We start from the raw sequence: 108102 nt of genomic DNA on the forward strand, positions 1-108102 counted from the left end.
TTATTCATAGAGGTACGTGTCCCATGTGATGAGACAGCAGGTACGACATACTGTATAAATGTGCTGTACTTACAGTAGATGTTATGCTTCAGAGAAAAACACATGTTTGGAAAATGAAGGTGGCACTCTTATTTCTAAGAAAATCGAAACTCATGCTCCTGGCAGAGGACACTTGGTACTTTTTTCCATGTTTTTTTGCAAATTCTGGGTTAACCCTTGTTCCATTGTCACATTGAACACGTTTTTAACCCAACTCCAACATACAATATTTTAGATGATATTGAGGGCTGTAACCTATCATGTAAAGACAAGTAACATTAAAAGATTCAAACGCACTCAAATTTACCTGTTTGTTTATGAGAGGTTAGAACATCTTAAAGAAATAAAGATGGAAAGTAATTGTTTAAGAGCACAGTTAGAACCATCCTAACAGAGTGTTTTTTATTGCAATGCGTACAAAGACCCCACTCCAGATACAAATATTGATTTTAAGATGGAACTGGATATAAGTCATAAATAGCTAAACAGATTTAAGTATGTTCTAAATTTCTTTTTCTGTAATATTTCAACAAGAATTCCATTCAGTATGCTACAGGTACCATAATAAGGAGTTTTAAACTGGCCTGAGGTCCTGATTCTAACTGGTATAACGTTTAGCTTATTATTGTCAGCAAAATAACAGGGAACTGTTAATGTAGTCATCTTTTATATTAAAGATCTGTGATACATCTGATGTACGGTATATCAGTTTCAAATAAGCCTTTAAAAATGATGTCTTCAAGTGTGTTGTGCTTGGTCTGGAAAAAAAATATATAAGTTCAAATTGATTAAATTGTCATTTTATGACACTGGTAATACTAAAATACTGTTAACATTGACATTAGTACCATATGTCACATGGCATATTTTAAAATTAAGTTACAAATTGTCACCAGTCATGCATGTAAACATTTTTCCACACACAGGAAGGCTGGTTAAATGCATTACTAATATTTAAATCCACAGACTGACCATCATTAAGTCTGTCTTACATATCTGAATAATTTTGTTTTCCATATTTCTACAAAGACACAAAAGTTTTGCGAAGTAATTTTACTATTTTCTTTCATTTCATATACTGTACAATATGTCCCATTACTACAGTACCATTATGATCAACAACAACCTACACCTTAATAAATGCATAATAATATTTTACAAATTACATTTCTCTCCAGGGATTGTTCTGTCATTCTTCCTTTCATATCTTTGGGTGATTTGTTGATTCATCATGTCTGAATGAGTGGCTGTAATTGTGATTTTCACAGATTCTGGGCACATTTCAAAACTCTAGATCATAATTTATTCTTGAGTTTGTAAGGATTCAAGAAAATAGGAAGATGACAATGAAACTGAAACAGTACAGGCATGGAAAACATGAAAACATGGACTTTTTTTACTTTAGGATTTCAAAACAGGCTCTGTCTGGAGGGAGCAAAAAGCTTGTGCTACAGCTACAGCTAAATGCTTTACAAGTCCTCTGCTCTTAATCATCTGGATTAAGATATACAGTAATGTTCCCTTAATGATCTTCAGAGTTTATCTGCATTTAACAGAGCTGCATGGAAGCAGAGGCATATATAGGCATTTCCTATATAAGATGCTAATTCAGTTTACTTTGTATTAGGATCCAAGATGGTTTGTAAACTTTGTTCTGCTGATTTTTGAAAGTAATCAAAATTTGCTTGAGTTTAAATGTAGACCTTCAAAAAGCACCAAGTAAAGAAGCTAACAAACAAGAGGTCATTTGACCCATCTAGTTTGTTTGGATCCAAGGTAAAGTAGCTACAGTAATCGAAGAAAGGAAAGAAGCTCTTTCTTGAAAGATGCCAAGATATCGGCTTCAGCAATGGCTGACTGACTTGTTCCATACTCCCACTACCCTTTGTGTAATGAAGTGTCTCCTGTTCTCGGTTTTAAACGCACTTCCACATAGATTCCAGTTACGTCCTCTGGTTTGTCTTTCACTGTTCATTCTGAAGAGATGTGCCGGATGGACTTTGTCAATGCCTTTGACAATTTTCAATAACTGTATCAGGACCCTTTCTCATTTTCTTTTTACAAGACTAAATAGGTTATCTTTTGAACAAAGAGAGTTAGGCTTAAAGCTAAAGGCTTTCAAATCACCCCGGACAAATGCAGAAAAATGTAATTAAATTGTAAGAATGTTAAGAGTTGGTTCCGATATGGTCATTGAATGAACACTTTCAGATCATTTGTTATATTACTACAGCTATTACACGTCCTTCATAGGTCAGCCAGAACAAGGGGTGTCTGAACGGTAAACACCCCCCACACTGAAGAGCTTCAGCTGGAAAGACATTCTTATTCTAGTTTGCCATGATTCTCTGATGGATCTCTCTCATCCTAGCGTCAATCCCGCATCAGCAGGGTCCGCTTGTAAGCACGCCTGTCTCCATTTGGTGGTTTGAACCAAATCTTTGAGCTGACGTTGCCATTAAATGCGACCGAGAATACTCCAACTGGCGCGTCGCTCCGCCTGCCATCGGAGTGGTGGGGGGGGGGGAGATTCTCTGATGGATGTTCTCTCATATATTCTTCTCATTCAACAGAAATTTTGTGTCACAATTTTTTTCTGATTTATAATTGATTTGGACTTTTACATGTAGCTTAAATGATCATGACTATGATTAAACCTTCTGTAGAGACCTGTATTTCTACATAAAGAAAAACGCTTTTTTCAGAGCAACAAGTCTTTTCCACAGGAGTGTACAGTATAACCCAACATTGTTGTGCAGCATAGTTACTTTAAAACTGATTATGTTGTTCTTGTGCGTTTATATAGCATATTGGAAATGTTTTTTGTTTCTTCACTTTGAGCAGGACTACGCACAAATTGTCTGGATCTAAACCTTTACTTTCTTTCAGGTTAAGAAAACTAAAATTGTACAACACACTAATAAAAAAAAACTTGCCATCGAAATGATTTAGGTAATGAATTCTGTTTATTACCATATGATTGCATAGAAGTGGTCCAGTAAAGTTTTCAGAAAAAAAAACACAACTGTTGCAAGTGCCCAATATCCAAAATATCAAATGGGAATGGACAGAAAAAGTCCCGCTTTGCCTCCCTTGAGCCCAGAGCTGTTTGATGAACTTCAAGCTGTGACCTTGGCCTTCTTTTGCTTTTCAAACAGCTCCTTCAGCTGCCCCTCAGTGGTCGCCTCTCTCTGCTGCATCAGGTCAGCATGTCCCTTGGTCACTCCCCATCCATCTGGTGTAGACATGGAAGGACACAGGGGGCGCCCTGATGCCGGCAGCAACTTCTCCCAGTAATCACGACGAGCCCTTCACAAAAACAGGGCAAGCAGTCTTAAGGTTGATGTACATTTCAATGGGTGGGATGAATCTGAAGGCTGAGTGTGTGTTCTGCTTTGTTACTCTTTGTTAAAGTAAAAGCTATTTTTATGACAGTGGACTGCTTCAGCTTTGATGCTGCAAAATAACTGATTACAGATAATGCTGGTAAATGCTTCAGTAAGTAATATTTATAATGTTTTTGCAAATCCCACACATGCTATACAGAAAGTGGAAGAAAAAAATGTACAGTACCGCCCACAAAGAATTATCAATGTACATATAGCAGATATTGCATATCTCAAAACACCTCCAATGGCCTAATAAATTCTTGTGGAGAAACTGTTTGCCAGTAAATGTGCGAGACAAGCTTCCGAGGCTTTTTACCTGGCCCTGACCCAGGGCTTGGTGTGCATGTCCAGACCATTACCCCAGCTGCCATGCTTCTGAGAGGCATCAGGGAGGAAACCTCTCTCGGGTGCCAGCTCTTCTGCCAGGGCACGGGTGTGGTACGGCTCGAAGCCGCAGCAGCCACCAATGTAGCGGATGCCCATGTTGTAGGCCTCTCTGGCGTATTTGTGCATGTCCCACCTGGTTAGGATTCTTGGCTCCAAGGCTGTAATGTGTAAAAACGAATTGATGTATAGGGTTGTGTCTACTCAACGTGTAGTCAGAAACTATACTGATTAGGTTTGTGTCTACTTTACATATAGTCAGAAATTCTTCCAACTCATGCTTAACATGCTTAAAATATCTCATTTGATCTACAAACGGTTGCAACAGGTCTGTGTTTAACACCAAAATTCAGAATGTGTCATTTCCTTATTTTGTATGAGGAAAAAACACAAAGTCAATTATGATTACATTTTAAAACAAATTCAGCCCACGGTGTGCAGTGTGTGTTTCATTGGGTAAGCCTTTGGTCCAGAATGATTACATTCTGTTCACTCAGCAATGTACCTATGAACTGAAGTGGAAGACCTAAACACCTCATAAAAATATATTTTCCTTTTTTAAGACCAATCAAAAATATGAATATATCATCACATGTTTCATAAACACCTTTTTAATATTAGAACTTTCTGCCCAATATAATATTTCAAGTATTATAATTCTGTTTCAAGCGATAGGTGTACTTGACACTATTAAGATGAAGTGAACAACAGAATTTCTCTTAACCTCCTTAAGATATCAAGCTGATATTCTGAACACACAGCATGGCCTTACCGAAGGGGAATTCTGGGAGGTCAATGAATCCCTGGTGGTTACAGTCAGGGGTGTGGTAAGCAAGGGGCTGGATCATGAGATGAGCTTTCAGCTTTGCTGCCTCCAGGCCTTCCTTCATGAGCTTCACAGTCTTCAGGCACGTCATGGGATCAAAGTGACAATTCACACCGACAATCTTGGCACCTGAACACAGAACACAGCCACACTGTCAGAACAAAAATATTTCATCACCATTCTCATCCTGGTTTGTTTATTTAAACTCCAACACAACATGAAAAGATAAATAACAAGATGTTTCATTCAGACCACAACATTTTATAATATAGTTTATTGTCTTTACCAACACGAGCTGCCTTTCAAGGTCAGTTCATCTCCATTTGTCAAGCACATACAGTAAATGCAGCAGCTTTATTTCAGAGGGAGCTTTGTAAATGTTGGGATGGTTTTAAATCCACTTTTAAAAGTGGATTTCTTTAAAGTGACAAGTTGAACTACTTTGTAAACGCAGTGAATATACATTAAGCAAATGTATTTTAATTAATATAAATTGTTGAAAATTTGCAAATAAACCTGGCCTGGTCTCTGTGTCAATCCTTATAATCCTTATATAACCCTGTATAACAGAACAGAATAAGCATACTGTATAATCTTCAGAATACCTAAGACACCATTTTGTCTTCTTCATAAATCTTTATCAAATTAAGCATTACATTCCCTGCTGTGGTTCATACCTATAGCTGTTTTCTTCATCTTAAAATAATCTGATTGTCAACATACTGTACAGTGTTGCAAAGGAACAAGAAATGCATGTTGAGGCAGCTACATACTTCGACATACAATGTTGTTGTTTTTCTAGCACGAATGTCATATAATGTACATGGAAGGAAACTAAAGCAAGTTTTAAATGTTTTAAAAGCATCACTGAACAACCAGAAAATCCAAGATTGAACCTACCAGCCTTGACCAATCTGACAGCACATTCACCACAGCTGACTCCATTCAGGTCTCCTTCCGGCCCAATACACAGAGTGGCTGCAACTGGCTTTCCACTGGTGTTCAGAACCTGAACTGCCCACTCAGCTTCCTCCACGTGCTCAAAGTACTATGGGATACACACAAAGCAGGGGCAAATGGGCTTTACAGGAACACAAAGTGTGATTAGAAAGAGTAGATGGGATGACTCACAGGAACATGAAATGTGAACAAGCAGACTGTTGCTCACATGTCTGAAAATAGGTTGTGAACGTCTCAGCAAAATTTTCATTTTTTTATAAATGGATGCAAAGCAGTTCATTCTGTCAATGATGTTGCTGTGCAGCTTTAGAAATTGGGAGGTACTGCAGCAAAACATGATTGTGATTGTGAGTACAAAACATTTGGGATACATAAACTCTTGCTGTATTCTTGCTGTATTGAACACAGTCATTGTGACAGGATTGAATATAGTAGATGTCCTTCAGAAAAATAAAATGAACCTAAATTGGTCCAACTTCACAAAATTACTTTGGCACATCGCTCAGTTATTGAAATGGTGTCTGTCTGTGTGCAATAAGAGTGGTTCACCTGATTTCAGAAGAAGTGCATCTCTGTAAGGGCACTCATTCAGGTAATGAATTACAAGCAAATATTCAGACATGAAGCTAAAGAGATTGCAGAAAAGTTCAAGGATAAAGTTGTAGAAAGGCACAATGGCATGACAAGATTTCAAAGGCAATTAATATCCATTTGACCATGGTGAAGCAGATCATTAAAAAAATGGATGGTGTGCAGCATTATACCATACAAACATTGCTTAGTTCAAACAGTCCTTCCACAGTGGTTTGGAATTCAACCATGAGGCCAATGGTGACTTAGAAAGAGATACAGAGCTCAACAGCTGTGATGGGAGAAAATGTCCAAGAGTAAACAATATGTCAGTCACTTTAAAATGATGACCGTGTATGGAACATAAAGAAACTCATCTCAAATTTCACATGGAGCTTGCAATAAAGCGTTTAAGTGATACTGCAAGTGTGGCAAAAGGTTCTGTGGTCAAAAGATACAAAGTTTGTTCTTTATACTCTTAATAATTGATATGTCTCTTGCACATCTAATAAACTGCATCGTCCAATTAACACCAACCCCACTGTCAAGAAGAGTGGAGTCAACATTATATCTTGGAACTGCTTCTTATCACCAGGGATGGAGAAGCGTGTTAAGGTAATAATGGATGGAGCAAACCAAATGCAGGCTAATGTAAGAAGAAAATGTGCTTCAGTATGTTAAAGCTGGGTTGAAAATTCACTTTTCACAGGACAATGACCCAAAGCACAAGGCCAACATTGGAGTGGTTTATCAAAAAGTAAGTGAATGTCCTGGAGTGGCCTGATCAAAGTCCTGATAAAAATCCAATATCTGTTGCAAAGCATGATGATTGATATCCATCAGTTGATCCCAAACAACCTGACAGAGCATAAGAAAGTTTGCAAAGATGAAAGGGTGACATCTGCACCACATCCTCTTTATTCACAATTGGCAGAGACTTACTCAAAAAGATGTAATTGCTGACAAAAATGTTTCTACCAAGTTTTGGCTCGGGAGCCAGAATATTTATGAAATCAACATGTTTTTCTTTGCAGATTTTGCCAACATCTTACTTCTTTCATCCATAAAAGTACATGTGATTTGTAATAAATCAAAAAGGGACATCACTAAAAGAAGTTGAATGCTTTTGCAAGGCACTGTACTTAAAAAGACAACAGAAAACTTTCTGGTAAGTTTGAATTAAATTGGTGGACATCATTCATTTGTCAAACGCCGTCAAAGTAATATCTTACAGGACTATCTATACCCCACTGGATTTCTGACTGTAAAATATCAATGATACTACTATTCCTGTTATTTGAGAGATGTGATGAATTTATGGCATTACGAAATAACTGAAATTTATTGTTCAAGTACAGCTGAATTCTTACTTTCACATCTTCTCCACAAATCTTTTAGAACAGCTCTTCAAATGCAGTCCTTGGTGAAAAGACTAATGATAGAAGCAAAGATTATGACACACGCATGGGTCAGTTACACACTGTACTATTTTAGTACAACATCTATAACTCCTTGTGTGTAAGGACTATATTGTGAACTGATGTGCAGAAAAAACGTCATTCTTGAATATTAAATGTTTATGTACTGTAACACACACAAATAGTTTAGTGCTTTCTGGAACTCTCCTGTATTCATTTACCTCAGCAATCAGAAAGTCCACATTCTTTTTAATGAAGACCTCCAGTTGTTTCTTGAAGATTGCCTTCACTTCATTCTCACTCTTACAGCTCAGGTAGGAAGGGGTCTGGGACACTCCTCCGGCAACCAAGGCATCTCCTTCATTGGCGACTTCCCTGGCTAAGTCACAGGCTGCTTCATTGATTTTTTCTCCCTTGCACAAAATGAAGCTGTCATCATTTGTGTTGTAACCAAAGAGGTCAATGGAACAGGGCAAAACATTTTTAAAAAGTAAAGGTTGATACCACGGAAAACACTGAGTTACGCGGATTCATTTTAGTAGAACATAGGGTAATGATACAACCTATGACAGAAGTAAATGCTTGGTATACAAAATGGTGGATCCATTCAGAAACACACACATACAGACTTACTGTACTGCTAAATACCTACAGTATATAGGGGACATAGAGAAATGTTTGATGTACAAGTTAAACATACAGGACAATAGTAATTATTTAATTCTGATCAATATTCCAGATATTTCATCCAATGTTATATATCATAGCAACTGATATGTTAGAACAGAAATAAGTTATACAGATATAGAAAAGTAGTTCAAGTGGGTAGCTGCGTCATCATGTGTAGGCTGCAAAGGAACAAGTAATAGTTTTATTCCATGCTGAAAAGAGAAGAAATAAAACACAACGTTTCGGCCGTGGAGCTTTCTTCAGGTGTGAGGAGTTGCAGATATAGAAAAGTCATGCAGTAAATTACTGTCCCACACTTTTCCCTAAGAAATGGAGAATACTCACAGATATTCTCAAGTCGTTGCCCCGGTTCTCCAGTTTATCGTCACTGGCATAGAATGTGAACGTCTGCATGACATTTGCCCCCGCTCTCAGAAATTCCCTGTGCAGCTGTCGAACTGCAAGAGCAGAGGAGATCATCTTAATTGTAAAGTTAAAAACCACATTACTCACACGGGAGCGCTATTATTCAATCAGTGCAAGGGCGCGCAACGTACAAAACTGAATACAGTCTAAACTCAATAACCCGTCTTTTGCGTTAATAAACTCAAGTTATCTTACCTGCCTCAGGGTGCTCCACCGCAGCTTCTGGAGTCCATGGCCCTGCCTTCACATAGCCTCTTTTCTCCAGGGCAAACACAAACCCCCCGTCACCAATAACAATCTCCCCAGCATCCAAGCGCTCTAGAATACCCTGCAAAACACGTTTTAACATTTACCCAGGATCACCAAATGACATTTTACCTTATTGTGAATTAATTTAAATTGATTTAGATGTTTTCATACGATTAGGCGGATTAAACCATTTGTATTAGCTAGCTGCTTCACTTTAGGGAAGGTCTTATTCTACACCGTATCAAACTATAGCTCTAAATACTGTAACTATACTTAGTTAGGCACAGCTCTACAACAGCTCAAGCTAAGGACAACACAAACATCCACAACCCATCCATTGGTCTGTAGCCAAAACCCCACAACTGGCTTAGACCAGTTCGCAGATGGGACAGGAATAAATCGATATTCTAAATCCCAGGTTTTAAATTTCAGCTATATTACTTCAACCAGTATCCTGTTTTAAACCCTTTTTAAAAAGCACAGAACGTCGCACCAATTACGCAGTGACATTTTTGTTAAATATTGTACTTATTCGGTTAATACACACTGCATTTTTAAATATTATTTTGTCACTACTGTACGTCTCTTTTTTAAGTATAAGCAGTCATTGCACGCTTTTGTTCACGCTTCTGTTGTTAGTGTAGCAGAACTAAAGGAAAATGATTAATAACTTTCTGGTTTAATCTAAGTGTGTATACTCACTTTCTTGGACCCAGCTGGTGCCATTTTACCAAGTTCAGATATAACACTAAACAACACCTCAACAAAGTTCATGTGTGCTGCCAAATATTCTCTGTTATATATTACTCCCCGAGGGGTGGGTGCTTCTGATGTCATCCCAGGCCGTCTTCCTGATTGGAAACCAGCATTTAAACCCGTGCGAACTGTATTTACTAAGTCCTACAACTACAACTATACTAACAAATACTGTTCATGCATCTTTTTATCCTGATAATCCAAACTTCACATTATACGTCACCGTCATTGTTGCCATTGTCGCTTAAATAACTATCAATAGTGCAGTCGTATGTAGTTATGTTTTGACAACGTCACTTACATTTGATATGGACCTGTCTGCCTGCTATAACAGTTCTAAGATCTGCTGTAATTGTTCGCTGTAAATAAATTTAAGTTTACTGCACAAAACTAATAAACAGTAGTTTTTATCTTTTGTTACACAAAAAAAATAACGGGCTGCTATAGTAACTGTTATGTTATGTTTGTGCATCTGTATTTGTGCCAGTTGGACCCTGCAATTGACTTCCAGGTTGTACCCAGCCTTGCTCCTGTTGCTTTCTGAGCTTTCACTTGCCATAGATTGCACTTTTCTATATTCCAGATTGTTTGCCCTGAAAGAAGCCTCTTAGCAAACAGTGCTGCCTGCTTTCAAGGTTTAGCAATCTTTGTGACTGACAGTGCTTTACAGCATGATGTATAAGTAATTAAAGCAGGGATGACATCCTTTATTTTTGTCATTATTATCTTAAGTAACATCTCCTTCCATCATGGAGTTGATAGGGACTTTTGATCTGCTATGTCAATGCTATTAATAACGAAAAACAAATTGCTTTGCGATGATCATTTTCAATCAAAAGTCAGGTGGAGCCTTAAAGTATTTGAAAACCTACGTTAAAAAGTTTTGCTTTGTGGAAACCCTGTAATGGTGTTTATATGTGAAATGCAAACAACTTTCTTATCTCTCCTGCTTGTACGTGATCCTTCTTTCACAGACCAAACAAAACCTAGAAAAGCACCTAGAGAACCGTGGTTCATATGTGTCACATACTGTATATACAGTGCCTTGCGAAAGTATTCGGCCCCCTTGAACTTTTCAACCTTTTGCCACATTTCAGGCTTCAAACATAAAGATATAAATTTTTTATTTTATGTGAAGAATCACCAACAAGTGGGACACAATTGTGAAGTGGAACGAAATCTATTGGATTTTTGAAACTTTTTTAACTAATAAAAAAATGAAAAGTGGGGCGTGCAAAATTATTCGGCCCCTTTACTTTCAGTGCAGCAAACTCACTCCAGAAGTTCAGCGAGGATCTCTGATGATCCAATGTTGTCCTAAATGACTGAGGTTGATAAATAGAATCCACCAGTGTGTAATCAAGTCTCTGTACAAATGCACCTGCTCTGTGATAGTCTCAAGGTTCTGTTGAAAGCGCAGAGAGCATCATGAAGACCAAGGAACACACCAGGCAGGTCCGTAATACTGTTGTGGAGAAGTTTAAAGCCGGATTTGGATACAAAAAGATTTCCCAAGCTTCAAACATCCCAAGGAGCACTGTGCAAGCGATCATCTTGAAATGGAAGGAGTATCAGACCACTGCAAATCTACCAAGACCTGGCCGTCCCTCTAAACTTTCAGCTCAGACAAGGAGAAGACTGATCAGAGATGCAGCCAAGAGGCCCATGATCACTCTGGATGAACTGCAGAGAACTACAGCTGAGGTGGGAGAGTCTGTCCATAGGACAACAATCAGTCTTACACTGCACAAATCTGGCCTTTATGGAAGAGTGGCAAGAAGAAAGCCATTTCTCAAAGATATCCATAAAAAGTCTCGTCTAAAGTTTGCCACAAGCCACCTGGGAGACACCCCAAACATGTGGAAGAAGGTGCTCTGGTCAGATGAAACCAAAATCGAACTTTTTGGCCACAATGCAAAACGATATGTTTGGCGTAAAAGCAACACAGCTCATCACCCTCAACACACCATCCCCACTGTCAAACATGGTGGTGGCAGCATCATGGTTTGGGCCTGCTTTTCTTCAGCAGGGACAGGGAAGATGGTTAAAATTGAGGGGAAGATGGATGCAGCCAAATACAGGACCATTCTGGATGAAAACCTGTTGGAGTCTGCAAAAGACCTGAAACTGGGACGGAGATTTATCTTCCAACAAGACAATGATCCCAAACATACAGCAAAATCTACAAAGGAATGGTTCACAAATAAACGTATCCAGGTGTTTGAATGGCCAAGTCAAAGTCCAGACCTGAATCCAATCGAGAATCTGTGGAAAGAGCTGAAAACTGCTGTTCACAAACGCTCTCCATCCAACCTCACTGAGCTCGAGCTGTTTTGCAAGGAAGAATGGGCAAGAATTTCAGTCTCTCGATGTGCAAAACTGATAGAGACATACCCCAAGCGACTTGCAGCTGTAATCGCAGCAAAAGGTGGCTCTACAAAGTATTAACGCAAGGGGGCCGAATAATTTTGCACGCCCCACTTTTCATTTTTTTATTAGTTAAAAAAGTTTCAAAAATCCAATAGATTTCGTTCCACTTCACAATTGTGTCCCACTTGTTGGTGATTCTTCACATAAAATAAAAAATTTATATCTTTATGTTTGAAGCCTGAAATGTGGCAAAAGGTTGAAAAGTTCAAGGGGGCCAAATACTTTCGCAAGGCACTGTATTGTGTCCAGCAGCCATATCACCCTGCAACTCACTGAAGCTAAGCAGGTGTGAGCCTGGTCAGTACCTGGATGAGAGACTTCCTGGGAAAAACTAAGGTTGCTGCTGGAAGAGGTGTTAGTGGGGCCAACAGGGGGTCCATGTGGGTCCTAATGCCCCAGTAGAGTGATGGGGACACTATACTGTAAACAGGTGCCATCCTTCGGATGAGATATAAAACTGAGGTCCTGACTCTCTGTGGTCATTAAAAATCCCAGGGTGTTTCTCGAAAAGAGTAGGGGTGTAACCTCGGCGTCCTGGCCGACTTTCCCATTGGCCCTTATCAATCATAGCATCCTAATAATCCCCATCTACAGTATGAATTGGTTTCATTAGTCTGCTCTCCTCCCCACTAATAGCTGATGTGGTGTGAGTGCTCTGGTGCACTATGCCTGCTGTCGCATCATCCAGGTAGATGCTGCACATTGGTGGTGGTGGAGGGGAGTCCCCATTACCTGTAAAGTGCTTTGAGTGTCCAGAAAAGCGCTATATAAGTGTAAGCAATTATTATTAATTATTATATATCATGACCACTCCAACATGCTATATGGTGTTTCCCAAACTAACAATTTCCATAGCACCATACCAAACACAGTGATTTTAAATTAGGAACCTCCAGGAAGAGGCTTTGTTTTCCTTTATCATTAGCTGGTTATGACTGATATCCTCTACCTGAGTTGGGAGAACATTACTCTCACATACCAGTACCAGTGACTCTATGAACCTGCCAGGCATCCATTTGCTCTTTTTGTACTTGTACTTTGGAATACAAAATTTAAAAATTAGAAAATGAAAACAGGATTGAATATCAACCTTTTTTAGAAATCCAAACTACACTCAAACATAATTTGTACAGTAACATGATATACTCTGCAATATTAATTTAGAGAAACAGCCTGATCAAGACAGTGTCTGAATAGTTTAATACAACATGGCTTAAGGGATATTCAGTGTCTTTCAAATTCTGTATGAATTGCTGCTGATTTGTCCCTTTCTACAAGTTAATCCCTGAGTTGCTCTGAAAGCTCCTTGGTCTTCATTATTCAATGCACCCATCCATACACTTTCTAACTGCTTTTCCAATTCAGGGTCGAGGGGGAGCAGGAGCCTATACCAGCAAGCAATGGGCACAAGGCAGGATACACCACGGATGGCATGCCAGTCTATTACATGGCAAATACTGTAGACACACACTCATCCAAGGGCAAATGATACCAGAAGCTAATTAATCCAGTTTGTTTTTGACCTGTAGGAGGAAGCCCAGGCAAACACAAGGAGAACATACTGTACAAACTTCACACAGAAGAACTTCAAGTCTGGAATTGAATCCAGGGGGCCTCAGCACTGAGAGGCAGCGATGCCAATCACTGCACCACCGTACCCTCATGGTTAAATCTTTGCTTGAATTTCCCTGCCTGGCTGTATAGGAACTAATGGACTTTACAGGTACAAAAGAGTTTATTCTGAAATCATCTGAACCACATTTTTGCTATTTAAGTATTCGTGTGACTGGTCATAGTAAGTGCCCCTGAAATAACTTAGCTTTTCTATAGCGAAGAATGCTGAATACCTGCAATCAACATAATTTAGGCATTTATGTATTTGCCTTTGCTGATATTCACACTTTTCACACATAAAAGTATTCAGTTTTGATTGTGGAAAACAGTTTAAAAATGTCTATACCTTTGTAATCTAACAAATTAGGGCATCAGGGAAGGGGGTCGACACTTTTACTAGGCACTAGCAAGGAACAGAGCAACGCTTGAGTCTTGCGTTTAAACGGAGTGAAGAGGGACTTAGTCTCAAGCATGTGCTTAAAATGAGATTTTCATGAAAAGCCAACTTGGAAGAGTGAGAAGTGTAATGTTTCTAGACAAGTACAGTATGTGCTTCGTGCTTTTTCTAGACGTGAGTTTTACAACTTAAGAACGTCATGTCTGTATTACAAATCAAATAATTCCAGTCTTCTGAAAAATATTCACATCACATTTAATCAAATATTCGTTTACCAGTAGCTTGCACTGTAAGCACATGAAGGAAAATACAGCTGAAAGAAGCTGTTTTTATGGATAAATTGTGTTCTGCTAAAAAAACAATTTAAACATCTACTATTAGCCTTGCTAGACATAAGGATATTCCTCGAGAATCTGAAAGGACGTCTTTGCAGTGATTGGTTACAGTGGCGCTGCTCTAAATTTGTAGAAGCCAAGTAGGAGGGTCCTGTCGACTATTTACGAATAACTGTAGTGTAGTGTTAGGTAAGGACTGGGTACGTACGGTAAACTAGGTAAGAGTGAGAGTTGACTTCTCTGTATTGTAACATATCCTGAGATGTTACGAGTTTTCAATTTAGTTAATACCCAGATCCGAAGCAGTGCATGTTTGTGCCCAAGTGCGTGTCGATTTCTTCTGAGGTCCCTAGGCAGCTCTTCGCACAGCAATGCAACCGGGGAGGGGTGAGTGTTTTTGGTTTAAAGTATAAATAGTGCGTTGGCTTTTCCCCCCTCGATGAACTCTGTACCTTTAATGTGTTACACAACGTACAGTTGAACATGAAGGCTTACAACAGGTGATGAATAGTTATAATACAAATAAACTGCGGGACAAACCACTATAATTTTATGTTTCACTAGGCTGTACAGTTACACAGAGTTATTGTGTATGGACGTACGAGGAAACAACTTCAAGGTGGTGTGTTTATATAAACTGATTAATTTATATGAATATAGTTAAATGTATAACCCATGAATATAAAAAAGAAACTGCCTGGAGCCACGTCATAATGAAGGCCTATATACAATTGTATTATATAGTATTATTTTGTAAAACAACAGATAGTCATACTGTATACGGTATGTACCAGTGTTTTTAAATTGCAATTCCTTACTTATTTCTTTAACACAAACACAGGCACCCTGTTTCAGCATCTGTGATTGCACAAAGGTGTTTAAACCACCTTGGGCAATTTCTAATTAGTGCATTTAATTAAGCAATTAAAGGAGGAAGTAAACATCAGTGATGTTTCTTCACATGAATCTATTTGTATCTTCGCTCTGGTGCACATAGATAACGACATTGCTGATTCTAATGGTTTTGGTCAGAGTATCAGCTTTCCCAGAATGCAACAAATTTGATGCATTATTTCCAGTTAACTTATATGCTCTTTTTAATAGAAGAGATTCATCTTCTGATAAGAAATCAGTAATTTATGTTTCCACTTTTAAATTTTTTGACAATATAACACAGAATTATAGCATTTTGTTTGCAACTTTACATAAGTTACATCCTGAAAAATACTTAAAAGTATATTTAAAATTAATATAGAAGCAGTTAAAAATGCTGCCAATGCCAATACATAATTTAACGTTCAATTCAAGATTTAAAAGGGTAATTAAATGTTGAGTGAGAAATATCTTTATGTAATGCACTAATTCAATAACATGTATGGCACAAAAAGTATTTTAGTAGAAACACAAATAAATAATGTGCCAGTACGCTCACACCAGCTATCACCAGCTATCAGTGGGGAGGAGAATGGTGGAGAACAACAAACAATTAATACATAGAAAGCAAATTGTCAGTAATTAAAGGGAGACAGTGAAGTGTAGTTTTGGTGCTAAAACAGCTTATTTTTGCATGTGTAGAGAAATTACTCAAATAAACTCAGCAAACAGGTACTGTAACCTGGCCTGATCTGGACATATTTACCCATACAAGTGGATAGTTGAGATTGGTGTAATGTCACCAAGGTTATTCTAACAAATAAGTGAGCAATCCTGGGCATTGTAAGACTTTAACTCTCTAACCTAAAAGAGGATTTTCCCAAAAAAGTGCTTCAACCACCACTCGTTGTCTGTTGCCAGGGGTGATGGGTTTCCTAGCGCCCTGAGGAAGAGGTGGAAGGACAGTGCCGAAACAGTGGTCATCGGAGGGGGATGTGTGGGCACAAGCCTGGCCTACCACTTGGCCAAGGCGGGCATGAAGGATGTGGTGCTCCTGGAGAAGTCTGAACTCACTGCTGGCTCTACCTGGCACGCTGTAGGTTACTACCACTGAAAATGGGATTCAAGAAAGGACATACTGTAAGGAGAATTGAGAAGATAAGAAACTTGGAAATTCCCCTCTGGGGTCAGACATCTTCATATCGAGTGCTGTCATCATTGTGTGAACATTTTCAACCCCAGAGATAGCAAATTGAAGAACAGAGAGAGAAAGGAATAATAAAAGTCATTATCTGATAGCATCAGCATTTTGTTCTTCTGAAAAGAGGCCTTTCTATGCTGTGAGCTTGTATTTTTTCTGATACAATTCTCATAGTTTTTTTTAAAGTATTTTTTGTAACCATAGCAGTTGTTCCATGAGAGGATAAAGCTAGCTTACTAAAGGAAAAAAAAAATATTTTCTGTTGTTTTTCCTTAATATAAATGCACTGTTTTTTCATATGATTATTTGTAGATTAACATTTTGCCTTCCTCTTTTATCTAGGCTGGTTTAACCACTTATTATCACCCTGGAATCAACCTGAAAAAAATCCACTATTACAGCATTAAACTGTACGAAAAACTGGAGGAAGAAACAGGGCAGGTAGGCTCACTTCTGGGAATGATCCATTTGGCAACTAAAAATAGAAGATCACAAGCTAAAGTTTTCTTGTTTTAATCAATGGCACTCTGGATACAAACTTTAAAATGAAATCTACTAGTCAACTCAAGTCTATAGCCCAAAATGGGTGTGTAATTAAATGTAACTGTAAATTGTGGGTTCTCACAAGTATAAAAGAAACCCAACTTGTGTTTAGGATCTAGAATCTTGTTTTAAACTGTTTGTGAATATAAAGTCATATAGAGGGCAGCACAGTGATTAGCATTGCTGCCTTGCTTTCCTGGGAAAATGGACCCAGGTGCGAGTGTGTGTTTGTGTCTGCCCTGCAATACACTGGCATCCCCTTCAGGGTGTATCCTGCCTTGTGCCCATTGCTACCCCACAACCCTGAATTGGAAGAAGCAGCGAGAAAATGCATGGATGTTATATATTTGTATTCTACACTGTTCACTATTATTCTACACCATGCATTAGAGTAACCACCCCTTGCTGTTAAAATACTGTTAAAAGGCAGCCACCTTCCACACCAACTGCCTGTTATACCGGCTATGCTGTTAGCAAGCAAGACCCTACGCGGAGTGTTTTAGAATGATCCAAAAAGGCAAACTATCTGATAGACGCAAAGCAAGAGGCAAAATCCAATGATCAAGGTGAAGGTGGAGAATCCAGAGAGTCTAAAGAAAAGGAATTGCACAGTGCAGGTAAACTGAGCAATCAGCAAGCTCACGGGCTAGTGACTCTTAATACCAAGCATAAAAATGAGGTAACAAGGTGTAATTAGTGTGGACAGGTGCAGTATGTGGACGTAACACTGCGATGAGCTCAAGGCAAAATATCTGCATGATGAATCTGCTTTCTGTGCTGTAACAGAAGACTGTGGACCACAGGGTCACTGTTGTGTTGTTAACTGAGATCAAGCAAGAATATATTTCCAAGGAAGGTCATTATACTTCTAAACCCTTACTGCAAATATGTATAAAAACAACAGGTGAGCTGCATCTAGAGCTTTATTACCAAAAGGTGTGAAAAGGAGGATTTGCAATACATCTTTTAAAAAATAATTTCAAATAGATAATACTTGCAGGACTAGTGATGTGTGCTTCTAGAACTTCATTGCAAATGGATTAAAAAGTAGGGCAGGCAAAAATGCTTCTAGAATATTATTTCAAATAGATTAAAAAGGGGACTGATTACAGCTAGACTAGCCAAAATTAAAGAAATAACGACACAGCAGTAGATTTACAGAAGAATTACTATTTCTTCATCAGAAGTCAGTATCAGTATCTCATTGCAAGTGATAAACGGATGACTGTCATTATATTACATTTGTCGAGGTTTTAAATGACTTTTTAAAATATTTCTCTCATATTCATAAGTATATTGTCAGCAATATTTAATTTTACTTCTGCTCTAGTGTTAAAATGCAGGTGTTGTAGGCAGCACTTTTTCTAACTGTGAATTAAATCTCTGGAATTTCATCTGCATTATTAGCTGAACATCTGTAGGGCTCTATCTGCAGAAGGAGTGGAGGAGTGAAGGATGGAATAATGCTCTGTATAGAATATGGAAAACTCTGGAAAAAGATGGATAAAGACCATTAACATGAAGGTCTGTTTGCCCTCTCAATCGCTGTAGGCTGTTGGGTTTCATCAGCCTGGCAGTATACGTATTGCTTCCACTCCTGCAAGAGTTGATGAGATAAAGTACCAGATGTCTCGCACCCACTGGCACCCCACTCCGCAGTTCCTCATAGGCCCTGAGAAGGTGCAGGAGCTCTTTCCTCTGCTGAACATGGACAAGGTATGTGTGGTAAAGCAAGTATTCAGACATTCTCGAGCACTTTTCCCTGAAAGAGATTTTGTCCAGATCACATCAGTGCCAAGCACCGTTACAAAACACATGTCACATGACACACAGTGCCAAAGTGCAGGGCAAAGGAACAATACAGAGGCAACCTGATTGGACTGAATACAAGACAGTTCATTATTTTGATCCACCCAAGACAGAGTCAGCAAAATTAGTATGGACCCTCTTGTTTGCAAGAATATAAGTAAGGTTTGCAAATGAGAGGGGGGTTATAAAGCCCATCTTGCTTATTTGGTAGTTTAGTATCTAAGTGAGTCTAATACTTAAATGAAATGCCCTCTACTTCAGGCTAAGAGATTTAGTTCTCTCAACCTGTCCATATACAAGAGTCGCCTGAGACCAGGAATTGTTTATATTGCTCTTTTTGCCACATTTGCTGAACACAGTGTTCTAGATGAGGTTTTCCTAGTGCGTTGTTGATATTAAGTAAACCTTCCTGGATTTAAATGCTACACTTTCTGATATACAGTATACCCCAGCATCTTATTTGCTTTTCTGTTGCTTCCCTGCATTGTCTTGACAAGGACATAGAAGAATCTACAGTACATAAACAACAGGGTTGCTCTCTTGTGTAACTTCCTGCAGCTCACACAGGTTTGAAGCTGTAAGGATGAAGAATGCATACATGTATACGCACTGTCTCTGTTTACATTCTCTCAGGTGTTGGTGGGGCTGTATAATCCTGGAGATGGTCACATTGATCCCTACTCTCTCACTATGGCCCTGGCTGCAGGAGCCAGGCAGTATGGGGCTCAGATTTACTACCCCGCGCCGGTCACAGGCCTCACTCCCACAGCTGATGGGAAATGGATTGTAGAAACACCACAGGGGATCATTAAATCCAACCGCATTATTAATGCCACAGGTGCGTGTTTCAACTCTTCTTCCCCTCCTGCTCTTACTTCCCAAGTCTATATATTAAGCTCCACTGAATATGCCATGTTGAATTATTCTGCTATTAGTAGTTATTCTGCTACTGTTTGAAGATGAAGAGGCATGTTTTCATGTGATGTCTTGTTATAAATGTTATAGAACACTCAACAAATATTTTAAGGAATGAAAGTATACTTTCGAGTTTCTAGATTTGATCAGTACTATTTGATAGTGGTCAAAAGGTAGTGGTGACAGATGTTTCCCTTGTTAGTTCTGTCATTGCATTAATATCAGTGCAATAACATTTGCAGACCTCAGTTAAATTTTCACATTTGCTGCAATTATTTTAAAGGTATTTTAAAGAAATTAGCTGAGGGAATAAAACTGTATCTTTTAGGTATGTTCAGAAAACTAGAAAACTTCATTTCAATGGCAGGAGACTGGGGTTGGACATTACTTTCTGTCATGCATTTCTGGATGGTTATAATTTCTGATCTAATTCTATTATTTCAGTTCAGATTCTGTGCAAAATTAATGTGGAGAGGTCATATGTTAACAGTAGCTATTTAAGGTTAATGCATAAAACCACATAAAAAGTAAAAATATACAGTACAGTAAGTACTGTGTTCACTCAACAACATTTAATTGATCATTCACCTTTCAGTTTTGAGGTATTTTTGTTAATTTGCTTTTCAATTATAACCAACATTTTTGTGAAGATTTTGGTTGTTTTCAACAGCAATGACTGGGCTAAAGCAGTTTATTTCTGTAATAAGTATAGAAAAGGCCTTGGATTTTAAACAAACTCTCTCCTCCAATGTAATTGATAGGCACTGAGCCATGTCTCCTGCCTTCTCCTGCATTCATTTGCACATATGTGAACTTTGTCCTTTGAAAAGAGTTGTGAACTTATTTTTACTTATTTCTCTGCGTTTTGAGCATTACAATCTGTATCAGTGTGAGAAGGATTTTGCCAGCAAATTAAAGGATTTCTGCTTTCATGGTCATGGGCAGCAGAAACAATTTTCAGGTTATCTGCATACCCTGTAGCCCACATTTAAAAGCCCATTTCATTACAAGTTCAAAGTCTGTTTTTCACAAAAATACCTGAGCCAGACAGTAGCTACACTTGTTTTTAGTAAAAATGTAATGCTTTGGTGATGTTTTCAATCCTTTGGAGTTTTTGCTTATAGGTTTTATCAATCCCATTATACATGATTATGAATTAATAGGGTAATTTTGAAACTATTAATTAGTATTAACCTAAGAGTGTATTCATGACCACTGTAATCAATGTTGCCTCATTTATACATTTACAGTATACTGTATATTTGCCTGATTTTAGTTCTCACTGTTATTTTTTGGCAAGGTAATTATTCAGTGCAGGCTGGTTACTGAGGTCTTAGTTTGCGAAAGTATGAAGTATACCGTAATCAATCATCTTTTTCATATTAAGGATGGAAGAGTATTTTTATACAAACTATACAGATCTTGGGCTTTTCTTTAAGTCACTCTTAATGTATTTTATAGCTTGAATTTTTAGACAAAAGGCAAACTTCTTGGTTTTGCAACATTTCAGCAAGTGACTTGGCAACATTGTTTGGGACAGAATGTTAGTCAGAAACTAAAACAGCAGTAACAAGATCAGCTTTAAAGAATCACATTGCTGAAAAAGGCAAAATTTATAGTCTATATCAGTTATATTAATAAAATAACTTTAGTTTATATACGTAGCTTCTTTAAAAATGGCTTCTCAAAGTGCTGTACAGACCAAAAAAAAAGCATAGTGAGAGGAGATAGTAGATGGGGGTTTGGAATAAATTAGGAAAGCAATGGGGGCAGACAAATACAACCCCTTCTAAAAAAGAAAGTTTTTAATCTAGATTTGAAAGAGCTCAGGGAATGTGACTCCATTATATTCTTAGGGATGGAATTCCAGAGCTTTGGGGCATAACAGGAGAAGGCGCTGTCACCCATAGAGTGTTCATGGGCTATGGGGACAGACAGGAGGCCAGAATTAGATGAAAAAAGGTTGCATGGTGGGGAAAAGGATGATAGTAACACAGGTGGGTACTGAGGTGCTAAAGCCATGCAGAGCTTTATAGGTGAGCACGGGGATTTTGAAGTCAACATGAAACCTGATAGGAAGCCAGTGCAAGGATAGAAGTGGTGTGGTATGACTTACACTAGACCTTGTCAGGATTCTGGCTGCCGAATTCTGGATATACAGTACAGTAGTTTGTTCAATATGGATTGTGATACCCCAGTGAGTAGGGAGTTACAGTAATCAATATGAGAGAAAACAAAATTGTTGACCAACTTTTCAGCAACACTTAGCAACAACATAGGACAAAGTTTGGCAATATTTCTGAGGTGGGAGACTGATATTTTGATAATAAGTTGCCCATAAGGGTCAGATGTCAAGCCTGGATCAAATATCATCACCAAGTTCTTCAATTTAGATTGAAACCCAAGTACAGTACCATCCACAGATAGGGTTACTGCATTAGCTTTACATACTGTAGGTTGATGCGGCATGCCGAGAAGCATGATTCCAGTCTTGTTGCAGTTTAAATGAAGGAAGTTTGAGTCATCCTTGTTTTGATGTCAGAGATGCAATTAGAGCCAGCAGACTCTACTCTGACAGTGGCTGTCTTCTGACAGTAAATGTCAAAAATCATATCCACCCATTATTAGAAAGCTGTCTGAGCTGGTGAGGTTCACAGCAACCAGGGGACCCTCTTGGAGTGAAAGTGAAATTAGTAGGAGAAAAAACATGCAAATTCCACACAGAAGGCTCACAAGGACATGAAGAAAGCCAGGACCCAAGACTAAATTTAATTCTGTCTGACTTCTCTTTTGCTTTTAACATTTCTGTCATTATTACTTCCAGATTTTTGCTTTAACATGTTGGAAGCTGTTAAGTATTGCTTTAAGCATTAAGAAATTTAGATTGTCATAGTAGTATACAGTATATGACAGTAGTAGTGTCAATAGTATTTTTCCAGTGTTAAAAATGCATGGCTTTGCTTTTATTGGCCCAATATATAATATAGATATATATCGTTCATAGAATTCCAGCTGTGGTAAAGCAGAGAGCCAAGTCATACATAGATTTCCAGACTTAACAGCAATTCTTTCTAATAATGCACGCCTATTTTTTGTATCTGGGAGGACAATGTAGTTAATTGTTTATTACGTATTCTACAATTAATCTTGCAGCAGATATTAGAGGGAATAATCATTAATTATTTGGGTTATCTCCCTTTTTATACCATGGTACAACATTACTGGGAAACAAATAAGAGTTCAAGATATGTTTAACTAAACAGTTACAGACATACTTGTTTTCAGTTAACTAGCAGTCAGACAATTGATATACTGTACATTTTGGGTTTAGATTAGCAACTGCATGTGAAGCAAATTAAGAAATTAAAGATAAGCATATACAGTAGTTTAAATGCTATCCTGTTCATGTGCAGATACTGTTGACTTGTTATGTGTGTGGATATACCCCTGGGATATTGATTTGAGAACCCATACACAAAATACTTGCCTTTACGTGAACAATTCAAATCTCTTGTTTTAAATGTTTAGAATTTTCAGTGAACTGGAAGGTCCTTTGTACACTAAAAGATGTTGTTTTTTTTTTGAGCTGCTTGCTTTAGGATAATTGTTTTGTGATATATTCATCATTGTGCAATTAGTAATAAAAAGACACACAGACAAATGTAGTTATTTTTCTTTAGAGAAACATGCATATTGTACATACACTGTCAATGCATCTCCATGTGAATCCTATGCATCTTCTGTTTAATCCTGTATTTAGTGTTGTGTAATTTGTGTCAATAAAACACACAATACTCTTAGGGAGGTAAATAGGCTACAATGCAACACAATGATATTGCTTTTGAGCGTGATGTCATCCCATGAAAAGTCACAATGTACTGTAACTCATGCAATGTGCATTATTAACTTTTTCTGGAATACTAATGAAAAAGAGCCAAGGTTTTGTGATCATAATCACCCAATACAGATTTCTGTATCCTATGCACTTTTAAGGAGTTTATTTAGCACTGTTTGTTTTATTAATCTGATTTTTATGGTCAACTAATCCTAACATGCCCCAGCATCAGTTTGTCCTCGTTGCTTAAGTCACATGAATCTGCTAGTTGTAGCCTTTCTGCTGCCAGATCCCTCTGTGTAATGCATTTATGGCCCTAGCCAGTTTGTGCCAAAGCATTTCTCTCCCTTTTCATCCAGTTCCCATTCAAGGCCAGTTCTTGTTTTAGTTGATAAAAATTGTTACACAGTAAACAGAAGTGTATCTAAAATGTGACCTTCCCTGGACTGATTCAGTTAGTGCGATAAATGGTATTAGTTTTAAAAATTCTAAATGTGACCTTTTCATTTCAATCAACCATTTCTTCCCTGTGTTACAGAACAGACGTTTTTATTTTGTTTGTAAAAAATGAAAGTTTTTTTGGGGGAATAGTTTCATTTCACTGTGATGAGCCCCTCACTGAATGTAAGGGGCTTCCCTTGCATTCCACACCAAAAGATTCCACACTAAAAGCCAGGTGGTTGATTTGTGTTTAAAAATTAACACATATAATCTGATCAAATCAAGCTGTGAATAAAGAAATTCTTGAGCAGTGTAAGGGGACAGCCAGCACGTTAAAGATCGTGACTTAAAGAAAGGAAACAGTGAAAAGGGAAGATAAACTCCAGACAAAGAAACTTTTATTTTCATTAGTATTTCATACCTAGGATATAAATAAATTCAGTCTCATCATTGATTCTAATCAGCAAGGGATAGGTATAAAGCTAGAGTTCAAGGGTATTTAGACTTTCAAGCTTTTGGGCATCCCATAAAGAAGGATGTACTGTACTGTTGCTCTTTTTTTTTACATTTGTTCACCATATGAAATTAACACTGGCTAAAGAACAGGATTCAACTACACTGAACTGAAGCTGACCCAGAAAACATCATAGACAGTTAAATTTCAAGACTTCACTTTCTAGACTTTTAACTAGATGCCTCCCAACTACTTTTAAGTACTGTACTTACTTTGTAAAAATTACCGGTTTAAAATCCTTATTTCTATTGTCAGGAATGGATGGGGCTGAACTTGAATTCACAATACAGTTCTCATGTTCAAAATGCAACTGTAGGTTACTCATTCTCAGAAATTGATCTGTTCAAACTAAACAATAAAAAGTATAGAATCTAAAATAGGGTTAGTCTGAGTAAATGTTGCTGCTAACAACCATGACAAGGATACTGTATGTTTCTCTTAATTGTCCGGTAATATTTTATGCTAATATACAGTATATTGTTATCCTAGATGATTACAGTACTGTATGTCTTCTAGACTTACAACATTTGTAAATATTGTAGAGAAGGTGTTCTGCTGATGAAATGCCTGTACATGTTCAATATACTATACATAGACTAAATAGACAAAATACAGTGTTTTTCAACTATTTATAATTGGATTATCTATCTTTGCATATCAATTTAATTAAGCTGGACCAAAGTATGTGTTCTTTTTCACATACATAAAGTTTTTTTTTATCATGTGACATAGAAAAATGTATAATATTTAATTCAGGTCTCTGTCTTTTCCATTTCCCTTATAGTAATCTAATTCAAAGCACAAAATAAAACAAATGGAACTTATTATGACAACAAGGGATAATGACAACAAGTTAGACTCACGCAGTTGTTCTTAATCGTAATAATTCCAGAAAATTAGCTACTGTATATATCTCACACAAAAACATCTCTAAATCAGAACTGATAATAATAGGAGTTACCAAACACTATTGTTCTGTAATTTATGGTTTCCAACTTAACAACATTCAGTACAGAAAATTTGTTTTTTACTAAAATCATGGACTTTCTTATTCAAACACTTGATATGCTATTTTACATAATACAGACAGAATGAGCAAAATAACAACTTCCACAACACTTATGCTTGATTAAAAGAGACATTCTTTATTTAAGAAGCCTAAAAGACAAAAAGCATTGAATGATTTTTTAAATACTAGTTAATGAAGGTGTTTCAACGCAGTAAACACAGGAATTGGTCTCACTCACTTATCACTACTGCCTGTTTCTTACTGATTCAGTGGCAACTTCAAAATACCTGGTCTGTCTCTTTATGGAGTCAAATTGAATAGGATGCACGCAGTTCTGACTGTGTTGTTATCACCCTCTAAATAAGCCACTGGCACCACACAAGTAGTTATAAGGCAAAAACCACATCACGTCAATGTCAATGTGGGGTTCTTTTCCCTATCACACACTCAAGTGCAGGCAATGGTTATGCCCTCCTTGTCTACAGAAGTGGCAGATACTGTATATGTAAGATGAGACTGTAGACCCTTGCTTGGCATTTCTCTGAGCTTGCAAAATTCTCTTCGTTGGCTAGAACTGTGGTTAACAGATCACATACCTGCAGCTGTTGTCCTTACAGAGTGGGAGTGGACAGTAATAAGAACATGCTATAAAATATACTGTTTTGCTTCCCAGTAGTGGTCAGGATCAGCATTCTTTGTTTTGTATTTGTCATTGAAGACTTTTGATCCCAGTTTTTGGTTATGAATCTCATTAGTGTACTCTTAGATTATTTTGGTGCTGTTCGCTATGCAAAACACCAGGTTAATCAAAATTGCCCATGTTGTTCCAAACAAACACATTTCTTACCTTATTAGAAAACAACCCAAAAGAATTTGGAAGTGCTATAAATCTTCCAGGGTTGTAATCTGAGATTAACTAAAACAGGTGGTACAATTAACACAACATAAAAGTTTCTAAAAAAGTTAGATTTTAGGGAGGCATAGTGGTTAGCATGGCTGCCTTGCAGCCAAGAAGCCCTGGGTTCAATTGCTGGGGTGCTATCTGCATGGGGTTTGTGTGATCTCCCTGTGTTTCTGTGGGTTTCCTCTGGTAAAATTGGAGAAACTGGGTGCTTCAGTCTCCTCCCACAGTCCATAGACAAACTGGTAGATTAAGACAGGTACCAAGGTTTAGCTCGTTAAGAACTGAGTTGGAAAGAAAACCTGCAGATACACTGGCGCTAGTAGACCAGGATAGGAAATCCCTGGCCCAGATGCCTGTATACTGTTTTTAAGCAATTGTGATAATGAACCTGTGGCAGGTCATGTCACATGAAGAGCTAGAAGCAGAAAGTGGTGTATTTAGTGAGCAGCTAACACCCATGTACAGTATGCTGTACAATGAACTTTTTAATGTTTTCCTGCCATTTATACTGCAGGCAATATGAAGAGAAAATCTGTGCCATTTTTTCTTATTCGTCCCATTTTTGCTTTTCTAATATGATCTGCTTGTTCATTTTGATTAATCTATGAGACCATAAAATTAGAAAATCCATGCAGAGATATGCATTTATATTTAATGTATACACTATATAAACACCACTGCCATTAGACTGTGCAGTTATTTCTATTTCAGGAACCTTGTTAGGTCCAGGGCCTTAAGAGTCTAGTAATTTATTATATACAGTAGTTTAATAAATGAAGCTTTATTGGTTGTAGCCACAATGGACTAGGGAAAATGCTTAATGGTTATTATTATTATTACTTTAATGGAAAATTCAATGCTGGTTCATTTGCTGTCCAATGATGAAACCTAAGTCAGGCTTAGGTTTATGTTTCTCTTTAAGCGTGATTACTACTGGTGATTGCTTTGTGTTAGAACCTGCTTAGCTCTGTTTCTCTCAGCACAACCAGCGATGCATCTCCAGTCTTCATTCAAGTCCATTCAAGTTCAAGGTCACTGTCATGGTTTTTGAGCTGTGACAATTTCACAGTGGATGTCAAGTGGAACAGTTCACCCAGGAGTAGAGGGCAAAGTTCAATATCCCCTTACAAGCCTCCGGCAATATGTTGTCGACCCAGCTGTTTTGTTCAGTGAACCGATATAGAATGATTGTCGAGGTTTGCTAACAGCTTGGCAGAAATAGCCCAAGTCAACAGCTGTGCCAAACATCTTGTGTCTCACCATCCAGAACTGGTTTATGCAAGTTACTACTAGTGTTGAAAAACAAGCAGCAGGATTCACATGGTCACTCCAGAAATACCCTGATCTCCGTCTGAAGAGATTTCACAACTGGATGAATGTTCTGTCTGGCCATGTACCAAGAATATTGAAGTGTGTTACTCTGTCACTTTGTACTTGCAGAGGATCAGATTACTTTCATGTGATCATCAAATGGATTATCTTTATATAATATAAAGATAGAGTAGTTTACTTTAGTTCTACAAAATGGGGATCTTTAAAATATGGCCAATGATTATCCATGCCATATCAGCATATTCTTGTTTTCAGTGACAAGTAAAATAATAATTTAAGATCTTAAAAAAATAAATAATAATATCATTTTGTGCCTGAAGTATTTATTTTCTTAAAATATTTCTCAGTCCCCTGTTCAGAGGTCTCCCTGAACCTCCTTTTTTATAAATGAAAAACTGGTTAATTTTTAACAAAATGCAGTAAATATTAAGATATTGTCACTATTCTAAAACAATTGACTATTTTGCATACATTTTGAGAATACATATAGTTGGTGATAGAATGTCAGTGTGTTTTGCAAATAGGGAAAAATAATTATAGCAGAATTTTTCAAACTTTTTTTAACAAAGGACTGCACACAAAATAATGCAATACAGATCTTAATGGCGAAAATAAAAGTTCAGTAAACATCAGTGATGGCGTCTTAAAATGGAACCAGCAGTTATTATTAATGGAGATTAATAATAATCTGCTGTATGTCGATATATATATTTTTAACAGATTTTTATAGTATGTCTTTCTGGCTTTTTCTTTCGTGCATATAGTATTTGTCCTCTTCCAATGGTTGTCCCATCTCCCTATCTGTGCCTTTGTACAACTTTGTCCCTGTGTTTTTTTTTTTAAATCTTCTTGGTGTTTCTGGTCTGCTTGAAATTCACTATCTGACAGAGGAATGACAGGTGTATCTATTCTAAACTTGTGCAAACCATTATTATTGCACATGGACCATCCAATTAATTGTGTGACTTGTCAAAATATAACAACTATATACTATATATACAGTACTTACATAATGTATATAATGATGGTATGTCTGAATCCATGGTGGAAGCAAACAATAAACCACAGCTGTTTATCAGGGGTGGCATGTTGGCACAGTGGTTAGCATTGCTGCTTTAACAGTGCTGCGATCCTGAGATTAATTTGTGCTGTGATGTCTGTGTGGAGTTTGTACGTTTCCCTGTGTTCACATGGGTTTCCTCCAGGTGCTCTGGTTCCCTCCCAGAGTCATACTGGTAAGTTAGTTGGCTTCTGGGAAACGTGGCCCTGGTTTGAGTGTGGGTCTGTTGATGTCCTGCAATGAACTAGCATCCTGTCCAGGGTGTATCCTGCCTCCCACCCATTGCTTGCTGGCATAGGCTCTGGCTCCCCTGCAATACTGTACTGGATAGAAAATGGATGGATGAATGTACTGTACACAGTATGTTTTGGAACAATAAAATAACAAGGAGCAATATTTCAAGTAATTGGATTTTAAGTTTATTGTGTTAGAGGGTGATTGCGTTGTACTCTTCTTGTTCTGTTCTTTAAAATTAAAATGCAAACTGATTTACAAAACAAAAAAGACTATTGTGTTTTAGACTGGAAGCAGAACACCTGTTTTCTTTTTGTTTATCTCTGAATGGTAGGCTTCTGGGCCCGAGAAGTGGGGAAAATGATTGGCTTTGAGCACCCCATCATGCCTGTCCACCATCAGTACGTTGTCACTTCCACTATCCCGGAGGTAAAGGCCTTGAAGAAAGAGCTTGCTGTGATCCGAGATCTGGAATCTTCGTACTACCTGCGTCAGGAGCGGGACGGGCTGCTCTTCGGGCCGTACGAGAAACAGGAGAAGATGAAGCTGCAGGACTCCTGGATAACAGATGGTGTTCCCCCAGGTAGATCGGAAAAAAACTTTTTTTGTTAATTTTATCGTAGAAATTTGGGAAGAAGATAAGATCCTAACTTTGCACACTTCTGCTTGCCTACATATTTAAGTCTTGCATCCGGGACTTTCCAGGCATATCTCTGTCGTACACCTCCCTCCACCCCGTCTTCACCCTCTGCAGTAACTCCCTGGCTCAGTTCTCACAATACTGAGACGGGGGGCTGGGTAGCCTCACCTTTCTGGCAAGACTGCCAATTCCCTCAGCCTGGTGAGCTCTCTGGGTGCCAATACACTCTGCAAAGCTCATCTCTTTTTCACACATATTACAATCTAACCAAACTAATGAATAGAAAGCATCAAACTTTAAAAGTTCCCTAAAATGCTCTTGAGATCTTGTTTCAATAGGTCTGTAGGAGTTACATGTAGAGGAGAATGACCTCTTCTTGAATTACTTTTTTTTTAAAAGAACTGTCAGGATTTTTGTTCTTTAGGAAAGCTATTGTTGGGTAGAACTTCATCCAGCTGGCTAATTTTTACATTGTATTTAATCTTTGCACATCACAGTAAATAGAAATGAATGTGATGGGATATATTGGTTACACACATTGTAACTGTTTGATATCTGTTCCACACGATGCAGAAATACAAATCGTCCATGATTACCAAGGAACCTTAAAAAATGTGAAGGGAGTATCATTTATATGCATCAGTATTCTTAAAAACCTTAGTTCAATAAAAACTTCATTTATCAAATGATAATTTAACAGTAACTAAAAACAGAGGAGAAATATACAGTATGTCAAGAAAATTACAGCAGCCATATAATGGATAGTGGCAAAGTTTACCTGTGAATGTAATTCCAAATGAAAACGTCGGTTTTAAAACTAGATGCTGATAAATGGGATTAATCTCTTCATACATCTCTTAGACAAAAGATGCTGAGGATGTTTTCATATTTTGTTTTCTCTTTATGGGTAAAACTGTATATCATTACTACTACTAGACAAGTTTGTGCACTGGCTGATCTTCTGCAAAAAATACGAACATGTCTCTTCACCTGCTTGAGCTGCACAAGCACTCTGAATGTTGGTTGCTGTTCCAGGCTTTGGGAAAGAGCTGTTTGAATCAGATTTGGACAGGATCATGGAGCATGTTGAATGTGCAATGGAGATGGTTCCGGTGCTGAAGAAAGCTGACATCATCAACATAGTATCAGGTCCAATCACCTACACCCCAGACCTTCTCCCCATGGTTGGGCCGCACGTAGGAGCTCAGAATTATTGGGTGGCCATTGGCTTTGGGTAGGTACAGTCTTGATTAGAAGCATATTTTATTGTAGTCATACATGATGCTAACATGAATAGAAAGTTCAAGAGTGCTGTGCTAAATAAAGTCATAGCTGTTAGCTTCAAATTAAACGACACTTCAATACCCCTGTGTACATCAAGCACTCAGGTTTCTTCTACATTTTGCATTCCAGAGTGAGGATTTGTTTTGGTTTCTTTACACTCTGGTGAAATCACTCTATATTAGTTCAAAGGTGAACGGCTATTTTTACATTTTGGGGTTATAATAAATGGGTAATAATGAGGGCATTTCAAACCATAATGAAACTACCAAGGACACAGTAATGTTTACAACCTCCGATTTACATCACAAAAGAGATGAGGTTTCGATGTATGCGTAGCGCTTTGTTGCCGTAATTGTCCGGGATTCAGAACAAGGGAACAAAATGTCCGGTGACATGAAAGTGGCCCTATTACATTGGAAACATGCCTTAGACCAAGTGAATTTTGATACTATATTAATTTTTTCATATTTTCATGAAACTGGCACATACAAGGTGATGGTTTTTAGATACTTTTAAGTATTGCAAAAAAAAAAGAGCAGCCTGCAAACCAACTAAAATACATTTCTTTTCAAGTTTAACAAAAGTGCTCTGTCATTACATTGGTGGTTATTTTGTGGGTAATCTAAAAGAAATTCTAGGAGGACTTATATTTTCAGAGGGCTTGCTGTGTCATAGCCCGAGCCATCACCTGAACGGCTGATTTGAATGAGTCAATTGAATTGAATTCAACCTATCGACTTCGAGGCGGTTTTGCCAATAAATAGTACTTATTTGGTAACTTTGCAAGGAGATCACAGTGGGGTGAAATGTCTGCTGCACAACCTGTACTTAAGCAAACACACATCAAAATGAATCTTGTTGAGACACATGCAAACGTCCATGCCCATGTTTATTACCCATACCTTGGCTAGTTAAATACCCCTTTAAAAAAAGAAAACAGTTTGACTTTCTGCCGATCCGATTTTGTGTTTTGTATGCAATCGATATGATCTGAATAGCCAAATGCTTGACAATGAGGCATCATTTTAAATATATGTGTGAGTTCAAAAAGACAATAAAGGATTAACATTGCTGGGAGACCATGTTTCTCATTTACTTACAGTGACTAGTGAGCAGGAAGGGCCACTTTCACATCACAATTTGTGCAAACTCTTGCTCTTGTTCATGGCAGCTGTTTGTGACAGTATGGCTACCATACAGTAATCACAAAGTTTATGATTTTGCACCAAATTCAAAATTTGTCAAATTTGCGATTTGTAAATTTTTCCAATCATTTATTTTGTTACCGAGATTTAATAAGTGGTCTGAGAAATTGTGACTGCAGTTACCCTTTAATACAGTGTAGAATATCAAGCTAGATCAGTCATTCCAGTTTAATCAAAAAAGATGTGGGAAATGGCTTTTGAAATATAGCTTGATACAACTTTGAACATTTCTATTGCAGAATCCTGTTTTGAGGGACAATTTACAACCGACCAGTGTGACTACAAGATTTCTGATTTTACATGTGAATTATGTGTTAAACTAGGAAATAGGATAGTACTGTCCTCAGAAAATAATAAAGTATGCCAACACATCAATTAAATTTCCACTGTCGTATACTTTCCCAGACTCACTTAACACTCTGGCCTTTTTCTGAATGTTTTTACTAATGAATGGCAGTGGCAGTAATGTCAGTGGACTGTATCCCTCCAGGTACGGAGTCATTCACGCAGGTGGCATTGGGAAGTTCCTGAGTGACTGGATCATGAAGGGAGAACCTCCCTTTGACCTCATTGAAGTGGACCCCAATCGCTATGGCAAATGGACTACAGTACCATACACTGCAGTAAAAGCCCGTGAATCTTATGGATATAACAACATTGGTAAGGTAATGGTAATTTTCAACCTGAGAAGATGAAATGCACAATATGTTAATCTAGGTTATAAATGATATGAATGAAATATTTCTACAACTATTAGGGCAACAATGCTTTATCTAAATCCTAAAAGAGGGGCAAGTTCTGCAGACTGGTCTGCAAAAAGATGGACCCATTCAAAATGTATTCAAAATTTCTGCTCTTCTCTCCAGCATCTTCTCTGTACGGTCCTTTCTCCCAATACTGTATCTTCAATCCTAAACCATGATACTGTAAATTAAATACATTTTGTTGTGGTACCATCACCAGAAAGGTTGGCTTAATGACCTAATCAAGAAAGGTGCAGTCTTAGCCAATATTAGTAAACTTGCAGGCCAGCTGGGTTCCTGCCCTTGTGGCTTCCTCAGTCAATAAGATTGTGGTGTGCAGCTCCTATCCAAACTCCCCTAAAGTATGTCCATTGTCACTTAAAGATAAGTGCAGTGAGGTGAGGTTAAACACTTTATATCCCCCAAACCTACTGTATAACAATATTGTATAAAACTAGTTTTCAACTGCATGGAAGGGAAAAGGGATTAAAGAATGTTCTGTACCCCTTATTTCATAGTCGGGTACCCCAAAGAAGAGCGATTTGCAGGCAGACCTACAGAGAGAGTGAGTGGAATTTATGAAATCCTGAAATCAAAAGCATCCATGGGTTTCCACTCCGGCTGGGAACAGCCTCACTGGTTTTATAAGCCTGGTGATGAAACAGGATACAGGTAAGACAGTAGGGGTATGTCTGTGACACAGGTTCGCAGTGCTGTTGGTGAGGGGCATGGTGGCACTGATGCTAAGGATCTGCGCCTGTGGTTGGAAGGTTGCAGGTTCAAATCCCACAGCCAGCAGAAGAACCCTACTCTGTTGGGCCCCTGAGCAAGGTCCTTAACCCCAACTGGTCCAGGAACACCGTATAAATGGCTGACCCTGTGCTCTGACTCCAAGCTTCTCTCTCCCCATCTGTGTGCCTGTGTGTCTCATAGAGAGCAAGTTGGGGTATGTGAAAAGACAAATTCCTAATGCAAGAAATTGTATATGGCTTATAATTAAGTAATCTTAATCTTTCTTCTTAATGGCAATGAATCTCAGGTATGGGGCTGTGTTGCCTGTGAGGAGTTATAAAAGACGATTGGCTTGACGTTTGTTGGGTGGAGGACCCTTGCCAGGGTTAGAGAGTTCATATCCAGGAGCCAAGACAAGAACAATTCTGGCCAAAAATAAATTGCTTGATCTTTAATTTTGTTTCAATAATAAATTAAAATAATGAAACGTCTAGTTTTATGTCAATGCCAAAAGAGAACACAAAAATCGTTCCTGTCAATAACATGCTCAAAAGGGAAGGGATGAGTTGAAGTACAAAAAAACGAATTTGGGAATTTCAATTGAGTTGTACTAACTCACATTTATGGAGAGACTTTTGCTGGAAAAACATTGTTAGATTTTTTATTACTCCAAGGCAGAAGGCACACCATACTGGGGAAACTTCTATGTATTGGAGACGGTGTGGAAATCAAGAAAGTGATTATCGTCATACATTCGGGAGTGTCCTAAATTTAGTCTTTCTGGACGAATCTACAGTACGTGGGGGCCTAGAGAACATATTTGAAGGAATTTACCCTTTACATTTGAGGTTCTGGCTAGTTGGATTTTAAATTAAGTAGTACTGACAAATATCTGTTTGGAATTCTCTTATCTGCAGGTGGAAAGACAATAACAGGAAAGTGGCTTCTCTCAGATTTACCAACAATAAATGGTTGCATTAACATTTTCACTTAAAATACAGATAAACCAATTTGTCAAATATTGATCTAGGTGGGTTAAGTACAGTAAGCCTTTAAAGTCTGAATTTCTTGAGACAGAATAACTGAAACTGGAATTAAAAATAAATATCTTTATACTTATTTCCCTCTTCATAAATTATAAAAAACATATTTATCTTCACTATTGTGAATGTATATAAGTCGGTTAGAAGTAAAATAATTGTAAAATATTAAGGGAACAGACAAGGATAGATTCAATTTTCATGTGTGATGTACAGTATATTGGTAAATATGTGGATTGTACAAAAGGATTGTTGGGCAATGTCATCTGTAAGTTAACAATTCGGAACAGAATCTGATCATTTGAAATCTTTAATACTGGAAAGATGAACTTATTTTTTTTAAATATGTTTGATTTACTCTTTCTTTTCTCGACTTTGCCTTTGCCCTTGTATATTCTATAAACAAGATTTTTTTTCTGCGCATCACTGATTAATCTGCTGCTGGTTTGAAAGTCCAGGACATCTCCCGTGATGAAGGTGTGATTATTTTGGAGTGCACAGGAAGTTATGCAATAACTTGAAGAATTTGTCTAGTGTCCTAGTCATTGGCTATGGCTGTGTTGGGATAGTTGCCAACTCAGGGTGTTTGGACCATGTGTTTTTTGGGGTGAGGAATGGTGAGAAGGTCCTATTCATTTTTGAAAAGAAACCCCTCCTGTAGGTTGAACTGCTTATTCCCACAGTCAACAGCTTGGTAACACCCTTCAGACTTTACAATACTGAAAACAGAAAATTGGCATATTTAGGCCTGACAATTTGTAGTGTCTTTCTGGCTTTTTCTGCATTATCTTTTAAATATGCAATCTTGTGTTTTGTTTCTGAGACCATTGAAGCTGCCATACTTCATCATTTAGTGTCAGTTAAAAAATGCTTTTTGAAGTAAAGTAAAAATTCAGTGTGAATGATTTTTTTTGTCAGACCCAGTTTCCGACGTACAAACTGGTTCAAGCCCATTGGGCGGGAGTGCAGGCTGGTGATGGAGAAGGTGGGAGTGATTGACCTCACCCCCTTCGGGAAGTTTACTGTCAAGGGGAAAGACTCCATTCAGCTTCTGGACCGGCTCTTTGCCAATGTTGTGCCGAAGGTATGTTTTAATTCTCCTACTTACCTAGGTAATGAATTTGTAAGGTGCTATGTTATTATAAGTTGGTTTTCCACTTATAATTTAGTAATTTAATATTTGAAAATCATGTAGGAGTGTGTTGGTACAGTACATTCTCTTTATTGTGTGTTTAGGTTTGTGTTATTTGCGCCTCATTTTGTCATTCAGACCCAAAGTCTACTGTCATGGTTATTTAACATGATGCACCCTCTTCTGTTAGCATCAGTGCTTGTAATGCAGGAGTCCACAATACAGTTTTTCTAGGTCTCTTTAAAGCAGCAGCTTTAGAGCTGGGAGAAGTTGAAGTTGTTGAACTGGTCTAATTAAGCCAATAAAATAAACTTGATATGTCAAGTTGATATGAGCCCAGCTGGACTGAAAACCTGTAGATACACCAGCCCTGCAGGGCCAGGATTGGGGATTCCTATTGTAATGAGTACTGACGAATGCAGCGAACATTGAATTGGCTGCATTATATATAAATATATATTTTTTGCATCAAGTGGCTACAGTACCTGAACAGCAGCAGCTCACAACTCAATTCCTGGGGAGCAGAATTCATGCAGCTCTTTTTTTAAGTCTAAGCACCCAAATGCATAAATTGGCACCACATGAAGAGCTTTGAAAATCTGTTGAACAGCTCTCAATAATTAGTTCAATTAGATCGTTAAGAGTTGTCCTAGAATGAAAACCTGCAGTACTGCAGCCATGGAGGATGAGGTTTGGAAATCCATCCTGTAGAACAGGGGTCTCCAGCTATGATCTGGGAGACCCAAAACTGGTTGTTCTTGTAGGTATAAAAATTGGCAACATCTGTAGACTTTTGATGGATCAAGAAAGTAATCTAATCAATTAAAAGAATATGGGTTCTCTTAATTCAGTCTTTGAGGGCTGATAGGTATTTAGAATTTAGTCTCTAGATTTCTAAATTTAACAAACCACCTGTTTAGTTGATAAATGATTAATGTATGTGTTTGAATTTATTTTAATGTAATTGTTCCCCATCTGGGTGGCAGGGTGGTGCAGTGGTTAGCATTTCTGCCTTGCAGCACTAGGGTTCTGGCTTAAATACCAGTTAGAAGTGGAAATCAATCACCACTCTGCATTTGTGAGATCTTAAAGGTAGAACAGAAAGCTGTGTGGAGTTTGTATTTCCTTGTTGTGTTTGTATGGGCTTTGTCTCACATTGCAAAAATGTGCTGTTAGGTTCATAGCTTCTGTGAAAACTGTCCCTTGTGTGAGTAAATGATTGTGTGCCCTGCAATACACCCTGTCTAGGCAGTACTCTGCCTTGTACCCGTTGCTTGCCGGATTAGACTCCGGCTCCTCTGTGACCCTGAAATGGATGAAACACTTAGAAAATGGATGGATGGGGCAATGTTAACACCGCTAGTCTTACAGCCAGTGGAATGGGATCATTAATGGCAGTGGTCAAGGCTTCTCTTCAGTGTCCTATTCAAATGGTGGTACCTTCTTCACCACTGAAGCACCAGTCACCATACTGGTACATGTTTTTTTTTGTGGAAATTCTAATTCTGAGAGAAGGGCGCCACCTACAGTTCTACGAACACCACTTACTGCAGAAACCTGGATTTCACTAATATATTTCTCTAAAACAATTTGTCAACATCCAAAATAATAATCCATGAAAACAAATTGTGTCTGTAATAAAACTTCAGTCAAGTTCATGTAATAGATTACTTATCAAGAGATAAGCTAAAAAACTGCTGAAGGTATCAACTACTGTTTTAACTCTGGAACATATGAAGTAGCCTTTGCGGGGGTAGACATGTGTTGTATTAATGTACATGGAATATTTTTTTCTGACAATTATGTTTCTCGCTGCTCTGACTTGTTTCAGGTTGGTGTAACAAACATTAGCCACATGTTGACTCCTCAGGGCCGGGTGTATGCTGAAGTTACAGTTACCCATCTCTCCCCAGGAGAGTTCCTCTTGGTCACTGGCTCTGGTTCTGAACTTCATGACCTCAGGTCGGGTCATGTTCATTTCTGTCGCTCTCCAGTATGTCTCAGATCCAGCTGGTTACCAGGGCAATAGAAACTCACACTCAACAGTGGGATTTTTGTTTTGAGTAGTACGTTTGTGTGGAACGTGAATTTCCAGCCAGTTAAGGTTTAAATAACATTGGGGTTCAATTTGTTTTCTATTCATTGCATAAACAACAGTGACAGTTTTGCACAGTTTTCCCTTAATCTATAGCCTGGATGACAGTGCACTACAGTGCTTCTGGCACTGTTACCATAACATTATACATGGTTTCCAATAAAGCTAGATTTATACAAGAATTAAATGTCTCTTACTTACTAACAGAAATATGTGAAGTTAGGGGCCTCCTCAGCAGTGTATTTAAGCTCTCTGTAATGTTAGAACCTTGCCTTTGTGTGCAAGCACCCTATTCATTAGCTCCTATTTGAATGCTGTGTATAAGCAGAAATCATTCACCACTCATTTTTGAGATCTTAAAGTTTTAACAAAAATGCAGTTATTTCAAGGAAATTTATCAAACAAATTGTCACTCTTTAGATTCGGTCATTGCTTTAATAATCTCTTAATTATCTATCACTAACATGTTATGAATAAACAGTTATAAAAGCTTATTACATAACCCCGATTTTATGGATAGGGTTAGACTAGTAGTCATCAGACTACGGTCAGGGTAAGGGTATTATTGCTAATAAACACAGTTAATCTACGGTAAAGGCTGGTTATTATCACATTCAATAAATTTAATAAATTTATTATTATCAAATGTTTAGAAATGCCATTTGCAACCCATAACCTAAACTGCCATCAAAAAATGGGAAATGGGATTTAGTAGCTGTTTACGAGGTTCACTATATTCAGACTGTATGAGTGTGCCTTTCTGAGAACTGTATGTACCTGAAGCTGATTAAAATTCTTATTACAGTTAGATACCTGCTGGTCTGAGCTGCTGTACATTTACCTCTGTCGTTGGTGTTGTTTGAATTGTTTTGTTACTAGTACTATAATAATTGCAATGCCTTTCAAATATTCCATAAATTTACCCATATCTTAATAGGGAAAACCAAACTAGCTATGTTACATACACCAGCCAGAACCTTCTTATTGTAGTTCAGATTTTGTTTCTTAATTTCTTAATTATCTATGCAGGGTGACCTACAAAACCGTGATAAATTAAATGTACTGTAATGAAGTACAATTGGTTAACTGTAAAAAATCCCATTTATACAAGAAATTGTTCATTAGTAGTTTAGTAGTTTAAAAAGAAGAGTAAAGTAACTTACAGCTTGCAAGCAACAGTGTGTCAACAAAGCAGTAAGAGAAAGTATAGTAAAAGCTTTTTCAGCTTTGGACAGATAAGTTTGAATTTTGACCATTTTTTTTTTTGCCAGGTGGATTGAACAGGAGGCAACTAATGGAGGCTACGACGTAGAGATTAACAATGTCACTGATGACATAGGGGTCCTGGGCATAACCGGGCCCAACTCCAGAAAAGTTCTTCAGAAACTGACAGCAGAAGACATGAGCGATAAGGCCTTCAGATTCCTTCAGTGCAAAGTCATCAAGGTCGCAAACATTCCTCTGAGAGCCATCAGAATATCTTACACAGGTGAGAGTCTGATTAAAATACTGTATTTGCGTGTCATCCTTTCCTTTTTCTGTGGGAACCACAGTGATGAACAGACTCAACAATATAAATACAATAAGTACTACCAACGTTGTACTACCAATCTTTTGAAACTGAAACATCAAGTATGGTGAAATTCTTGTTTATAAAAAAGGCTTCAGTTAGAAAAATGTCAGAAGGGGAAGAACAATTACATGCGGTGTTAAACTGGAGGAGAATAAAAGCAGCTGAATGGATTCTGCTTCTTGCCACTGTGCTGTGTCTAGGCTGCTTTAATAGCTGTTGGACAAATCTTACCATCCAAGGCTCAGAGTAACCGCAACTAATGTAATCTCATCTTTGCTTTTTCAGTCTGTTAGCAAAAATATCACATTTATGCAAGTGTCAAAAGCCCGTCGAAATCCCAGGAGAGCGAAAGTTAAAGTCCTTTTGAGAAGCGGAAGTTTGTATGAGCCCTCAGCTCTCTGCCGACTGTGTTGCAGGTGAGCTGGGCTGGGAGCTGTACCATGACCGACAGGAAACTGCTGCTCTATATGAGGCCATCATGCAGGCAGGGCAGGAAGAGGCCATTGACAACTTTGGCACCTACGCCATGGGCTCGCTGCGCATGGAAAAGGCCTTTCGGGCCTGGGGAGCCGAGGTCAGCAAAGAGCAGACGTTTTCCTTGGTCTTTTAGAGCTGAAGAAAGGAATTTAAGGGGCTGATTATATTATTTGCAGTTCTCTGCTACGACTTGTTGTCATACACTAAGTGACAGTATATTCAGTGTGAGAGGATATGGTGGAAACGTTTTCTAGTGTGACGGAGGTTTCAGCCCTGCACCACACCATGGGATGTCCTTCCTAGGAAGTCTTTTCAAATGCCAGTTTATGCTGATGTAGTGTGCTCTCTGAAGGCACCAGTTCTGTTGGGTTTGGGCATTTACTGGGACAATTATTAATTGTAGCAGTAAATCACAAAATTGATTCTTTTGATGGCTTTAGAATCCAACCATGCGATATAACTCAAACAACGCACACACACAGGTACTAATACACGAGGATACATTTATTAATACATAGAATATGCATATAAACCTAACAGATCTTATCGAGAGGGTTATCAGAATACAAAAGGTATATATTCAGTCAGTTACGAAGTGTTACACATATCAAGAGGACATACGTTCAGTATATCATTCATTTAGACCGTTTCGTAATTGAACTTGGTTACAACTTCTACATTAGATACTCAAAACAAGTACAGAACTCTTAGGAATTAAATTGATATCAGCTGGTTGGGATAACAATTGAATTCTCGAGCTGTAATGCATTGAAGTTGAATACTCATCCAATCTCTGGGGATTCAGATCTCCTGCGGTCACAAAGAAACAGTTTCAGGCTGTTGCTGTCCAATCCGCGCTCTCTGGCTCGGTGCCAGGCTGTGCTGTGCGGCTTGCGATGGTGCGCTGCTGATGCTCACTGACCGGCTAGTTAGTGTTGGCTTTAACTAGCAAAGTTTATGCACAGGAGAAAAGATGACTGTGGGTCCCAGCAAGTCAGGAAGAGGACCGGTTCGTTCCTGATGAAGCGATAGTTCTGAATAGTGATTCAGCTGTCCACAGTTCTGACCTGTTCACGATGCTTGCTGCTGATGCTAACCTCGGGTGGATCCTCTGGTTACTCTCTGGCAACCTCCGCTCTAGACTCTTAGAACAGAGGAAAGTTCTGGCACTCGGACACACTGGCCGTTCCGTGGTTGTCCGGGCTGAGTCTCAGGATGGTCAGGAGGCGCGCTGCGAGAATGTCCTGCCCTTGGGAGCCTTCTGCTCCTGGGCCGTCCTGCCCTGGAATTCTCCTTTGAATTCCCTTTAGAAAAGTCCACAGAATTCTCCCAGGCCCTCTGTGTTGCCTGTATTTACCTGGAGGAACTTCAGCTCGTTCATTGGCTGAAAGTTCCATGGGCATCACAGTCCCACGTGGGATACTCGGCCCTACCAGTCCCTGATTGGTTGATCAAGGTGAGATATGAGTCACTTACTCCTGACACTTAGGAATGCAGTCCAGATGTCCATCTGGCACTCCCTAGACAGATAGGCGCCAATGGATGACCATTGATCATGATAGCCAGGTTTAGCTAAGTGCATCCCCCTTTGGGAGCTGTCCCTTATCAAAAGAAAACATCTTTAAATCAGCCTGCATGAATAGCTTCTCTGTGGCTGCACCACAGAGATGAACAGAGAGATGAGGCCTCATTTGGGAAAGCTCAGAACACTTAATTCTTTCTTATTAATAAGCCTCGCCACTACATATCCCCCCTTTTTGAAGGTCACGAGGTCCTGAGGCATTGTTGCCTTCAAAACAAAACAGAGTTAAGTGATGTCCCTTGCCATTAGAACATTAATCTTAAATGTCCACATTACTCCTCGAGAATTCATACCGGAACCAGCATTGGATACAAACAGGATGAATAACATCTGGAGTATGTATAAACACGGTAGGAGACATTATCTAAGTCTAGGAATTACACATCAGGAAGTTCACTGTCATTATCTGATACCTCTGTAGTAGATATTTGGGGAGAAGTCACTTCCTTTCTTTTGACATGCTACCTTTGACTCATTCGTGCTACCTGGAGTACATCTTGATGTAAGAGTACAGCATTCAGAGTACATTGTCAGTCATGATCCAGCTTCCTTGCAGTAGTGTTACAATAACAACAGTTCCTGTTCCCAGCCCCCCGATAAACCACAACACCTGTGTTGGGTATCTGCTAGGGTGGTTTGGAGGTTTGTTCCATTAAAGCAAACTAACTACCTGTACCTCTTCAGGGCTTACTGTTTCTTGGATTTCTATCCAATTCAATAGTGTGGCACCTGAAGGCATCCATGACCTCAAGTTTGGTCTTATATTGTCTGGTTCTAGACAGTACAGTGTTAAGTTCAAGAGCAGTGTGGCCTCCTCGGGAACTTGCAGGAAAACTATTTGGTTAGGTAGCTGCATTGTGGTAGCTGTATCATGCCTGTCACAAGTCATGGTGACAGTTAAATGTGGTGTGCTGACCAGCCATTTACTTCCCACCTGCTCTTCATGGGGTTCATTAACCTCCCTCTGCCCATTAGTAGCTTTACACCCTTCATTGGTGAATCGTTTAGACACAGCCAATGGATAGCTTTGGTAGCCATACCCATCTCAAGATTTGGAACCAAATTCAATCTTGGATTGCCTTCTGGGTGAGCTATGAGCGATGGGGTTAATGTCACATACTCCTATACTGAGAAGAGTGGAATCAAGTGGGTTGGGAATTGTGCCATGGCTAGACTGGCTACAGTGGCACTAAACTCCCTTAACAGGTCTTGTGTCAACATTCTGGCCTGTTGCACACAAGCATAAACCCATTGTATAACACCAACAATCATGTCCACTGGTTGGGGAATAAGGTTTAACCCTGTTGCATAGGAAGTTGCCTGTAGGGTTTTCCCTAAGCTTTCCAACTTTTGCTGCTGTCGATACAGTCTGTCACTACCCTCTGGCATCTCTGACACCTGCCTTCTTGGGGCAGTCAGGGTGAGAGTGCCAGTAGCACACAAACCTACCAGAAAAAGCAAACGTGCAACAGTGGTGGCAGCAATCAGTCCTCCCAAAAGTCTTTTCGGGTGGCTGATCCCAGTCATCTCCTTCTAAGTGACTGTTGCCTTTCTAAGCTGGCACAGCGTGTACATGGTGTCTTTCTCAGTATGCCCTGTGGCATCTTGGGCACCAACATCCTGGAAATCTGGGGAAATCTGACGCAGCTGCTGATGCTGCTCCTCCTTTTCCAGGGCATCTGCTTTTTCAATTTGTTCATGCCTGTGCTCTAGGAACCCTGCAGGGGGTGGTGCAACGGTGGAGCATGCCTGACCCTCGGCTGAGTGGTCATCTGGAGCACCTGAGTGATCTGGGATTGTTATCCCATTCTCACTGTTCAGGTCCACCCTGCACACCTCCTGATTGAGGAATCCCTCTATCGGCATGTTTACAGTCGTTCGCTGGGCGTGGGTGTAGGACACCTGCTCGCTCCCCCTTTCCCTCGCTAAGGGTTCAGGGAGCTGCCCCAGCAGTGAGATAGCTAGTTCACTGTCTTTGAACTTACTATCACTCACCAGGCCCATGTCAGTGCAGGCAGGGATTCTGACATCCCTCTTTGCGATGTCCTGCACTGGCAGGCGGGTGACTTGACCATCCAGCTCCAGTCTGGCTGAACCACTGTTGGTCAGACTCAGACTGACAGACTGAGCTGGTGGCTGTGAGAAAACCGGCTCGGCTTTCATTCCCTGTCCATTCCTGGGGACTGGGTGTGTTGGCAACCCTGCCGTTGAGGCAGGAACAATCAGGTCAGTCTCACTCACTACCTGGTAGTTGTGAGAAATAATGTTACCTGACTGCAGGTTCCCTGGGTCACAGCAGAGGGAATTGGCATCTGGGATCAGGTGTGTCCACAGTGCAGTAGTCTCAGCGTCCAGCTGGACCTCCTGTCTAACCTGTGAATGTTGCACCAGGGGCACCTGGCGGTGGCCCTGTGACAGCTGCTCAAGCAGATCCTCACTAATAGAGGACCTCTCAGGGCTAAGGGTGAGGGCTACATAACCAACCTGCTCTCCTGCCATCTGGATCCCTTCCACCACTGCAGGGTGGTGTTCCTGACCCCTCTTGGGTGCCAGGGTGCACAGGGAAAGCTCATTTTCATCGCCAGGTGGGGAGATCTGCTCCTCTCTAGGGATGTAAAAGGGGTGTGCTTTACCTGGTGGATCAGGCGGCTGCTTGGAGCACCGCTCCTGTGGCAGGGAGGCTGTTGTGACCTCAGCCGGGACACGACTTCCCTGTATATCCGGGGAACAAGAAAATATTTTTATTTCTTGTCCAGAGGGAACAGAAGGAATCTCCGCATGGGCTTCTGTGTTCGGTGGGCACTGTGTGAGCACAGTCTGCCTCTTGACCCCCCTTTCCTTCTGTACAGAAGGCTTAGGAGCCTTGACCTGTTTCCACACTTTGCCTTTCTGGTGATCCACCAAAGGTTCCTCTCTTAGTTGCATGCCCTTTTCTTTTTCTACCCGTTTGAGCTTGCCGTGTGACATCAAACACCTTTCAACCTCAGTGTCAATCAGTGTCTCACTGGGTAAGACATCTCCCATGGCAGCCTCGAGGTAAAAGCTTCCTGCTTTTCCTCTCTGTTTTACTGCCTGCTCTGTGACTTCAGGGGTGGAGTCAGCACTCGCTTGGGAGTGGCTGACCTTATCCAGGCAGGAACCCTTCCGCTCAATCAGATAGACTGAGGGAGGGAGAGGGGGCGGGTCTCCGCCTCCTCCAGTGGAGAGTATCAGCTCATTCACGCTTCCGGCAGCCTTGGGGAGCGGTTGTCCCTGTCCTAATAAAGCTTGTTCAAGCCTGGCCAGGCGGGCGGCTACTGAATGCTTTTGTTCAGCTTTATCTAGCCCTTTCCCTCCCCCGGTGTTCTCATGGCACTTAGGACGCTGGGTGCGGTCCTGTGTGCCTGCTTTGGAACGGGGCTTAGCCAGCTCAGGAGCCTGTGCTCCTTCGAGCAGGAGGGAATTAACCCTGCTGGCTCTGACGGCGAACACAGTCGCTTTAACAGGTTTTTGCTCAGAGCGACTTTGGACATCATACTCCCAGGCTTTCTGCACGAATCTCTTAATATCAGTCATTTTCATGGTCTGTGCATCTGTATGCATTAAGATCATCTTTCTGACTGACGGGTGGAGATTCGCAATGAATAAACCCTTGAAATGTGTGTTCTCTTCGCAACCCTCATCATTTCGCCCTGCAAAATAAGTTCGTCTAAGTCTCTCGTAATATTTGCGAGGGGACTCTGCTCTCTCGTGCTTAATGTTAAGGGCGGCGGCTATCGCGGCAGTCGGGTCAATAAACGCACTGTATTCTTCGATAAGTGCTTGACACAGCTGTTCAAAGTCATTACAGACTTCTTTCATCTGCCTAGCCATCCACTCATGTACAGCTCTGCTGGTAGTTTTCCTGACCAGAAACACTTTCTCCTGTTCTGTGGCGTTTGGCAGATACTGCAGGGTATACCTGAGGTCCTGAAAATAACTCTCGATATTATTCTCTGACACTGCGGGGTCAAATCTCTCTATGTCCTTCGCTAGCTCTCTCAGAGAATGGAGATTTATTCTAGCTTCTCCGCTGACGGAGATATGGCAGAGATCGTGGTCAGACCCGTCGCTGCTAGAGAGAGTGCTTAATAGCGACTCGAATTCAGACCTTTTAGCAACCATCGTTAAACTTAAAGAGTATTACTTTTAAGTACGAAATCACAGTTTTACCACAGAAAACCACAAGATCAAGTATGCAATCAACCCGGTAGATCGCAAAAGATCACAAAACAGTCAAGCACTGCTTAAAGAGCAAGGGGAACTTTTTTTTTCGGCTTTCAGCACACTGTATTGTCGTGTATGAAACCCGCGGCGTTTTATATTGAATTATTCCGCTTGGTTGACTCATTTCAGTCTTGCCATAGCCGGTCCAGGGACGCCAATAAAAAATGTAGTGTGCTCTCTGAAGGCACCAGTTCTGTAGGGTTTGGGCATTTACTGGGACAATTATTAATTGTAGCAGTAAATCACAAAATTGATTCTTTTGATGGCTTTAGAATCCAACCATGCGATATAACTCAAACAACGCACACACACAGGTACTAATACACGAGGATACATTTATTAATACATAGAATATGCATATAAACCTAACAGATCTTATCGAGAGGGTTATCAAAATACAAAAGTTATATATTCAGTCAGTTACGAAGTGTTACACATATCAAGAGGACATACGTTCAGTATATCATTCATTTAGACCGTTTCGTAATTGAACTTGGTTACAACTTCTACATTAGATACTCAAAACAAGTACAGAACTCTTAGGAATTAAATTGATATCAACTGGTTGGGATAACAATTGAATTATCGAGCTGTAATGCATTGAAGTTGAATACTCATCCAATCTTTGGGGATTCAGATCTCCTGCGGGCACAAAGAAACAGTTTCAGGCTGTTGCTGTCCAATCCGCGCTCTCTGGCTCGGTGCCAGACTGTGCTGTGCGGCTTCTGACGGTGCGCTGCTGATGCTCACTGACCGGCTAGTTAGTGTTGGCTTTAACTAGCAAAGTTTATGCACAGGAGAAAAGATAACTGTGGGTCACAGCAAGTCAGGAAGAGGACCGGTTCGTTACTGATGAAGCGCTAGTTCTGAATAGTGATTCAGCTGTCCACAGTTCTGACCTGTTCACGAGGCTTGCTGCTGATGCTAACCTCGGGTGGATCCTCTGGTTACTCTTTGGCAACCTCCGCTCTAGACTCTTAGAACAGAGGAAAGTTCTGGCACTCGGACACACTGGCCGTTCCGTGGTTGTCCGGGCTGAGTCTCAGGATGGTCAGAAGGCGCGCTGCGAGAATGTCCTGCCCTTGGGAGCCTTCTGCTCCTGGGCCGTCCTGTCCTGGAATTCTCCTTTGAATTCCCTTGAGAAAAGTCCACAGAATTCTCCCAGGCCCTCTGTGTTGCCTGTTTTTACCTGGAGGAACTTCAACTCGTTCATTGGCTGAAAGTTCCATGGGCATCACAGTCCCACGTGGGATACTCGGCCCTACCAGTCCCTGATTGGTTGATCAAGGTGAGATATGAGTCACTTACTCCTGACACTTAGGAATGCAGTCCAGATGTCCATCTGGCACTCCCTAGACAGATAGGCGCCAATGGATGACCATTGATCATGATAGCCAGGCTTAGCTAAGTGCATCCCCCTTTGGGAGCTGTCCCTTATCAAAAGAAAACATCTTTAAATCAGCTTGCATGAATAGCTTCTCTGTGGCTGCACCACAGAGATGAACAGAGAGATGAGGCCTCATTTGGGAAAGCTCAGAACACTTAATTCTTTCTTATTAATAAGCCTTGCCGCTAAACTGATGAAAATAGTGCAGCATTATTGGGATAAGCAACAAGAGCAGAACTCCTGTAAAACCTTTAAAAATGATCTAAGCAGGTGCCTCGAAACACATTGTCTTCTTTTTGGATGTCTGCTGTGGATCGGGGTCTGAGCTGGAAGATTAATGTATAGCTGTGAAGTTTTCTGTAAGCTGGAGGTTGGCTTTTATTTATGGCAAGTCCTAATGCAGTATATTTTTTATCTAGTTTAAAATACAGTTGTAATATTAATCTTAGCCTAAGTTTAAGGGAAAATCTAATTTTGTCCCTAACTCCTCTTCAGAGCTACCAAGTATATTGCTGATTTTTTAGATTTTTAAGTACTTTTAAGCAGGGACATGTTGATACTATAGTGGAGCTGAGGATGTAGCTAGGATGCATAGGATTGTAATGAAAGTTATATTTTGATGACTTTTTGAAGGGTATTTTACTAACTGTAAAAAGGATACACTAGATAGTTGCTTTGGACAAAAGTGTCAGCCAAATTAATATTTGTGTACTGCAGCCTCTGTGTAATTCTTGTTTTTTTCTTCAAATATTACATACCATATGATATGATCATGAGTATATGATTGTATAATTAAAATATATTAAGATACAGTAATCCTGTTCAAGTAACTCATTCTACTAAATTGTACAGAATCATGCACATTTAGTTTTCCCTATGAAATAAAGGTTATTATTTCTACAAGTATGTTAATGAAAGTCACACTTTCTGAAACATGTTAGTCATTAATAAACTTAATATACAGGAACTGAATTTAACAGCAATGGCTACTTTTGTCCCTCAGAAATATGATTGATTTACTGATATTACAACTTTAACAGTGGGTACTCTTAGCTATAATTGTCAGGCCAGATGCTTTTTAATTGCAAAACTCCTTTTTAAACTAACTCAGTTATTTTTATTAGAACCTAAGAATTGTTTCAATAATTTAATATTAATTATGCCTATTAAAGTAATAGTAATACATTATTGGATTATTTTATAGTAATACAATATTTTAATATTGTGTGTGTGTGTGATTGTAATATACTGATCCTTCTCCTAGATGAACTGTGACACAAATCCACTGGAAGCTGGCTTAGATTACTTCATCAAGTTAAATAAGGTATGTTCAAATTTGGCATTATTACAGTTTTTAGAAGTATACTGTACTCCCCAGTTCTAAGTCTGTAAAACCTTTTTTGTATAGTATCCACTTGTGTCTTCTGGTTCTTGTTTCACTGTTGATTTTGAAGACGTCCATTTCTTTGACTTGGTCAGTGCTTTTAAGTATCCGTTTTAAGAACCTAGGAACGATCTGGTCACTGTTAAATGTTTATGTTCTGAGAGCTAATGATTTAATAGAGAATAAGTTTAATCTGAGATAACTGTTAGTACCACTCTTTGATCATTTGGATGTTATTGTGAGACACAGTATCAAAACTACAGAATAGACTGAGTCTCTATTATTTAGTCTCAATATTATTAAAGTGAATACTTTTAATGAAACCATAAATAATTATAGTGGACACTTCTATGAATGAAAGAACTTAAGAATAAGTTAAAACGGCAAAGAAAGTGTTATAGATAAGTGTTCACCCCCTTTGCTAAGGCAAACTTAAATTGGTAAACAAAATTACATTCACAAGTTACATAGTTAGATGAATGGTCTCTGTCTGTGTGCTATAATAGTGGTTTACCTAATTTCAGAATATTCCTGTCTCTGTGAGGTCCCTCATACAAGTAGTGAATTTCAAGCAAGGATTCAATCATGAAGAACAGGGATATTTTGAAATAACTCAGTGAGAAAGTGGGAAAGCAACATATCGGGAGAAAGGTATAAAGAATCTCAAAGATACTGAATATCCTATAGAGCATGGTGAAATTGATTACTGAGAAGAGGAAGTTGTATCATAGTTCCCACATACTACCTAATCAGGCTATCTCACTGGACTGAACATCCAGGCAAGGGGGAAACTGGTTAGGGATGCCAATGTAAGGCCTTTGAAAGAGCTACAGAGTTCAAAGGTTGAGACAGGAGAAGATGTCTATGAGTCAACAATATCCTGGTCACTCCACAAACGTGGACTGGTAAGGCAGAATGGTAAGAAGGAAGCCATTACTGAGAAAAGCCATCTCAAATCTCGCAAGTCTGCAATTAGCAACAAACCATTAAAGTAATACTGTAAATACAGTGTGTGAGAGGTAGCACAGTGGCGCAGTGGCTAGTGTTGCTTCCTCACAGTTCTGGGGCCCTGATTTCAATCCTGGACCTGGGGTGCTATCTGTGTGGAGTTTGTATGTTCTCCCTGTGTTTGCATGGGTTTCCTTTGATTGATCTGGTTTCCTCCCACAGTCCAAAAACATGCTGGTAGGTTGATTGTCCTCTACGGAAATTGGCCCTGGTGTGAATGTGTGCTTGTCTGTGTTTGTGTGTCTGTCCTGCATCCCATCCAGGGTGTATCCTGCCTTGCGCACGTTGATTGCTGGGATAGCTTCAGTTTCCATGTGACCCAAAATTGGATGAAGCAGTTAGAAAATGGATGGATGTAAATATATGGCAAAAGCATTTGTCATGAGACAAGACAATATAGAAAGCTTTTTGTCTAAATGCAAAATGTAAATATTTAGCTCAGTGCCATCAGAGCACATCATCTGTTTAACAGCATTCCTATTGTCAAGTCTGGTGGTAGCCACATAATGCTATTGCTTTATATCGGCGGGGATCTGGAAGCTTCTTGATACTGAGGAAAAGCGGGTGAAGCAAAGTACAGGCAAACCTTAGGGGAACCGCTGAACCTCTGGTTCAGTTGGCTAAGGTCCTAAAAGGAAAATTCACCTTTGGTCTGGACATGAATCCAAAGCACGAGGCCACAATTACCCTGCGGTAGCCTTTGAGTGCTACTGGCCTGAATCTGATTAAAAGTCTGTGCGGGACTTTAAAAAATTGCTGTGCATCAGTGGTCCCCAGCTAAGTAAGAAGATAGGGTATACACCAGCCTGGTGTGCAGATTTGGTAGAGGCTTATCTAAAAGGACTTGCAGCTATAATTGCTGCCAAAGGTGCCTCCTGATGCACTGAAGTAGTCCTGAGCCCTGCCTGTCTATGATTTTACCCTGATGGTACAACACCAGCTTCTGATGGATCCAGAGTCCCTATCCACTACTCCACACTGCTGTCTTTAATAACAATTTGTCTGACATATAAATCAAGGATATCTTGCATGTTGACTCTGGAATAAATAACAGTGCCCCTATATAATGTACAGTACCAATTCTTGACAAGTTCCAGTGTTTCACAACACTGATTGTCCCACTGTGATCAGGTGTACTGTATTTTCTGTACTATTTCCCATGTCACCAAAAGATGGCGCTGTATACACACACACTGTAGTCCAGGAAATCCTCGCTAATTAAAAACTTTTTCTTTCGGTGCAGGAATAGATAAAACTACATCTGGGAATAAACAGCTCGTTGCAAAAAAAATTAAAACATATTTTCTGTTTGTCTGTTGATTTGCAAAATATGTTAACATGAATTATGTTATAAATTAAACACCATTACACCACCATTAAGGATTTACTTTAAAATTACCATCTGTTCTTTATTGTTTATATTTTAGAATGTTAATGAAATATTTTAGTATAACAAATGGGCAACAGGGTAATACAGTGGTTAGCATTGCTGCCTCACAGCACTGGGTCCCTGGGTTCAATTGCACACCTGGGGTGCTGTCTGCTTAGAGTTTGTATGTTCTCCCCATGTTTGTGTGGGTCCCTTCTAGGTGCCATGGTTTATTCCCACAATACAAAAACATACTGGTATCTTATTTGATCCTTGTGTAAGTGTGTGCTTGTCTGTGTGTGTGCCCTGTGATGGACTGCATTCTGTCAAGGGAGTATCCTACCCTGTGCCTTTTGCTTGCTGGGATGGGCTTTGGCTCCCCTCTGTCCCTAAATTGGAAGAAGAGGTTAGAAATGGCTGGATAGTCAAAAGTGTCGGTCTAGTTCCCTCTTCCAGAATTTTACGTGTATGCCAGAGATGTCTGCGAAGCAGCAAATAAAAGACTATCCCATGCATATACAGTAGGAATAGCACCGCAAATATCATGTTAGAGAACTGTGACATTTAAAAACTATATTGTTTAGAACCATTATTCCCCAAGGATACAGTTTTAAGACACTATATTTATCCTGTTTTGATTCATTTGAATATTGCTTTTTTTCCATAGATTATATTTTGTCTCAGTAAATGCGGAACTTATTTTCACTACTAGAACAAAATTTAATACAACCTTCATTAATCAGCTTACCTATATTATCCATAGAAGCTATTTAAAAAAAAAAGTATGCCAGAATCTTGTGTTGGTGACCAGACTGTTTCTCATTAACTGTTTCTGAGTTTCCCTCACAGCTCATTGGTCCTAGGTTAACTTACAGCCTGGAGAAACCTTCTTGAGCTTCAGTTCTGATTACCCTCCTGAGATAGATAATCGTTAAGCCTCACCATAAATTATTACAGTATGTCCTTTAAGGTCTGAACTTTGACTGGGCAACTCACAGACATTCACTCTGTTCTTTTCACTGTGGCTTTGGTCTTCAGATCTTGAACCAGTTTTCAGCTCCTGGGTGACTCCTCTAGGATTCACCATCCATTTTTCCACCAGTCCTGACAAGCTTCCTAGTCCTAATCATGGGAAGCATCCCCATAACATGAGGCTGCCGCTACTACACTCCACATTTGGAATGGTGATGTCTGTGTTGGGCTTGCTTTTAGATGTAACAATTTACATCAAGACCAAAAAGTTCAGTTTTTTCCTTGCCTGAAAATAAAATATGCTGCAACATATCTGCAGTATATATGGGAGTCATGGAAATTTAACATCTTTTTCAGTAAAGACTTCTTTCTTGCCACTCAAGCATGAAAGTCAGTTCTGTGAATGGATTGGAATAGTGTAGATGTATAAGCAGTGATTCTCATTTCTTTCAAAGCCACTGTTGGCTTCACAGTAGCATCTCAAACCAGTATCCTGTTTGCCGGGCTGCTCAGTTTGAAAGGTTGGTCTGATCTGGTTAGTGTCTGGGTACGTGTGTCACGGGAGTCAGAACCGGCTCAGAAATGCATAGTTAAAGACCCTATGTGAGATGCTATAATCCGGAAGTGACTGGAGTAGGACATCAGGGAGGACACAGCAGGATCAGGTTGGGTAGAAACACAGGGGGTGGTGACGGCCGTGATCTGGTGAATGGGGGGAGCGCAGGCAAACTAGTCCAATAAGGGAAATCAGGGAGCAGTCCAAGGTCCAGGTGCTGGGAGATCCATCCAAGACTAACACGGGGAACAGGGAATTAGGAATACGGATAGTTAAAACCTTGACAGGACAAGGCGCTCCGAGCCCTGGACTCAGTAGATCAGGACACCGTGATGAAGCCTGTGCCCTCGGGCCATTCCTGTGCCCGGTGGTAGGCGGGCTTCCGGGCATCCATCTTCCAAAGCTGAGCCCAGAACTACGGAGACACGGGGCTTAAATAGGGAAAAGAGGATAAGACACAGCTGGGATAAATAAAACTGGGAACACAACGAAAAAGGTAGGAGCGCCCTCTGGATGACAACTGTGAAAATGTGGCACATTCAACTTATTACTGATGATCCTAACTGTCATCCAATAGATACATAATCTTCTCCTGATCTGTGTCCCCTTGCACACTTTATCCATGATTTATTTTGAAACGTACTTTGTCTTTATGGTGGATTTCGCTTATCATTATGCATGTCGAGTTTGGAAATTTAGTACGTGAAGGAACATACAGAAATAGATGCGTTTACTCTGAAGACAAATTAAACCACTTTGATTGCTAACTGACAGAAATCACCAATCTTTGATCTTCCAAACTAACTGACTTGATTTATAGATGTCATAGCAAAGAGGCTTAACATCTATGTTTTAAGTTTTCTTTAAAAATCTAATCTATTTGCATACTAGCTTTATCGGTTTGGAGTAGATTGTGTAAATTGTATAAAGTATAAGGTCCTGTCTGAAATTGTCATGATTGCAAGTTCACACGGCATTAAAATGTGGAAACATTTCAGGGAATACTTGTACAAGGCACTGTATATTAATGTTTTACTGTATAGTGAATGAGGTAGTTTATTATATAAACCCTGTTATATACCTATAATTAATATGTATGTTTAAATTAATGTACAGTATGTTTAAAATCCAGGCAGCAAATGGAAATTGTAGTGCTAATGTTTGCTCAGTATAGCTAAAACTGTCATGACTCTCTGAACAAAGTAACAGATGCAAAGATACACTCCTCAACTGACAACTGTTGTTAATATTTAAAAGAGGCAAAAACACTGCAAGGATAATATTGGCACCTTCCACATCTTCTGGACTTTCCATTAAAGGTTGTTTGAAACTTTGTACAATCAATAAAAACCTTTGGCAACTTCAGCATTTGACCTGAAGCAGATCCTCCAATGTTTTTGCCAGATGGCTATTTACTGTTCTTATTATATGGGTTAAAAATCTTCGGAGCCTGGTAAAGTACTTATAGGAGCATGAAAGTATTTTTTCATCCTTTTTCCCAGCCTGCAGACTTTATTGGAAAGAAGGCCCTACAGGAGATCAAGGCCAAAGGCCTGTCTCGGAAGTTAGTGTATCTCACTCTGCAAACCGATGACGTTGATCCAGAAGGCAACGAGACCATTTGGCACAATGGCAAGGTGAGAGTTTGCTGAACAAAGAGGGATGTGAAAAGGGGCCTTCAGACAGGGATTTGGCGACCCATGGGACTGCATATGGGGACAATACAATTCACCCTATACACTTCAGTTTGCATTTGCTTTAATTTATTTGTCAGTTATAGGAATTTTTTGAACAGGCAACCTTCACACTGTAAAGGTTCAAATCCAGTTTCAATGGTGTCTTTTAACCGTGTACTTTGTGTTCAAATGAACAAATATGTACTCATGTTTATTCATTTCCAAGTGGAACATATTCGCACAAAGGGGGTGCTTTCTTCTTGATGCAATATAAAGATTGATTTTACATGAATATTTGGAATAACCACACGCTTATGTGATTGATATGTCTCTCTGAATCTAACTGTCAACAGTAAAGCCCTGTTTGCCTAGTGTTCTTGCTGTACTGTATATTGAAGTCAATTTTTAATCACTCCTGCCTTATTTCTTTATCTAATTTGGCTTCTAAGATACAAGTGGGAGATTGTCTCTCCAGGTTTATACTGTACAATTGATTTTCAGCTGTATCACTTTCAAATAAGTTTCAGTCATATTTAAAAATGCCTCAGTTGTGTATTCTGTAACTACTAAGCGGCAGTTCAAAATGAGTCAAATCACATCATAAACTACTGTTCATCTTGAAACACTAGTTGACTGAAAGAGACACTTTATGCCCTAAAAGGAAATTGTATATGATTACAAATACTTTGAACAAAAAGATACTGTCACGCCCTCTACATCTAGAGGGCACTCCTTCTCTGTCCTGTTCCTAGTTTCCTATGCTTTTCTTGTTCTTCCTGTTTGTCTTTGTGTGGGGCTATATATTGAAGGTTCGGATGTTTTGAGACCCGAATAGCACCAGGTCGTCTCCTCCGCGGCCTGAGGTCATTGGTTTCTACCCGACATCGTATACATATACATAATTTCCACAATAAATCTGATTTTTTTTTTCAGGTTGTTGGAAACACCACTTCTGGAGCCTACAGCTACACCACCCAACAGAGTGTGGCTTTTGCCTATGTGCCTACAGAGCTTGCTAAAATAGGCCAGAAGGTAGAAGTTGAGTTGCTAGGCAAAAACTACATAGCAACTGTTGTGCAGGAACCGTTGGTGCTGACTGAACCCACAAGAACGCGTCTTCAGAAACAGAGTAAAAGCAAGGCCTAGTGAGGCAGAGAACAGGCTTTGACCAGGGCTGCCCATGATGTACAGGCCACAAAACCTCTCACTCAAGAGACTGAAAAAAATGGAATGTTAGAGATGAGAGCTTGCATACGGTGAAAAAAACATCCCAGGAGACTGCTTGGTCAGAAAAAAGGGAATAGATTTCCCAGTTCACTTTCAAATGAGTAAGCCATGTTTAATGCAAAACATGGAATACAGTAGATTTATTGTCTACATACAATATAGTTTGATAAAGTTCAATAAAGGTAGTAAAGTCCAGTTAAGACAGGAGAGCTGAAGACCAGGACATGAAGTTAAATTTTGTTGCATCTCACACAGAAGCTAAAAAATTTCAGAAGAAGGTGATAAGAGTTTTAAATACTTGCATAGCAAAGCTGAAGTGTAAGTTAAATCAATGCAAAATTGTCCACAAGCTTTCAAAGTCGATTTTACAGTGTTATAGAGTGGTAATGTATGAAAACAGAAATTAAAGTGCTTTAAGGTCTTAAAGAGATACAGATGTGTTAAGTGTTAGAAGTGCCAGATGTGTTGAAATTAAAGCTACTTTCCTCTGACAAAAGTATTTCCGTATATGGTTTATTGTAGGGACTTTGCAGTATTGTTCTTAATTTAAAAATGTATCCAACAGTAAAATAATACATTCATCTCAGGGTAATAAAAACACAAAAAAATTAACTTTCATGTAGCTTAATCAATTGCTTTGATTGAAACTGTATTATGCTCCCAATATCGCACAAAACACCTTTGTATTTGTAACTTTTGTTTTATAATTTTGTTCCTGCTGTGCACTGTAAAATTTAATAATGAACTGTGTTTTAATATACACTGAAATAAACTAAATGTGTTAGGGTTCTAAATAAAACAGTGCTTCATTCATCTGTTAGTCCGTTATTTTTTATTTATTATTTTCCATTTTCAAACAAGAAGCTCATTAAACACGCAGTGATATACAGTAAATGTATAAAAGTAAGCTGCTGGTTGTTCAGACTGAGCAGAACCCTTTAAATAATAAATACAACCTGAGCTTCCTACTCTGATTGCCCTTGAATGAACAGTTACATTTCATCGTATTTTCATAATTTACACCTTTACATCAGTGACAGGACAGTGAGGCTCCATGTACTGGCCTTAGAGCAAGTTGACCTGCCAGAGGCCCTCTGCTCACACCTCCTAGATGTCACACCTGACTGCTTTGGGCCAGACAGAGGCTGCGATGGACTCGGCATCAGGTCCTCTTCACAGATGAGTCACTCTTCAGCCTGTTCCACACAGACAGGAGGGCCAGAATGTGGAGGAGGAGGTGTTGCGTTTCTTTCTTCCATCAGTATACAGTATATAACCACATATCCAAAATATGTAATAGAAATACTTATAGAATAGCCTACAGCTCATGTACTGTATAGGTGTAACAAGTTTCACAAAGTTTAGTTCAGCCTTTAAGACGCTATCTGTGGTACTTCGGGCCTGAGAAGTTACTCTTGTCACGGACATCCAAAGGGACTAACCGTGGGGAGCAGGAGAGCGGAAAAAGACCCATATGCGTAGCGGCGAGACGGGAAAAAGGCCCGGGCTCATTAGTGCAAAGAGTTCAGGAATGCCGTATAGAAACCTATGCCCTCAGGGAGCGGACGTGGGGCGCCCTGGTGCTAGGCGGGTCTCAGGACATCCGAACGTCAATGCTGAGCGAGGACAGAGTGCAAGACCCGGAAATCTATAGCCCAAGGGAAAGAGAGGGACAGGAAGGACAGCAGACCGGAAACTAGGGACAGGACAGAGAAGGAGCGCCCTCTGGCTGCAGAGGGCGTGACAACTCTAAGCCACGAACTAGACTTGCAAGCGCATCGAGTCTCATATTTTATTATTCTTTCTCAAAATGGAGCAATAATCCAAACGTACAACACATTGCATGAAAACGAATGCAGTTACACTTAAGAAAACTGAATGTTGAATTCTGCAGAATTTTTGGTATTTTACCAATTTTGACTTAGGACTACCGAAGTTCGAAGAAGAGGTGTACTCCTCATTTTTTACAGCTCCTTTCCTTATTTGAGGACGGTTAAAGCACAGTTTTAATATCGTGGGGTAGAAAAAAGATAGACCTATCTATACAGTCAACATCTGGTGAAAAAAAACAATTTTCATTAAATACTGTATTTAGAAAAAACACCAAAAAATTAGATGTGTACTGCTTAGACCGCTTTTGCCGTGTCTGAAACTCTACATTGATTAGTCCAACGTACTATGAGTATGATGAGATTTTGAAATGCAATGTGGTTCATGTTCTGATACAGATATTGTAAGATCCTAGACGTGAAAATCCAGTAGAAAACTTCTATTTAATAATTACTAGGGATGTATAGCTCAGAGAATCATTTTAAAATAACCGTTCCCGATTGCTTCTTGTTCTTAAAGACTTTTTCCTTAAAGGTTGGGAAGATACTTTCTACTTCAGGTTTTCACAAATACCTTACTACAGTATATTTACACTTAGTTCTCGAAGTTTTTACTTTGAATCTTCTTTTCTACTCAATTATTGTTTTACAGAAAGTAAAATACATGAAAATGTTTTTTATTTACAGTAAATACTAAACATTAACCAAAAGTGTTATAAATGAAGAGGAAGGGCTATTTCGAAGTACTGTAAAATCTAACTGGTTGTGATTGGTTGAAGCACTTCCTGAGTTTAAAGCGCTCAACATAAACCATGAGCATCTTGATTTGGATGCAACTTAAATCGTAAATTTTAAGCCTTACGGACGTTTCTTTTATGTGCACCACACTCAACGTTTTAACGAACACGCACTTCTTTTAAAAAACACATTAGCCAGCTTTATTTTATCCATCAACTTCACAGACATATAGCAAGAGCTGTGTTATACTGTAATATATATAGAGTACCTGTATCTTTAAACTGCGGAGTGTAACTGTTTGGTTCCTTACTTTGCTCACCAGAAGAAGGCGGGGAAAAGAATGAAGGCTGCTAAGAAGATTCGTCTCTTGATTTTACTTTGTTTAGCACCGTATTTCACGTTTTTAGATGCAAAAGAAGATGCTAAAACGTCGCCTCATATCGTTTTCATCCTGGCTGACGATTACGGTTGGAATGATGTGGGGTTTCACGGGTCTAAAATTAAAACCCCAAATCTTGACAAACTTGCTTCACAGGGAGTTAGACTGAACAATTATTACGTCCAGCCGTTGTGCACACCGTCCCGAAACCAACTGATGACCGGAAGATATCAGGTGAGAGTCTTTAACTTAAAGTTTAAGAATGGACTGCTATTGTTGAGCCCCTTAATGCAGAATTCAAATTTGTTAAAGCGCAGTTCACTACTGTGTTTGTTGCAACGAGTCATGTGACTGGTTGTCACATCCTTCTTTGCTTTGCGTTATATTATATATGCATTTTAACTACAATTACTTGCGTTTCCCTGACTGGACTGATTCGAATTTATTTAATTGAAAGAAAAATATAGTCAGAAGTTTACCAGAACTAAAGTCTCTTGGTGCCTGGGTTTGATTGGGCGTTACTTCTGTGAGGAGTCTGCATGTTCTTCCTCTGTTTGTGTGACTTGTAAAACTCCAGTTTCCTCCTGCTTTCCTAAGACATGTCAGCTAATTTAATTTTCTTCAGATAGTGTGCCCTGAAATAGACTGTTGTCCCAGTTGTGACAGTCTCTGCCTGGAAGAGGGGGCTTTAGGTTAATCTTTACACTTTTGAAATACACAGGACTGCACAGTGATGCAACACTCAATTTAAAGAAGTTATTATTATTTTTTAAAGCAGCAGGCTATGAAATCACGCAAGAAAGCCTGATAAATATCTCATTTAGCCAGTTGCTGCTGCCATCTTAGAACATACTGTAAAAAAGCTTGAACTGGACCTTTTCTGTGAATTGTTGACCTTCAGGCCAAAAACAGGCATGTGTGGAGTTTGCATGTTCTCCCAGTGTTGACATGGGTTTCCTCCGGGTTCTCCAGTTTCCTTCCACAGTCCAGAGACATACAGTACTGGCAGGTTAATTAGCTTCTGGGAAATTTGTCTCTAGGTCTGAGTGTGTGCATGTTTGTGCGTCTGCCCTGCATTCGACTGGCGTCTTGTCCAGGGTGTATCCTGTCTTGTGAGACTCCGGCTCCCCTGCGACTGTGTATTGGATGAAGCAGTTGGAAAAGGGATGGATGTGGACCTGTGCTATGGAACTCTTTCCCGGACCTCACTTATGTGATGTTTGTGCCCTCATCTAATATTCCTCTGATTGTTTTGTAAAAGACTTTGAAGTAATGCACTTTGCTGTGAAAAGTAATAATAATAATAATAATAATAATAATAATAATTGCTTACACTTATATAGCGCTTTTCTGGACACTCCACTCAAAGCGCCTTACAGGTAATGGGGACTCCCCTCCACCACCACTAATGTGCAGCATCCACCTGGATGATGCGACGGCAGCCATAGTGCGCCAGCACGCTCAGTAATGAGTAATGAAGCCAATTCATAGATGGGGATTATTAGGAGGCCATGATTGGTAAGGGCCAATGGGAAATTTGGCCAGGATGCCAGGGTTACACCCCTACTCTTTTCGAGAAACACCCTGGGATTGTTAATGACCACAGAGAGTCAGGACCTCAGTTTTACGTCTCATCCGAAGGACGGCGCCTGTTTACAGTACAGTGTCCCCATCACCATACTGGGGCATTAAGACCCACATGGACAGCAGGGTGAGCGCCCCCTGCTGGCCCCACTAACACCTCTTCCAGCAGCAACCTTAGTTTTTCCTAGGAGGGCTCCCATCCAGGTACTGACCAGGCTCACACCTGCTTAGCTTCAGTGGGTTGCCAGTTGTGAGTTGCAGGGTGATATACCTTCTAAAGCTTCAGTAGTTTTTGTTCCTTTAGGTATATGTAGCTGAAATAACCATTTTTCCTGACAGATCCACACAGGAATGCAGCATGAGATAATCTGGCCTTGCCAGCCCTACTGTGTCCCGCTGGATGAGAAATTCCTTCCACAGCTGTTGAAGGAGGCAGGCTACTCCACACACATGGTCGGAAAGTGGCACCTGGGAATGTACAAGAAAGACTGTTTACCGACGAGGAGAGGCTTCGACACCTACCTTGGTAAAGGAATAATCATTTTGTTCCTTTACTCCCAAGATATTTACTGTATCTGGTTAATACAAGTTAAACTGGTATGCTTTGAAATAGTTATGGGTAGATGGTTTTGTCTGAGATACACTTTTGCTGCTTTTATTCAAAACATAAATACAGAGGCACCCTGTCAACCACAAACTCAAAAAAATATTTCTGTAACAGCAAAAAATAAATGCTATGCTTTAGCCTGAACATGTATACTGTCAAAGAACTAGAAAATGCATAAGTTCTAAATTTTGACAAAGACCAACAAGTATTTGTTTCTGAGATGGCGTGGAATGTGCCTTGAATATGTTTCAGTTTGTGTACAATGGCAGCCTTCTGTGGTTTCTGGTGGCAGGCTACCTGACAGGAAGTGAAGATTACTTCAGTCACCATCGTTGTGCCTTCATCACACCTCTGAACTTAACTCGCTGTGCCCTGGACATGAGAGATGGGGAGGAAGTGGCAACAGGTTTTGCAGGCAGATATTCTGCTCATGTCTTTGTCGAGAGAGCCACTGACATTATCGCCAAGCACAATCCACAAAAGGTAAAGTTGTCCATCTTTAAAAAAAATACCTTGCCCTCTAAAAGTGTTGGCACAGAAAAGTCAAGACATTTATGTTTGTTTTACAGTCAAGCAATTTGTATTTGTGATCATGTAATCAACACGGTTGAAGGTAATTCTATGCATACATGTGATCACATTAGAACAAAAGCATGCTGTATAGTCAACCTAGTGATTTCAAGTGGCCATAATTATTGGGACACATTCACTGTAAGTAAAGTGAATAAAGTAATGGTTAAAGTCAGTTCTTAAAGCTGATGTATTTAGGACTGATGTATTTAGGCATATCCCTTAGAAGCAGTAACTGCATGAAGACCGTGACCTATTGAGCTCATTGAACTTTGTGGAATTGTTTTAGATGCCTTGATAATCCTTGGTTGCAGCAACATTGTTCATGTCTGTTCTCCTGGTGTTTTGACTTGCATGTTGTGAGAAATGCACGTTCAATGGCATTTTAATCTGGAGATTTACTTGGCCGGTCTAAGATTTACCATTTCTTTCCTGATGAATTCCTTGGGTGTGTTGGCCTTATGTTTTGTATGGTTTGGTCATAGTTAAGATGAAGGGCCTTCCATAGTATACTGTATGGAAGCACTTTCTTCTACATAAGCAGTCAAACTGGTTCTGTACACTTCAGAATTAATTATATTGCTGCCATCATTAATCATACAGTATCAGTAAAGATGAGAGAGCCAGGTTTTTGACATTCCACTATTATTTCCAGGATTACATTTTCCTTTTGCCTGCCTTCAGACAATGAATTATTCTTTGTATTGCAGTGCACCATTGGTACTATAGATCAATGACTGATCAGTCCACCATCAAGTTCAAAATCAGATTTCAATTGTTTTCAGCCTTTTCAAAGGGAAAGTTAATCACTTAAGATTGGGTACTAGAATAAGCTGTATATCCTCCCCAACAATGATTAAGACATACAATAATACTGATGATTCCTGTGCATTCAGCTGAATTACCACTAGAATCACTCTTTTGAAGAAGTTCCTTTTTTGCTGCACTGATGCTATCAATTTAATGTGTAAACTGTAGTGGTGCCTCCCTTTTGTACTCATTTTAGTAAGTACATTTATGACACAAAATGCACAAATAGCAACCAAATTATAGCCAACACATTTCCAATTAATAGGTTTTCAGGCCTCTCTTCTTCATTATATCTGATTTCTAAACTATACAGATATTTAGGAGTTTAATCATGACCGATTAGGCTTGTACATTTTAGCCCTTAAAAGCACATATTTAGATAAACAAGCAAGTGCTAACCTTGAGAGAGACCTTGTTGGATGAACAGCTAAACTCAAGGCCAGTCGCTGGATCATCATCATTTAGTCCCCAGGATTCAATTTCAGCCTGTTCTGTTGTGAAGTTATCTTTGATAATTGATACTAGGACAGTCAGTAAGGCAGTTTTGTTCTTACTGTATGTTCTTGTGAATAGATTTCTAAAGCCCTCCTGCTCCCTTACTTTTTTTCCATCTTTTATCGAAACCTTTCTTTTTTTTTGTTCTCTAGATGTATTACCTCTGCAGATTGTATAAATTTTAGTTTTTGTTTCTTTATAGTTTTGCCCTGACTACTGAGCTGAATTTGAGGAGTTTAATGCTATATTTAAATATTGTCTTACAGTAGGTACAGAAAATGTCCTCAGGTGGTGATATTAAACATGATCACAAAACCACTTATGAATTAATGGAAGATGCTACAGTAATTAAAACATAATGTTTAGAACAACACTTCTTTTTAACCAAAGCCATCGCAGAATTGTATTGCTTATTTATCACTTCTGATTATGGGGTTTCAATTGCATGTATTCCCATGGGACTTTGAACCCATTTTTTGTAGTGTTTCTTAAGATCGGTGTTTTCTCAAGGACAGTGTGTAATGCTATTGAAACAAATCCATTTCTTCACGTTCTTGAAGAAATGAAAAAAAATGAATTGCTCTCTTGTCTGATAAGGTTTATACCTAATATCTAACGTTATTCAATAGCCTCTGCCTTTGTTGTTGTCTTGTTTGGCAGCCTCTCTTCCTGTATGTGGCCCTCCAGTCAGTCCATTGTCCCCTGAGGGTGCCAGAAAGCTACGAGAAGCCGTACAGCTTCATTCAGAACAAGGAGCGGAGAACCTATGCAGGCATGGTGTCTGCCATGGACGAGGCTGTGGGCAACATCACCAAGGCACTGCATGCCAGTGGGCTTTGGCAAAACACTGTGCTGGTCTTCTCTACAGGTATTCTGTACAAATGGGCACTTCTGCACACTACCAACCAATGTGATATTGTCCTGTAGTGGGTAAAAGATTACTCTTTGCAAAATTGAGTTGGGCAAGCTTTGGTACAGAATGCTGGACAGCGGGGCACTGTGCAGTGGCATTTTTTAATCGTAAGCACATTTCATTTTTCAGAGTGGCAACTTAACTAAAAACTTAAGCAAAAGTAAAAATATAGGCAAAAAAGAATCAAAGAGTCATTCAGAAGGTACGATAAGGTATGCAGCAAAAATACCAGGAACATACAGTAAATATATATAATACAGGGTGCGTAAAGGGATGTTAATTTCCATTTCAAGGTTGAAAATGGAATAGCTGTTGGAGGGTTCCTTCAGTTACACAATTTGTTGTTAGATCTTGTTGATATCCAAAGTGTACAGGAAAACCTCTATCAAGTAGATCATTGTTGCATCAAGTTCAATATTTGGCAATAGTATTCCACTGTCATTGCTGGTTCCCGCCAGCATTTTCTTTTATGTTTTAACTTTTCAGCTATACAAGAATATATTTCGGGAGTTTGGAAAGACGTTTAATTATCTTAAATTCGTTGAAAGCATAAGAGATGCTGATAATTCCAAAGTTTTAAGAATGATATCAGAATTTTGGTATTGGATGGCAAAAAACAATCGCTCTTATTCCAAATTGATGACGCGTTCAACTGCAAACTAAGTAATAACCTTATTTTTTTAAAAAGTTGGTTACTTTATTGCAATGCCAAAACACTAACGATAATTTGAGTGTTTCTGCTTTCTGAAATGAGGCATTTAATGGGCTATAAGTACAGTCCTTCAGTGTACAGTTTATTGATAACATTTTAAGTTGAATTCTGCATTTTAACTGGAATCAGGAATTTCCTAAGAAGTTCTCTAAAAAATGAAAAGTGTTCTTTGAAACAGAATCATCACATATTAAAAGTTTAATTACACGATGAATCATTGAAGCTCTGCAAAAACACTGTAGCCAGATACAAGATGGAAAACTGAATTAGAGAATACCTTATTAGATCCATTATAAAACTAAGTATGAGATACTGGGGGTTGCAGTTACATATCTGTTTGCAATTAATAAGACTTTTCGTCGCTGTTAGGAAAAAAAACCCAGCAGAAAGTTAACACTCAACCACAAACAGCAAAAATGTGTGACAAAGACTTTAACAGAGCAACTGATATTTTAGGCTGCTAAAGCAACAGTGGTGTATACTTGTGACTAAGTTATAGACTCAACCTTTACCCATATTAATTTAGTTTAGCACTGCTGTGTGGTTATGGAACAAACTTGTATTTGGAATGTTACAGCAGAACAACTTGACAACATTTTGTCGGCTTCACTAGTGATTCTTCAGTGCTGCCTTTTATACCTCTGAAACAGTGAAATATGTAACAAAATACTAGCCAGGAGATAAACTTTGCTGTCCTTTTTGACTTCTTCTCATTTGGTAGACTACAAGAGACATTCTATCTGTGTGAAGGAAGTATTGGTTTGATGTGTTGCCTGATGTGTACAATAACTCAGCCAAAAAGGATATTGACTACGGGAACTAGTTTCTCACCTATTAAAGGTACTTGCAAGCATTTGGCGTGAATTTGATAGTAGAGATATTGCTGTTTTGAGTCTGAGCAGTGAATTTTTTTTTCTGAACTAGCCTTGAGCTAATTAGGATTTACCCCTCTGATTTCCTAGGCATCAGCAAGGTTGCACATATCATTAACCACACAACCTCTGTTTAGTGTTAACTCATGGCTGTACGAGCCACAGGGCTTATAGTGTGAAAAAGTGTGACTGGTCTTCATCCCTCCAGTGCAATTAGATTCATAGGGGTTAATAAGTTAAAAATTTCAGAGATTTGTTTTTGTTTTTATTTTACTGATTAAATAATGTCAAAAATAATCTGATGGTGCAACCAAATGTCTTCCACCTCTGAAGGACCACTGTCTCTTCTGGTTTTCACTTCAGCCTAGTCCAAACGTTTTTTTATTTTTAAGTTTTCTTCTACTAATTTCGAAGTAATTATTTTTGTGTTTCAGAACTGCTTTCATTCAGTTGTTAGGTGAAATGAAACCATTGCAAAAATTGACTATTGCAGAAGGGTGGAAAGGGAAAGGCTTATTGTGGGAACCATCTCGACCTGCTTCTTCGTCATTAATCGGAGATAACTTTTAGAGCTGTTGTCTCAAGTGGAATAGGCACCAATGAATTGATGAGAGACAACTTAAAGTTGAGGTTTTTGGAAAAAGAACTCTTGGAGAGTATTTATGAAACTCTGGACTGAGTGCAGAAACAAGTTAAAGGGGAACTGTAGTCCCTGTTTCTCAGACTGATTATTATATCTCAAACACAAAATAAATTCATTGAAGGTATAGAAAAATGTTACCAATTTAGAATTAAGCACAAAATCATGAACTTTTAGAAAGTACTGTAAATCGTCATGTTGCAAACCCCTGGTCTCACCATGGGCGAGAGTGAGAGTTCCCAATAAATTGTGACATGAAGTAGCCCTTCCTGCTCACTAGTCACTGTAATGACTAATGTAATGTGATGTACGAGCGAATAAGTACAGGTTGTGCAACAGACATTTCACCGAATAAATGTTCCAAAGTGATCTGCATGCAGAGTTAACAAGTTTTATTTGTTGGCAAAGCCATCTCAAAGTCAAGAGCAATATTTCTATTGGACTGAAAGAGATGTATTCGTAAGCCTGATTGTTTACAATGTAATAAGACAGCTTCACGTCGCCAGAAGTTCTGTTGCCTCACTCTGAATCACAGAATATAGCGGTGCACATACCTGGAAATTTAGTCCATTTTGTAATATAAATTGGAGGTTTTATAAGTTATTGTGTACATTTTACTTTTATTGTGGTTTGAAAAGCATTCATCAAGCTGATTATTTCTAACCCTGAAATATTAAAATAGCATTGCAGTTCCCCTTTAAAATTGAAACCAGCAAGCATATCAAAACCACCCATAAGCATTGGAGATTAGGTTTTGGGAATGAGCACCATAAGAAGATATTTTTTGCTTGTCTTACTAGTTTGGACTATTAAAAAGGTGAGCAGGTCAGAAATTTATAGAATGAGTATTCTAGAAAACTGATGATAAACAAGCAATGAACATTAGTGTTTTGAATTCCAGGACCCCAGCTGAATTTGTTCATTGTGTGAGGAAGAATATTGCAGAATTCACAGGCCCTTTGAATGATACAGTTCTTGAACCTTAATTATTTAAAAAATAAGTATCCTTCAAAATCTTTTGCCCAGTAAAATATGTAGCCTCAGTTTGCTCTACACAAAACACCAGACCACATAATGTGTACTCACACCAGCAGGATATCTCCATTTTCTCATGAACTGGCAAATGTAATCTTCTCCACATGCAGGCTTTGTTCAGTAACAATAGGCCCTAGTGTGATGTCCCATAATAAAAGAAACACATAAATAATCACTGCCGTTAGGTTCTCCATACAGTATTAGCTGATATCTTTACAACATACATTCCATACAAAAGGAAACTGCCTTAAATTTATAATAAATATAAAATGTATTTGTGGTTTTGGTTTTACTCTGGTATCCTAAGTGTACAATTCCAGAAATACAGTGTTTGTAAGCACAGCATTTGAGTGTTGTGCATATTGTTCAACTTCCAAAAATAACACATTTGATTTTATACAGTCGTTACATTGCATTTGTGATTATTAGTCAGTGGTTCCTCTTTTATCAAAACAAGACAATAGCATTTGGTATTTTGTTCCTTTAATTTTTTATGTCTCGTAATGAAGTCAAGAGTCTTGTCATTTCAAATGATTTCCAAATGTTTCTATATAATTACCGGGTTCATGTGAGTATTATTCAGCTGTTACCTCATTTTCTGAAAACACTACTGCAATTGTAAGAGAAGCCTTTCTTTCAGCTGTTATTTTCATCTCCCAGGCTTCTTTGCCAAGAACTGAACAATAACCCGGCTTTACTGCTTAGATGAAACTATGCATTGTTGTCCAAAGAATACAAACATTAAAAATAGTTAATTTAATATTTTTATTATTACATTATCGTAACAATTTATTGATACAGCTTGTATTCAAGTCAGTAAAAAAGGTTCTGGAATGCATATTTTAGTCAGACATCACTTGCATCAGATTTAAGTTGATTTGTTATAATCCATGTGATAAAGGAATAGTTTTTTTTTTACAATGTCTTTTCACTGAACCCAGAAAGGTGCGCAAGGGCATGAACTCACAGTATTGACCAAGACCACCGTGTCCGTTTCATTATATCAAACCACTGAGCAGTTGAAGCAACATTGTGGTGAGGGGATTGTCGCCAGTCACTCTTGCAATACTGCATTTTTTTTCCAGTCCTCTCTCTGTTAATGACGTGTAAAACCCATCAAGTCTGCAGTTAACCCCAGAGATCTTCAGCACCTTACCTCTAATGGAGCTAATTTTCTTCATGCTTTAATTGTGCCTCTATCAATTACAGTATTTCTTACATTAACCGTTTATTATTATTTTCTGCAATCTGAATTCTGGTGAGGGTTCCCAGCAACGGTCTCCAGCTCCTCTTGAGGGACTCCCAGGTGCTGCAGGGCCAGATTAGAGACATAATCCCTCCAGTATGTCCGGGGTCTGCCCCAGGGTCTCTTCCCAGTGGCTGTGCCCGAGGCGCATCCTCCCCAGATCCCTGAGCCACCTCAGCTGGCTCCTCTCCACTTGGAGGAGAAGCCACTCTAATCCAAAAACCTTCTGTCCTGTCAGTAGTTTAGAGTAATCCTACGGAGAATCCTCATTTCCACCACATGTACTGTAGGTTAGGCATGAATTAAGTAAAACCTTGTTGAGCCAATTTATGGCACATGTTCTTAAGCTTTATTAAATGACTCCCATCTTCCATCTTATTGATATCATTTTTTATAACTCTAGACCTATTTCTGTATGAATCTGGACAGACTGGTTCAGGTCAGGCTTATTTTAGTTGTGGTGGTGCTGTCCTTGCCAGAGAAGCAGAGAGCTGTGGATTTCCTAGTGGGACAGCTGTCTGGGCCATTTTATTTAGAAAAAAAACTTTTGAAACAACTCTTCTTTGCACTGTTTTGTAGTTTGTTTTCATTTTGTTTCATTTTACAGTATCTGCCCACAATGGCATTTTTTCTACTCGCATTTCTCTATCCGGTTTCATTCCTATTGTAGGAAGTGACCTTTAACTGTTGCCACTTCATACTTCAACACAGATAGTTGAGTAGAGCAAAATTAATGTAATTCTCTTACAGTGGTTTGCAGATTATTAGGGCTCATCTCAGCCATACTTTAGTAATCTCTCTTAGTAATTACATTCCCCTTGTCTCTTCTGTTTAAATTTAATTTAAAGGCCCCCACTGCTCAGGTGATGTTTAAAAATGTATTTGATCACTTGTATTTACCCATTATTCTGACCAGTAATAACAGAAAAATCCCCATCACATATGCAGCTACAGTATTAGTCTGGTGTTTAGTCCTCTACACTTCTAAGAGTTTACATCAGAATTGAGAAACGATGGAAATGAATTTACTTCACTCTATACAACTCTGTGCATTTGTGTATATTATTAATGGATCTAAAATGAAAACAGTATTTTTCAAATAAATCAACTATTGTTAATGCTGTTGGCATACTGTAGTATAATCAAAATTATGTCTTGGGCATCCAGAAAGTTTCCAGCAGGAAAGCCAGTTCTTTCTGTCAGGCTGTGTAAACTAGCTCCAAATGTCGTGGCACGATGTCATGTTTTTCTGGAATAAACTCTGAAGTTGTTTTTGATGGTATATCCAAAATGCATTAGCCTATCTTTAATGTAAAGTGAGTTGAATCATAGAAGAAAAAAAACCCATTAATAACAGCAAAATAATCACGCTGTAAAATATTAAGCATACTGAAGTAATTTTTACCATATACTCAAATGAAGCATGAAGCTTGGTGCAGATTTCAGCATTACTATAATTAATTCCATGAAATTTTGTTTAAATTAAACGTTCCAGCTACAGTTGACCAACTCCTCCCTGTGGAACTAAATGTAATGATAAAGTTGAAACTGACATGGTTCACTAACTCCAGTGTATGGAGGGGAGGTGCTGTTTAAAAATACTTAGTTACACTTTTCCTGTTTCTTTATTCCAGTTGTGGTCTGTTTCGTAGCTTTAAGTACGGTTTTGAATGTGTGGAATTTATTCTGCGTAATTTGACATTGAGACTGGCATTGGTTGTCAGGGTTTCCAAGTTGGATGAGTGTTATATTAAAAGGGGAAAGAAATCTCTGCTCAAAGCAAAAATGTTATTTCTTGATGAGATGAAACAGTGATCAAACCTCATCTTTTGTTCAAACAAAATCAATATGGTAACTTAATCAGTAAAATAACTAAAGGGTTTTTGGAATTACCACCATGAGCCAGTCTTTTGATTTTTCTTCTTAGGTTATGCTACTTTGATTTTTTTCATTTATTAATGTAGGAAAAAGTAAAAGTTCTCCGAATGAACATCTCACATCTCAGTTTTCCAGTAGAGGGCACTGCTTCACTGTAGCTGAATTCATATGTTATGCTGGATTTAGTCTTATTTGTTCCCTGTAGATCCAAGCAGGTTCAGAGCTACAGTCTCATTAACAAAGTGAAATCAATTTCTGACTTGATGTTATAATAATATTTTTTGTTAGAATGACAGTTTTTTTTAAAAAACATCTTGGTATTATTCTTGTCTCAGTAGTGCACTGGAGAAATCAGTATACTTTCTTTTAAAACTGGTGTTTTATCTGTAAAACTATATGTACTTTACTCCTTAGTAACACAGTTGGGCCTCTGTATAAAAGCAATAAGGCAGACCTCTCAGTAAATGTATTTATTATTTTAAACAAGATTTTTATCAGAACTTAAATAACTATTCCATCCACTGCAGACCTGGAACTTTATGGAACAACCTTTATGTCCAATATTGTGTTTTATGTGACTATCTTGTTACAGAATTTCAAACAAATTACAAGGAATGGCAGTAACAAAGAATACAGAGAAAGCTGATGTATGAACTACAAGTGTGGTCCTGATAACAAAATCTTTAAACTGCCATGGTATTCTGTAGTCTGTTTGTTTATTTGTTTATTTTTAGCAGTAGGTGTTTCTTGGAGGAACAGTATGTAATTTCACAAAGGTGATTTTCTCATGAGTAAGTAAAAGTTAGAATATATTTGTTCCTTTTCACTGCTGTATCTCTGGAAAAACATTAAATGGATGGTAAAAATTTGCATTTTTATGTTTTCACCACAAGGCCTGATGTAGCCATAGGTTCACTTACCCAGGTTATACAGGCATGTCCTTCATCATGGTGCCCTTTAATGATACACCAGACTTTGACAGAAAATATTGTAGATATTACTTTTTATTTTTTTGTTTAAATTATGTCCATTACTGTCAAGTTTTCAGTTTTGTTCAGGTTTGTTTGTATCTGAGGGCCTGTAAGGTCATATGATTGTGACTCACTGGGCCTGCACAAGGGCATGTGAACATGGTTTTATAATTAAAAAACCTTGTATTATTGCTTTTTTGTTCCTGTTGTTCTAACACATAGTGCAAGTTATTGCTTTGGTAAAATTTCATTTACTCAGTGTCAGCCTGCCAAAATATAAGAAAGCACTTAATGGACAACATAAAGGAAAACAAGTTGTTTTGTTATTATTTTTTGATGTCCTTAAATATAGCGCAAGTCTTAGAAAATGATACCATTTCCATTGGACATAATGATCATAATGTTTTTTAACGCTGACCTTAGCCCACGTTGGCAGCTTTTGTTATGTGAGTTGCCACAGCTGATTGGAATGTGATTCTGTCCTTCCTGATCACAGCAATTAGCGTCCAGGAACAAAAGAACTATAAAAGGAACGCAGTTTTTAAATCAATTTCCAGGAGCTTATGTTTGCAGTCGGAAACAGCAGGAGACCTATAGGAAGTGCACTGTTACAATCATGGGTGTGCAAGACCAATACTCAATTTAACAAGGCCAGAGCTGGCTTTAAAGGAGAGGATTGTCTTCAGGGCATCAAAGACTTTCGAACTGGCAACATAATCCGATTCACCTAAATCTTTATGTAAAACATGGTCTCCGGTATCATTTTTTTCAATTAAAGTTTAAGAAACTGTGGCAATACAAGAAAAGACACACTAAGAAAGGATCTTACCATTCAGTTTTTCAGTTGTTGAATAGTGGTAGGATTCTCTTTGATTCTAAGAACAGTAGAACAGTTACAAATGAGACAAATCCATTTGGCACATCGAGCCCGTTTGGCAGTAAGTAGCTAATTGATCAATGGATTTCATCCAGGTGTTCTTTAAAAGAAGCTAGGGAATGGGCTTCAATTACATGACAGGGTAGCTTGTTCCACACTCCCACTACCTTTTGTGTAAAGTGTCTTCTGTTCTCAGTTTTAAATCCACTTCCATGGGGTTTTCTGCTTGTGTTTTTTTATTTGTGTTTCAGTGTTGATTTTGAGGCAGTCCACAAGGTTGACTTTAACAATGACAATGAGGATTTTAAATACTGGAACCAGGTCCCCTTGTACTTTTCTCTGTTGAAGAATAAAAAGGTTCAGGACTTCTAGCCTGCTTTCAGTGCAGACATTTATTTTGGTAACATGGCAACCAAAAATTTTCACAGTTTTCTAATTAAGTTCATATACTATAAGTGCATTTTTGCAATTTTCATAGAACTATGTACTGTATCATTCTGTTTGCCTTTTTATTGCTTCTCCACATTGTCTAGAACAGTTGTTATCAGTCCTGTTGCTAAAGAACCTCTGCTACACGTTGCTTTATGGTGGCATGTCACAAATAACAAAGGGGTTATGTACTGAATCGAAGGAGGTGTCGCAATGCAATTTGATATTTACCAGACTCCTGGCTTTTCTAATGAATCTATTCAAAATCTCTCCAGCCTGTTCTAGTGATGGGCATCCCTGCCTTTTCAGATAAACTTTCATTAATTCCTCCCACTCATGTGTTGAACACTTGTCACTCCCATCTACTCTATACGTGGGTGGCTTTGTAGTGTCTGACTGCATCACTGTCATAAACCCAGATAACTCACCACAGCTAGCGTGAGAATCATCAGTATGATCAGTATGATTGGTATGATGAGTCCCAGGGTTAGTGTACTAATTCTTCTGTTTTCTTGCATTGCTAATAATAATTATATAATAATTGCTTACACTTTTATAGCATTTTTCTGGACACTCCACTCAAAACGCTTTACAGGTAATGGGGACTTCCCTCCACCACCACCAATGTGCAGCATCCACCTGGATGATGCGATGGCAGCCATAGTGAGCCAGAACGCTCACCACACATCAGCTAGCAGTGGGGAGGAGAGCAGAGCAATGAAGCCAATTCATAGATGGGGATTATTAGGAGGCCATGATTGGTAAGGGCCAAGGGGAAATTTGGCCAGGATGCCGGGGTTACACCCCTACTCTTTTCGAGAAACGCACTGGGATTTTTAATGACCACAGAGTCAGGACCTCGGTTTTACGTCTCATCCAAAGGACGGTGCCTGTTTACAGTATAGTGTCCCCATCACTATACTGGGGCATTAGGACCCACATGGACCACAGGGTGAGCACCTCTTTCTGGCCCCACTAACACCTCTTCCAGCAGCAACCTTAGTTTTTCCCAGGTCTTTCATCCCGGTACAGGCCAGGCTCACACCTGCTTAGCTTCAGTGGGTTGTCAGTTGTGAGTTGCAGAGTGATATGGCTGCTGGCTGAACTAACTACTGGAGCTGTCAATTGCCTGAGCTCATTCAGTTGCAAGGGCTGTTAAATGAGGCTGAGGTTGTTTAACTCCCTGTGCAGGCAATGTTTCTCTCCTCAGTCCTCTTCCCCACTTACGAGTGAATTCAGTATTGACGATATGGTTCCTTGTGAAAGGAAAAATCTTCCCCTCCCCAAACTGTTAAGTGCACCATGAGTCACTGACAATTCATTAGGGGTTTGGTTTTGCCCACTTTACCATTGCCATTGCATCACTAAGATACCGACAGCAAACAAAAATGAGTAAAGCACTGCTGCTGGAAAGAGTACCCAGAATAGAGTATATAGCAAACAATACATAAATAACAAGTGGTTTCAGAATATAAAACATCTGTCTCTGTCAGGCTCTATGGCCAGGTAGTGAATTTCAAAAAGCAAATCAGTGAAAACCACAGTTTAGGAGAAGGCTACAAAAAATGTCAGTCTCTGAATATCCCTCTTATCTACTCAATCATCAAGAATTGGATAGTGCCCAGACACCACCTTGATCATGTTCACCCTCCAAATTGAGCTCTTGGGCAAGGGATCAAAGTGGTGAGATGCCAGTGTGAGGCTAATGACAACTTTGAAAGAGCCACAAAGTTCAATGGCTGAAATGGAAGAAATTGTGCAGATGTTAACAATATCCCAGTTACCCCACAAAGCTACAGAATGGCAGAGTGGAAAACCTAGTCTAAAAGCCTGCATGGAGTTTGCAATAGGGAACCTGAGTGATATTGCACAAATGAAGCCAAAGCTGTTGTGGTCAGATGAGACCAACCTGGAAATGTTTGGTCTAAATGATAAATGATACATTTGGTACAGACCCCTCAAAGCACACCTCCCAACCAACAACATCCCTAGAGTCAATCATGGTGGTACCAGTATCATGATATGAGGATTTTTTCTTCTCAGCACTGGAACTGGAAAGCTTGTTAGAATGGAAGGAAAAATGGATAGTGCAAATAAAAGGCAAATACTAGAGGAAAACATATTTCAGTCTGCTTAAGTCTTACAACTGGGGAAAAATTATTACCATTCAGTGATCCAAAGCTACATTGGAGTGGCTTAAGAATGAGAAAGTGATAGTCCTTGAGTGGCCTAGTCAAAGTCCTGACTTGAATCTTACTGAGAATCTGGAAAGACTTGAACTTCATAACTGCTGTTCATATGTGATTCCCAAACAAGTTGAGAGAGCTTGAGCTAATCTGCCAAGAAGAATAAGCATTTATTGTATCAAGCTGGTGTGCAATGATAGTGAGAGACTTTCCCAAAAAGACTTGTGGCTGTACTTGCTGCCAAAGGTCCTACCACCAAATATTGAGTTCACCAGTCTGAGACTTATGCAATGAACATCATTTTTTCTCATTATTTTTTGCTAACATTTACTGTAACTCTTCCCTTAGAGGTCTCCAGTTTCTCAAAATGGGACACCAAAGTAATGGTCTGAATACTTTTGCAAGGCACTGTATGTGTACAGTTCCCAGCCTTATGTAGAAACCATAGCTGGCTGAAACAACCTGGTTTTGCTCCAAGTGTCTTAATCATTTCACAACTCTGATAGGTCCACCTTTGTTCTGCTCCAGCTGGGATTCGAAGATCATGATCACTCATACTGTAGGTTTTGAGAGTCCTGTACTGTCTAGGTTTCGCGGGTGTGATGTCACCTTCTGTAAAAGGCTCTTATATCTATAGCAGAGATCTATTGTATAGCAGAAGGCAGCTCTGTCTTGTTGAAAATTATTTTCAAGAGGTGTGAAATTGTGGACATTTCTCATTATCAGATTTATGAAAAAAACATTCTTGAAGAAAAGACAAATGATTAGCAGATTTTTTTAGGGTGGACGCTTAATTGAAAAAGCTGTGGAAAGTAACATTTATTGCTTTCTTTATTTTAGAGGGAGGGAGTTGTCCTAGCCAGAGTCATTGTGTATGTTCTTGATTGCTGTGAGCTCTTTAGACAAGCTGACCTACTGTATGTGTGCAAATATTGTAAAAATGATGAGAAGACCACCCAAGAAAGCATAATACAAATCATCTACTGTTTTTCTATGCTGGAACCAAAAATGTGAAAATTGGGAAAAAAAGAAGCCTTCATCCTTAACAACAGATTAAGGGAGATGTGCACTAATGTTCTTCCTAGTTCCTCCTACAGATGTAATATAGCCTGTAAAAGTGTAAAAGAGACGCCTTAATGCAATTCTAGTGAACATTCAGTTATATTGATATTAGCTTGTAACCTTTCATTCCTACTCCCACCCCATTCAACATACATTTCACATTTTAAATTGTCCTAAGATCCAATATAAGCAGACAAAAACATAGTTTATTAGTCTAAAGAATCCACCAAGGTTTTTCTTTTTAAAAGACAGTGTTAAATCAACGTTCACAGCATGGATTAGTGCCACACACCCATGTTTTGTGAATAAACTATGTCTAATTCTCAGGCTCGAATTTATCTATACCTAATTTCCAGTTATATCTTGCAGGGTAGCATTCCTGTCTGAGTCTAGAGTCCACAAATAATCCAACAGAATGAATTATAAGCTCTGAGCTGTGAGGGCTCCATGGATAAGAGGTGAGTTAGCAGAGTAGCTCATGGGAATTCAAGGTTATGCCAGTGGAGGATTTGGTATTTGCCTCTCATGTCTCTTTGATCTAGTGCTCAAAAACTTACCTAAGCTCACTGGAGGTCCAGGAAAAGACCAAAAACCCTACAGTTCAAGTGCAGAACCAATTGGCCTGGAAGGTGGAGGCTGGACATATCCATTCCAGTAATGTTGAGTAGTCTGTGTGCTTCATGAAAGCTGCACCAGTTTGTTGCCTAATACTGTATGTCTAATTTGAAGTCTAATATGTGACCATGTCCTCATAAGGGATTGTAGATATGTTGATGAGAGAGAGTTAAGAGCATGAAGAGGATAAGCAATACAGTAATCTAGAGCACAATAAAACTCTATGGTAGATACTGGTAAACCTTTTCTTGCTTTTCTGCATTACCCCAGAGCTGTGAGGGGGAATGAGTATGACAGGTGTAGTTCAGTTCTGCCCATCAGGAATTGATAATGGACTCTTAAAGGCTGGTATTACTGGATATCAGCAAACTCCACTACAGAGTGGACTGGGTCTGCTGGCACTGGAGAATTTCGATAATGGCTAAGTGTCAAGGGGTGTGATGTTGCCATCTGTAAAAGCTGTTGCCACTGAGTCCTAATTCATAAGTCTGTTTCATTTCTTTTGTAATTTCTTATAAAGAGATAAGCATGATTCCCTCCCATTCTTTCATGAGTTTTAAACATGTTCTTATAGTAAAATTATATAATTGTCGTTTTTTAATCGTGGCTGCAACCAACAGATAACTATATTTGTTATTTTGTTGTGAATGTCTAGACTGCCTGTTCCAGGGACAGCAGTTTCATTTGCTTTACTAATTTTTATGATTAGATTTTACCGTTTTACTCTAAGCTTCTTTCTCCTTGCATTTCAATGCCCTTGTAGTCTGAGCAAGCAACTCTAGGTCTCCTTGTTTGTTGTTTTCAGTTATTAAAATCAGGACAGTCTCAGAAATGGATGTATTTCTACTGAACCAGATTGCTCAGATAACACAACTGACTGCAGACTGTCTTCTCTATGTTAAGACCTCCCTTGTCAAAGTAGAAGGGGCCTCTGGAACCCAAACAGAAATTGAAAAAAGGAGTTAAAACTTAAGTACTTAAATCTCCTACGAGCGGTTTCAGCTTTAATTTTAAATCTTGGATAGGCATAAAATATCAAGGAATTTTGCATGTGTTTCTAACCAGGAATTAGGAGGGGAATCTTTTCAAGCAGCTGAACGCTCAAGCGCCAAAAACTTTTCGACTGGATGAGTCTGTTTGCACAAAGTCTGAGACAGAGGATTGGGAATGAATTACCGAGAGGAGTGCTTTCCAGAATGTTCCTCTGGACTTTTGACTACTCTGAAGCTTCCCTTTGCCTCACATGTGCTTCTCTGTTCTTCCCAGTCGCCGCCCTTCTGACTTGCTTCTTTGTTGATTGGCTGGTGGTGTTGCTATTGGAGAGGCCAGGAGCTGTCTGCCAGCCTGTCTGTTGTAGCCTTCATATACACTGCAGTTTCACCTCACTGATCTCACCTCCTACCACTGTTTCCTTAAAATGTTTCCCAGATGTGTCCTGATATGGTATAAAAAACAGAGGGAACGATAGAGGGGGAATAAAGACAGTGAAATGAAGTCCAGATTTGTACTGTTTTTTGCTGCTCTGCAATAGGGACGCGAGCACATCAACCTTTAATAACCCCTGCTGAATTTGTTCCAGAGCCTCTATGCCTGCAAGATACAGAACAAAACATACTAACCTCAGATTTTGCCTGATTTTATAAGCACAATGTAGCTGTGTGTCACAGGGAAAAATCGGCACAAGGCTATGACAGACCTTTAAAGCCATAAATTTATGCAATGTGACCTTTTATGGTTTTTTCTTACTTTTTTGCATTTGGGCCATTTTTCCTCATCTGCTCTAGTTATGCATGGAGGTGTGCCAGTCTGACTTGCTGATCAAGTTTCTGCGATTGAAAGACAAAAGCATATGGTGCAGGATGAAAATGACTTGCTTCAAGTGATTCGTTAAATTGGATTTTGTGTCATTGTGGTGAAATTTTCTAGGATTCTATTGGGAGCGTTTAATAAACCAGTCTCTTCCCCTCCCACACTTACAGTACAGCTGCACCAATATCCTTTTCAGATTATTGTACTTCCAAGGAAAAGACCACAGTTTGAATGCAAATCTGTTGCACATTTTCTAGACCAGCCCCTCAAGGTATCAGTTTAACATGTTGCCTTGCAAAAGTATTCACCCCCTACCTTTCATCCATTGATTTTCTAACTGCTTCTTAAAATTCTGCCTATAATAGCAAGCAACAGGCGCAAGGCAGGATACACTCTGGATCGGACATCCATCTTAGGGGAGACAGACATGCACTCACACCAGGGTTTTCCCAGAAGCCAGTTAACCTACTAGAATGTTTTTTGAACACCCAGAGAAAACCCACATGAACACGGGGAGAACATAAAAACTCCACACAGATAGCACCTCAGAGCCCCAGCACTGTGAATGCTAACCGCTGTGCCACTATGCAACCCTTGAACACTGAAATATATGAAATCAAATTCACCTTTCAGCAGGACAGTGACCCAAGCTATGCTGGAGTGGCCCAACAAAAAGAATGTGGATGTCCTGGAGAGGTCCAGTCAAAGTCCTCATTTGAATCCTGTATTAAATCTGGGATAACCCAACTTTATAGAGCTTGAGCAATTTTGCAAAGAAGAGTGGGCAAAAATCCCACCCTCCCAGTGTGCAAAGTTGTTAGAGACCTATCCTGCTGCCAATGGTGCTTTCTTCATCATTCTGTGGAGAAATGCTCTGTCAGGACTCTTATGGCTGTTTGTCCCTTGGTGCCCTGGCAGATAATGGAGGACAGACCCTGTGTGGGGGAAACAACTGGCCCCTGCGGGGAAGGAAGTGGTCCCTGTGGGAAGGCGGGGTGCGCGGTGTGGGCTTCGTCACCAGCCCTCTCCTGAAGCGCAGTGGTGTCGTGAACAGGGAGCTTATCCACATCTCGGACTGGCTGCCCACTCTTGTTGGCCTGGCTGGGGGTTCCACCAACGGCACCAAAACCCTGGACGGCTTTGATGTCTGGAAGAGCATCAGGTGACTCCTCTCTGTTGTCTGGCTTTGCCTCACTGCATTGGGAATGAAATTCCAGAAGTTTCTATTAGGCCCTGGACAACCTGTCTTTCAGAACAGCCTCTACAGTACAAAAAAGAAAGGCTTCCAGTAGAAACTTCTGCTGCATTTTATTAATTTTATTCATGGGCTGCTGTTTGTACTCTGCTCAGTCTTTTTTAATGAAGAAATGCTGTAGCTCACACTGATATTATTTACAAAAATAACTCATTTTGAAGCACTTAAAAACTTAGGATTTGGGGCTATAGACGAAAAACTTTGAATACACAAGCACAAAATTCTTATTATCCTTCTCCTTCTCCCTGACAAACGGGATATAATTTTTTTGGGGTGGAATTTACAAAGTAAAACTCTGAGAATATGTGATAAGCATCTGTGTATGGATTAATTTAACATTCAGCTTCACACAGCTTCAAATTTACGTAATTTGGACAGAAGTGCAAAATCAAACACACAGAGGAATAGGAGCAGAAAGAGAAGACAAAAAGACAATTTCTTCCACTGAGTGAATGATGTTTTTTTTCATTAATGGTTATGATTAAGCAACATTTTAAAACTTCTGAAATTATATTAACTATTAATTGCCTTACACAAGTAGCAGATGATTAAAAAATACAGTGTGGCTTCCACCTGTGGCCTTTCCTTCGTGCTTCATTCCAGAATTTTGACACAACCACTCCCCTGCTGTGTTGATCCTACTGATGAAAATAATTAAGGAGCTGGCTGTATCAGAATTCTGGAATAGAACAGATAGGAAGGCCTACGTGTAGCCTGATTTATACTTTCATCTTGTGTAAGAGCTATTTCCAGATTTAAAACAAAAATTGTGTTTTCAGCACTCAGTTGCTCCTTAAGGGGAGAGTTGTGAAACAAACACACATCCAAAAGATAAAAGAGCACCCTGTAAATCTCTGTGATGTCACTAGTTAAGCAGTCATTAAAGGAAAGGCCTGCTATGTGCCCTATTGCTTTTACCATTGCTGTGCTGTAAGGTAAGCAGGGGCCTTGGGACTAGTGCCAAGGTCACAGGCACACACTGTAAGGTATGTGTCTTTGTTGATATTTTCTGGATACAGTTACCAAATTTATGTCTTCAAGGATACTGCCGATTGCTTTCATCTCCTGCCCATGTATTGTCAGAGGCAGAACCATATTGAAGTGCACACTTCCCTATCAAAATATTCCATACTGCATGTAAACAACTATGACATGCTTGTCTCCTGACTTCACTCGCATCTGAATTGGATTTGGGGTTTCCAGAGCCCTTTTCTGCTCGTGGAAGGCCATTTTCTCCCCTTGTTTTCAGAGAGACATTTGCTTATCTCTTGACTGATGTTTCCTTTCCAAAGAGCAGATTGGCACCCACACTGTGCACAGACACAGACAGATTCTTTAGAGCACATTAATGATATGGAAACATTTATCCTTGTTTTATATTCCCCACTGTTCCAATTTCTTACTCTTTGTAGCTCTTTGTAGAGCCCCCTCAGTCAATGGGTCTTTTGTGTGCCTGCGGGACTGGTGATCTGTCAAAGAGGAGGAAATTCCACAAGTCTCTCTCACACTGGTTTTCTCCAGCACAGCCACCATCCAGAAAAGATCTAGGTTTTGCTTTATCAGTTGTATTTTTTTTAAATAACTTGACACTCCCTGGTTATAAAAGCTTCCTGTGTAACCACTTGCAGTGACCCTACCATGGCTATTGCCTCTTCAGATTGAGTCTGTCTGCTGTCTACCTGATGACAATCATTACTCTTAAACATAATAACATTTATATAGTTGAACAGTTATTTATATAATTGATGAAAAGAGGGCACTGATCATCAAAGTATTTTTTTATTTCAGTTGATGGTATTGATAGAGCAAAAATAGTATAATAGATTGTGCAGTAAGCTGTAAATAGAATTAAGGGTATAATTTTTTCTCAGACATCTCTTTAATCTAACTAAATGAACATGTAGAATGAACTAAGGTGAATTGCTATTAATATATCTTTCTAGAACCTTGAGTCTTCTTGAGTCCATATGTCTTCTGGTATTCATTCTACCATGGACCCTTAATGACCTGAATACAATCAGTTGTTCACTTCATTGGTCTGTATCACCACAAGGTCTTCAGATACTAGATTTAAAATTGCCCATTATGCCAGGCGGACAGTAGCCCTCTAGGATCAGGAGTAAATACTACTGCTCCAGCTCAGTGTGTCCTAGTCCTATAGAACACCCATTGGATCAGATTTTCGGTCCGAACTCCAGCATACAGTATTTAAGCTTTTTGAATCCTTTAATGAAGGAATGTAATCAATGAGTCAAGACTGTATGGCAATGTTAAAACTTAGTGGAAATAGAATTCTATTTGCAACATTTATTTGAAATATACATAAAATAGATTATTATTATTATTATTATTATTATTATTATTATTATTATTATTATTATTACTACTACTACTACTACTACTACTACTACTACTACTACTACTACTATATTGACTGACATCTTCAGGGGGATTTTCTCAGGTTATTTAATATTATATGACAGCAATTGCCTGATCTTTTTTGGGTAATCATCAGAATAATATCAGAACATAAAAGAAAATACAATGTAAAACGTTCACATTAGATTTAGGTTCATGTTTTTTCTCTGAAACTTAATGTTCTGAAGTAAGAAATCTGTAAAATGCCATTTTGGACTGAATAATTTTTTTACCAACAGACTTAAAAAATGAATCTGTTTCTGGACAGTTTTGCATTTTTTGTGCTTCCAAACAGCATTAAAATATTATTAGGACATTATAAAGTTATGATTTCTGAAGCCTGGAATTTTACTTGTGTTCAATTTTTTTTCTCAACTGCTGTTAATGGAGACAAACAAATAAAATAATAACTCAATAATAAACATAACAGCTGAAGAGAGTGTTTATAAAACAAACAAAGGCACTTCAGTCATTCTAACTTGTAAAGGAAAACAAGAAAATTGTGTAAAAATAGATTTCCTTGTCCTGTTTTTTAACTACAGGCTGTGTTTTATGTGTGAGTGTTAGACATAATTTATGGATTGTTTATTAGATGGATAAGAGGCAAATATACATACACTTTGGTTCCCAGTGTCTGTGCTGTAAATAATAGGCTGTTTATTCTGAAAGCAATTCAGAAACCTTCAGAAACTCTGCCACTATATTTAATGTTCTCTACAGTATTTATCTTAGTATTACCTAGACCTAAACAGATGGAAGGATTTGTGTAGATTACCATGGAAACTAGATATTCTGACTCATCGAAGGAAACAGGCCTCCGCAGGCCAGGAGATCCTTAAAGCTGTGCCCAAGATTTTTTTTAAATCTTTTCACATTACATTGTGGTGTATTAAAGTCCTACTTGTCTTCTGTAATTGATGACCATTAACCCCTGAACAATTAGTAAAATTCATTTTTCTATATTGCATATCCTTCAGGAATCCAGATGTTTTAATGCATCATTTGCACCCAATGCATGGATTTCAGAAATGTAATGTAATACAGGCGACCAAATCAAAAACATGGTCTCCTTTTTCTCTTTTTCTATGGTCTCCAGAAGGGGGATGATTATCATGGATTGGTTTGTCTTGGTTCTAACCCTCTTCCTCGGCAAGAGGTTAGAGGTCTTAATAGCAGTGTTTTTAAACTTCAGAATTCAAGATTAGTGTAGTTTTTGTGTTCAAGTTAAGCCAGGCGTGGTATTGAAATTACTCAACAGTGCTAGGAAAATAAGCATCAGATCACTAACACAATTTGTGAGCAATGTACTTAATATACTGTAGAAAATATTTACTATGAAATTGAGTTTTAGAAATATAAATGATAAAGTAATAAAACCAAGGAAATGGTTCTTCCTATAACCTTTTCCTGTTTAGTGCATTATGCTTTTATGTCATGGCCTTGTTCTGTGGATTTTGTCCACATAACAAAGTTTCCACTCTGTCAACAAGTGTGTTCCAAGCCCAATGGATATCCTATTCATTCAGAATTAGTCGGAAGAGGGATTTTTAAGGGCCTAACTAACTTTGTTTGGGTGCTTCCTGCAAATGTGGCTAGCTGTTTTTTGGCCGGGGACTCTATAAATAAATGAATATTGTTTTAGGGGCCTCCATTAAAGTTTCCTTTGTATTGCAGGAGATAACAGAGGAAGTCTGAAAATAGTGCACCAAACACTTGCTTTGGTGATTGTCAGAAGGAAGCTAAAATGTGTTAATTACTACTCTGCTCCTGTATTTCAGTGAAGGAAGACCATCCCCTAGAGTGGAGTTGCTGCATAACATTGACCCTCTGTATGTGGACATTGCATCATGTGAGTAGGCACAGCAGGAAGGATCCTTCTGTAGCATTTTGATGCAAAAATGTGAAGTTTAAAAAAAACAGTTATTATAAGCATGATCAATCTATGTTAAACCTGTTAATAATGTAGGAGTAGCAGTTGACTTCCATAAATGCTTTGTCACAGATACAGATAAGCCACAGAGCCAACACCATCTAAATTCATACTTGTACCATGCAGATCTGGGCTGCTGTCTACATTATTGTGCATAGACAATTCAAAAGATCTCCAAAATATAACACTTTTAGGGTCTTGCATATGGCTTCTTTTCAGGATAGCTTCTGCTTGTGTATGATAGTTCTGCACCTCGTTTTCACAGTAAACATGTCAATATCATAAGGTTTTCTAATTGTTTCTGCTTACATTTCTAAAATTTTAGCATCTTACATTAAATATGGTATTGCTTTTTGTCACTTCACAGGTACTGTAGTTTACCAAAATCGTCCAAACATGATGCAATATTAATTAGTCGACTTTCCATATCAAATTCTGCAATACTAACTAAAATACAGGTGGGACTTACTTTCAAAGATGTTACTGTTTCAATCACTCCTCAAATCTAAGCAAGGCTATAAGGTATTTTATAGGTAATAGAGTAGCTATCAATATAATGTACATTCTTTCTAGTAGGCCCGTAGGGCTTTCAATGTTAGTTCCTGTACGTCCCTTTACAACAAACTGCATAGACCTTTGCAAAATAAGAAACTTTTTATGTCAAAGATTTAGAAGAACTTTTATGCCCATCCACATTTTTAGTCCTTTGAAAAGCTTGAGCTTTTTGTAGTATTAAGAAATCATTTCCTGATTCTCTGTTTAATACATCGAGGCTGGATTAGGTCAACAAGCCAGACTGCAGCCAGAAGTTTAATATTTCCTGGTTGTTTGGCTCAATGTTAGATGATGTCAGACTCAGCAGTTTCCAAATGTTACACCATAAAATGGAACTTCCCAAGCTTCTTGTTCATTACTTGAGCTAAGTTAGGCTCTGATTCATTTGATAGGTAAGGTAAGGTAGGTAGCGTGTCTTGTCTATGTTACTTATATTATCTCATAAACTTATGCCTTGAGTTACAGTATGTAATGTGGATCAGCTATAGAATGTGTTTTATTTTAATAAAGTTTTATTACAACAATTCTGTTTATATATACTGTATATGTCACAGTGGTGGCACAGTGGTTAGCACTGGTGTCCCGATTTAATTGTGGACCTGGAGTGCTATCTGTGTGGAGTTTGTATGTTCTCCCTGTGTTTACATGGGTTTCCTCCCACTGTCTAAAGATATACTGGTACTGTAGGTTAATTGGCTTCTGGAAAAACTGGTCCTTGTGTGAGTCAGTGTTTGTGTCTGTGTCTGCCCTGCAGTAGACTGCTGTCCCATCCAGGGGTGTAATGCAGCTTGCGCCAGATGCTTGCTGGCTAATGTCGTTTGAAATAGATGGACAGATTTTTCAAGTTTCATGTATTGCTTGTACTGTATAGGTTTCTGTGGCACAGATCCAAGATCAGTAAGAATAATTATTAGTTCAGGTGGGTAGCTGCGTCAGCATGCATAGCCTGCAAAGGAACACAGGTGCTCACACCTGAAGAAGGCTCCATGCCTGAAACGTTGTGTTTTCTTTCTTCTTTTTTCAGCATGGAATAAACCTATTACTTGTTCCTTTGCAGAATCATTATTAGTTCGGTGAATACAGAGCATCTTCAATATTGTCTAGACCTTGAATACTGATTTGACCCGGTGATTATAGAAGCAATAGTAATAAGAGGAACAGAGGAAAGAGTGATCCACAGAGGGAGAAGAAGAACAGAAAAGGATAAATCAATGGATTGACAGTGGCTGGGTTGAAGGTGATAAGAGTGCATCCAGGGAGGCAGATAGATGGAAGAGACATCCGTTTCAGTGCAAAGAAAAGAGGGGAAGATTTGAGCATAAACAAATTGATCAAGATGGCCCGGGGAGCAGAGGGAGAGACTAGTAGTGGACCCAGGAAAGAACCTTTAGGAACTGGGACCACTAGAGGACAGAGCAAGCTACAGAACACAAGAAGACCTGGGATGTGTGCATGGGGAGGCAGAGGCAGAACCAGGTGGGTGCAAGGCCAGACATTCAAGTGTAGACAGGAAGATTAAAGGACTCACAATGTCAACGGCTGCAGGGAAATCTATAAGAAGGATTCAGACAGAGGAGAGGGGAAACTGCACAAACCGAGTGAAGAGAATCCATAACAGAAAGCATCCTACTAAACCAGCAGTCCCATTTGTCAGCAGGAAAAGATCACTTAAATAGCAGATGATTCAAGATCTGAAAATAATCGAAGTTCAGCAGTAAAGGCAATTCAAAGGAAAATTGAAAGGGCTAGAGTGGAAATGGAAGGCTAATGATAAGTCAAACATCCCAAATACCAAGGAATTTAAGGAACCCTTAATTTCTGACTAAGATAGACAAGCCTGCTATGGGGTTTGATGATTTTTAGATTCCTCACAGGGTTCAGAATTACATTTTTCTTCTTAATCCTTTCAAATCCCACTTTAATTTGGGGATGAGAGGGCAAGTTGAACACTTGGTCAAAAAATGAGCAAAGGTCAGAGTTTGAAAGGGTTTTGAACAAAAGCGTATTAGTTCACTGTAGAAGCTTGGCTGAACCCTTTCTCTGTAAGAATAATCAAATGCCCAAGAGAGCAGAATAGGTCAACATGGTCATGTTTTTACAATGTTTAGGTTCTGTGCAAATGCTGTTGTGCCCCTTGAACAAAGACCACACACCTTACTGTGACACTGTTGTCCCTAAGTACTTCATAAGTTCAAACACTCTCTAAAATGAGCTGTATAAAGGAAACAGAAACTAATATTCAGAATGCATCTTAATTTCTTGTCTTCATAACACTGGGCTAAAAATGGTATGTCCATGATGTCCTGTGGTACTACGCTTAGTGTCCAGGTAACAACTTTAGAAACATTCATTTGTGAACTGAGAATTTTAAGACAGTAATCATCTACTTTTTAAGTATTGACCAAACTCTGATGTCCTGTGTCTTTGAATATGGGTAACAGGAGAATATCAAAATAATATTTCCTTCATAACTTACTTAAAACAACATATTTTATGCTGAAAGGCATTACTTAAAATAGAAAGGAAAGTTCCAAAGATGCAGAATAATAATAATACCTTTTAACTTAGGGAAAAATCATCTTTTTGATGGCTTCATGACATAGAAAATACGTATGTACATCATCTATGCAGATCCTGGTTTTGTGGTAGTAAGTAGCCATGGTGTTAAATTTCTTTATTTAACTACATGTAATGTCTTAATATTAAAGGTGATATTAATTCAAGTGATCTCATTTTAAAATAATCTCTTTCCAAGCCTTTGACAGTAAACTATGTCATTAAATCAATTCCTATTATTGTATTAATAATTTGGATGACATTGGACAATCAAATGAAAGTCACTTTAAAAATAGAAAAATGTTGTCTATCAAATTATTGACATACTGGAAGAAGGGGTATCCATGCAAGTTTAAAATGTATTGACTCTCTGAGGCAATAGACTGTGAGTCAGAATAATAGAAGTTTATAAATCTTATTTTATATGCAGCATCTTAAAAAGCTGTGAATGATGGGGGGAAAGTAATTAAAAATGAAGCTTTCAAGACGATCTTCAAATAAAACATATCCCTTCCTCTGAGAAGGCTGTTCTGTTACATTAGCCGAGTACTTTTTACTTTAAGTACTGTTGGGAAGTGTCCAAATCGCCAGTCAGTGCAATTGCACATCGTTGATGAGAAGCACAGTGTGATGCAGGGCAATCATCTGTTATAACGCAGGAGACAGAAGGATAATGCAGTTGCTGTCTGTGTGCTGGCAGAATGAGCCGAAAAGTCTGAGTCACAATTCCCCTGAGTTTAGGGCCTGCTGATTACAGAGTCACTGTTAGCCCTGTGATTACAATATGCTCGATGGTCTAGGCTTGCTAATGAAAATGCTCAAAAGAAAGAGAGAGAAAAGGTTTCCGTTCCCTGCTGTGTTTATAGAACTGTGTTTATTAGAGTGCCAGTTTCTGACTGGAGGTTCAGTGAATCCTCTCTGTGGCTTTTACAAGCTTCTAATTATTCAACAATTGGGAAGGCATGTGAAGCAGTTTCGCTCAATTTGTAGTGACAAGTATTTACACCTGAATGGCGATTCAACATTACAGTTTTTGCCCAGACAATGCATTTTCGATTATTTGAGCTGTAATCATTTTTAAGGGAAAAATTATACAGCATTTGTTGTACAGTATGGAGTATCTGTGACAAGGGTGGCTGTTTTCAGTAACTTTTCCCCCCAAAAAATGCACTCTCCACAGATTAGAAATACTATTTACAGTAGGTAACCCCACCTTTAACAAAATCCATGTGCTATTGGATTTACTTCCACTGTGACAGAACTTACTTGCCATTAGGATCTTGTAATATTTTTCAAAATGCTGTGGCAACAGAAAACAATTATCAGGAAGTGTCTGCAGAGTATTTAATAAAAACCTGAGTTTGTTTGTAAGAGCGTCCGGTTATGTACATTCATTTCTTAATTAAAAAATAGGCAAAAAATCCTTTAATGTTTTTTTGTGAATTAAATCACTCTTTTTTTAAGTTCACTTTTGTTCTCTCATAGCTATACACATTGGCTTTTATCAACTAAATGCTCGGTATTATTTGCACCCATAAAGAGTGCTGATGAAATTGTAGAGTTTGATATGAAAATATAGGTCGCTTATTTCATATTCAGAATCATTAATGTGTTAGAAAGTAGTCTGAGTAGTGTAACAATCAAAGAACGTATGGCATAGATGACTAATTTCTCCATAATTTCCTGTTTTCTCAAAATGCAAATGATCAAACAATGCTTAGCTATGTTGATGAACATATCATAAAACCTAGTATGTAAATTAATTAAATTCATGCAGTTCAGGAATGGACTGTATGGTACAATATAGCCTTTGTGGATATAAAAGCTTCACTCAAACATTTAACAATAGTTTCCCAATTTCAGATGGGAATTTCAGATGTCTTCTGCAATGTTATCACAGAATGTGGATACTGACAAGAAACAATAGTTTAAATCTTGTTAAAAGCAGTATATGAAAGCTAATTCTTATAATTTTGATTTTTGACTCCTACCAATTGGGCTGCTGTAAACGAAATATAGATAAATCAGAAAAATATGTATGAGTCAGAGAAAATATTTTTTTATGGATAAAGTCCTGTTTGACAAGAATTGTTATTTGCGATATTCTAAGATGGGATGCTTGTGTGATATTCCATGTGTGATGCTCTGGGCAAGAGTGTCTAGTCACTGCAGAATTCCACTTGTTTTCCCTGAGACTGTAATGATTAAATATGTAAAAAGAACTATTAAAAATGTTGTCCTGAGATGAGTGGTTTGAGTGGGCTAGTCAGAGGAGTCAATCTACACTATCTCATTGTCCCTTGTGACTAGCTATTCCACATTTGTGTGTGTATAACAAAAGTAATTGGCAATTCTAAGAAAAAATAAAATGTTCTAATGGAATTTTATTTTAATTGGATGATACAGTAGTGATTCAATCAATCCACCCATCCGTTTTCTAGCCACGTTCTTCCAGTTCAGATTTGTAGGGGAGTTGGAATCTATCCCAGCAGGCAATGGGCATAAGGCAGGGTACACCCTGGATGGGTCACCAGTCCATTGCAGGACAGAGAGACAAACACAGAAGTGAATTAACCTCCCAGGTTGCACCCAGAGGAAACCTATGCAAACCCAGGGAGAACATAGAACATAGTAAATGATCTATCTAAAATATCATGTAAAGGCTTGCAAATGGTGTGTTACACTAAAACATTGCAATTTACCCCGTCTTAAGGTTAATCTGTGGAGTCTCTGGTGGAATTGATGTATTTACCACAATAATTAAAATGAAGTCCTTGGAGACAGTTGCTTTTGTTTCAACAAGAAAGTGCTTATTTTAAAGGGCGCTGAGAAAATCTTTCATTTTTCTTATTGTTGTTCTGATTCCAGCAGCAAGACTTTCATAACATGTTTTTGCAAAACAAATGCTGAAACTACAGTTAATTAGAGGATTGCAAGTTAAGCATTTTAATTGGACTCTCCTTCTTTTAAAAGCAGCTGCATTCTTGGAAGAATTGAAAGTATTTCTTTTTAGACTGTTTTACCACAAGAAGCATACTGAACAAAAGAGGAGCTGGGAATCAGTTGTTTTCATGTCTGCTATCAATGCTTTATGGTGAATTTGATTTTGGTGGGGGGGAGGAAAGCTTCACAAGTGTAATGCACAGTGGCTCATTGGTTAGCATTGCTACCTCACAACACAGGGGCTGTTCAATCCCAGACCTGGGGTGCAATCTGCTTGGAGTTTGTATGTTCTCCCCATTTTATTGTACTCCAGTTTGCTCCCACAGTATGAGAACATACTGTTAGGTTATTTGGCTTGTGGGAACAATTGGCCCATGGTGTGAGTATGCGCATGTCTATGTTTGTGTGTTTCCCCGTGATGGACTAGCATCCCATCTAGAGTGTATCCTGCCTTGTACCCAGTGCTTGCTGGGATAGGCTCCAGCTCCCCTGCAACCCTGAATTGAAAGAAACAGTTTAAAAATGGATGGATGGAAAGTTATCACAAGAAATCTAGATTTACAGCTCCTTTCACTTATGATGCCTTTTATTTCCACTTGGTTTCAAGTCTCTGGATTTGGTTTTGGTCTGGACTGGATGAAAAAGAGGTTTGAGCGCTTGGAGCAACCAAAGTCATTTTCTTCCAAACATAATTTCATTTTGGTGCTCCGGTGTGACCCGTCTTTGCTTTAACTCTCTGACATCTACAAGATCAGGTTGCAAGGTGGCATAGTTTGACTGCAGAGAATTTTGTAGAAATTGCTCCATCTGTATGTGATTTTCTTTCTGACTTTTTTTTTTCCTGAGGGAAAGAGAGGGGGAGGTATTTTTTTCCCAGTTGTTTATTAATTATAACACAAAATGACTACAGTGTGATCATCCAATTCAGTCATTTAAATACAGACTATTACTATTGGTAAAGCATGCATTTTATTATTCTAAGTAATAAACTGGAATATTTTTCTTTGTAACTTTTGTATTAGTGACGGGTTAGTGGTTTTCAGAAATATAATACCAGCACAATTAGGAGCATTAAAAAGGCCCACTTTTTAAAGTAGTAACATATTTTTAAAACTGGGGGAAATTATGTGCGTGGTAATAGTCTGTAATTTTGGTTCATTGTGGCAAATCATATTTTCTTATTTATGAGTATTTAATCATTCAAAGATCTAATTGAGGGAAAATTGCTATTAAGATCTCCACAGCCAGTCCTTTTCAATCTGAGTTTTTTTTTGTCCTGATACTTCTAAGCCCCTGATAAAATTTTAACATTTAAAACTCTTTAAACTCTAAAGACTTTCAAATACTTTGCAGGAGTTCACACCACATTGATTTTACCCTGAATCCGTTCTTTCTTAAATCATTGACAGATGAGTACTTCATAACAAACATCATTATAAAATTTACCCCAAAAAACAGGTCCTCAGGTACAGCAATCTGTAGGAGAGTTACTTCTTCCACTTTTCACAGTGTTGTGGGGTTTGTGTAGGAAACAGGTTTGTGTAGTTGAAAAAATAGCCATCCTCTTTGAGCACTATAGTATTATAGTGTATGTTGTTTACTTTCATTTCTATGGAAACAGGATCCCATAGGACAGCTCCAGTTCCAACTCTTGAAACTCCAATCAACTGAGGACAAGGCTAGGAAAATTGAGTTTTAGTTACACTCATTTCATCCTGGTCCAGGAATGTCCTCAGAACCCAAAAATCCCTTCTGCAATGTCCAAACTGCACACCATGCTTCTGAGAAGTGTTGCAGGCCCACGTCCCTTCTATTTTGGACCATAAAGATTACAAGTGTTTTCTGTTAATGCTAGAGTTAAGAAGAGGAAGAAAGAAAAAACATCTTCAAACTTCAAGGTCTTTCTCTCAGTACTGTAGCCATGACTCTGTTATATGTTAATAACAGTGCACAGAAATTAGCCACACTTTCCACTCCGATGTACAGAGGAGGAGTTCCATTGGGTTTACGTGTTGTTTTTCCAGAGCTTGGCCACTATTAAATATTAGCAATAACAAATGTGCATGGTAGAGAAAAGGCCCCAAACATAGGAAAAATTGAAACTGATAAGCCAGTTGTTTTGGCAGCATGCATAACTCCTTCCTGCTTGGATGTAAAAATACACCATTTGCTCCCTTTCCTTTTGTGTTGAAGTGTTTCCTGCCTCTTGCCATTTTTTAATCAAAAATAATTTCTCTACTCAATTTCAGTTTCAGCAACGGAGAGAAGAACAAACATTCCACTCAGAATGAGCCATTATCATTAGAGTTCAAACTGAAAAATGTTTAAGCTGTAAATAGAATATGGACCCTGTAAGTGCAGAATCACCATTTAATTACTATTTCAGTATGGCTTTGTCAAATTAAATGTAACCATTACCAGGTTTACCAGGGTTTCAATGTATAAATGTGGAGTTCTGTATCCTGTCTTTTTGGTGTTGGCCAAAGTAGTGTACACTATTAGTGAATTCTATCTGACCTCTTCAACCATTTACAAACTGTAATCAAAAGCTTTAAAAACCAGAAGGATTTTGGGCGCCCATGCAGTATTGTGTGGTCTGTTGTGTACTGTTTGTTGAAGTTGGTTCTTATTAAAATAAATCCTGTTCTTAGAATTTTGAGATAAGGCCTCAAGTCTGTAAAGTGCTCTTGAGGTGTGTACTTAATCATTTATTCTATGGTGGGGCAGAGGAACAAAGAGATAGCTGCAGAAAGGTCTGTTCATTTATAGTGCACAGCTTTAGTTGTTGATATTTAAGATAGTTTTCCTTATGAGATTGTAAAGAGTTTTTTTTAGGTAGTTTAAAGATCTCTCACAGTTTGAAAGCAAATATGAAGAATCTGAATAGCTCATTCTTTCCTTGGCACTTAACAGAAATGCATTGGCTCAAAATCAATTAGAACTAACAGTCTCATTTATTTCATACAACATGATGGTGATCTAAGCATTTTCAACAAACAGATTGAACACTGTTGTTTGAAAGCAAACAAAAGCAATTGAATAATAGCTAACATACATGGAAATGGGGCCTCTGTAGGGTCTATGCCTTTTTTTAGAAAGAATGATACATCTGTGTGATTGTTTTTATTTGCCATATCGCCTCAGGTTGCTAATATTTTCTCTGGTCCCATCTGAGTCCATTCATACACAGCCATGTTGGTCCTCTCAGAGTTATAAAGTGGCTTCTCTTTTGATGATATTGGAAGAAGTTTCTGAAACTGAGTCTGATTGGGTCTGGGCAGCTATATTAGCTGGTGAAAATGGTTTAACAGACCCTTTGCCCTATTCTTCCTGTTACCTTTTCCTTTTCTTGATTTAATGCAAAGGACTATATATGGCTGTGCTACATGGCAAGCAACTGTATTTTATTGTATTTCTAAACCAAATCAAATAAGCCTATAGTTTGCAGTTCAGCACTTCACTGTTTCCTAACTAAATAGAAGTTAATGAGAATCATCAGTAAGTTTGTACTTATTGATTAATATTAGTAAAGACAATAGTGGGTAGCACATTAAACATCCTATATTGTATACAGTATGCTGTCAAAAATCAGAAAGTGTCGTTTTGTTTTCTTGTTTTGTATGTGTGCCTTTGTACCACTTTTACATGCTTAAATTTATTTGGTGAAGTACTGTACATACCTGACTTGGGTTTCCTCTCTAAGTGGCAATTACTTGTAAACCCACAGGGCTTCTTCAGGGAAATCCAGAATCACATCCAGGGATCAGATTTCATAGATTATAGCTAAGAAACCTTGCAAGGGTAAAAACTCTACCAACCCAAAAGGAGCCATTCTGTTCATTTCTCTTTCTGACATTTCAGATCAGACTTCTTAGATTGGATGAGGAGTGGTTAACATGTCTGAGTTGGGTGTTGGATTGTTCCCAATTCGAATTCCCTATCCCATCTATTATGTCTTCATTGGAAAAGTTGAGTCCAGATGCTTCAAAGTGTTAGGATTATGTTTTTTTTCACTACATGAGAAAAGTCCTGAACTTTATAGTCATTTGAACTGACTATAGTTCAATTTCTTAACGGCTGTCTGTTTTTAATAAATGCAAATATATGACAAAGCTATGAAAAGGTTCATCGGGCAGAAATTATGGAGACCATATGTGCTATAATAGCAGGTAATTATTTTGATACAAACACATTTGCCCAAGCAACTAGTAAGCACAGTAAAGAGAGTTAATAAAACCTGATTGCACTATTCTTACTCATTAATATTTGGATCCAGCACCTGGGTTTGTATGTGACTGTGTCTGGAAAGTTTTCAAGCCATTTAATGGGCTTTAAGTACCTGTAAATATGTGTCTATAAAATAAATTAGGTGTTGACAATGAGATATGAAGTATTACACCTCAGAAATGAGGTATTGCACCTGAGAATTGAGGTATTACATTCCCTCATATTCTGTAGCAATGTGGATATGAACTGTTGTGATTTTTCAACCTTTTATAAAGTCTTTATAAAGACTGTTTATAGTGCCTGCCAGATTCACACATGCAATGAAATTAAAAAAAACTACATCACATAATAAAATGAGTTCTAAAAATACTGTACTATAATAATAGCATGATCCAGAGCAGAGTCATGTTGGTCATAAATAGTAAACTGAATTCTTAAAAAAACACAAGGTTGATTTTAAGCAAAATCCAGCTAAATTAAATATAGAATACCATTCTGCTCTATGGAAATGTAATGAAAGCCATCAGAACTGTATAGAGGCCTCCGACGGTGTTTCTCTGGAGGTTATAAAGGGGTAACATTAACAGTAGTAATGTTGATCTTCATGGTTTAGGTCATGGAGCACTCTGAAGAATGCACGGCTATAAAAATCCACAAAAACCTGACACTTTCTGTTGTAGTGTCTATTATTAAGAAATTTAAGGTAACTAGTATAGTTGAAGCCAGGAAGAGGAAGCACAGGCTGTGAACAAGTGTTCAAGTGCTAAAGAAGGGAACCATGAATCTAATGGCAAAGAGCTGTAGATCTCCAGCTTCATTCAGCCGAGCCTGTGTGAATGTTCACGGCTGAGTTGCAGGGATGAAGCCTTTTCCTGATTTCTAATACTCATATTTGCCAATCATATCACTGACAATTGAATCCAATCCTTATGGTTAGATGAAATGAAGACAGTGCTTTTTGGCATAAAAAATGGTGATGCTCTTGTTCAGAAAACATTCAGGTCCACTGTGAGATTCCAACCTCAGTTGCCACCTCTTCTACCTGGATGCGACAATCCAGTTTTAGACCTGCAATCTAATAGTCCTTGATAAAATCTGAAGGGACTACAGACTCTGGATCATCTTTGAAAGACTCATGTCTGTGTTTGTCATACGACTGTCTAGTTTAGTACAGTTCAGTATTTGGGCACTCCATCTCCATACACATCCATAATTCAATGGTTCATTTCAGTAGCTGTATCACTGTCCTTGACTAGATGCTTGATGATACCTCTGTGCTCGATTTTACTGTGGTACTGTACATGTTTTTGGAGGTACAGCCTCACTCTAGCAGTTGCCCTTTAGAAAAGAGCCTATACATTACTGCCAATACATTGTTTGTTGTAATATCCCATACATGGTCACAGAGGGAGCCCAAACCTATCTCAGCAAGCAAGGGGTGCAAGGCAGGATACACTCTGCATGGGAAACTAGTCTATCACAAGACACACACAGACACAAACACACACACTCTCACCAGGGCCAGTCTTCCCAAAAGCCTATTAACCTATCTCCTTGGACTGTGGGAGGAACCTCAGAACTCCTGGAGGAAACCCAAACAAACACTGGGAAGAACATACAAACTCCACACATATAGCACCCCAGGAATTGAGCCCAGGGCCCAGTGTTGTGAGGCAGCAATGCTAACTACTGCACCACTGCATGGCGCCCCAGCCTGTGCATCATTATTCAAAAAATTATTAGTTTCTCAGATCTGCATTACAAGACAGGCCTCCTCTGAAATATCATAGTTTATGGTTTAATGAAACATCTATATATATAATTTAAAAGCCCCTGGCGTGCTTGTAATACTGTATAACCTTGTATAATCTGCCAACTTGTAGCCAGATACTTTCATCAAAAGCTAAGATCAGCTGGGCTTGGTCAGTACTGGGATGGGAGATTTCTGCAGGTTGTTGGTGTAAGTGGTGTTCTGGGCCAGAGGACTCATTAGTAAAACTGCTCATAGAAAGGGATAGGAATATAGTTAGAGCTCAGACAGGACCAGGATTTTTTGTTTTGTGGTTTAGTTATTTTTTCCTCACGCTGTAAATTAAATAGAACTGTTCTTACCTCACAACTTAATTTTGTGTGTTTTCCCTGAGACATGCCAAAAATCTGTTCTGGCATCCTGTATCTGGGTTTGCCAAAATGATTAGCAATGAATTTTCACAATTTCACAATTTCAGATGCATATTTTACCAAGTTCATTTTGTTCTTTGCATAATAACTAAAGAGCCTTTAAATTCAGCAAAATATCCCTTCATTTTGTGTGTTGATGAACAAAATTTCTAGATTATGAAAGGGATTTCAAAACTCATATTCATCACTCTTATTTCAGGTTTTCTCTGTAGTACAATACATGATATGTATCTTTACAGTTCCCAATTATTAACCATTTTTGCTTTATCATGCATTTATCATATCAATGTATAAATATATATTTAACAGTTCCCTAAATATTCAGACAACCTAGGATGTCTGATAATAAGGTTTAAAACATAATACTATTTTCTTGTGTATGAAAAACACTTTTAGAAAATAATAGATGGCTTAAAACTCTTATAATATGAATGAATGTAGGATTAGTAAAAGTGTTGTTTCTTTACTGAAATTCCTGTGTCATCTTTTATAAAACTCCCTTCTGGCAGCTTCCCTGCCTTCTCTATATGAAATAAATGGTTCTTTTGTGTCATGTTTATGTTAATGATGTACAGACTTACCCCAGGCCATCAGAGCCTTCTGAGACATGTAGAGACAATTTATTAATTATTGAATTTGTATAGGAGTTTCTTCCCTTAAGGTCATTTGTTAAAGCCTCGGATCGTGTCAGTTTACTTTCTGCAAAGCCTCTGTTCAATGGGTGTTTTATTTCATCCTTATCTACGTGATGTTGTTTGTTTGGGAATATCTAAGCAATCTCACATTCAACTCAAATGTTGGAAGGAATATGGACTATAGATTGTCAGCTGTTTCTGGCTTTTCTGCAGGTCCTGGCAGAGTCTCCGAATTGACTTTGGCATCAAATCTTGGTCAAGGCATGTGGAGTAACTCTAGATTCAATGTTTCAATTCATGCTGCCATACGCTACCAGAACTGGAAACTGCTAACAGGATACCCAGGTACTGTACAGACTATTCATTTGCTATATCCTTACCTTGGCTGATGATGTTCAAAATTAACCAACCATACAGGAGATAAAGACTAGTATGTAATTACTTTTCACGAACAACTGTTGAAAAAAATCCAAACTAAAATGTTGATATTCCCCCTATGTCTAGACTTGGTGTATGCAACACCTTTGGCAGCAATAATATATATTTAGGATACAGTATGTCTCTTAACAACTTCAGCCACCAGAATAGTTTAATTTTCACCCATTCGTCTTTGCAAACCTGCTCAAGTTCTGTCAGGTTGTTTGGGGATCATTGATGAACAGAAATTTTCTTGACTTGCTAAAGATTTTCTGTTGGATTCAAATTGAATACTTTAGTAAAGCACAGTAACTGAGGTACAACAAGTACCTCAATGCCTTGTAAATGCTTGAAGCACACCACAAAGTAAAACTGAACACCACAAAGGCATTAATTTTATTAGCATTGTGCATTGTCAATAAAAGTAAATGAATGTTATTCACATGCTTTCAAAGTCCATTAATGTATTTATTTCAGTACATACAAAAAACGTGGAGTAAGGAGTGCAGGCAGTTTCTGAATGTTATTTCTGACCTTCTTCTAACATAGAAGAATGAACCTTTACTTCACAACTGGTAGATGAAGGGAATAATGTCTGCTATGTGGGTGATCAAGGAGATGATGTTTCAAGTGGAACAGCAGTGTGAAGCTCAAGCATAGCCTGGTTAATGTGATTCAGATCCACAAAATCCTACACTTTCTGTTTATGCAATGTGATGCTCGTGTATACAGCTTTGTGTTTAATATTCTGAGACAGATGTTTCAAAGAAAATGCAAAATAAACAGAAATGGAAGAGAACAGTTGGGGTTAGCGTATTGGATGTTTTTATTGTTGTGGGTGTCACAATCAAGCTAGTTCGAGGAATCACTTTGTTCTACACTGTTTTCCTTTGAATTGAAAAAAAGCCTCTCTTTAGAGAACTAGGGTGGCATAAAGATGTCTGACATGTAAAACAGGTGAAAACATGCAACAGATTATGTGTACTGTATATGATTTAGTTTTCTTTTTTTTTGGAGTGCTCTTCCTTGTTTGAATCTCTTCCAGTTTTAGCATACAGTGTTTCTCATTAGGTCTCAGAAAGGTACCAGATTCAGTCTGTAGGAATTCATCTGTAACCATTGAATCCACAATACTCTTTTTTGTAATTGTTAATGTAATTTCATAACTTGACATGTTTTGAAGAGGAAGGTCTCCCTGATGAGGTCATTAATTTCACAGTTAAAGGGTGTTCTTCCTACCAGTAAACATCTCATTTCATTTGTTTACCCAAGCAGACCGACATCTTCATTTTAAGTGTTCAAAAAGCTTATTGTTTTAAATGACATGGAAATTATTCTCTTTTTAGGCTGTGACTACTGGTTCCCTCCCCCTGAGCTTAGCAACAGTTCCAAGATTCACAAACCTGTAACCCCGCTGAAAAATGTGATGCTCTTCGACATTGAGGCTGACCCAGAAGAAAGACATGAGATATCTGAGAAGAACCCAGAGGTTGTGGACCATCTTCTCAGCAGGCTCCAGCACTACGAGAAGAGCTCTGTGCCGGTGGTGTACCCTAATGAAGATAAACAGTGTGACCCGGGGCCTGCAGGAGCCTGGGGCCCTTGGGCCTAGACAAAGAGAAAAAATCATTTTTAATGCACTGAAATTATTTTTTTCCCCATTAATTCAGACAATATATGCAACAATTTGGAGGGGGAAAATATTTTTATTGCATAACCAGAATAGATGAGAAATGGAAATATTTTCTTACTGAAATATGCAGCCCCCTGAGTTAAAACTCTGTAGAATATATAGGTATATTCTCTATAGCTGTGTCACCTTTCCACTTTCAAATTTGAGGATTTTCTGACTTGCAGATTTGGATGCTGAGCGTTGCTGAACCACAGACATGTCCATCCACAGATTCTCAGTGAGAGTCCAGTCTGGACTTTGACTGGGAGACTCATGGACATTCACCTTCTTGTTCTGAAGCCACTCCAGTGTGTCTTTGGCTGTATGCTTGTGGTCGTGGTCATGTAGTCTAAATATTTTGCTGACTGAAGCAGGTCGCTTCAAGGACTTGCCTGTATATGGCCCCAGTCTCTGACACTGAAAAGATCCCTGAAAGATCATACCGCCACCACCATGCTTCATAGTAGGGTTGGTGTTACACAGTTTTTCTTTAATCTCTTTCCTAAATCAAAATGGGGTGAATATTTTCTGAAGCACTCTAAGAAAGACTTGAAAGGCTAGGTTGTATTTGTGGGGAAAACTGTGAATAGAAATTATTTGTCCAGTAGCACTTTGTGAAGTTTCCTTTTGAAAACTCAACTAGTTAACTATATTGAAACAAGTACTGCAGGCAGTGTCTCCTTGTTTATGGGTTATGGAAATATATTATTAATGTTTCAGTCACTGTATTTAAAGATGGTAACTTCATGATGTGGGTAATGGAGATTCCAATTAAACACAGCCTGTGTGTTGTAACATCCCCATGTTTAACCCCTGGCCAATTGTTGTCATAAATTTCTGTTTAAACAATAAAATTACTGTGCACTGTGTAAAGTGGGTTAGTGTGTTAATGCTCCTTGTTTTAATTCAGAAACAAAATCTTAATTTTTACCTCAGTATCTCAGTATCTCTATCACAACAACTCCTTCTGATGAATAGCCAGTAACTGTACTGTTTTTATGGGTGGGAAACAAGTAATTTACATCTTCTGAGAGACTTCTATTCAAATACGATTTATGACAGTTATAGTTTTCTTAAATCTGTGCACTTCACAGACCCATGTTACATGTTTGTAACAATATAAGGCATGTACTGTAAGGCAATAAGGCAATGTAAGGATAATTTCTGGATACAAGTTATCAAGAGCATACGAAAGGGTGCAGATTAGAGGATGTCATACTGCTCATCTAACTGCTTTGGTTACTCTTAGCTATGTGACCCAAGGATGTCATCCAGCATTTTAAATGAAAGAAGCTAGTGTATCATCTTCAACAACATGGCTGGGCAGATTGTTCAATACTCCTACAGTATTTCCTTGGGTAAAGAAGTGACTCCCATTCCTGGTTTCATATACACTAGAATCATGTTTCCCTATTGATTCTGATAAAACCCAATTGACGTTGTCAATTACTTTTATTACTTGTGCCTTTGGATTGATTGTTTGGAGGTTTAATGGTCTAAGGATTCATTTTGAAGTAGGGGACTTTCATAGTCCTGATGGAATTTATTATGTAGATAAAACAAAGGCCCCAGGAGAACAAAAAACAAAATGCTGTGGGTCATGGATCTTGTACAGGATTTATTTATGAGAAGAGCAAAATGAAAATTTGCATTCACGGTTATTACACATACTGTATAGTGCAAGACGTCACAATAAACAGAAGTGCTTGTTGCACATTTTTCGTGAATGGGAGCTTGTTGTCAAAAGGGGCGTCACTGTGTCAGCATGTAATGTAATGTAATGATTGGTGACATCCTGGAGGACAAATAGACTGGATGGTGTTGCATTACTAGGATCTATCTGATTTTATTATGGCCAATTACAGCTTATTGTGGCCCAGAACTGCGGGAGTACCTCAACATTGCTTATTTGCGAAATGAGATTCACAGAAGTATCTGTGGGCTTAAACCACCACAACATGAAGCATAATTCTAGCACATATTGTGTTGCAGAACACCATGATTATTTGAAACATCTACACATGTACAGTAGGGACTTGAGCAGTGAGCCTATGACATGACTCTGTGATTCACTGATGGCAGAACCACTGCAGGAGTGAACTGCTGAATCAGCAGTGATAGCGATTTTGAAGAAGGGACACATTTGGTTTTCCTTTCACATTATTACACATACATCCAGGTTGAACAAAACCAAATCTTTTTTTGACTTTCAAGATTTGTAGTTTTAAAAACTTAAAATACCTTTCACAAAACCTGGAGCAAATTATGTTTCTTGACAACAACACCCTTTCCCTTAACTATATACACTATACCGATTATATATTTTTCTCTCGAATAACTAAATGAAATACCTAATTGTAACCTTAAATTGTAATCAAAATCAAAAGGCATGAATGCAATCAAAATATTTTAGTTTTTCCTCAGAAGTATGCACTTAGAAAAGGTGTGCACATCATTTTCAATTCAACAAAATGATAAATCACACTGTAGGAAGGGAGTGAATACTTTTGCAAAGCACAGTATATGGAAAGAATCAATCAAAGAGGCCTTCTTGTAACCCTTATGCAACATACCAACATACCTTCAAATTACTCACCTTTCTGTCACGAGTATTGGAATAGTGTAACAGCTTTTCAAAATGTGCTGTGAGTCAATCCCTTCAGCATCTGAAATGTACAACATGCTTAGGGGTGTAAACCTATTTGAGCAAAAGCTACATAATCAGCTAAATTTGTGGCATCAAACCAAGGTATCACCCACAAAAACTAGTTTAAGTGCACCATATTTGAGATAACATAATAATCTTCAAACATTTGTATGAGGCACAATCCATGTATTTTTAATGGAATACTTGAACTTTGACCTGCAGTGTAATTCCCTAAACTGCCATTCAAATAAAGTGGAATAATTACCCCGGCATGCTATGATCTCTGAGCAGCCTGCGAAAAGCCACTAGCCAGTAGCACAAAGGGCAGAGTCTTACTTGGCTGTCGAATGTGACATCTGTGTCAGAAGGATTGTAAAGCTTATAAAGCTGTGGATCTGTGGCTGGGAGGCGAGTTTGAATTACATTTTCGGGCTATTCATAATCCCCAGATTTCAGTTAATGTAAATTTTACTTGTCTTTGTTCATTGCTGTTTTATATTTATTAACAGTATAATTAATATTTGTAATTTATAATAATAAAATTTAACACTGTGTAGTAAACACATTTATAGCTTCTGTAAGACAAAAAAGGTAAAGACAATTTAGATTTTGGCAAGAAATGTTAGCTTTTATTTAGAGTTATAATTGATATAATATTTATATTTATACCACTTCTTAAAGTAAAATGGTGGATTTCTCATTTGAAGCCCTTTATACAGTAGCCTGCCAGTTACAAGTGCAGTGAGTGAAGCAAACTAGTATAGAATACTGTGGAAGTTGTTAACCTGGCATTCTTGATGTTTCTCTGATCCTTCTAATCTTAATGAGATTTTTGGATGAAACAATAAAAATAACTGAAAATAACCACATGGCCTGCTTCCAGTTTAAAACTTTAATGTGTTTCTGTGAATGTTTGATCACATTCTATTTTCTGATCTTAAAGAGACCCATCACCATTATTGTACCGTATATGCACATTTTATTCAAGTATGTTTGAATTATTTAAAATAAAATTCATCTTGTTTGATAGTAACATTTTCTGGAATCAGGATCTACTAAAGAAGACTACGACATTTTCATATGATTTTGTACTTTAAGGTGTTTGGACCTACAGGCCCAGGATCAGGAACTTTAGATAAAATTGATGCAATCGGTGGCTGAAAATCAAATTTTGACAATTTGCATAGTAATTTCAGAGCCAGAGTGGCATAAATTATTCCCATAAAAAGCATTTGCACCCTCAACCACTAGCTAATACTCAAAACCAAAGCAACAATTAAAGAGATAATGCTATTAATATTAATGAAAAAAACATGTTAGACTACTAGACTACTATTTTAGTTTCTTCCAGTTGTTTCTGGTTGTGGTTTGCACTTCCTCACAGAGCAATTCAAAATGCCCCAACAGCTAAAAGTTTAGAGATGCACATGGTACTCTTCCACTGGCCCCCAGGAAATTGAAATAGAATTAACAGCAATTATTCCTCTCAAAAGGTCGAACTGGGGTTTGAGAACAACTGATCTTAAGGAACAATAAGAATGTATATAGCATATACACAACATACAGTAACAACTGTATGGGTCCAGTACTTATCTGAGTTATTAATGCCTCACAGTATATTTAGTACTAATGATGAAAGCCTGAGACGTATTCGAGTTTGTGAGTGAATCTGTTTCTTATTTAGAAAAATACAAGATGAATTTTGGCATTCTCCAGCTACATTCATATGATCGCCATGAGGAATGTGTCAGGTTTTGGTGATATTTCAGCTGTCACTGCAATTACCCTGAACTGTACAGCCAGAGTGGCATGTCTGAATTGTGATGCCTAGCATGATGTATAGTAGGTCATTATAGGAGTGTCTTGTCACACTAATGATCTGTCTGCTCCTAGACATCAAAGGCCTGTAGGATCAACATTGCTAGAAGAGTTACAAAATGAAAAAATGCATTCCTAGTTATGCAATGTCCTATTATAATATCATATTTTTAAAAGATTAGGATTTTTAATTATGTAAAGCACAATAGTGCATACTGTAGATTTCTCTTAAAATTTACAGTTGTCAGTGTATTTAAATGACTTGGCTTAGTAAAATAGTTTTTACCTCCAAAAATTGCTTAAAATGACATTTTTTTTACAATATGAGCATATAATGAGATCCATTCATTCATGCAAAAAACAATCTCACAGTATCATTGTTCCACCAACTTTCCCCCACCTCTCTCCTTATTTTATTCCATATATCACTAAGAAAATGATGAAAGCCTGAAATGTATAGAGATCAATGGCTTAAGGCACTGAATGGTCTATGGAATAAATTACCCACATCCTTTGGAGACTCTGCGACCACTGACATTTTTAATGTGCAGAAGGACATATTTATTTCTAAAGCTTTAAATGTATATGTTTGTCTCCTTCTTGGTTTTCTCAGTCAGGTTTCTTGCCTTTTTTTCCCCGTTCTCCTTCTTTTTGCTTCTGTTGCAATATGATTTTGAATCATGTCAAGCACAATGGTTATCTAAAATGTTAGACTTATAAGTGTCTAAATTGGATCTTACACTCTTTGGATGTACATTTTGGATCATGAGTAAATTCTGTCATTGAATTTGTCAAAGCAATTATTGCCCAGTTTCACTTGTAAACCACTTCAAGGGCTACCATTAGCTAGAAAAACAGAGCTCTTGCTTGGTTGCTTTCAGTTTTATGTAAGCCTGATGACAGTGACTGATGGGTGACTGACCTCTCTCTCCTCAGACCTATATCCTGTTGATTACTTAAGGAAACAGTCCCCTGAGACAGCCAGCAAGTTTATCTTCAGCACAGCACTGTCCCTTGGCTATTCCAACTAACAGAGACAACATCAGTAATGCTGGGAGGGAGAAGTTTCTCATATCAATAAAAATGATCATAAACACAGGTACTGTGGGATTACTCTTGTATTACCAGCTCAGAGGAAACAATAAATGCAAAGCTTTGAGATAGAAGAATTACAGTAGATTTTCAATTTATAAAAATATGTGTGTCACTCCAGTTGTTTTTTTTCAGGAATTTAATAAGTTCTGACAATTCTTAGCCTAAAATATCAATGGAATCCTGTTTTAATTACCACATTGATTGGGATTTCATGTCCTACAAACTGTCTAGATATTGCATTTTTAACAATCCTTCAAAAATCTAGGAGCATCTTTTTTCTGTTTGGAGGAAAAACTGACAATTAAATTAATTTGATTGCTGTGTGAATTCCTCACTGGGAGAAGGATGATGAGGATCAGAATGATGTTCAATATGAGTTCTGCACTGTGATTTTATCCATGTTCCTTTATTGAAGAGAGTAACATGGGGAGTGTTCACGTTAAAGAAATGTGTGTGACTGCTCCTCTTATTTTTCTCAGCCTTTTATAATCTCTGCACAATAGCAATCTCTCCTGTTTGTGTTTCAATAATCCTCACATAACTTTAACACATGACTAACCTTTATAATATCTCTTAATGTAACCTTAACAGCTGACTTACCCCTCACTCACAATGGTTTTATACAGTCCATCGGATGCAGAGGAATGTTTGGTATGAGACTCTTGAGTGGCCTCTAGTACTATGCTACTGAGATATTCTCTCAACATTGTTTCACAGTCATTAAGAAGCCTTCACAGGCGTCACCTCAGCTGAAAGTGAGGTAAGGTAAGAAGGTCTTGGCTTCCTTTGGTTCAAAGGGGCATCACCTAAATCTTAGAATGGAGCTCTCGTTTGTGTGGGTTGTCTTGAAAAAATTGTTCATTTTTTAAAAGCCATTTGCAAAATAAATCTGAAACTGTCTTAAATCTGAAATAAAGCTGATCGATATATAAAAAAGTGAGGAAAAAAAACAATGGGGATGTAATTGTTTCTTTTGCAAAAAAGAAATATGAAGAATCGACTCATTGGAATTGCAAAGCTAAACACCGGACAGGATTTCTTCTTGTAAATAAAACATGTAAAACATTTTGATTCATGTTTATGTGCCAGTATTTCCCAGGTTCGGTAGGAGGAACACGTGCTTTCTACATGAACAGTAGATATGTCCAAGGCCTAATGTAAATATCAGACTCAAAATATGCCCCACTCTCATTCTGTGAAGACCCAATCTGAATCTTAACTGTTTACTCAGCTGGAATAGAAAAATTAGATATGTATTTTTTTAGGTTTGACCATCCATATAGTTTTACACTAATACTGGCGCTGCTCTTAAACTGGAATTTCAAACCCGACACTTCTGCTGTCTTCTTGATATTGCTTGTAAAAACAGATTAGCAACATCTTTCTTTTAGATTGACCAGCACAGCTTGGAATGTGAAGAACTCAGTCTTCAGCCCTTGTCCTGCAGCTCTTTTTCAAATGAAACCAGAGCCTTGAACAATTGAGAACTCTGTAACATTGCTATAATGTTGGCCAGCTTGTGTATAAAAGGCAAAGGTACCTAAAATTTAAAATTTCACTCTATAGGTTTGTACGTGATTTATTTATGTGTGCTTAAAAAACGAGTAGTGATTACTGTTTGTGCCTTTAAACACAGATAATAGCTTAAGTGATCACAGATATTCTTCAAGAATTTTATGTATATAGTTGAAGATGAATTTTTTCAAATAAGGACACAAACTTCCCTTGACTAAAGCTTTAGTTCCTCATCCCGTTTTTATTATGATGTCCTCTTTCCTTGTTTGCTTCTTCCTTTTTTAAATTTTGAAAGTAGTCATTGATTTTCTATCATGCGTTTCCAATTTTACCAATTGTCACAGGTTTCTTCTCCAACCTTTGTGCCAGCATAAACGTAAGAAGGTGAGAATTTGAGAAAGTCAAATGAGAAATGGCTATTGAACCCATCGTGCTCATTTGATTGTTGCTGACCAGAAATCTCATAAATCTCCATAAATCTCATCCAGACATTTCTTGGAGGAAGTCAGATTATCATCTTCAGAAGCATGGCCAGAAGAGTCTGTCTGACTAAAAACTGCACTCAATGGGAGTATTTACTGCTAGAGATATTAGATAATAACAGGGGGATTTGACAATTTAATGTTAACGCTGTTAATAATTTTTATTTACTGGCATGCATAAGAGGTTTAAAAGACTCACCAGTCTTGTATGATGTCAGAAGTAGAAGAAGGTCCCTTTCAAGCATGACTTTTTTACCCAAATTACTGAGATTGTGAAAAGCACTGTTTTATCACAAAGACGGGTTTAATTTGGTCATGCAGGTAACCACATTCAGTAGAAACTTCAATGCATTAAAATTACCATAGTCCATGAATTATAAAATTAATTTTAGTTAGTTCATTTTAACTCCCTTACCACTACTGATCACTCTGTGATCCAATAGTAAACAGAGTGTGGTTTCCAATAGTAAACCACAAGGTCTACATACTGCATGTGCTTAACATTTTTGCTTTCTTTTTCTTTCTGGTATTGTTTTCCTAACATACAAATTACATTTTCCCTTCAATACCAAAGGGGAAAAAAAAGGAATTTTCATTTCCCACACTTCATAATTTGTATTTAGAGAGAAATTATTTCTCTCATCAAGGATACCACAGTCGCAGACTCAATAGAGACTTAAAGGAGATGAAAGGGGTTGATGTCATAGTGCTCTTAACTCCCTCTGAGTGGTATGTGAGTTAAAATGTCCCATACCTCAGCAGATACTGCATGTCCTTGAATATGTTTTGACTCTTCAGAAACAAAAAAAGCTCTAAGAGGCTTATCCTTATGAACAGTGAAGTACATGGATATCAGAATCATAGAAAAAGAATATTTACTCCAACCAATGTTGTACTACATTATTATTGCCACTCAAATGCTCTCAAAGGGAAATTAAAAGGGTCTTTTGCACAATGATGGGTTTCTTGACAAAGCAAAGCATAGATGGGATTTGAATCAGCTGTGATTAGATGGAAGTTTCTCGGGGTTAAGTGAATTTGTTAAACTGCAGTCAAAATAAAGTTGACTAGAACAGACAGCCAGCACTGTTGCTCCCCTCCATTCACAATAAACAAACAGCACTGGAGCCATGGAGCTTCCTTATCTCAGCCCTGTCATGGGATCAGCTCAGGCTCTGTGCACATTTTCTCGTAGTGTTACATGATATGCCTGTATTTTTCATTCAGTTCTGTGGGGTTTTGCCATGGCAGTCTGAAATAACTAAAACACACTGCTAAAAGAGGAAGACAGAAGATCACATCTATGTATTCTAAATGTTAAATCTATTCAGTGAACACTACAGACATATAATGGTAAAGTAAGTCTGGACTATGAAATATCTTTCTTAACTTTTGATGGAATATTTTATTTTCCTTACTGCTTTTCTCTGTGATGAAAGGAATTGTATTATTTGTATTAGGTGCCTTTTCTTAGGTAAATCATTATTTTAGGCCCTCGTTTTTTTGGGGGGGCAAAGTGAAAAGAAAGTGAATGTCACTATTTTGGAATCCATTGCACATAAAAAGGGTCACACAATTAAATTTCTCTTCTCTGGGCAAATAAGAAATGAAGGTACATCTCAAAAGGAAGATAAGCGATTTGATTATCTTATGGTTTTCAGAGATTACATACCGGGTTCAGTGGTTAGATGTAGAATATCTTCTAAATGTTAAAACTGCTGCCAGGATTTATTGGAAGATTCAGATTAAGGGTTCTTGTATTTTTAAAATAATGTCAAAAACATTGTCTTTTAAGAGGTTATTTTCTTAGTGATCTGTGTCATGAAAACTATGCCATTGCTTACTACAATAAACAGAACATAACCATTAATTAATAATATACTTAATCATGACATAACAAATAAGGTACAGAATAATGTGTGTGGAAAAATACTGTATAATCTGTATACTTTTTTGCCTTCCAAAGATGTGCAAAAGCTAAACACTTCATTGTGTTTAAAAGGCCACTGTGTTCCTCTTCGAGCTGAGCAGAGCAGATTT

At 38.4% G+C, this 108102-nt stretch overlaps 3 protein-coding genes across 3 annotated transcripts; 2 read left to right on the top strand and 1 right to left on the bottom strand.

Moving 5' to 3' along the window:
- Positions 1–2986: 2986 nt before the first annotated feature.
- Positions 2987–9789, bottom strand: bhmt (betaine--homocysteine S-methyltransferase). Its single transcript, XM_088629601.1, has 8 exons — positions 9633–9789; positions 8877–9009; positions 8601–8713; positions 7808–7999; positions 5539–5686; positions 4585–4767; positions 3745–3973; positions 2987–3348 (listed from the first exon to the last, which is right to left on the bottom strand). The coding sequence occupies exons 1-8, from the start codon at positions 9765–9767 to the stop codon at positions 3159–3161; spliced, it is 1323 nt and encodes a 440-aa protein (XP_088485727.1). The 5' UTR covers positions 9768–9789; the 3' UTR covers positions 2987–3158.
- A 4822-nt stretch (positions 9790–14611) lies between these two features.
- On the top strand, positions 14612–56258 carry dmgdh (dimethylglycine dehydrogenase). The gene is made up of 16 exons (XM_088629602.1): positions 14612–14849; positions 16257–16431; positions 16879–16977; positions 18631–18795; positions 19522–19726; positions 29467–29715; positions 30808–31006; positions 32752–32921; positions 33523–33676; positions 35695–35860; positions 37740–37870; positions 39275–39492; positions 39993–40150; positions 48532–48591; positions 54059–54193; positions 55166–56258. Exons 1-16 carry the CDS (start codon positions 14725–14727, stop codon positions 55376–55378), a joined length of 2622 nt encoding a protein of 873 aa, XP_088485728.1. The 5' UTR covers positions 14612–14724; the 3' UTR covers positions 55379–56258.
- A 1877-nt stretch (positions 56259–58135) lies between these two features.
- On the top strand, positions 58136–99378 carry arsb (arylsulfatase B). Its single transcript, XM_088629603.1, has 8 exons — positions 58136–58639; positions 60329–60515; positions 60889–61079; positions 63132–63339; positions 78635–78878; positions 83168–83238; positions 96630–96761; positions 98180–99378. The coding sequence occupies exons 1-8, from the start codon at positions 58367–58369 to the stop codon at positions 98443–98445; spliced, it is 1572 nt and encodes a 523-aa protein (XP_088485729.1). The 5' UTR covers positions 58136–58366; the 3' UTR covers positions 98446–99378.
- The last annotated feature ends 8724 nt before the right edge of the window (positions 99379–108102 follow it).

Source organism: Lepisosteus platostomus, chromosome 4 (genome assembly GCF_059453375.1).
Source record: "Lepisosteus platostomus isolate fLepPlt1 chromosome 4, fLepPlt1.hap1, whole genome shotgun sequence".
NCBI lineage: Eukaryota > Metazoa > Chordata > Actinopteri > Semionotiformes > Lepisosteidae > Lepisosteus > Lepisosteus platostomus.

Bases quoted from the DNA above. Each gene is read 5' to 3' on its own strand.
- bhmt (XM_088629601.1), bottom strand. From the start codon at position 9,767: ATGACATCAGAAGCACCCACCCCTCGGGGAGTAATATATAACAGAGAA. The intron at 9,010-9,632 runs GTGAGTATACAC...CGTGTTTTGCAG, and splicing joins CACCAGCTGGGTCCAAGAAA to GGTATTCTAGAGCGCTTGGA. The intron at 8,714-8,876 runs GTAAGATAACTT...CTGCTCTTGCAG, and splicing joins GGTGGAGCACCCTGAGGCAG to TTCGACAGCTGCACAGGGAA.
- dmgdh (XM_088629602.1), top strand. From the start codon at position 14,725: ATGTTACGAGTTTTCAATTTAGTTAATACCCAGATCCGAAGCAGTGCA. The intron at 16,978-18,630 runs GTAGGCTCACTT...CAATCGCTGTAG, and splicing joins TGGAGGAAGAAACAGGGCAG to GCTGTTGGGTTTCATCAGCC. The intron at 37,871-39,274 runs GTCGGGTCATGT...TTTTTTTGCCAG, and splicing joins TCTGAACTTCATGACCTCAG to GTGGATTGAACAGGAGGCAA.
- arsb (XM_088629603.1), top strand. From the start codon at position 58,367: ATGAAGGCTGCTAAGAAGATTCGTCTCTTGATTTTACTTTGTTTAGCA. The intron at 61,080-63,131 runs GTAAAGTTGTCC...CTTGTTTGGCAG, and splicing joins CCAAGCACAATCCACAAAAG to CCTCTCTTCCTGTATGTGGC. The intron at 63,340-78,634 runs GTATTCTGTACA...GTGCCCTGGCAG, and splicing joins TGTGCTGGTCTTCTCTACAG to ATAATGGAGGACAGACCCTG.